Consider the following 142883-nt stretch of genomic DNA (forward strand, 5'->3'; position numbering starts at 1 on the left):
AAGAAGATATTTGGAAAGTGAAAAGTGGATGGTCCTTGTTGTTCTTTGTGGTTAGTGGAGTTTAGGAGTTGAATGCAGGTGCTGCATTTTGGTTCCACAGTAGAGAACCAGAATACAAACAACACACAGTTTGTTTTTCATGGGAGAGTCTCTTCTGTCTCTCACACATGCACACACCAACAGCATGTACCTGTGACAGCACTGAAGAGTTTTGTATACATTCCAGATCATGTACAAGGCATGTCGATCTTGCAGTGAAATTTGTAAGGTGATTTCCTTGGACTACCATGCAATCTGTCCATGCAGAGGTCATCCAAAGCATGAGGCTTTTGAGAACACATACCTGTATTGGAAGGTTTCATTTGTCTGTTATACACTCCTGCTGTACATTCAGTTTTATTCCTGGCCTTACATCTTTTTACAGTATAAAGCCTTGTGTCCTTCAAAGAATATCTATTATACCGCTTGAACACTAAGAGCGGCAGTGGAAGAAAGCCTCTGTTAAGGAACAATGACTGTAAAGTCAAGCACTAAAACACTAAAAAATGCACAGACAATCATTTGTATTCATGCATTATATATTTTTCAGTTTTGTAATGACTTTTTTTTCAACCTGTACAATATGCTTTATTCACTGTGAGCATAGAAGGTGCTCAGTGTGTCAGCACAGATATTGCTCAACAGCAGGATTACTCACTGTTTAGTTGTACCTCCCTGCTCTAATTTGCGGTCATATACTTTATTGGTTTACTGTCCCTTATTCACTTGCTCTGAAGCTGAATTTATCTTCCTTATATCCTGTTTTAGTAGTATCTACAATGGAGTAATATGTAAAAATATTTATGATTAGGTTTTAAAGCTACCATATGAAGTGAAGAAGCAATATAATTTCTACTTAGATATAGGCAGCTGGGGGAGAAATTAGATGTAAAACCACACAGGTGCCTAACTTGAAACGTGGCCATATTTTTCGTATCACTTCAGCGCTGTTAAGTGTGTACCTCACTGGTTTCAAGTAGGTCCTAAGATAACTTCTGAAGTAGTTCAAACCACGGTAATGAATTCGGGCCAAGACACACATCCTCCTAGCCGCGAGCCTCTCAAAGAGCTGCCTGCCCCCAGCCCTCAGCCAGTAATCGGGCCCACAGTCTGCTGCACCCACAATTCCCACAGGTCCCGGGGCTCCCGACTTTCTGGCCACGCACAGCAACTGCCCTTGCCACCTCACAGGATCACAGAGTTGTCAGGAGCTCCTCTAGTTCAATCCCCCTGCCAAGGCAGGGTCACCTAGAGCAGATGACGCAGGAACGTGGCCAGGTGGGTTCTGAGCGTCTCCAGAGAGGGAGACTCCACGACCTCCCTGGGCAGCCTGTTCCAGTGCTCTGCCACCCTCAACGTAAAGAAGTTCTTCCTCGTGTGGAAATGGAACTTCTTGTGTTTTAGTGTGAGGCCACTGCTCCTTGTGCTGTCGCTCGGTACCACTGAAAAAGAGTCTGGCACCATCCTCCTCTTGGCATGTTCTTGCTCTCGTCACGAAGCGAGGCAGACCTCGCACCCTCTCGCCGCAAGCCCCTTCTCTCCTTTAGCAGGAGGCCGCCGTGGCTCGCACACCCCGCTCGCTGCCGGGCACGGCTCTCCGGCCATCCCCGCGCCGTACCCGGCGGAGCGCGGCTGCCCAGCGGCGGCAGCCAGGTACCTCCCCCCGCCGCCGCCTCCTCCGCCCCCTTTTGTGGCGGTGCCAGGCGGCCGCCGGGTTTCCTGCTGACGCCGGAGAGCCGCGGATGGGCAGGAAAGGCCGCCTCTCCTCCCGCCTCGCCCCGCCGGCAGCAGCGCGGAGCGGTCTCCGGGAGAAGCGCGGCGGAGAGGGCGCAGGTGCGGGGCGGGCCCGGCGGCCGCGAGGGCCGGGCGGCCGCGCCGAGGAGAGGGCGCCGGTCATGGCAGCCCCCGCTTCTTGAATGCTGCCAGCCGCCCCTCCGCCGCCGATGGCCGAAGCCTGGAGGCTGGAGGAGGACGAGGAGGAGCTGCGGGAGCTCGGCAGGAGGCACCGGAGGGTCGCGCTGAGCTCGGCAGCAGGTGAGCGGCGAGGGCGCGGCGGGCCGCGGCGGCGCTTCCTTTGGGCTGGCCCTGGCCCGCTCCCCGCGCCTGGATTCCTGTCGGGGGCAGGGCGGCATTGGCGGTGCCGCCCCGAGGTGTGCCGGCCCCGGCGGCCTCGCCCCAGGGCAGCTGGGTTCAGCTCAGGTGCATCCGAGCCGCAGGCGTGTGCCCGCGGGCCGCCCCCAGAGCCTGCTCCGAGCTCAGCACAGTCATACAGTGGCTTAAGTTAGAAGGGGACCTAAAGAGCACCTGGCTCCAGCTCCCGTGCTGTGGGCAAGGACGCCTTCACCTAGACCAGGTTGCTCATATTCCCATCCAACCTGTCCTTGAGCACGTCTAGCACTTCTCTGGGCAGCCTGTTCCACTGTTTCGCCACCCTGAAGCTAACATGGGCACGTGCTGACTAGCACAGACATGTCCAGGTGCACAGGGTGCTCCATCAGGAAATTAACTACCCATTGTTTTCAAAGTACCAAGGTACAGGAACATCTAGAGAGCAAAGTTGTTGTTCATGTTTAGCCATTTCCGTGTAGGTTTGGACAGCAGGCCCCTGCAAAAAGGCAAGAACCACTGCATGTGAGAAGGAATGGCGCTGAGTGAGCAGATTGTCATTGTAGAGAGACCTGGACAACAACAAGCTTTTGTTTGAAATTATTAACTCAAGTGGACCCTGGCAGCAGCTGATATTATTTTATTTGGACATCATTGTTAATTGAGGGTCAACATGCATGTCACTGTCCTGTAGTCACTGAGGTGTGAATACAGCATTTCTTCTGTCAGTGTAAAACCCTTCCAGGATAAATCATTTTCATAAGGTCTGTTTCCAGGTAAAATCTCACCCATGCTACGTAGGCAAATTCCAAGTATTCTGATTTTTAGTAATTATGGTACAACTGTAACTATATAGCACCCTTTGTAATTCATGTGAGTTTGCATCCATTTGAACAAGAAATCGAGTGTCCCTTTTGTAGTTGAGAAAAACACAGCAACATGAGGGATTCTAGAGGACAACTTTCAACAGGCAGGCCCTGTGGCCTTTAGTGGCTCAAATTATGTCAATGCCTGTCTGTGCAGGTGTAGGATTAGCAGGACCCTATTGAAACCACTGTGGTTTGGCATGTCTGCAGGGTTTTGCCTTGTCTGGGGTAGAGTGCAGAAAGTCAGTGTTAGTTCCTCTATGGTTTCCTCCACAGCAAAGTGTTCGTGCTGCTGGTTATGATGTCTGTTTTCTAAAGGTGTTTCTTCTAGAAGTTTTTATTAATGGAAAACATAGAATTGGTTCTACAGTTTCTATATCTATATAATCTTTGCCACCTTCTTGTGGAACAAAACTTGTTCCCAGAATTTGTCTTTGACACAACCAGTAATGTAAGGGTTTTTTTCAATTTTTACTAGTATTTTTTCCGGATAGCCACCCCTTGAAACGGGGCCAGCACTGTTTGTTTACCTTACTGGTGTAAAGTATGTGTGAATGGATAGCATTCTGCTTGAGCTGTCTCGCCTTCTTTCCATCTGTTTGCACATCTAGCTGGAAAGCACCGCTGAGGCTCCCAGCAGAGTATTCTTAAGGCATCATTGAAGAATAGCATCCAAAGTAGATGAGTTTGCTGCTCTTCCTTTACTTGACCTTCATTTACCTAATTTTATTTACAAACGTTTTGAAAATTAGTGGGGTTTTTTTGCATGTAATGTGCGGTTAAGCTGCCAAAATGGTAATACAAATAGGTGTTAAATAAGCCTGCGAGATATTTTGTTGTAGGGTTTAAAAAAAATGTAGTGGCATCTTAGCAGGCTGTCAATTTAAGTATTTCAGTCTGTTAAACTAGTTGTGAATGCAACAGCTTAAATCTCTGCTGTGTTCAGCCTGTGCATGGAAGTGCATAAGGGCAGTTCATCACCTTTGTCCTGCTGGTGCGAGGCATGTGTGCAAAGTGGGAGCTGAAAGGTGAAAGTTCACAAGTACTTCTGACTTCCTGAACGCTCAGACTTGGTTAGCAGTGGTTGATTGGAGAGGCAGAGCACAGGAGGCTCTGCAATGAAGAAATCATATTTTCCCTTGAAGACAGTCACAGTTGTGCTGCACCGTGTACTGTAGGATGAAGCCAGCTAGACTAATCTAACAGCTTGCTGCTGCTCTAGAGATGTGATCTCCTTTGGGGAGATCTGCACTTCTGCTCTGTTGTGTGTCAGCTCTGCTTCCCATCCAACCTGTTGGTGAGTGAAGTCACTGGAGTTGTGGTTTGGTGGTAGCCTGGGCTGATGGACTGGGAGGCCTTGTGCTTGCTAGAACCTGCACCAACCTGTTCTGGTGCATTGTCCATGCACAGGGATATTTTTCTAGTTCTCTTCAGTGGTTGCGAGTCTTCTGATTCAGCTCACTGTAATGGTTTAGGGTGAATGTTGAAGCTGGCACAAGAGAAAGAGTGGGAACATGCAGCCAGAGGGAGGTAAGAGCCTATGCCAGTCAGGAGTTAGTTTGGCTTAGATTGCTGTGAAACTGCAGCCTGACAGCTGTTAGAGACCTGCTCATGGTTTGGTTTATGGGGTTTTTTAATTTGATTCACTGGAGGGTTGATTTGTTTGTTTTTTTGCTGTGTTGGGTTGGGGGCTTTTTTGGTGGTTTAATGAGCTGAAGATGCTTGCTTAATCAGCAGAGTGCCAGAGCAGATCTTGGAGAATAGAAACTTGGAGGAATGAGATAGGCAGAACCATTTGTGTCCATGGGGTGGTTGTAGATAGCTCAGGTGATGTGTCTGATGTGTCTACCACACTGCATGCCAGAGCATTATTTTCTCTGAATTCAAGGAAGTTTTTATTTGGCATGTTATGGAAAACCTGAGAGAAGATCTATTAAACAGAGTGATTTGAAAACTCTTCTAAAGAAACTATTTTCCCTTTGAGAAAGTGCTGTTTGAATTTTATATATATATATATATATATATATATATATAAATGTTTTTTCAGTTATAGGGAGGAGAACTACAACATATTCTCTAAAAATTGAGAACAATGAAAGTAGCTGCATAGGTTCATTAAGACTGAATCATCTGGACACCTGCTCTGGAAAAGGAAACCACTTTTGTTGGAAAGTTTTAGGGTTTTTAACTGCAATATAAATAATGTGATTGATTTCTACCTCCCTTATTTCTGTCACATGCATTGTTGTTCTGGGAAGTTACAGAGACCACATGATATTTACTAGATTTTTTTTTTGTTTAGAATGTTTTGTTTAGAATGTTGTTTGTTTTCAATAAACAAACTAAATTTTTTAATAAATAAACTTTTTGTAAAATAAATAAACATTAAAAATTCCAAACAAAGCAGAACAACCTCAGTAAAATGCTATTTCTCCATAGACTTATAGGTTCTCTCCAGTCTAACTCTAAACCTTGATCTGGTGTGCTTTCCTATTTTCACTGCGTTTTTATTCTGTAACTACTGACTAATGTGGACTTGGAGGAAAGTTTATAGTGAAAGTAGCAAATTTTAGTTATGAATTACATTGGTTGATTATATGTCCTTACTGTCACATTAGAGCTGAGCATCACAATATTCCAATATTATCTAAAGCACACAAGAAATTCTTAACACATTCAGTATCCGCATTATTTCACTTTGAATTCTGGCCAGTGTTCCCTGAGAAAGAATAGCCCGTTGTGGATGTGGCAGAAATCTCCTTACTTAAAAATAAAATGAAATTACCAAATATGGAAGCCAACAATGAAATTTATTTGAGTTGATAATGAAGACCTGTGTGATTTTTACTTTAATGCGTGGTTAAAAGTACAGGTGGTCAAGGCTTTTGTTTAATTTACTATTACTCTGTTTTACTTATTGCAAATGCTTGTCTGTGGTTTGCTCTCATACAATGGCTGTAAATTTTGCACATAAGTTTAGCTGTGCTGATTGAAACATCTCTGAGTTGAGTTTTTTTGGGGTTTTTTCCCCTTCCCCTATTTCTGTTTCTCCATAGTAGTTCAAATGTTTCCTGGAACTTTTTCAACTCTACTGAGCAGTTTTAGATTATGGGTGAAATCATCTGGTTTTGGTTGGTTGATTGACTGAGTGCTTTGGGGTTTTTCATGCCAAAACAAGATTTAGTTCAGAGTTGGGTCAATTCATTACACTCCCACAATTCCCACATCAAACTGGCACTGACTTGTTTTTGAAGCTGAGAACAATGAGCTGTATCCAGTATAACAAATTAAGGTTGAATATTTCACTGCTCAACATGCTGAGAGGTTGTGGGGGTATGTTTCTGTAGTGTGTCTGACAAAGTTCAGTGAACACTACTTTGCAGGCATCATGGACTTTTTACAGGTAAATGAAGAATTTAATACAACAACGCTCAGCAGTTGTTCCCATGTTCATGCAAAACTACATATTTGGCCTTAAGAAGTAAAGAATAAGATGGTCTGAAATTGTTCGCCAAATTCTTGGGTCTGAGGCTGTTTTGGTGGTGATGTCCTTTAGGGTTCACTGGATCATAACAAGGACAGCTCAAGTCCTTCCCAAGGGGTGCCAATGACCCTGGAGCTCGGAGAAAGCATGATTAGGAAAAGGGTAATTTGAAGACTTAGTTGGTTAACCGACTCTTTTATTTGAGAAGTGGAAGGATTGGCATCTTGCAGAAGGGAAGTCAGCATTGTTCAGCTGAAAATGAATTTGTTGCATGCCTGCATGCCTGTGTCCTTCAGTGCTGATCTGGAAATTGTTCTGCTTGTCCATACCAAGTGTAACCATTTATCCTCTTTTATTAAGAAAAGAGAAAAGAGTCTCCATCAAGTAGATCATTTGTTTTAAATAAATTCATACATCTGCCTATGATCTGCTAGTCTGCCCTTGTATACACAGGAAGCCCTTAGACTAAGAGGAGCATTTAGAATAGGGGAGTGGGTGCCACTGTTTTAATTATTTCTTTGTTTAGTCAGCTCACAAATTCTGGAAGTGGTGGAGGGGATGGGCAGCTGAACACTGCTTCCCTCTTCTCCCTGGGATTCAGTCTGTTTTGTTTTGATAGTCCCGATGCAGATTTAGGAGCTTCAGGTTTAATAGCTGCTTCAGGCACCACCACAGTAAAACACTTAAGATCCAAAGAGCACAAAAAATGTAATTCTCCTGTAATAATCTGTGACTGATGTTGGTGTGTTGTATCTTGGAAGTATTAAGAAGATTATATGATTAAGCATTTTTCACAGCCCATTGAAATTTCTACTATATTTCATAGTTTCTGACTGTAGCTTGTTTGAAGTAAGTATAAATACTTACTCAAGCTTTTCTGGAAGTTAAATAATATAGCCAGCATATCTTGAGATTCAAGTTAGTGGCAAGAAAAAAACCCGCTTGCAGTTACTTGGCCCAGAGTATAAACTGAACCCCAAAGAATGTTGTGCCCTCTGAAGAAACAATGCTTCTAAAAATGAAGGGTGGTCTTACAAAAATAATTAAACTTCTGGTAGTCAGTGGGGGGTGACAAGTAAACTGTAGAAGGACAAATAATAATAAGTATCATTATTAAGTGATTAAATGGACCTACTTTGTTCAGGTTAGAGCCAAAGCAAGGCACAGAAGTTTATAATTGCTTCAGGAGAGATGAGTTTGTAGCCAGAGAATAACCCACAGAACTGTGATTGCACAAAGACCTTGCTGTTACCTGTGTTGTAAGCAATCATTTCCTGTCAGGGCGACAAATGATAAGTCTGGGATGTTGCATAAAGAATGGGGATAGACAGTAAAGCATAAAATGAGTCATAACCTCATTGCAAGAAGCTTTTACCAAAGTGGTTGATGTTTACAGATGAAAAAAAATGTAATATTTGTAAATAAATTTGTTAATATTTGCTTTTGAGACTATAGCCTTTGTTGTCCCAAAATGAGTTCCTTCACCCAGTGTGCAAGAGGCCAATCCACACACAGTTGAGGTGTGTGATTCATTTAGTTCAGCTCAAAAAGGGGTCCTACCTGGCAAATTCACAAAGCCAGTACACCAATTATCAAACCTTTTCATTATTTATGCATTTTGACAAGCAGAGGTATTAATGTGTATTGGCTATAATTTATACAGTTCCCTTATTAATTAGTATTTTATTCTTGTTAGGTAAATTACTTTCTTTATTCTTCTGCTACTCAGCCCACATGCTCACTCTTTTGAGTATGTGGGTTTCTTGAGTTGGTGGCTGTGAGTCAGTGGTTGTGGTCTTCCCCTGCCAGAGCTGCCTTTTACCTAGCACATAAGTTGGCTTTGTTTATTCCTCCTAATCTGGTTCCTGCTGGCCTTATCTTGGACATTCTCCCCAGCGTCCTTGCAGTCTATCAGTTCAGCATTCTGTTGTGATTCTGTTTCTCAAATTTTGTACTCTGAAGTTCTCTCTTGTTTTTTCTTTCTTTATAGCTGAAGTCACTGAGGCATGTCAAGCTGCAATTACTGAGATGTTAAATGTAATTTGTCTATTTGGAAGCCATGCATCACCTTGATTTAAAATCTGGAAACAACAGGGTAGTGGTGTTTATGCTCTTCATTAAAAGTTAGTGTAGTTCTGTTTATTTTGTTTCAATAAGCATCTCACACAATATGTGCCATATGAAATTTTATTTTGATAGCACTAAAATAATTTGCCATGAACTTCTTTTCTTGATGCTTATTATTTATAGTGAAATACAACGCTTTTGCATTCTTCAGTTTCTTTGCTTTGCTTACTTTGTGTTTGTGACCATGGAAGTGTTGTCTGGAAGGGAGCTCTGGGGTCACCTAGTCCAGCTTCCTTCTTGAAGAAGGCCTGTTGCCAAGGCTTTGTCTAGCAGTGTCTTAAAAAGTCTCCTGAAAGAGAGGGATTTACAGCTTCTGCAGGCAACCTGTTTCAGTGCTTTCCTTTCAACCTGTTTCAGTGCTTTCCTTCCAACCTGTTTCAGTGCTTCTTCCTAAAGGAAGAACTTTTGCTCACCTACAACCTGAGCCTCCCAAGCTACATTTGCGACCATTGCCCTATTCAATACTGTCCACTAACACCAGGAAGCGTTTGCATTTGTGATCTTTGTCGCTACCCTACAAGTAGTGGTGTGCTGTGGTTAAGTACTTTCTTTGCCTTCTCTTTTCTAGGATAGTGGAGTTTGGCCCCTTCAGCCTTCATATTGCACAGTCCTGCCTTGCTTATTCGGGTCCTCTAACTGTATAGAAAAAATGTAGTGGAAGTGTTGTTTTCATTGCTGACCAAGATTTTTTACTCTGCTCTTGAAAAACAGTATGCACAAAATGCACTGAAGCATTCCAGCAGCATATTTGGGAACACAGTATATCATCTGTTGATCTGTGGTTTATGCTTGGCAAGCATCCTTCCCTTTAGTGAAGGATGAAAATAAGTTTTGTGGGAAAGCATAGATTTAGTGGTTCATGCCACGGACCAAGAAAAATTCCTGGTTTTCCCCTCAATGTTGTATAAATTTTGACAGACACAGGATCTTATGTATATCAATATTTTTAAATTGACCACTTGATGTTGTGCTGTTACACTAATTGCTTCAGGTGTTTTACATCTGTAGAGATTTGTATGGATTTCATGTGTTATTCTAAAAACATCAATTTGACATTCTGACTTAAGAATTTAGAATCTTCTGACAACATTTAATGGAATGCTAAATAAGATGCTTCAAAGATAAACCTAATTGGCTTAGAAACTCTTGCATATGTTACAAAGCAAATATGTTCTTGCTTTTCTGCTTTCTGTGGCTGTATTTGGGTCCAGCATGAAAGGCTGGATGACAGCAAGGCTGAAAAGGTTCACACTGGAGTAGAAGCTGAATGCAACAAATTTTACTGTTTTTTTTTTTTCCAAGCTTTTAAAGAGGTCATAGCATTTATTTTGTGTATATGTGTTGCAACCTCAGTCAGCTTGTTCAGGCTTTTGAAGAAAATATGATTGGATCAGAACATGCTAAAGATTTCAAATGATTGCCATCATTACTCCTGTGGTTAATAGTGGGCACACTGTCAGACTTTCAGAGCTGTGCTAGTAGCTCGTGTGTTAGAGCACACAAACTGAAAAAACAAATGTCTTCAGGAAAGTATGCAAGAAACACGTCCCAGGATTCAGGTTTTACTTCCAAGAGAAATTCCTTCCCCTTTGCAGTCAATTTCTTAGCAACTTCTGGGAGGCCTCATATGAAAGGCCTTGCTAAATTGCTGCCAATGGATTTATCTTTCACTAATTCCTTTTTTGAATCCACTTAGACTTTGTCTTCAAATCTTGCATGGTAGTAAGGAGCACAGTCATTCATTATATGAAATCAGTTACAGCCTTTTGCATACATGTTGGTATTTCTGCTGGATAATCACTGGTTCTTGAATTATAATGATAAATTTCTTATCTGTATTCTGCTTTTTAATGTGGTCTTGAGGTGGTGATTTACTTCCTTAAAAGCTTAGGTAAATTTTCAAGCACCATGTTTACTACAAAAGAGTTCTGGTCCATTCTCCTTCTAGACAGAATATTGTATGTATAAAAGAAGTTGTTTGATGTTTTCCTTCAGTTATAGCATTTAGATTCTGTTTATAAGAGATAAACTAAAATTATAATTAATCTGTTTTCTCAAGGTGATAATTTTGTATTCATCATGAATTCCTTCCATTAAAAACTGAGTTCTCAATATCACAGATCTATATATGAAAATTGATTCAGATTGTGCACATCTGTGCTAAATCATTTTAAAGAATTTTTGAGTGTGCAGCGTGTTGTGATCTTATTTGTTATTAAAATACTGTTCGTTCATCCTGTTGGAGAGATGGGACATAAATTTCTGGAAACAAGCTCAGCATTTCAATAACTTTCTCATATTAAATGACTCCATGGCTGTGCTGTATCCATTTTTTAGCTGCACTTTAAGTTTAGGGTACAACTCTAATAGAAATGTGGGACTTAGGATCAAAGTAGAAGCTTCTTAAGAACTCTCTCTCCTTCTGCCTGGTACTTGAAAAACTGCATTGTCAGGTGCCACAGTTCAACTGATGCCAAATGCTGAACGCTTTGTCATTTGTCTTAAGCTTGCCATTCTTTGCAGCATCCAGTGAACTCCAAACTGGCATGATGAAATATGCCTGACAATGGAGTTCCTGAGGCTGGGTACCTGCCATGTCCTGCCTGGACAGTTTACCACATCCATTGTTTAAGCAGGTCAAGTCCATGCTTGGATGAGCATCACTGGAGCATGGAACAAGTATCACGGAATGACAAGATGGGATAATGCTGCACACCTCATGTATTCAGCTCTCATCAGCCTAGCTTCAGGAAAAAAATTAGTTTTTCTGTTCTAGTGTGCAAAGCTTGCTGCAGATGACCAATATCATCTCTGGGAAATACATGGTAGCAGCTGCCGTGACATTAGGGACATTTCATTTCTGTAATTGCTGTCCTCTAGCTTGATGTTTGTGGATCCATTATCAAGAACTATTTGAAGTGTGTCATTATGGTATTTTGGCACATAGCAATGTAGAGGTACTTATTAGTATATTTACAGAGGCTGAATGCCTCTGATAGGATCTGTAGGCCTTTTTGGTGAGTGCACAGAACTGGGGAGAGGTCTAGTAATACATGGGAGGGTAGTTATTTCCTCCAAAGTACCAAACAATTGGAACTGTCTCTGCCAGCATTACCGAGTGTTGAGAAAAGCTGTGTTTATCTGTGGTAAGCACAGCTTCTTTGCTTTGAGGGCTTTCAAATGCTTAATAACTTTGCCATCCTTTTTCTTGGTCAAAGCAGTTTTTGAAGCCTCTCGTTGACTGTAGGTGAAACTGCTGTGTGTTACCATGAGTAGCACCTGAATGGATGAAATTTGCATTTAGAGGACTGAGCACAAAATGCAGTTAGCCTCATGTTGAGGGTAGAAACGGGCAAAGAATTACTTTTCTAACAGCTGCACAAGGTGACATCATGGTGCCAGGAATCCAGCTGTACATAGTGACTGCTGGTCAGGATGTTCTTCCAGGACCAAAGGGCACATGTATGCAGATTTCCATGCACACGTTAGGCCAGTAATGAAGGACTCTGAGGTACCTTAAAGGGGATTTGGGGATTTGGTAGATGTTTAACACCTTGGAGTAGATGTGGATAAATTCAGTGTACACCTCAGTAAAATGTCTTCAGAATGCCAGGTGATTCACTTCTTTAAAAACTGGAGGCCGATCGCTACATTATTAAATAATATGCCTTAAAACATTACTTGCTTTAATAACAGCAAAGTGCTGGGCTTCCTGTTCTGTGGAATAGTGGCAGAGAGTTGCACAACTTTTAGGCATGTGCTCAAAGCTAATGGAGGAGGGTTATCTCAGGGTACAACAATTTATTCATATATGCCACCATCATTAAATAAATCCATTTTTTGCACTTTCACATTAATCCCTTTTATGATGTGTCTAGGTCTTGTAGTCTTTGTTTGATGATAAAGAGTCGTTTTTGGGAATAATCCATTTTATGGTACTTCAGAAGTATCCTATGCACGTGAGAAGCAATTGTTACATTCATTTTCCTAGATTTTTTTTTTTTTTCTGTGTTGGGCAGCATTACCAATGTCACTGGAGAGAAAATATGTTGTTAATAGGCTTATGTCGAATGCACTTCCCTAGAAAATTAGTACTTGTAAAAAAATCAGTGATATTTAAGACTGTTCTCGTTAGGTGGACTGGGTAAACAGCCTGGGGATTCTTTAGTCATAAATAGTGACAAAGGACCATAAAATACTCCAAGAATAAACTACTGAGTATTTCAGTGGTATCTTAAGATAAATAAATACTTTCCTTTGCCTGGTACTTTTCTTCTATTTTTAGAGATACTGCTTTTTTTTTTTTTTTGTGGTTGAGTATATTACAATCCTTTCTTTTCATACAATATTTTCTTTCTCTCTGTGTCATTTCATCTCCATAGTCTCAAGATTCCTCCCACAGTGCAGACCTCTGCACTTACTTGCACTCACTGTCATGTCTGATATCTAAATTGAAAGCAATGTCACCTTTATTCTGTCAGTGGCTTCACAGGATGAAATAGTCAAGAAAGAAATTTTCTTGTTTGTTTTAAAGCCAAATTAATTTCCTCATATACAGAAGGGGAAATATCTTGTGAATTGCTATTCAGCATTTTATTGTGAATCCATGTCTTGCCCACATTGAATATGACTTGGCTGCCAAGTGCTTAATCCATAAGAGTACACTGGGGACTTTAGTTGTTGAGGTTTGCCCCCTCAGCAGTATGTTGTGACAGGTGAATGTACCTACACAGAGGTGTTCAAAACTGGGGGCACTTTTGGTGCTGGATGTTCTGGTTCTCAAGTAAGGCAGACGCCTGAGGAGGAGAACAATGGAATAAATTTGGATCGTGCATATTATGTATGAATGCTTATAAGATAGTCTGTTAAATACAATGTCAGAAGGACAAGTTTATTCACACATCTAACTATTCTTTTTTTTGTATGTTTATCAGCACCCTCTGACAGGCAGACATAGGTAGGACCGAGTGAGCTCTGTGGTCTAGCTGAGGAATATGCAGGAAGAAAAAGGCAGTACAGTGCTCTTATAAAAAGATAAAAGATAATTTGCTTTTAATGGCAATGCTAGCAACATCAGAGAATTATTTTTCAGAAATGTGGATTTAACATTTTAGAAATGCCTAGAGAGAAACGTATTTTGTGGTTATAAGTCTTCTGTTGAGTCAATTAATACTTTCCTTAGGAAAGTATAAAAAAATAAGTAGTAGGGCTCATCTAGAGTAGCTCCCACTGTGATACTGGTGGTATCCTGATACCTGTGTCTAGTTATACTTGAAGTTCATAATCTAAGAATTACATTGCACTGATCAGCTGGGATGTTTTTTATAAGATGTGAGGATTTGTACTTCCAGGAGTTGCTAATTTTTTGAAAAAAGAGCTTTAGAAGCAGCTGTGTCCAAATTTTCCTTTTTAAACAGCTGTGGTAGAAGGCAAAAGTGTGGTAACATCTGTATGTAGTGGGTGTATTTGATTGCTTATATACTTTGTTTATCGTTTATGGCTTAAGAACAAGCCCAGTTCCCAGTGCTGAGTTTAGTCTAGATTCTTACAGCACAAACATTTTAGAGAAATGGTGATAGCTTATACAGTCTGTTTCCTTTCTCTTTTGTTTTCTTCATCTGCCCCCTCTTTTGCTGGCACATATGCTCACACTGATGCACCCACCCTTTTGCTGTTGCAGTGCGGGAGAAATGTAGGAGCAAGAATGAGGCGGTGGAACTTCAGGGTCACAAAAACTGATCAACAGCAAATGTAGCATTGGCAAATGTGGCCTCTGCTGTCCAGTAAAATCCTTTTTCACTTATATGTTGTGCACTTAAAAGTGCACTAAAGGCTTTAAACATGATTATAGTTTATTTTTAACCTTTTTAGCAAGGTAAAGATACTATAACTTAAAGTCTTGGGAAAATTACACACTTTATGGTGGTCAGTAGGTTTCAAAATTAAATACTTGACTGCTGAGGTTCATTGTATTCTCAGCTGTGTGTTGGGGTCCACCCCCAGCCATTTATCAGTTGTGTTTAAGAGTGGGGGGAAAAAAGCATTACTCCAAGTATAAAAAACTGCAGGAATGCTTTGTGCTTACAGACTCAGTTAGTGTTTAGCACTAAAACTGACAGACTACTATAATTTAATTGTGGGGGATGTTATAATATTGTTTTCTTCCTGGCAGTGTACTGCTCTGGAAGTCAACAGCATACTGTAGAATTTAAAGTAAGTATAAAAACTGTCTACCTTTACACTTAAAAACTCTGAGCATGTCCTGATTTTGTAGCCTTTTGCAGTAAAGGGAAAGCTATACATAAAGTAAATTTTTAAAGTTCCTTCCAAGCCTCTCATTAATCTCTGCTTGAGCCTTCTGTCTTTTAAACAACTGATAGGGGACTCTGCTGCTAAAATATTAAAATATTAAACAAATGTTCAGTTTTATGAGTTTTGCTGTATGACTATTCCTAACAAAATTGACCAAAAATTGTAGTAGATTCTACACAGTGGAATCAATTTGCATTGTTTTGGTTCCATACTGAGGAAAGTGCTGAAAGGAAGGAAGAGTGGCTTTGAGCTGCAATATGCCTTAACAAACAGAGGCAAAAAGGTGGCAGTATCAGTGTCAGTTACTGCTTGTTCCAGTGCAAATAAAGCAACTAGCATTGAAAATCCCCCACAAATGCAGATCTTCTGTCCAGAAAATGTGCAATTCGTTTGAGTGAGGGCCCCATCTACACTGGCAATTAGAAATGAAAACTTGGAGTTTTTGATTCAGTTGTCTGGCAGGGACTGGTGCACCATTTAGCTGTGGTCTAGATGTGTATGACTGAAATAGTGGCATCACGTTTTCAGCATGATGCTTTGTAGAGCTGCTGTATTGGTCTTAGTGTCTGGCTTTGTCAAGGCCTGATGGCCTTCAAAACTGCATTCAGATGCATCATCAGGATGAAAGTTGTACAGCCTCTTCCAATAATTTGCTTATCCTGAAAACATAATTTCTGTCTATATTTTGGTGTTGACGGCACTGCTTAAAAGCCCATGGTTTCCATTGCTTGGTTTATTTGGAGGTTTGTATTGTTACAGTAGCACATCATGCTTGCTTTCCCTGTGAAACCACTGCTGGGCCGTTGGGGGCTAAAAACTGCTGGCATGGAGACTGCTGGTTGCTCTAACTACGTGTCTTCCTGGAGGGTGTTAGTGCCCTGCCTCTTTTGCTGACTGGTCAATTCAGCAGGCATAGTTAAACTATATTTCCCAGAAATGGGAATGGCATGTGCCCCCCTTTCCTCCCTTCAGCTTTTAAGAGATCAAGCTGTGGAATGGAGTTAAAAGTGGGAAGTTACCAGCCTCAGGAGGTTCAGGAGGGCATTGAAGCTTCCCCAGTAGCTTTGCAGTTTGATGCAGCAGAATGTGTGTTAACTTTCCACTCATTTTTCAACATTTTGTGTTTATACTTGAATTTTTTTCTAGTGAGAGCAAACTTTTCAGTTGAAGTCACTCTTAGCAACAAGATGCTTTGAAGAAGCTTGCAAAATAAACAGAGGAAAATAATGGCTCTACTGAGTGTGAGTTGCCTTTTTCCTTTTCTTTGCTTGTCTTCCAGAAACAAGAGTGATTGCCTTAAAAGATACTGTTTTCTGCATTGGTTGTCTTTTTGCCAAAAAAAACTTAAGCTGTTTTGGGTTTGTGGAGCAACTGAAATGATGTTGACCCAGTTATTTTTCTCCTGATGATTATACTTATATTTTCCTTGAGAAGAAAAACTTTTATGCCATTTTAAAAACAAACTCAAAAGGAGCTAATTTTCCCAAACTTGGAATGTAAGAGAATCACCTTTTTTTTCTGAAGGCAACTGGTACATGGCATTTCTGTCTGCCACTCAGCTTTTGCATGCTGCAAAAAGGCATAAGGTGTCCATGCTGCCACTGAAATACACAGAGCATGATTTTGTAAAGAAATGCTAGATTTGCCATATTATTGTGGTATGAAGAGCAGATTTTTGTGCCTTAATGTTTTCCTTGTTTCTTCTGCTGTGCTTAGAACTGGACAACAGTCTTCCCAACTTCAGCCAGGAGTCTCTGACTTCCTCCATCTCGTCTGCTGCACCTACTAACTGCTTCTTGCACTATGCAAAGGTTTTGTAAATAGTAGATGTGAGTATGAAGTGGAGAAAATCTCAAGGATAGTCTGCAGGAGGTTGGAGCATGGTCAGTTCTCACAGATTGAGAGACTGCAGATGCAAATTGTGGATTGGGGGACAGGCAGAAAGATCTTCGTTAACTAAAATAAACTTAGAGTTGTACAGTCCGGTTTTGTAGCTTGTGAGTACTAGCTGCTTGTAAATTCCTAGCATATTATACTACAGCTGCATGCACAGTAAGGAATTTTATTGCTTTTAGCAACAGAAGGATAGGGAGGATAGTACTGGTGTCTTGTGTCTGGAAGGTAGTATCTGTCACTAGAAGTGGGATTTTTTCCTGTGTATTTCCTATGCCAGAGTGCAGACAGGCTTGTTTGTTCATTATAAGTGCTAGTCCAGCAGCATTCAGTGTTTGCTCTGATTTGACACAGTTTTGGTTTCCAGAGTTTAGGATTGAAGAATATACAGTTTTCTGCTAGAAGGACATAATGTCCTGTAATGTTTTATAGCAATTTGTGTCTTTGATATTGAGGAAAATATGTAGTGCAGGATTTCATTTTCAGATCTTTGTAACTATACAGTCTTCTTGCTTATTTCTGTTAGGAAAGATTACAAAGACATCTCTCTGCTGTTGAGGTAACATGTATAGAGAAAAAAGAATTAGTTGTGGGCATGCACTTTTGAGACTCAGCTTTTTTTAAGTCAAGGATTTGCCTACAGAACGGAAAGATTAGATCTCTGTGTGTGTATTGCAAAAAAATTTGCCTGTTTTTTCTAGGCTTTCATATTCTAGTGTTTGTAGAGGTGTGTCATTATTTGAATTGATGCTTGAACCTAATGCCAAAATAGCATTTAGAAATGCAAAATTTACAGAATCACAGAATCAATTCAGTTGGAAAAGACTTCTGAGATTGAGTCAAACCTTTGACCACACCACCTTGTCAGTCAGACCATGGCACCAAGTGCCATGTCCAGTCTTTCCTTAAACACCTCCTGGTACAGTGACTTCACCACCTAATTGACTCCAAGCACATAACTGAAAGATTGAACTCTTTGAGTCTCTCATTACGCCTGAAACTAAAACAAATTTTAAAGGTTAAGGTCACAGCAAACCTAATGTGGGGGAGGTTTTAGTTCTATTTTTAAATGTTGGCTCTTTGCTTGTAGGATTACAATTTCTTCTTTTCAAGAAGATCTTTATGTGTGTGGATGGTGTGCTCTCACTAAGTTTATCAGAAAATAAAATGTGCAAAACCAAATATAGCATTGAAATGCTGAAAGGGGAATGAAAATAAAAGGGAGAAGGGAATCCCATTGATTTCCTGAATGAGCAGGTTGCAGTGGTGTGGGCGGGCAGCGGAGGATGTGCTGGCTGGCCATGGGCTGTGTGGCAGAGCTCCCAGAGGCTGTGCTTACACGTGCTCCGACTCGGTTTCTTCCTTTCCATTCACACAATTGTTTCAGCAGTGGGGGGGCTTTGTCTGAACGCTGTTAGATTGTGGCTGCTGACAGAGCAGGGGACACTGATAACGAGCAACAGATGGCAAACAGATTTCAGTAGGACGTCCGGTCCCATTTTGTTCAGTGCTCTCTGGTAAGGAGGTTACATGGTAAGGATGGAAGGAGTGTGTGTTTGAAGAGCTGCTGCTGCAGCTCTGGTTTGAGCTGTTCCAGAGCTATACCATGCTGCTTCTGCGGGCAGAGTTGCACACAGTGTGATGAAATGAAGATCGCCGTGAGTCAGGAAGACAATAAATTATAACTGTGTGGCTATGACAGCTCAGTAGGAGCACCTATGGATGGAAAAAGCATTACATACTTTTAAATACAATTGACATGAGATTTTTTTTTTACCACTTTAATGAAAGCTTCATCAAATGAGCACGTAAAGCTTGGAGAGGAAAATAATTCTTTTACACAGGAAATAAAACTGCACAAACAAATATGTACTGTAAACAGAGCAAATTTTATTTGAAACGCAGAGCTTTAAGATTGAAAATACAATCTGTGAAAATATTTTTAGGAAGAGTCTTCTGTATAGACAAGCTTTTCAGTGAAGTGTTTATTAACATACGAAAAATAGCTTTCTGTTTAAAATACACAGAGATCAAATTAGAAGCAAAAGCACCATGGTCAGTGGAGATTATGTGCAGCTGTAGGAATTAACTTCTGCTTGTGTAGTGGATCTTTCTGCATGAAAAAATTAAAACCCCCCTCCTCTAATTTTAGAATATATGCATTTTAGGTGGACAACAGCCTCAGCTTTTCAAGTAGTTCAAAAGCCATGCAGTAAAAGATATTCTGGACTTAAAATATGAAAGATAATACATGAATTCTAATATCATAGCACTGCAGTTATTGTATAATGCTTGTACAATAATCATAACTGTTGAGAGAAATAATTTATACTTTTGGTGCATACTGGAGCTTTATATGTAGATTTTTGTGGGTCAATCTCATTAGTCCAAATAAGCTACTTGAAATACTTACAGGATAAAGAAAATCCTTTCTAAAAACACATAAAAATTCAGTATTTGGAATCCCCAGAAGCTGAAGAGTTAATGGTGGGGTTGCACTGGATTCAGTGTATTTGCAGATGTTGCTGCAACCAACTGCTGATTTTTCTCCCATCCTGTCAGGGAACCCTGCCAGCCATGATTCATGGAATGATTTTTTTGCGCTGAGTAATCTGTGGTTTTTCTTTTTTCCTCTTCCCTCTCCCTTATTTTTATCCTGAACTAAAGCACTATTCATTTCAGCTAAAGGGAGGAGAAGCTTCCAAAGCATTAATACAAAACATTAAATACACTGTGTTTTGAGTGGAGGAATTGTAACAAATGTTAAACTTGCAGTAATTTTACTTGGTCTTAGGCAGTCTAGTTCAGTATGGGAAAACAGTTTTAGAACAGAATCAGCTTTTGGTTTTGCTAGTCATATAAGTTTTGCTAGTCTCTTAAGACTTCTGTACTAGTATTGCTAAAGAACATCCAACTTCTGTGCTGATATTATGCCTCCTTTCTCACAGATCGCTCAGAAAGAAATAAACCAGACTGCCGCTCTTCAGGGTAAGAACTGTATTTCTCTATTTATTCTTCCCTTCTCTTTCTTTTTTTTACCCTAATTTTTTCCTTTTATTGGGTGAACTAGGAAATTGGCCAGAAATATAAAAATGTCACTCTTCTATTTCTCTGTTTTGGTAACAGTAATGTAAAATAAAACAAGTTTTGTGTTAAACAAAATAAGTATGTGTTTAAAATAATTGTTTTATATTCTTTATGGGCAAAGTTCTTTTTTCAAGAAATTAATAGGACTTGCTAGATTGTAATTGTGCACACTGCAACTCCAAATGCTTGTTTATGTATCATGCACAGGGTTGTTTGGTAAAACTGTGGTTTCAAACAAGAAGCCCCTCATGACTTTTACTACTTTGAACTCTTTGTTTCTATAGCAAGGAAAGTAATTCTTGGTTCAAAAATAGCAACACTTTATAATTTATTCCATTGACTCTGATCTCATCATACCCAAGGTTTCACAAGAAACAATTAAAAGTGTTTTTAACAGAGCCCATGCACACACGCACCAACACATTGTGTTTATTTAGAATTTTCATCAGGATTTGTCATGAACTTCTAGGCTATTGATTTGCAAGGCCATATTTTCCCTTAAGCTTCTGAATATTCTGTAGTTCTTCTTATCCTCTGATTTTTAAATAATCTCTTTCTCTATTGCCTCGTTTTCAAACTGTCTTTCAGTTCTCCACTGGGGAATAGGATTTTGTCCATGTCATGTGGTAGATAGTGGAATTTTAATGAACCAAAGTGATAGAGCAGACCAGCGAACACTGGCTCTCCCATTCCTTTGTAAAAAGTATTTCCAAAAAATTCCCCTGGTGTCCAGGCTTTTGACATGACCTGACCTTTTCATTTGATTTTTACAGTCTACATTTTTTCCTTTTTGGTACAGTTTTACAGTACAGTGGGCTAGGATTTACAGCTGGAAGAACAGTGTAGCATTTTCTTACAGCACACTTGATGTGTTGTATCTGTTGTGTGATGTGATGGGGAGGATGATTTTCCCTTCCCTCCCCCATCTGCCTCAGCACTGTAGCTGATTCCAGCAGCGTGTGTAAGTTGCAGGGGGGTATTGCATTTGTCTTAGAATACTTTTATCTGCTTAAAAGCTCAATCACTGCATGTGCTGATTTCCTTTAATACTTCAAAATACTGAACTTTTTTCTTTTATTTTCTAAAAATGTTGTGGTTACAGTCTAAATGTTAGAACTTTCATTAGATCATGTCATATTACAATAATGTCAAACAAATCCAAACCATTGTAAAAAGGAAAACTTATTTTATCAAAATGTTTAGTTTAAGGTTGAAATAGCTTCAATCTCTTCCTCTTTCTTCTCCCTAGTTGTTCTCACCGATATCTTTTTGCTCTGGAGTGTGTTTTACAAGTTTGAATTTGGACCAAAAGCAAAGTAAAACTTCAGATTTTTTTCCATGGAATTGGAAAGTCAAATGTGGACCTTTTTTTTTTTTGCAATAAAACACTGCCCCAAGTTGCCTGGACTACAGTCTCCAAATTCTCATGTGGAAAACACAGAGTAATTAAGAGTATAATGTAGATGGCTCATAATGTTGAGAGAAATGCAGCTTTCAGTAGTCTTTCATTCCTGTAAGTAGTGTATGTGCTTTCTGACCATATTTATGTATCTTCTACCCCCTTCTCAGTCTCACTGGCCATTGTGTCATGAGCTATGAGGAAGACAAGCCACCATTTGAAGGGTAGTGTTGTTTTGTGCACGTCTCATTACTGTTTCTAGACTGGAACAGGAGCAGCCTGCCTTGCTTAAATGATGTACTCTGCTAATTGATATTGCTGCACTCAGTGGGTCATCTCTCATTATAATTAGAAGCACTATTCTGTGGTGACAAATTGCTGGGTGAGATTCTTATCCCAAGTCTGGCCATGTCATGCCCTGGAAAAGAGCTGCAGCTGCATCAAGGCCAGAGCCCCTTGATAGAAGACCTGAGGGAAAGCTAAATTGTGAAGTATGCACAGCTAAAACTGAAGTGTAAAGCACACTTCTCTTGTAACATAGGCAGCATTTCCAAGCTGTTTGAATGTTACTGGGGACAGTTTTATTCCATTTTATGATGAGCTACTGCACTTTGGACACTGTCCTCTCTGGGAGCAGTTAATGACAAAGAGAAAAGAAAATACAGTGGTTCAGAGGCATCTTGGCTACTTATTCCTTAAACTGCATGTTGAGGGATGCATAGCTTAAACACACAAGATACTATCCCTCTCATGGTCTCAAGTGGAACAAAAATGACGCTGCAGGTCTTGAACTCAAGGTCTGGAAACAAGAGGTTCTGCACTAGAATTACTAGGAAGTATTGGATGTGGACGTGGGTATACCAGCTGACAAGATGAAGGAATAAGCAGTGAGCCTTAAGAAAGGTAGATAACCTAATGTGAAATAGCAGACATAGATGTTTCCAAGAGAGATTCAGAGAAGTAGTTTATTGTTTCATACAAAACTCTGATGAGATCTTGCCCAGAAGTCTGTCAAGTCTATGTATAAATGTGGAACACTGGGATAAGAAGAGACCAAAACAAGGCCCAGATATCCACCACCAACTCTTCCTCATGTATTGTAATGTTAGGTTGTGGTCTGGAACATGATCATCATAACAAAAAGGTCACATAACAATATTTCTTGTGATTTCAAGGTTCTAAAGTTTGCCCTTTCCAATCTTCTATTCTTATATATGTCTCTGCCTATGCATTTCTAGATGTATTTCAAGCTTGTGCTTGAGTCTTTGTAGTATTAGGAATGAAGAGTTTATATACAGTGAGACAGGATCAGTTTTAAAACATACCTTTGGACATAATTCACTTGCAATGAAAGACATTAAAAAAACTGTTCTAGGTAGAACAGTATATAAATGGTCATTAATGTAGTACTTTATTATAGGGTGATGCCATTTAGAACAATTTTTACAGCAGTATCAGGAACTTTGACAAATATTCTGATTTGGTTATTAGCCTGTCAAATGTTTAGCATGGGAGAAATGCTACAGAAGGAGGGAGCATTCTGAGAGTGATACAGGGATCTAGCATGGCATGGGGAAGAAACCTGGAGAGTGGATAAACCAAAGATAATGATTGAAAGGCAGGGAAATAGCTAACCTTTACAAAATGTGTATTATTACATCGTCTTCTGCCTCTTTTGGTGATTATCAGCCATCTGACACTCCGGAGAGTTTAGATAAAGCAAGGAGTAGCAGAACAGGGCCTGTGTATCTATTTCATGTACTGCTCTGCACTGATTTTTTGTTAAATATAGCACATTAGTAAGATCAAAACAAATGTTCACTCAAACCAGATAATACCTATTGCTATGTTAATTTTAATCAAGAGACATTTAGTCTCATGACCTAATAGCCACCCTTCAAATGTTACATTTCAGACAGTATGAAAATATATCTCTACTGGTAACAGTGGTCTGTAATTATAATTCTTGATTTTACTGTCAGGTCATGCTTGTACTGTTGTCTCTGATAGCTTCAGGTCATGCACTGCTGTAACACAAGTCAATTAGGTCAAAAGAAGTAGGTCTTTATTCCTCTAAATGTTTTCAAACTGAAAATATGATAGTAATAGAAAAGAAGATTTCAGGCATCTACATATTTGCAGTTAATCCTTGAAGGTGAGTAAAGCTTGTAGAAGGAACTGGAATTTTTTTTTTCTTCTTTTGGTTAAGGATTGTTGATCAAGAAAACCTGAAACACAGTCCTATAATTTGGTATAATTCTTTGTAGTTGCCTTGACCTTGGAGATGAGCAGGTGAAGGTAGCTAACAGCTGCAGCAACTTATCGAGAGATTTAGTAGAGTATCAATCACTTGACTTCAAGTCAAAAATATCAGTGTCTTCTGTGAAAAATGGGAAGGGGGATAAAAAGAATTTGTTCATTTCTAGAAACAGATCCTAGGGTTTACTGCATATAGTCTGCCTGGTGACTGTAATATGTTTAAGTTCTTTTACAGCTGGTTGCCTTCATTTGATTGCAGCAAATTGAGCTTTTTTATTTAAAATGCATCAAGTCAACAATACAAATAGACAAAAGTCGTCTTTTGTTCCTTTATAAACAAGCACTTGTAGTGGCTGATCAAAGGGGCTACTGATCCCTTTAGTGAAGCTCTGGTAAATCAAGTGATCGTTTTCATGAATGGTATTTTGTATCTGACTTTGGTTTTAATTGTTTGGGGTTTTTTTTAATGTAGCAGAATTCCATTAGTGAAAGCTTCTCTGCATTTCTATTTCCTCTGCTACATAATGTTGATTTTAATCTCTGTGTTTGAGATACTACAGTAACAGTCAGACTATCTCTTAAGAGTGTGTTTTACCAGATCATCTGTGAAACCTGAAAAGACACCCTTTAATGAGGATTTTAAGCGTTTAACAGAGCATGAAGGAAATCCTAAGGCACTGGCTTGAGAATGTGGGGGAACTGTCCCCTCTTTATAATTAAAATGAGGTGGCTTTGCAAATCAGTATGCTTTTGAGGCCTTGAGAAAACAGTAACAGGTTTTTCTATGTTGTAACCATTACAGTCAGTCATTTAATAGTTTCACCAGATCATAGAATATCCTGAGTTGGAAATTACCCACAAGGGTCATTGAAATCTAACTCCTGGCCCTGGACAGAACCATCCCCAAGAGTCACACCATGGGCCTGAGAGCATTGTCCAAAAGCTTCTTGAGCTCTGTCAGGCTTGGTGCTGTGGCCACTTCCCTGGGCAGCTGTTCCAGTGCCCAAACACCCTCTGGGTGAAGAACCTTTTCCTAATATCAAACCTAAACCTCCCCTAACCATAGCTTCAGGCCATGCCCTCAGGTCCTGTCACTGTCACCACAGAGAAGAGGTCAGTGCCTGCCCCTGCTCTTCCCATCACCAGGCAGTTGTAACTGCACTGAGGTCTCCCCTCAGTTTTCTGTGCTCCAGGCTGAGCAGCCCCAGTACCTCAGCCACTCCTCACACAGCTTCCCCTCAAGGCCTTTGCCATCCTTGTTGCCCTCTGGACACTCTCTGACAGCTCAGGGTCTGTCTGATGTTGTGGCACCCAGAGCTGCCCCCAGCCCTGGAGGTGAGGCTGCCCCAGGTCAGAGCAGGGCAGGACAATCCCCTCCCTTGCCCGGCTGTGCCTGCTGCCCCCCAGGACAGGGCTGGCCCTCCTGGCTGCCAGGGCTCAGTGACTCACAGTCAATGCCATGGACCAGCACCCCCAGCTCCCTTTCTGCAGCGCTGCTCCAGCCTCTCATTCCCCAGTCTGTATGTACATTCAGGGTTGCCCTATCTGAGGTATAGAGTCTGGCATTTGTCTTTGTTAAACTTTATATTGTTGATGAATGCCCTGTCTTAGTCAAAGGGGCAGTGTGGAAAGCCTTCTGCTGCTTCTGTACTGAGAAATCACAGAATGGAGGGAAGGTCATGCAGGTCACATAATCAAGCATGGTGCTCATAGTGGGAAGATGCTGATGCTAGGTCAGGCCCGTGATGTTTTTTTATAGCCAAGATGTGAAAATCTCCCAGAAGTGAGAGATTGAGCCTACTTACTTTCAGCCCACTCTGAGGCTGCTTGTCTGTCATTTACTAACTTTATTTCCAAATTATTGTGCTGTGGGAAACACTACCAAAAGAAACAGTCTAAAATCTGGACTGCTTCATATCCAGGAGGACTGAATTCATTCACACAAACATCCTGAAGTACAATTTTTCATCACTGTTGTTTAAAACCCTTGTGTTGTCTACTAGCAATGTGTGAACAACCTTGTCAGTGCTTCTGTTTTACACAGGAAAATTTCAGGCTTTTGCCCATCCAGCCAGTGTAACAGACTGTAACACACATCTGAAGTTTGAGACTTTGCTGGCACTCCATCTGAATGGGAAGGGTTGTGTGTGAAAGAAAGAATGAATGTTGGGGTATGTTTTACAGTGATATTCATTACATTTAGCTTTTGCAATTTTTAAGGCTAGAGACCATCAAGTTACTCTTGCTCTAAGCATGCTTTTAGGCTGTGAAAATAGAAATGTCCTGCTTTTGTACCCTCCCAGTAGGTCAGAAGTCAGGGTAGTTCTAAAAAGTATGTATGTAGTCTCCTTTCCAAATTCTTGGGGTGCAGTTTCACAATTGCCCTGAGCTGAGCTAAGCCTGTGTTGCTCCAAGAAGGAAAGGTCTCGTTCTCTCCTTTGGGCTGCTGTCAGTGCTCATGTGGTTAGTTGGATCACAAGGCTGGTCTCCAGGGAAAAAAATAGCTGTGTCTCCACTTCACAGATGAAGCAGGTTCAGCACAGGGGGGCAGAGTGATTTCTTGCAAGTTCCACAATCATTCAATGGCAGAACTGGAAACAGGGGCTCTGAGTTATGACTTTTCTTGTTATCTTAAAAGTAGGCTCATGTGACTCCTTTATTTTCAGTCTAAGAGATAAATTTTGGACTTACTCACTCAGTGCAATCCCACAGGTTAAATATAGATTTAAACTCGTGCAGTTTGAGATTGGAATCTACTTATGTGTCTTTCTTTTGTTTATCACGTTTCTCATCAGCACGGGCTTTCACCTTGGAGCTGTTGCTTCTGGGAGTAGAATAAGCTGGAGCAATTTTTGTGCAGCTTGTTTCTTTGGTAGCTTCTTTGCCACAATAAATCATCATGCTTAATTTTTAATTTGCCATGTTAATTTTTACTCTGCTCAGTTTATACTTCTCTGTAAATGAGGAAAAAAAGAATCACAGGTAGAGCTGAGAAATAAATGACAGATGGGTTCAGCATAGTTTTTGGCAGTTAGGGATCACAAGAGTATCTAGAGCCTATTCCTGGGGGTGTTTGTTTTAATGTTGGCCATTTGTCACTGTTGTGTTGGGGAATTTTGCCTACTCATCTCACAGATAGCAGTAAAGAGTTATTGTGAAGGGTGTATCCTAGCCAGCCTCCTAGATCTCTTATTCCTAAACAGAGAAGAGGGATTTGTTTTAATAAAGAGTGCTCTGTTCCTGGTTTCTGCAAAGGGAATTCTGAAGGACTGTTTGCTCTGGTGCCCTGAACAACTCTTTCCGTTGTCTGGGCTGCTCTCCAGTGCTTATTCTAATTCATAATGGAAAATAACGCTGCAAATGAGATGGTTGTTGAAAGAATAAAGAGAAAAAGGCTCACCCTCTGTCTTCGCTGAAAGAATTTCACTGCTTCTTTGGGCATCTTGTGTACATGAGCAAGTTTCACCATCCCATCATCTTTCAGAACAGACTTCTGTAGAAAGTACTGAGGACCATCCAGACACATGGCCACACTCCTTGTACATTAGGAGTTATTTGGGGCATGAACAACCATGGTAGACATTAGTTCTAAGAAAGGTGGCTTCAGGAAGGACACAATAGCCCATTTTTTTTAGGCCAAGTTAATCAGTCATGGTTATAATTTTCCTTCTTTATAATTTTGTTTCTCCCCAAGACATTTCAATGATGAACAGCAGATGAAGTTTGTGGTAGCTGGGAAGGAAGGCTGGGAGAGAATTCTTTCCAAAGGTATTTATAATGTTCTTAAAGAAAACAGAAAAGGAGGAGGAGCTGCTAAGAGAAGCCTATAGGATATATGTCAGGGCTGAGGAGGCAGACTCAGCAGGTTGTAAACTTGCAATGCAGAAGTAGTAATCGTGAGGTTGTCTCTGAAAGAATTTCATGTTGATATTTTAAGAGTGTTGGAGCTTTTGTTTATTTCCCTAAGGATTTATGTAGGTTTCTGTCTAGGCTCAGTATCTACATTTTCTTTTGCCTCTGGAATTTGAGTGGGAGAGCTCTGTTTGCAGTTATATTGTATTCGTTTCTATGGCCTCTTACTCTGATGTGCACAAAAGAGAAGAGATTGTTATTTCATTCTTTTTTATTTTGCTCTCTTAATGTACCACTCACCTACTTTGTAATTTCATTGTAAGTTATTTCTTTGGTGTCTTTGTTCTTTATTCTAGTATAGGGAATCAGTTACCTCAAGTACCAGCGTCTGATTTGGCAGGTTGAACATTGAAATGATTGATCAAGTACTCTTTTAAAGCCTGTAACAGTTGCATTCTTACTACATCATGGGGGTAAAGTATTCCTAGTGAGGCCTGTCACATTGATAATTTCTTCCTCTTAAATGTATTTTAGTATAATGTACGGTATAATGTGCAGTTTGCACAGTTGTACTTTTGACTCTGATTCTGTCCTTTGTGAGAGATTGCATTTCTGATTTTTCTAAAAAATTTCTCTGTTCAAAAATGGTATTTTGCTCAGTGCAAGCATCACCCTTTGAATTTAAGCCATGTTTGCATACTGCATTTGTCCTAGTTTTGGCCATCTGTGACAAATCACAGGCTCAACTGAGCTAGTATTAGTCTCTAGTATAGACAAGGATGAGCTGCTTTTTCATCTGTTCCAGCTGCTTCAGCTTCAAGAGAACTAAGATCCAGTGATACAAAACGTCATGTTGCCTGTTCCCTTGGAGGCTTACAACTAAGGCAGGTCACCAGCAGGTCTCATGCCCCAGGAGGGTCCCCTAGTACTGAGGACTAAAGTTAGACCATGCAACCCTAAATATGGAAAGTATTTGTAGAAGTATGGTCTTTATAAGTATGCATAGCTGCATCCTAATCTTGGGAGCATTGTTGTTACAAGAGGCTTGTCATCTGACTACGGTGGACGCTGCCATCTCCTTGAGGCAAAGGTTGACTTCTAATTAAAGAGGAGGTCCAAATCTAATCAGGGTGTTCCAACCACAAGCAGTAATTACTGTGTTAAATCTCTCTTTTGATCTATAGCATAATAATTTAGTTGAAGCAAAAGAAGTACCTCAGTGATATCACGTTTTTATTAGGCAATACTTTTGCTTGGAATAAATGCTTAGTAAAAAGAAACAGCTTTGGTTTTACTGTTATAATTCTTCTCTTTCATGTCATTGGACTTCTGCCTCTCCTTCCCCTCACACACCAGTATCCAGGATCTAGTATTAGAATCTGTAAGAAGGTTGGAGAAGTGAGAGGACTAGAGGAAATAGCCTTAAGCTGAGACATGGGAGATTGAGATTAGATATTATTTTTTAAAAAAATCACTGTTATGGTAGTCAGGAATTGGAGTAGGTTGCTCAGGGAGGTAGTGGAGTCACCATCCCTGGAGGTGGTCAAGAGACATCTGGATCTGGTGCTGGATGGTACAATTTAATGGTTTAGTGGTTCAGGGGTTACAGTGGTAGTGCCTGGTTGACAGTTGAACTTGATGATCCTAAAAGTCCCTTCCAACCTTAATGATTTTATGATTCCATGAATACAGTATAGTTCAAACAATCCTAATATCATTTTGTGATTGGACCAGGTCAGGAAGTTTCACAGTTTCTTTGGACAACTGTTTTTAAAACCACTGTATTGTTTTATTGCCTTTTTTCCATGGTCCCCTCTATAATAATAGGTCGATGAATAGCTAAAAGCATGTAGTGCTCCTGACAGGTGAAGGTAGGAAGAAAAAGAAGAATATGATGGAACATATTCCATCAGCTGCAGGAGAGGCTTTCTCACCACACCTTACTGGTGTATAGGACAAAAGATTATTTGCTTTACTAGTCAATCTATCTTCTTCCCTCTAAGGTTGTTGACAAGGAAATGAGTTCTGTTAAATGAACTTTTTACAGTGTGAACTGACTAGAAATGTTTTCTGTTACACCATTTATTTTTTTTCACCAAAGACGGATCTGAAATGACAACACAGTTATGTGGTGCAACTTGAAGCCAATTCTTCGTGTTCTTTTCCTTGTTATTTGGCAGAAGAGACAGACCCTCACCTTGATATAACCTATTTTCCTGTGGTTTTAGGGAGCAATAAGGTTTCACATCAGCCTCTTTTCTCCAGGATAAACACCCCCAACTCCCTCAGCTGCTTGTCAACAAGGTTTGTGCTCCAGTGCTCCAAGATTTGTTCACTGGTTTTGTTGCCCTTCTTTGGACACTTTCAGCACCTCAGTGTCCATCTTGTAGTGAGGAGCCCAAAACTAAATACAGAATTCAAGGTATGGCCTCACTACGGCCAAGTACATAGCAGCAATCACTGTGTTAGTCCTGCTGGCCACACTGTTTCTGAGACAGGCCTGGAGGGCCACCTGGATGTGTGCTGGCTCATGAGCAAACATTATCAACCAGCATCCCCAGCTCCTTTTCCACCAGGCAGTTTTCCAGCCATTCTTCCCTCAGCCTGTAGCAATGCCTGGGGTTGTTGTGACCCAGGTGAAGGACCGTGCTCAGGGAGGGTAATGCTAGAGCACATGGCAGCGATTGTGTCCAGATGGTTCTTGAGAATCTCCAGTGAGAGAGAATCCAGAGCCTCTCTGGGCAATTTGGCACAGTCACCTGCACAGTAAAAAAGTCCTTTCCTGTGTTTGGTGGAACTTCCTGTGCATCAGTTTCTGTTCCTTCCCTCTTGTCCTGTTGCTTGGCACCACTGAGCAGAGTCTGGCTCCATCCTTTTGTCACCCTCCCTGCACATACTGAGACATTGATGAGGTTCCCTCTCAGTTTTCTCAAGGCTGAAGAGGCTCAACTCTCTCAGCCTGTTATTTTAAGGGAGATGCTCTAGTCTTATCATCATCTTTGTTGCCCTCCTCTGGACCTGCTCCAGGAGCTCCATGTCTCTCCTGCAGTGAGGAGCCCAGAACTGGACACAGCACTCCAGATGTGCCTCACCAGGGCTGAGCAGAGGGGCAGGATCACCCCCTTGCTCTGCTGTTACTGCTCTCTGAGAGAAGTGGTACTTTGTGTTTATTAGCCGACAGTAGGTTTTCATTAGGGTTTTTTTAATTCATTCACACTTTTAGCACCTACAGTGTGTTGTGGCAAGCAGTGCCAAAGCTTAACCTCACATTGCATGTTGAAAAGTCGCTTTGGCTCTTTTGAGCTTGGTGTCTGCTAGTTTTTTATAATACCTTCTATGTTCTCTACAGCAAGAGACTGAGCTGTCATTCCCTATAGCTTTGCTGTTTCTTGAGAAAGTTAAAATGGTGTTGTTCTGCTTTTAAATAGATCATGTCAATCAATTAGGTAGTCTTAAGGAAAAGGTCACTATTACTTTTGGAGGCCCAGAGGCATTTTAGCAATAGGCAAGAAGGCTGACTGATATAAGAAAAAGGACAGGAATTATTTACTGCCTTTGGAATTAAGGACATCACTGAGAGTGGAGATTGGAGAAATTACCTGCTTATGTTATCTGAATTCAGGGCCTTTAAGTTGAAATGGAGATTGAAAAGAAGCAATACTTATTTTCTACACCTGTCCCTTTAAAAACTATGGATCAATGGTTAGAGGTCAGAGATGAAGAGGTAGTTATAAAAGAAGGGTAACCCCACTGGTCCCTGGTTTTTCTGGGGTTTTTTTATTTGCTGGGGTAAGCTGATACTTGTGGCTCTTTTTAATTTCCTCTGCCTAATTCACCTGATGACATGTGGCATATTGATTGAAGTGCATGGAGGAGCACGTGATAGAGCTATGTGTTTGGGGGATACTTACAGATGAGGGAAGGGCATTGATATCTGTGGCTGTGAAATGTTTTGGGGAGGTATTTCTTATGGCTGTTGCGCTGACAAGGTCCGGTTCAATCTGTTCTACAAGGTGTTTGTTTTTGAAGCTAAATTTAGTTGGGTGGCAAAAAATGATAGTGATTATTTCTTCCAAGTTGTAATCATCCATTAGAGACTGCAGTATTTACTGTCTTGCCATATAATTTGAGGTCCATGATGTTGTAAGACAGCCAGGATATATGATTGAGGGTGGAGGGAGTTCCTTTTGTTTTGTAGTGTGTTTGCATGGTGACTTGCTCAAAGATGAGATCTCTGGAGAAATGTCCCCGGAGGTTAAAAGCCTTCTCTCGGTTGTTGAGGTAGGTATTTTGTTCTTACAGCAAATTCAGTGCTGTTCCCACCTATCAGGATTTTGCAGTGGGATAAATGCAGGTTTTGTAGGCATCAGAATGACTTTAAAAATTTCTTTGGCTCTGTGGATCGATGCTTCTCTATCACTCTTGGAAAATAATTTGAGTATGTATAAACTTGAATTCTTTTCCCCAGCCTGGGCTAGTGAAGGTGTTAACTTTACCTACACACTATACCTTACCAACCTCCTTGTAGAATCAAAATTAAAAGACTTGAAAAATAATCTTTGATGCATATGTTTTTGTAGTTGACCTTAAACTCAGAGTTGCTGGATCATTGTGAATGTATAAAAAGGACTGAACTTTAAGGTCATGTTTAAACTCAGAGGTAAACATTGCATTCCTACAGATATGTGAATGTATGGTTTGTTGTTGCGTAGTGCAAATTTCTGGTGAATCATTTTCTGTGTTTTGTAACCAAAAGCTTTATGAATATCTGTGTCATAGAAGAAAAGGAAGCATTTCAAGAAGGGCAGGGGCAAAGTGTTAATGAAAATATGCCATCTCTCTGACTGAGCTGCATGCAGTGTACCTTCTCAAAAGACAGGTCCAATGAAGGATGTGGTTTTGAGATTTTATTTGACAATTGCTGTGCACTGTGCATTCTGTAAGGGCCACTGTTACAAGTTCATGGATCTCACATACTGTAGGGTGTAACTGGGTGAGTCAGCAGTACATTGCAACAAGATGTGATCATGCATGAAAATTGTTTTACTTTTGTGAGATTTTAATGTAAGAGGGTTGAAAATTAGTATTTCTGCTGCTTGTTAAATTATTTGTTTATAAGTACAAATGGCCTATTTGAAACCAGTATGTTTCTTTATATGGATGACCTTGTAGTATTCTTAAACACATCTTTTGGCTGTTGGTTCACATTTATGTTGTACAAGGGGTTTTGGTTTCTTTGTTTCTCATTTTTAAGCACTCAGTTAGAGCCTTACTTTGTTTGGTACATATGTTTTAATATTTCTGTCATGTAGGCTGTCCTTCACAACAAATGCCTTTACTGCCAACACACATCTATAATTAAAACAATGAGGAAATTCCCTTTGTTTCCTCACTCAGCTAAAGGTTAAACTCCAGCAAATTTCATGCTGCTTGTTTGACTTGACTGGCCTATAAGGAAGTTGAATTAGGCTGAAGGAGCACAGAAATCAATCCTATGGCATGGGACTTATCAAGGAACTTGGTATTGGCAGTTGTTGTACTTTGAAATTCTCAAAGGCATTCAACTGATTTTTTGGCACTGAGGTCACAGCAGTGCTGAACACTTCTCGTAATCCCAGTTCTGTGGGTTAGGTTGAACTTTACATTTTAGATCCCAAACATCTGTCTTTTGTATTGCAGTGCTGGAATCATGATGCTAATGTTTGACTAGGCAAGATCCAGACACTATTTCAATGCTGAGTCTAGAACCTATTTAGTAGTGTTTCTGGGAAGTGAGACTCAATGATTCACCTGTCGGAGGCCTCAGTTGCCTCAAGATTCCCCAGGAACTCCTTCCTTATTACTCTAGTTTCTTCTCAAAGGATGCACAGCAATTGAAGCAAGTGGGTGTGTCTTTTACAGATTTTTGCACGGGAAACAAACATACGTAGGCAAAATCAACCTGTACCTTGTTGCCTTGGTCTGATTACTGCTGTGATGTCTTTGAAGTCTGTATACTTGCAGGCACCTGAGCTTTCTCCACTGGATTCCTCACCTCCAGTATATGCATCATCTGGGTCTTGCTGAGTTCTTGTCCTTGCAGTCAACATCCTTTTGTTCTTGCTTGTTCTTCTCTGGAGCAATGTTCTTTTGTGTTTCTATTCTGAAGCTTCTCTGTTTTCAAAAGTCCAGCTGAAATATACACATCTTTTAATTTCTTTGGGTGATTTCCCCACCCATTCCCTATTGTTTCTATTGTTTTCGCTTTGCTGATCTGCAGATAAGTGATTTAGTAGGGATTTAAGATACTCACTGCTATAAAAATAGTGTTACCTATTTTGTTGCAGTCATTATTAATGTTTCTAGTCAGATGAGAACATTGACATACCACTTTTTCCCTTTACAGTACTTTAAAGATAATCTTACCACTATACTCATATGTTCTATGAAATATAGAAACTATTTGAAGAAAATCTAATATTCATGCTTTATAACAGCTAAAGCCCTGTAAAGACATCTTGAATCCTGTGGATCCAGATTTACTGGTTTTCTTTATGCCTTTGTCCTGCTCATCCTTCATGATTAAACCAGGTTTTATTCATCTGTGATGTCAATTACAAAGGTTCTGGAGCTCATTTAGCCACCAGGTTATATTTGATGTACAGAGATGTATGAAGCAAGCAGAATGTCCCATCAGTGGCTAGAGAAGGCTTTGATTTACTGACTGAAATGCAACTGCAAATAGTTGAATCAAAAAGCCATTCTTCAGAAATAGGCTTTGTTTTGTACTCTTGAACTGTAAAAGTAGGGCACTGTCATCTTTCCCCATGTGCAAATGCAGAAGCTCTGTAGACTTTAATGGTAAAATATTTCCATCAGCAGAAGCTGCACTTTACATCTGAGTTGTTCGGTTTGAAAGTGCTGGTTCTTCCCTTCTGTTTTTTAACTGTTACTTTCCCAAATATCCTGTTCCTATCACTATAACAATTCAGTGATACTTTAATTTACATTTACAGTGCTACATTGCTATTATGCTATTATTAAAATTATAGGTGTTTTCTACTCCTAGAATTATTTACTACCAAGATTAAATTGCCATTAATCATAAATACTATTTACTGATTTTAATCAAAACATACTAGCTGGCTTATCATAACAGCAAGTGTGATATGTTGATAGATGGCATAGTGAGGAGCCTTTTTAGCTGTTACAGGAGGGCCAAAGTCTTCTTGTAGCATACATTTTATTGGGAGCTGAAATCAGTCAGTATGCAATGAAGACTGAGAATTACTTGAATCATGCTCTAGGCATTTATTTGCCTTTCTGGAATGGCTGTGTTTATACAGTCATCTTGGGGTTAGGGGCAGTTCAGCTCAGGTTGTTGACTGAAAGAAAATGCTGTAGGAAATCTGTCTAGAATGTCTGTAGCTCTCAATCAGGAAAGAGTTCAGGGTGCACACAAACCAAATGACTCAGATTCACAAAAAATTTGTGAGGTGTTTCAGCTTCAGGGTCTAAGCTGGACATTATTAAATGTGGAAGCTGTTGTAACCTCGTGACTTGTAGGCTGCTGTGAGAATTGAGCTGTGAAATGTTATCATCTGCTGCCATGATTTGCTTTGACTTCCTGCCTGTGTTCAGCCTTAAAATTGAAGGTTTCATTGCTAAAATATGATCCCAAAGTATGACAGTGACAAGCACATGAATATGTAATAAGTAGTTGAAGAAACAGCTAGAGAGCAATTCCTGAAAGGATTTCCCTATGCTGATCAATGTGAGCTGTTTTAATTAGCTGAGCAGCTGGATTTTAGCTGCTGCTTAACTACGTCCTCACTTGTCCAGGCAGTGGGAAGTCGCGGTTGTGGCATTCATTAAGTGATGCAGAAGCAGACATCCTCAGCATGTTGATGAGGATTGAATTGTTGCTGGACTTAATTACTGGTTCAGGATTTCTTGCTTTTGAGACTGAACCCAAGAGAGAAGTGAAGTTGTGTGGGGGTAAGTCTTAATTTCTAGATGACCTATCTGTACTATTGAGCATGTGATTTCTTAGGTGACTACATCTTTTCTAGCCTCCTGTACCTGCAGGGCCAGGACAATACCCCATGATCTAGCAGAGAACATGCAAGTGTTCATTTTACAGAAAGGCTGTGGGGACAGGCTGCTGCCAACTGTGTTTGTTCTGGTGCTTGTCTGATCTCCTAGTGAGCCAATATGGATGATCAGCACTAACAGGAAAAAAAAAAAAAGAGTCAGCTGATAATGAAGGATGAGAAAAGCAGCTGACATGAGGTATAGCCAGCATTTGGTGATTTACTGTCAGATTAGTGGCAGATTCATGGACTTAAGGTTTGTTTTGTCAGTGGAGGCTGAGCTGCTTACCCCAAGGACTGCTGCTGGCCTCCCTGTCCACTCCCATCGCTTCTCCGGTGCTACCCTGATGCTCATGTGGCTCTGCAGCCAGCTGGAGCAGTTGGCCTGTCTGGCTGAAAATTAATCAGGATATTTGGGATGGGATTCTTTGTTGTTAACAAAACCATGTGGCTGATCCAGCAGACTTGTGACCATGCCAGCACCAATACAAGAGAGTTGGTGGAAATGGTGAGCATGAGGAAGGCAGGAGTACTGGCTGTGCACTGTCTGCTTCTCTGACGCTGATGGGGAAGGTGCACCTGGACTCCACGTGCCATGTCAGCTAATTTACACTATCAGCTAGAGGACTGGGGCTCCTCAGCAATGGAGGCATTGAAGCAGCTGACCACTGTGGGTGCATTTCAGTGAAAATTGACTTCCACAAGATTGATACAATTCTGTCTACTGCACCCACATCATAAATTTGGGATAGCTGTGAGTCTTCTGTTCTAGCTTTAAGAGCTTTTTGGTAGAACTAGTAAGTGTGTCTTTGGCCTGCAGGTGGTGGTAAATCTGATCTTTTGCACGACCCCTAATTTAGCTGTTAAGTTACTACGATCTTCATGTAATTCAGTCTGCAGTGAAATAATTTAGGTGACATTTAAAACATTTTGTGCTTGGAGTAATGTCTTCTAATAAGTTTTTAGAATGTTGTACTGTAGTACTCTGGCTGTTATAAAGATGACATGATTTCTAAAGTAACTGAGAGGAATATATGATGCTTTTTATTAAACTAGTGTTTTGCCTTACAGTAATTTCAGCATGAGCTATTTTAAAATTCTTGGCTCACATTCCAAGAAGTCACAAGACATTAAAAATAGCGACATTTTAATTCTTTTTACTCTGTGTGTAAGTATAAAGCAGGGTCAATAACCATCACAATTAGACATACATTTAACTTTTACACGGGTATGTGGACTTAAGGACTGATACTTTATGAAAAGCTTCATATAACTTGACATAAAGGATAATTTTTGAGATGTTGGAATAAATGCTTGAGAATATTAATTTTTTAGAACAAGTGATCATTTTTCATTATTTTTGTTGGCTTTTTTCCCCCTTTAGGCTTTTATATATGTCTAGAATAATTCATGAAAAAAGTGCAATCACTTTTCCTGTAGAATATTCATTGTTATGTCAGTTTAGATAAATAAAATAAAGGTCCTGGTTCTAATAAAGGGAGCAGGCAATGTGAAGGGCTGCTCAATTCCTGCTGAGAATCACATGCAAGTCAATAGGAGGGTGTGGAAGTAGATGACAGAGATGCTAGGGCAGGCTAGTAGCTTGGGATGTCTTTTGTATCCCAAGCAGTATCACAACCTGTAGAGCAGAAGGCTGTGGATAGCCAGGGGAGACCCTCCCTAGATGGCTATGGATAGGCTCACAGGCAGGAAGGGGACAGTCAGAAGCCAGTCCTGCCTGTGATCTCCAGAGACAAGTGAAATCCATCAATCCTCTTTGTACTCAATAACCAAACTGCCTCACTGTCAGCCAGCTTGTGGGAGTGTGCCCATGAGGTGCCCTCCACTGGACTGGAGACTCTGGTACTCCTGAAACAGCCAAAGGACCAGGTGGGTGAAAAGCTCAGAACCTCCAGGCCTCTTGGCTTAGGTAGCTGTCCTGCTCTGGGCAGACGCAGCTCCCTGCCTGCTCCCTTGGAGATGGCTGTGTGATTTGAGCTTTTTTCCACTTAAACAGCACCTCCCCTTCCCTGCTCTGTGGGACTGCTGAGTGAGTGATGCTCACACAGTTGCTGTGTTGGGTCAGGAGTCACCCTGCAGGAGCAGCCTTCTGAGAAACCTGGTAGCTACACTGAAATTGTGTTTGAAGAGAGACATTGCTAAGTCAAGGAAGTGTTGAAGCACAGCCCCAGATGAGGGAGAAACCATGGTTTGTGCACAGTAATTGCACTTACTCCGCTGAACAGTTTACAGCTCTTTGGCCAGAGCAATTTTATTTTCCTGATGTACAGATGTGAAATATACTTTTGAAGCATTTTCCTCAAGTATTTATATTTAGAAAACCTGTCCCTGAAACCCAGAGTAGAGCCTGCCAAGAAAGAGTGAGTAGGTGTTTAACAACTTGAAACACACCACTCCAGGTTCTTTATCTTTCAGAAATGGTGACCCATAGGACCCTTTTCATATTGCTGCCGACTTGAAGTACCCAACTGCTTTCAGCGTAGCAGGCACAGCAACTTACAGATCCCCTCTGAACTTACTGAGTGCGTTTTTCTGGGTGCAGTGTGAGTTTTGAGGAGCTGGCAGGGGAAGCTCATCAAAACTATTGCCTTTGCTGGAAATGAAACCACGTTTGTGATTTAAATTAACAGTTAGTAAGGTCTAAGATAAGTGTGCAGATGTCAGAGGAGTTGCTCTGTTTGTTCAGTCCTTCCTGCTAGAAGATGGGGGGGTGGGTTGGATGGCTAGTTTGCATCTTTACTTATTCTGCATTAGATATGACTCTGGTGTTGTTCCTGATGTTTATGGGATTCTTTAATACTTTCGAACTTCCTGCTCTCTGCATGGTTTTCTTCCAGCAGTGTGAGATTGAACTTTGCTTGTGTACATTGCAGGGTGGCACAGGAACTGCTGTCTCCCATCCCCACAGCTAGTTATTGTCACACTGTCCCCTCAGGACTTCTCATGTAGTTGTGGGGGAAGTCACATTTTGGATGGATTAATATTTCCTTGCCGTGTGCATTTATGAGGGGGTTTTTTCTGCCTTCTGGTTTATTGCTGTGCCTTATGAACAGGAGGAGGAGGTGGGAAAGAGGCAAGAGCCATGCAGTACAGTAATTGCTGCAGCTCCTACCTCATCAAATAGGAGAATTAGATTTGATTTGGTTATTTTAATTATTTGGATGGCTTGAGAGAAAACATGTCATTAACCGTGGAGCAGAGGAGTCACTTCTCTCTTTGCAACACAGAATAAAAGACCAGGAATTGCTTCCTATGGAGCAGGGATGGGTAGGCTCAGCATAAGGTATGGGTAAAATCACCAGCTGCCCCAAGAGCAGCATCTTTATTTAAATTACTGGGGTTTAGTATATAAGGAAGTTATGAAGTTTGCAGTTCCTTTACAGGGCTCCATGGGGAAAAAAAAAATAATGTGTCTACTGTCATTTCCATGTTTTTAAAGGGCTTAAATAATTGTAAGCTAGATGTGAATCAAACTCTCCTGGGGGTAGGAAATGTAGTGCTTTGCCAAAAGGTTGTGGATGAGTGACCTGTTAATGGAAAGTGGAAAAGAAAAACTGTCTTCTAACAGCTTGTTTTGTCTGTGAGCTCATATATTTTCTTATAGCACCGTGTTATACTGGGTTCTAAATTAGAAATAGTCGTATATTTGGGCTGCCTCGCTGCCCTTGGTATATCCATTCTTCAACTTCACTAGGTTGGTTTCATGAGAGATATTACTTCTTTGTTCTTTGTATTTTGATTTTAAAAATGTTTTATATGTATCCTTTTGGTCTTCATGCCATATGGAAAGCTTGAACTTGTGTCTATGTGACAACTCCTATGATTTCCAGCCAAAAGTACTTGCTTTCATATAAAAGTGTTTATCAGATTCTGAGGCAAATTGCAAGGGGTCAAAGGGCTTTTGCCAGTGCAAGAAAGAGCTTGTTCCTTGTTGTTCTCACTCATACTTGAATGTGCATACTTCATAGATTTCTTAATTTCTGCCTATGAAGCTTAGGTAAATCCTGAATCTTAGTTTAGAAAGTTACTGCTGCTCCAGGAGATTTCGGATTTATGTTACCAGACTTCAGTCTCCTTTCTGTCTGATAATAAGTATGATTAAAACCCTAAAGATTGTAGTTATTCAGAAAAATAAAAGCAAAATTAAGGCTTCAAAAATGAACATCCAAAAGAAAGAGACATGAGATACAAGGAGCTAAGAAAAGAGTCCAGGGTACAGCTGTGAGGAACACACAACTAAAAGTGTTTCTTAAAGATAAGGCTGTATTTTGATGGGACACTTTAAAGGAAAATTAGAACCCTTTTCTGCTAAAAATGCACAGTGAAATATGACTGATAGAAATGTTTTCTAAAGCAGCTTTGCAAGCAGTGTGGATTGGGGCCAAGCCACATTTGAACTGTTTCTGAAACCAGACAAATAGGCATTGTTTATCCTAGACTAGCCAGACTGTTTCAGAAAACAGTTCAGTCAGAGCAACATTCATTTCTAGTCTTAATTAGTTTCCAGAATGACTGTAGAGGGAGGACGTTTTTTATCCACATCCTTTTTGACTATCTCTTTCTTCTCTCCTCCAATTCCCCCCACTCTTCATCGTACTGGAGTAATTGCAGCCATCCTGTGCATGTGGAGCTAAACTGAGCCCTGGCAGAGTTGGTGTGCTGCGCAAGAGCAGACTCAAAATGCTAATGCACTCCCTCTACTAACATTCCTGCTGATGGAGTCTGGAAAAGGCTTGATTAGTATACCTTTGTTTTGTTGTTAAGATACTGTATTAATTTGAACCAGATACACTCTATTTATTTTCAGCCTTTAAAAAGTCCATTCAGCTTCTCACCAATAAATATTTTTTATCTCTTGTACTTAAAAGAGAAAAAAGAGAAAAAACCCTTCTCTTCTGAACTGATTGGTTGTTTTGTTTGTGTTGTTTTAATTCTTCTGTAGCTTAACACAAAGTGGAAGAATTTTAATACCCTGTTCTTCAAATTGCAGCATTTCTGAAAGTGGTAATCCCAAATTAGATTTGATTTTTACCTGCAAAAATAGTAGGGACTGCTGTATCTCTTAAATAGAACATTCAGAGGAGAGGCATCAGAAACCTTAGTCTTACTAAGAAAACAGATGAGTTGGCAAAAGGAAACATTTTTCTGTCCCTGCATATCAACAAATATTTGGTCGTGTTGTTTTCCTAACCCCACCCACCAAGTTATTACTGAAAAATGTTATCTCAACTGGAAGGGAAGACAAGTAGTTAAGTAATTGTTAAAAATATTTAGCAAAGGGTTGTATGTTTTTACTTCACTGTGTAAGTTTTATTTATTTATGAGAATATAAGTCATTCAGTACTTGCAATCTGTAAATATGCACGCCCACATGAGACAGAATGTGAACTTCAAGACAGAATTGAGAGACATAATGGATTTAATAATTGGCTTTCTATCTTTGCAGAGTTTTGAAGCCAAGCTGTAACCTGGTTTTCATTAAAAGGGGTTGGGTATGGTTGTATAGTCCAGGAGTTTTGGACAAGTTTCTCTAAGATAACAGCACAGGGGAAAAACAGGCTTGGCAAACCCTTTACAATATGTGGGGAATTTTTGCGTGATGTTACTTAATTGTTTTCTCTTTGAGACATTAACCATGTTTTAATAATTCTTTTTTCTTCAATAAGCCAAGGACCCTTGTCATCCATAAGAGCGGCAATCAAGAGATGTAAGTTTACTTTTCCTTTTTCAGAACTGTAATGTTGTAAGATTGCTACATCTTTATTTTTAGTAACTGTTTAACTTGGTATGCAAAAACAAAGTAGCTGTAAATAAGAAAGCAGTAAGCTGAGTAGCTGTAATTTCTTTCTCTTTTTCTTTATAGACCACCTCTCTTTGTTCCTTCTTTCCAGTTGCTAACATTTTCTTATTTATGCATTAATGCACCTGTGCACAGGTGTGATCCTTCTCTGAAAAGCTTGGGTTAGATGTGCCGAATGTTTAGTTTGTTCGACAAAATAGAAGATTTTTAATAGAAGAGTTCTCTGCAGAGCTGTAGAAATCTGCAACTGCTTATTCACTTTACTGGGGACAGAATTAGACTCCTGTACTAGGCTTGTTTTGGAAAATAAAAGACTGTGTATAAATCTTGAATGAAAGTCCAAACTCTCCTTCCCTGATTTCAGCATTTAAGTCCTTCTCCCCTTTCCCTACTCATGATGTTTCCAGGCAGAGAGTTTCTTTATATGCATCTTTCAAAGTATTTTATGCTGTTACTTTCTTCCCCTTTTCAGTTTTATTTATTTTCAGTCCATGACTTTTAATTTCATATTAATGAAACAACTCTCAGGATTCTGCTATGGGGAAAAATAAATTAGTGTATGTAGTGCTGATTTGTTTCTCCTGGACCTATTAGTCAGGGACTCATTAGTGTGGATTAGATTGGACGTAGTGAAAGGGCATCATGAAAGCTTTACTCAGAGTTAGTCTGCATGATGCTGTCCTTAAAATGCAGCACTTTATTTGTGCTGTTGCTGCCACAGATGGAAACTGGAAAACAGAGCACCAGATTACAGAGGGCCTTTTGTGGTGAAGTCAGAAATTGATTCAGACTGGCTAAACCCCTGTACCTTGCCAAACTGAGAAATCATCTATGAGATCATTAAGCATTTGATATCTATGTTTTTGAAAATGCAGTAGCAAGTGATTCTCTGTTTCGAGGCATAATCACATAAAAATCCAGTCAAGAAGCTGTGGCTCGTGGTACTTGCTTATTAACATGTGAATAACTATGATGAAATATAAGTACCATGTGAATAATTCAGACAGTAAGCTAGCAAAATAACATCCATGTACGTAGCAAGGCATTGTTTATGAAACTATAGTTTTTTGTATGCCATTACCCAGTGCTGTTAGGATGGACCTATATTACAACGGACACAGAGTAATTCCTAACTCCCCTTGCCATTAATCTGGAAAAAGTATGGTAATCTCTGGACAAGTGTATTTCCCTAACAGAGTTAGAAATCTGTTTTTCTTAATCCCTGATTCTTTGAGCTCTTACTCTCAGATTTGGAAGAAACATGCTAAGTATGTAGAGAGTTTCAACTTACCCACCTATGGACAATGCTGTATATCATTTTGTTTTGATAAGTCTCTCCATTTCTTGTGGCCAGAGAGAAAGAGGATTTATTTTCCTTTGGCACCCTGACCACAACTCCAGGTAGAACCACGGTGTCATTTTCAGTTCATTGACTGCTCCATAGGATTCAGAAAAATGAGCCCAGTGTAACCTGAAGGAAGCAAGCATGTGAGCATGAGATTTGCTCAGGAGTAATCTTTTGATCTCAACTCTTAAAAAGTAATGATGGTCTCAGGCCTAGATGCCCCACTCTTATCCAGCTCCCACTGAAATCAGTGAAACTGTTTCCATTGATGCCAGCGCAGCAACGTGCACAAGAATGGCAAAGAAAGGGAAAAGAGGCAAGCCAAATGCTGCAGCAGTGAGACAAAGGGGAACAGTGTTTTCACTCACTTCTCCACCCTTCCAGACCAGGCTGTTGTTGGGAAGCAGGGCTACAGAAGCAAGTCTCTTATCCTAAAATGTTGGAAGAACCTGTGGGCTTGTTCTATTCTCATTCTGTCCTAAATAAATACATGGCTGAATGAAGGATGTGTAACAGCTTGGATGCACTCTGAAGCTGTGGCTTTCCATTTGGCAGTTTTGCAGCCATTTTTGACTGTGGGTTTTGTTTGTTTTTCATTTTATTTGTTTTGCTTGGGGGCTTCCTAGGTTCTTTTGGCTCCCACTTTTTCCCAACCAGATCAATTCCATGACCTCATTCTCTTCCCCATCTGCACAAACATTTGGGCTGGCATAATGCAGGGAATGGTGCAGAGGCAGGAACATACAAGGCAAGGAAAGGTGTAGGAAGGAGTGAAGTGCCTTCATAAATCACGATTATCAAATTTGAGTAAAACTACGGACTTGCTCTAAGGGTGTAGTTACACAGCAACAGTGCCAGACTCTACTGTGCCTAACAGTCAGATCAGATGTGAAAAAGGTATAGAGGGCTACCCTGAGGGTGGGAAGAGGAATCCCTGTTACCCCCCATGGTTATTATTTTATCAGTTCCTTCCCTGAAATTGCACAGAGAAGCACTGGACACAGGAAACAGAGGCAGGAAAGAGACTGCTGTTGGGGGTGGCATTTTCCTTCCCTTGTGCTGCTGGTGGTCTGAGCCCAAGGTAAGCAGGTTCAGGGAGGAAAGTGAGACAAAAACTGTACAGACAGTGGTTATTTTTTTATCACTGTGAACTCGTTGTGGAGTCACATGAGTGCTAGCGTTCACTCAAGGGGACTCAAAAATCCATGTTTGGAAGGGGAATTGGGCATCACCATCTCTTTAGCTATGTTCGGGCATTAAATCAGCCCAGCTGCAATGTCAGACAATCTAATATTTCCTTGAGGTGCCTGGAACAGAACCAGAAAAGGAGCAAGACCTCCCCCTTGTGCCAAGAAACAGTTTGGGAGAAAACTTCCTTATTGCAGAGATGCATGAAAAATTCCAATTAGTTTGAACCTCCTAATCTTTTCTTCAGAGCCATTTCATACAGAAATAGTCTAACCAGATGTTGGGTGAAATTAAGGCTCTTTTTTCTGGTGTTGGCTTGAGGATTATCTGATCATTTTAGTGTTCCCTGAAGAAGAATCTCTGCAGTCATGTGACACCTTTGATATTTTAAAGACTGAAGGTGTGGCCTCTTCCATGGGAACATTCTGTGAGTTCTTCAAACTGCATTACTTTATAGGTAAAGGAGGGAGTGTTTGCCCACTCTTGAGGCTTTCCTTGAAATACTGTAATGAATAACCTTTATTCCTAATCATCTCTATAGTGAGACAAATTAGCGAAACAAATTACTTTTTAGTCTAATACTCTCCATATTTCATAAGTTTGAAAGAAATGTCTAACTTGGTTTTAGAAAGCATTGAAAGAAGCTGTGTTTTTAAATATTAGCACATGTCCTTGTTGTAGAAAGCTTGGCTTGTTTGAGGCTATCTTTCCAATCTTTTAATGCAAAATTAAACTTGCTTTTAAAACACTTTGCAATGACAAAATTGTTCAGTGTTTCATACTGTTTTGCTAATGGAAGCACACAGATATTGTTATGCAGTGTGTGCATTGTGGAAGCACTCAGTGCCCACAACAGAACCTTATCTCTGAGCACATCCTTGATAACTTCAGTTGTCTTTGTATTTTCTTAAAAGGTTGCCCAAAAGATTGTAATTTCTAGCCCAGCTGTCTTCTGTTGCCAACATTTGTCTGTAGCATTGAACTTTATGGGTTTGGGGTATAATGGTGCTTGTACTTACACAGGCATTTTGATCCCAAAGCTTAAGATGCCCCCTGCATCATATGTATGTATTTCAAATTTAAATGACATATTAAGTACACTTGAAAAGTAGGACCCTGAGAAGAAACAGTAGAGGAAAAAATTTGAAACATAAGTATGCAGCACAAATGGGATACCCTTTGTGTCCACATGTTTAAAAATAATTGGAAAAGCTGACTAAATAGTTCTTCTAAGAAATATGTAAAGAGGAATCTATATATAGTCACTGATCTCTGTTTACAGTAATACTCTATTTACAGTATTTAATACTCTATTTACAGTATTACCATTAGTACTTTATTCTGTACAAGGTTAAATACATTTAGATGCCTCATTGACACTGGCTAATAAAGTGCCTCATTGACACTAACAGAAATAAATACTGACAATGGTATGAATCGATTTGACCCCCCCCCCCCCCCCAAGACCAATAAAGTTATAAGATGAAAAAGTGAGGGTTTTATGCACTGATATTTTCCTCTCCTTCCCCTTCTGAAGCTATTTTGCTTGTTTTATTTACATACCCCTAAGCATAAGCTTCTGGAAATGTGGAAATGTTAGTGATTCTCACCCTGAGCATTCTTATTGTTGATGCTGAGAAACCAACTGTTTTCAGTTGTCAGTGTATAAAGCAGTGCTGAAATACATTTCCATTGACTGCCCTGATGGAAGAGAAGTTTTTTAAATCTTAAAACTGTCGTAATTTGAAATCTGTATTTTTCTGATGGAAAAATTAATAGTATGCTTTTTCAAGACAATCCACAAAGGGAAAGAAGAATGGGCTTAAAGGCTCAAAAGACCACAAGGCTAGAAAAATGGCTGCAGGTTTTTTTCTTGTGTTTTTAAAGTCAGATATATACTATATTTTAACAATTCATGTCTTATTTCATGCACTTTTTAATTAAAATTAATTTCTTAGAAATAGTGAAGGAATAAAAGCTGTGCAAGTCTGGGGACAAGGATTATTTAGAAAGGTTGTATTTTCTTTTCCCTAGCACTTGTGGAATACCTGAGAGCAGAAGATGCAATAGCTTTCATCTCTGTTTCTACTGTGGATTTAAATCTTCTTAAGAGCTTCCAAAACAAAATATGTTCTAAAAGTGTGGTTGTAAAATAATGGGACAGCAAAAGTAGAGGAGATGTTGACAGAAGAAGGGAAGACCTTTGTCAGTGTCATTAAAAAATAAATGTTTATATTAAATGTTTATATACACATGGAAGTAACTTGATTCCATTAATGCTTGAGAAATTTTTTTTTCCAGAAGAATGAATACATTCTGAAAATGTACATGATGGTTTGGGCATTAGTCCTCTTAAGGAGACTTGTTTATATATTTATATATCAACTAGTAAAATTATTTTTATATAAATATTTTAAATATGTTTGTTTACTTGAATTTTGGAGCTTGATGGATTACATAGATACCTCACTAGATTTTTTTTTTGCCTATGTTAAGAAAGGAAAAAGTCTTTCAGGCTTTTTTTAGATTTTTCCTGTTTAATAAATAGAAGCACTTTGATAAATAGAAGCACATTTAGAGTCTCACAGGATAAAAGAGCTTGTAGAATTTATTCAGAAATTAAGAAATAGTGAAGTAAGGTGACCGGTTTTTCAATTCAGTTTTACATTCCTCTTTAATTGGCTTTTATTTCTCCTGCCTTTATCATTGGACTTGGGCTATAACCCAAGCACATGTATTGACCCCACTTACCAAATGAACACTTTCTTCTGTCATCTTCACAAAAGTGATCTTGGATTTGATTGGTTTGAGTCAGTTTGGGGGTTTTTTCCCAATGTATGTGTTAGATCAGCACTATGTTGAGATCTCTGAAGAAGAAGCTGAAGGTGAGGTGTTTATTTACTTAGACAATTTTTACAGAACTGATTTAGATGTGAAATAATTTGATCCCAGCCTCTTGCTGGGATCAACCTGCCTGCCCATACCTCTGTGGTAGGGGATCCCAACTTCTTTGTCCTGAGATAAGTCCTCAGTGTAAATTATTATTTTTGGAGGGGAGAAAAGGCAGACCCAAATAAACAAAAATTTTAAACTAGAAAAAGCATTCAAAGACATTTGATTTCCCTCTCCTCATTCCCACTGTGTTTACTTGCTGAGCCATACAGTGGGCATTTCCATGTTCAGTTATATTCTTCATGGTTAATTTATTGCAAGGAAAACTTCTAAACAGCCGCTGTTAAAATTGGCATGCGACTAGAAATAAAATACACTTTTATTTTCATTTTTTAGGAAATAAAAATGTGAATTATCAGTGTTGTGACTAGACATTACAGTAATCCCCTTACAACACTGGCACATGCACTCTCCTTGCATGACTAACCCATTTGATCATGACTTCTGGCACTCTGAAGCCTTGGTTTGTTCTCCTTTACCTCCTCTTTGTCTTCTGTAACCCCTTCTTTTTTTCCTCTAGCACTCATGAATAGTGCACATCCAAAATGCCCTGTCGAAGAGGTATGTCTGACACAACACTCTGCAGCTCTCCAATCAAGTATGCTTTGCTGATTTTGGCTAATGATGCTGTGATGTTGCACAATAACAGATCCTACCACTTCCTTAAATTGCACTTGCTGTGCAAAAAATTTTTCCTTTGGATAATTTGTTTTTCTGTCTAAAGAAATCCAAATGAAAATGCAATGTGGCCATTGGAAAAAAATATTTGAATGTAAATATGGCAAAACCAGAAAAATTAAGAGGTCAGGATTTGCTTATTTTATGTAACTTAAAACACGTGGTTTGGGGAAAAAAAAGTTTCTGACTCTTAAACCACAAGTGATTTAAACTTTAGCAAATGTCTAGCTGGGAACATTTAGTATTTTCTTTTTGCATGAAGGAGAGTGAAATATCTTTTTAGCTTCTGTGCCTTAGTACCTTTCCCTTCTATAAAACAAAGAGAAAGAGACACTAAATAAGATTGAAGAACACATCTCAGAAATTATTCATTAAAAGTAAAAGCCTGCTATGTTTAACACTTCCTTTTGTTTAATCCATGTGTCATTTTAATGAAAGGACAAGAAGTTTCAACTCTTGGTTCCCCACAATGCAGAATATAGGAAGGTATGGAAATGAAGAAGACAGGCGAAAGGACCATCTCTCTTGGTGGTAACTTGGACAGAGAGAGACTTTAAATGATTATGAACCTCCACTCTGACTATTTTAAAAACTTCTCATATTTAATACAAATATTTTTTTTAACCTTGGCCAGTCTTAAAATCTGTGATTTAGGATCACATGCTCTATGTTCTGCATTTCATTGATAGTGGATTGGTAAGGGCTCAGCTATTATCCTCATATTGCTGTGACAGTATATTTTAACCTCTTCAAATTTTTGTTTCCTTTCTTTAAATAGCTTCTCGGAACTCTAGCCATAGTGATCAACAGAGGGATAGAAGGTATGATGCTCTTATTTATATTGCAATTAGGTTTTACTGTAAAACTTGTTAAATTGTGTCACAGTGTTACTTTTTATGGCTTTCTCCTCTAGCTTATTTTTTTCCTTGTCTCTATCCTTAGTATGTTTAGAGTAGACTTGGAAAAAAAATAGAAATACTTTGATTTTTAAGCACGATAGGTTAAGAGTTTGAGGAATTCTCTCATCAACTTTTATGTGTCCTCAAAAGGAGAATGCAACCAACCATCAAACCTCTGCAGAGTTGTTTTATTTTCCTGACATCTATGTACAGGATCACTTCACAACGAAAATAAGCACACTTTCAAGCCTCCTTTCAGGTTCTCAAAGGGTATTGAGAAAGGAGGTCACCAACCTGGATTGCTGGTGAACTGAGTCTCCCATTATTTTAGATGTGAAGGAACTGTACCCTTCTTTTTTTTAATTGTTTTTTTAAAATAATTTTAAAAGTTACGCTTCTGCAGCTTTTTTTCTGTCAGGAGACCAAAGCTTCTGTAAGCACATGCTTTATCTACTCACAAAAGTCCCTTTTCAAAGTGGAGGTTTTGTGAGATTCTGGATGGATCAGTGGTGCTGCAGGGACCATGGCCTGGGAGCACGGGCCACTCCTGCAGCTGATGCTCTGAAAGAGGAGGTACAGTGATAAACCAGGGGTGCTACCTGTGAGTCCTCACTCTCATGGAGGTCTCTGTAGTACTGCGTGATGGAAGCAGATAGGCCTGCCCCAAAGACCTTGTGAGCCTTGCTCTGCCCCACTTCAGCACCCTGGAAATCTTCCCTTGGGGTCTGAGGATACACAAGTTTTTAGGTATCCAGCCAAGAAGCAGTTTTAACTGCCCTGCCTGTTTTCAGATTGTAGCTGGCTAAGGACAAACACATAATTAGTTCTCATTATCCCATGAAGACTAAGACTTCTGCCATCTAATTCAGTTACACTTGTGTTTAAGTACTTTAGGCATTTAAATTATTTCACTGAAGCCAGTAAACCTACTTTTTGGCTAAGGCATTTAATTAGGGGTTTTGAATGGAAGCCTAAGTGTTTGTTAGAAAGTTCAGGTAAGTTGCTTTGAAATCATGGAAAAACATCTTTAAGTAAATAAAAAAAAACTGAGCTATTTTTATTTCCCATTCTGGGAAAACCTTGGGCTGTTATACTTTAAAAGAACTATTTGTAAATGTTTTAGGTAATTTTTCCCCTTTGCCTTCATTTCCAGGCGTCCTGAAATTACAATAGTTGCTGCTGAACCCCTCCGTCCATCCTCCTGGTTTCCAGGTGCAAGTCCTGTCACTCCTCAAGGATTAGGATTCCCTTCTGCTTCATCTCATGCTCAGTGGAGGAGAAATGAGCATCTTCCAGCTGAGGTGAGTGTAAATTTACATGAGACATTGTTTGATTTACAAAGGTTAAAAACTCTTTAGGTTAGACAAGAACAATTTTTGCTTGCTCAGATTTTCATCACATTGAATAGAAGACTATGACAGTGTTCTTTTCCTATATATATGTTAATTTAGTATTTTTTAATTCATATGCCAATTTTTTTTAAGTATCATATCTGGACGTACCTTAATATCTATATCTCTATTTTGTAGCTTCCGCCATCGTACGAGCAGGTGATAAAAGAAATCAATCAAGTGCAAGTCAATACAACAAATAACAATAATGCTGCTGCTCCTAGACATACCACTACTTCTGCAACACAGACTGACTTTCCAGAGGAACTAATCAGCCATTTGCCAGGAAGTAATGTAAAAACTAGTGTGCCTACACACTGGGAATCAGCAGGCTGTCGAGGTGAGACTGTTTTGGATTTCTCTGTGATGAAAACCTTAATCTGTCTTCTGAAGATGAACTTTATTGTTGGTCTGTGCAGCATTTACTATGAATAACAGTTAAATTTCTGTGAATTATTACTACTATAAATTTCTGTAAAAATCCTTTCTTCTGAAAAGCTACTGTTGCATTCAGAATATCATTAAAGTTTTGTTCAATTCAACCAAAATGACAGTCAGAACTTTGGGGCCTTAGGAGCTCAGATATCTTATCAAAATAGCAGCACTTCATAAATTTAGACTGAAAACTGTGCTAACCAAGTTGGCAAAGCTACTATACTCTTCTTTGTTCTGGATTTTGTTTGAATGCCTCTCAGTGCTGCAAGTTAACAGGAGCTTTTGGACTCAACTTGTAGATACCAAGCATTTCAGCAGTCTTCAGCTTATTCCTAAAGTTTGTATATTTTTCCATTCATCTTTTTAGGGACAGAAATGTATTTTTACAAGCACTAGTAGAGTTCTCAATCAAAGACATCATGTTTACCATCCTGATGGCAGTCAAAAAAATAATACAAATGAAATGTTCTGGAACAGATAAGTAAAACCTTTTATTTTCTGTTAGCAGGGCAGAGTCCTCTTAAACCTCCCAGGCCTCCTGCAACTCTTCTGTCTAAGTCTCCTGCAGAAAATGAGAATCCTTTAATAGTCTTTGAAAATCCTGAACGTCAGAGGTGCCAAGAAAATCCCAGTGCTGTGATATGTCCTGTGCCAAAACCAAGATCAAGAAGCAATCTCAGACCTGTGGTCAAAAGTACTGAAAGTAAGATAGACAGTGGAGAAGAAGTGAACCAGCCCAATGCAAAACAGCAGCAACCTCCAATTCAGCAGTCACCTCTTCTGGATGAAGACAGCTTACTAGACAATCACTTGGGGATGGACAGCATGAGTGCAGAAAGGAGCCAAAATAGTATTGTTTCAAGGATCAAAGCTTTTGAATCCCAAGGCACTAATGATACCTCAGGATTATCAAAAAAGCCAGAAATTGCCCCTCGTTCATTTGTTCCAAGATCTGTTACCACTAAGAAGCCAGTGATTGCTCCAAAGCCAGGGGTAGGCAGAGTTTCAGAAGAGTGGGATGCATGGACTGAAAGCAAATCAACACCTTCCAAGGAATTGCAGCCTCAGCCTGAAATAGTTGGGAGCAGTGTTGTAACCAAACCTGAACTGCCAAAGAAGCCAAAACCCAGCCTTGTTAAAAGTAGCAGTAGTGATTTTCTTGATGCAAGGAGTGGATCAGTTGCAGAAAACAGCGATGGACAAAAGAGATTTCCTGTTCCTGCTCCAAGGCCTCTTGTTCCTAAGAAGTCATGTTACTCAGAAAATCCTGCCCTTTCTTTGGCCTCACTAAAACCAGTTGCTGCTCCTCCACGGCCTTCTGTATCTGCCCAAGACAAGGTTTTAAAGTCTCTGGGGGAATTATCCCCTGCAGCCAACTCCCCAGCACCTGCTTTGCAAAATAAACTAGATGTGGAAGGAGATCTGATCAGTTTTGATGATGATGTTTTGCCCCTAAGTCCAGCCTGTGTAGTTAAAGATAGCATCGGTTCTGAAGCAGCAGCAGGTAAGAAGAAAATTTTTTTAAACTGTTACTATGGTTATTCTTTGCAGGTGTATCCTGTGTGAGTTACATCTACCTGTCTTGTTGGGGTTTATGTGTGTGTAAGAAATCTTTGGTTTTCTGTTATGCCAAGATCACTATGAAATTACATGGATTTTAAGACTTAGGAGATTTCAAGGCTGTATGTATCTCAGAACTTGTCTGCTGGATATATTATGTGATTACTAAAATAATGATAAAAGACTTGATCTTATGTGCTAGATGTCACCTCCAGAACGTCTAACAGTTCTCTCTGGGGAACTTGGGACAGTGTATCTCTCACCATCTGATGTGACTCATTTATGTGAGTGCCTCAAGGTCTGTAGTGGAAACCTGGTCATCTGAAGAAGGAGCAGTGTTTGTGGCATATAGGAGCACTCATGATCAAACATACTGGGGTGGTCTGTCCATCTCACCAATGCCTACTCATTTTCTCTGTCCTATCTTTCTGTCCTGTCATGTGACAGCATTCTTGTAACACAGTTTCAGCTTCAGGGTTTTTTTTAATAAATGAAAATAATTAATTAATGTGGACAGATCAATTACTATAACTACATTCCTTCCATAAACCTTGTTTGATACTATTAGATACTTGGAGTCAATTTTTTTTAGTGCTGTTTTTAGGTAGTTTAAGACAGCTGGGTGTTGGGCAGTCATCACATTTTATTGCGATAGGTTTTGCCCTCTTAATATTCAATATGTCTGGTTTAGTTCACCAGCCCCATTCCAATCTAGGGAGAGTTCTGTTTTAAAGCAGAGGGTGTGTCATACAAAAGGCTCGTTTAAGGGAGTGGCTAGGACTTAAAATTTTTTTTTGTTAGCCTCATCTATTAGGTTTGTGTGGCCAGAGTTTGATATTGGGGGGCTACAGGGTGGCTTTCTGAGAAGCTGCCAGAAGCTTCCCCCATGTCTGACAGGGTGGGAAGGATCCCATGCTGAAGTAGGGGAAGAGTGTTGAAGTCCTCCCCTGAAGAGGAAGGAGTGGCAGAGACAAAGTGTGATGAACTGACCACAGCCCCTGTCTTCATCCCCCTGTGCTGCTTCAGGGAGGAGGTGAGAAAATTGCAAGTGGAGCTGAGACTGGAAAGAAGGGAGGGGTGGGAGTAGGTGTTGTTAAGATTTGGATATATTTCTCATTACCCTTCTCTGATTTGACTGATAATAAAGTGAAGTGATGTTTCCCCAAGTCAAGTCTGTTTTGCCATGATGGCAGCTAGTGAGTGATCTCTCCCTGCTCTTATCTTGATCCAAGAGCATTTTGTTACATATTCTCTCCCTGTTCATTGGAGGAGTGGAGTGATAGAGTAGCTCTGAGGGGCACCTGACATCCAGCCAGGGTTAACCCACCACACATCATTTGTCATCTTAACTTTCACAAAAGAGAAGTGTAGATGCTGTGTAGTTGTCACGGCAAATCAATATTAATGATTATTAACAAATGCAATTACTTCACAGTTCGTGAATTATATTGACAGATGAAGTTCCAATTTGTTATTGTTTCTCCTCTGTATTGTCATAAAAGCCCCAAGGCAGATATATAAAGTTCCCTTCAAGTTTTAAATTATTAAGATTGGTATGTACAGACATACAGTTCTCAGGAGAGCTTATGTAAGCAACGAAATAAGGCAACAAAAGATCTTGCAGGAGAGGTGATTATTTCAACATGGATAGAAGTCCATTTTTTCTTGGGCTGATAGATTCCAGGAACATGGCAAAAATGTCACCAAAACTGAAAGGAGGCAGCAGTACAGGGTGACTGGAGAGGTGTTTTGTACTTATGTCACGGAAATGTATGCCTGATGGTGTCTAGGTGGGAACAGAAGCATGATCATTGTGTCTGGAGGCTGGAGTCATGGAATAGACCCTGTACATGTAGATGGTTTTAGAGGAAATGCCATTTAGGGTAAAACTTTTGTAGTTTCAGTCATTTTATTTTGATTAATTGAGGTCGCTAATAGAAGGAAAATGTACCTGCTCTATGTAGTGGGCAAGAAAAGAGAATATTTACATTTTGAAAATGTATAAAAAGGAAAATAATGTTTTACCTATGTACATTAAAAGACAGACTTGCCCACAACCTAGAAAAAATATAAAACATTAATTCTTCCATTAAATCAGAGGTTGAGTGATCACAAAGGAAAATCACCTGAGAAAAACAGCTTTCATGATGAAGTGATAAGAGTGTTGTTCTTACTCTTTCTGGTTGGTGTCCTAGGTGCTATTCTTTATTTAATTAAGAAGAAAATGCTTTCCGTCCTTGTGGCTAACAAAGGAATTATTCATAGAATAGTTTCCTTACTTCTTAAGTCACCTGCCCGTGATTTTATTCATTCAATAAAATGTCATCTACTTTGCAATCCCTTCTTGTCCACTAAAGAGAAAAAGGTGTGGCAGCATTACCACTTTATTACACTGCAAAATTAGGACTGATTCCAGATTTTTGCTGGCATTTTTGAGCTCAAGATCATATCCTGTACCCTGGATAACTAATAATCTGCAGTGTCCTGATAGAGCATGCACAAGAACAACACTGGCTCTCTGAAAATGAGGCAGCACAGAGCACTAACACTGGCTATTTCTCATGTTCCCATAGGAACAGCTTAGGGATTTGCAAGATGAATCCATGGCAAAATGTTTTGTGAAGGCAGGAAGAGAAGCTCTAATCTTGCTCCCAGTTCCCCAGACCTTTGCATTTCTTAGATATTTGTCATTGTCATTACTTAGCAAAATGACAGTGCTCTGCTTGTTGTTATGGCAACCCTTAGGAAAGGAAGGCAGCTTTTATGCAGTGGCATTGGAAGGCAAGCACCAATATCTTGTTTGTCAGAGAGCAGCATTACATTGCATATTGCAGTGTTACCGGAGGTTCATTTTGTCTGGAACAGCTCAGCTGTGTTAGGCCAACGTAAACAGAACTGCAGGGATCAATCCCTCTGCTGCTGGCTCCTGCTGTGAAAGGAGGAAGGGGAAGTGTTCAGTGATGATGAGGAGGCTGCAGAAGGCAGAAGTTGAAGTGAGCAATATGAATGAGAAGGTGAAACAGGCAAAACAAAGTTCAGAGTCTTCACAGCAGTTTAGTTGACTGATATAAGACATCAGCTTCCTCTAACAGAAGGCTAACGCCACCACAGCAGGTGAAAGATATTTGAATACTGTGTCTGCTAAGAACAACAGTGTTGGCAGCAAACCATTCTGGTTTCACCTGTCTAAATGTCAGTTTTTAACTGGTAGTTCAACTACCAAAACTAGCTGAATGATTCAAGTTTACCTCAAGCAATCCTGTGAGATTTGTCAGTGTTTGACAGCATCTCCAGCAGCACAGCTGTTACTTGAGTTTACCCTTATCCAAACATCAATAGTTTTATCTTTGTCCAACCTATGTGAAGAGTGGAATCATTCTGGTGCAAATAGAGATTCTGGATACTGAGATTTCTTATAAAGCTTTCAGCATCCACTCAGACTTGGAGTCTGTAGGAGCTTTGAAAGCTTTGAAATTCAGAGGGGAATTGTGACAGAATCTTGCAGCCAACTCATGATGCTGGCCCAAGGGAAGTGCCAGGAGGGAGAAGTCAGGAATGACAAATCTGTAGAACTATTTTGTCATCACCAAAAACAGTTTTAAGTGCCATACTTTTGGACTCAAAGGCTAATGTTGAAAGCCATTTATGTTCTAATGAAATTACTTCTATTTAAGTCAGTCATTTAGAATGTGAAGGCATCTGTTTGGGACTCCACACCTTTTGTTTCTAATGCTGTGATGATAGTTGTGGTATTTTGGATCATCTGGGTTACTTCTGCATTTCTTTTATGGCTGATAACAGAAACTTATGCCGTTCCTGGTGGTTAAAAGTTTTGGTAATGTATCAGGTGGGCTCAATTCTCACTTACCATTTTTACAAGGCTTGGAAATTAAATTCTAGTGCAAGTTTAGCTGTGTAAATTTCACGGCTTCAGAAGACTCATGATTTTTACCTGTCACTTGTATTAGTTGCTATGTCAAAGCATGTAGTGGACCTGCTTGCTAAAAGTTATGAGAGTATGTTTTGGACAAAGAAGATCAGGTTATGGTGCATTTAGAGCATACATTTGAATTAAAACTTGGAGGTGATATTGCTGCAATGTTTTTATTCCTTTTCACATGTGGGGAGCTCTTCTCTTCTCCCTTCTCTCTGGAACAGCATATAATTCACTGATTGCTCTGTGCCTGACATAGCTGAACTCAATTTCAACCAGATGCTTTGAAAAGAAGTTCAGAGAGTGCCTTACCTTGCCAGCAGGAGACAGCTCTCATTTTGATATCTTCATTACATTCAGGTCCAACAGTAGTGAGGCTACTGCATTTCTTAATTGTCTTATCTGTCTGTCTAACTACTTTATCATAGTATAAAGGTTCATTTCTGTCTCTCCTGAGAAAAAAATATCCAACTAAAGCAATGCTGCTATTCATTTATATGTATTGTTGCTTCCTGTGGCATGAATGGTGGCACTTGTGTGACATTATAGACAATTCAGAAAAACTGCTGCTTGAGTAACTCCAGATTTCTCTGCTGTGGGGATATTGCCCAGCTGCTTGATTTTAATTGCTTCTTCAGGACGGAAAAGAAAAAAAAAAAAAAGGAAATGCTTCTAACTGATAGATTAGTCCAGACATATCATCAAAATAATGCAGCTTCTCTTAGGGTTCAGCAGTGTTTCTGATGACTCTTATTGTGGTTATTTTCAAGACACCTGTCTCCTTTTTTACTTATTGACAAATTATAACCCCAGAAAAGAATGAGCTGTCTCATCCATTTTAATCTGCTCTTTGGTATAAAACCCTGTAAAAACAGTTTTACCTGAGGACATACTGCTGTTGGAGATTGGGGGCTGTGCTGTGTCCTGTTGTTCTGCTGCAAGGTTGACAGTGTCCAGGAAAAGTGATGAGAAGCATCCATTAACTCTTCAGTCACTACAGATGCTTGCTTAGTGGACATAAATTGGAGCCTTCAAGGACTTTGAAAGCTGGCACAGGTGAGGGCCTTATATCTAGGCTCAGGAAACAAATAAGGTTTTAAAATCATAGCTACATAATAGATGAGTAGCCCTTTAGGTTTTCAAATGCAAATTAATTTGTTTTGAGTTCCAGGTCTATAGATACTGTGAAGTAACACACAAATAATAATGTTCTTAATAAGATCTGTCTTCTGTGATAATTAAATCTGTTTATTTTACAGTATTTGAAATGCAGATATCCTTTGTTCACAAAGTTTGTCAAAGAACAACAAAATGCTTATTTAAAAGAAAATGTTTTTTAAAAAGCCCCTTTTTTTGCTGAAAGCGTGTGAGGTTCTTGCAAGAGAGTAGATAGATATTTTACACAACATTATAAATTACCTTGTCCTTCACATTTTCAGCTAAAAAAACATATTTTGTGCATCTGACTGCTTTCCATTACCTGCTTTGGAAATTTCCGGCTTGCCTGTTTTGGGGCACTTCAATCTCTTAGCAATAGAAAATAATTTATTTACCTGGCAAGAATGGACAAGGCTGTGTTTCTTAATCTTCAGGGCAATTTGGGGGTATATTTTCTTGGTCACCCATTGTATGTCCAAATACCCTCTGGCATCTAATTTTTGAAGTCAGACCAGGTTACACAACCAATTTCTAGCAACATGCCCTCACAGCTGACGTGTTCTGGGCAGGAGGTTTGATCAGAGACCTCCTGAAGGCTCTTGCAATCTGAACTGTCCTAGTCTTACATCAACTAGCAAACTGGATCTGTGAGAGAGGAGTAGCCTCCCAACTCTCCCATAATAGCTCGTGCTGGTATGCACAGTAGTTTTGTGCCAAAGGCAGTGTAATTCCCATCACCTTTACTAGTACAGATGAACAATGAACCAAATGGTGACACTTTCAGATACACACAGGTGTAAAGTATGGGCATTCCCCCTCTCACTTCCAGAGAGAAAAAGCTCAGAAAAGGTCCATCTCTATCTCTCTGTAGGTACAAGTGTGTCATTTTCTACCCCATGAATGCTTTTATTGCCATTAAATGTTACAAAATGTCCAAGAAGTTTTGCTGTTCTAGTGGTAGCTTTTATCTGCTCTCCAGCTTTCTTACTACATGGATGAGATGTCAGTGCTCAGTTAAGGACAGTTTGCATTTTCAGCAAGTACATTTAAGTCAAATCTTCTGTGGCATGTCTTGGCAAATTTTTTCTATACAGAGAATAAAAAACTATATACTTTACAGAGAATACAAAACCGTATAGTTTGCGCAGTTTTGTCACACTGATGGCTAGGCTCTTTCTGCAAAGCAGATTTGCTTGCCTCTCCTGCAGTTTAAAGTCTGAAGCATACAAAGTCTCCTCCCAAATGATGCTGCATTCCTGTTGTTTGAGTGAGCTGGTCCAGTCTCCTAGCGTTGAGAGAGTACCAAGAAGCCTAAGTGTCACCTGAGCTTACTTTCAGGTTCTGCACAGATCAGATGCTGAAAGAACATGCATCCTATTGTCTCTCTCTTTTTTTCTTTTCTATTTTTTTTTTTTAATTTTCCTTTCTCTTAAAAGTTGCAGTCATGGCCTGATCATGACAATGTTCCGTGCAGAGGGAGCTGCAAATTGCATATTTTGTGAAAGGTGGTGTAGTCTATATTATTCTCTTTGTGTCAGAAATCTATTTCTGAAAACAGTGAACTGTTAATTTTCTTGATGAAAAATACTGTGGAAAGCAGATTGGTAAAATCACTGATGTTGGAAGGTAGATTCCATACCTGTCTAATACATCTCTCTGTTGTTGTAAATAGGTTGAGATTTAAAATGTCTGAGTGAACATCAGACTTTTGGCATTTCACAGTGTTTCTTGAGCATGAGCCCTATTTTTTGAGGTGTTACCTGTCAGGTTTCCTTTGACTCTCTGGCTGTATTACAAGGAGGGGCCTGTTGTTGAGAATCTTCCCCCAAGTGTGGGTTGATTATGCTTCCATAAACACCAGAGTGCTTTCACAGGGCTTGGTTTTAATAAAACCAGTTGTTGATGAGGTCTGTTCCTCTTCTCTGTTCCTGGAAGACTCTGGTGAGGATGCTGTTCTGTGTGAAGGGAATGTGGGAGTTTTGCCTTTAACAGCTGATTTAGGTTTTTAAATTAAACCTTGAAAGTGGACACAGTTGCATACTTCTGTGTTGGCAAGTGTAATATCAGCATCCACACCTTCGAACTTCATTGTTCTCATGTGTACTGAGTACTTCTTGCAGGACTGACCATCTTCACAGCAGATTGTATTATCTGGGCTTTTAGCCTTCCACTTACTATTTGTTTGGAGATTCCCCTTATTGCTACTGAGGTATCTATTCCCATCTTACTACCTCTCACTTTAAGACTATCAGTAAATATTTCAGGAAGGTACCCATCTATCCTTCTTGCATGGGCAAAATTTACTGCTTCTTCCGTAACCTCATTGTTAATTTTAAACAAGGGTGGTGTATGTGAATGGGAGGTAAAAGGTTGTTTCTCCAAAAATTCAAAGAAAGGAGATTATGTATGGATTGTTAGAATACACAGCTTGCATTTGTCTTTCCTTCCAACAAGCACAGTAATACATGTTATCACATAACCCTTTGAAACAGAAGCTCTAGAAAAATGAAACTAAGGAAGCCACACATTTTAAGCACTGTTGTAAAACTTTCATAAAAAAATCAATAGAAGTCTGTTGATATGTCTTATGAAAAATTACTTGCAGATTAATTTCCTTGAGCTGAGAAGCTTTAAATGAGTACATTAACAATTCTGTTTTCACACCTCCATGAATTATGCTCAAATGATGCCCAATTGTTGTTAAACAACATAAAAATTTGATATGTTGTCAGTCCCATTGCACAAAGCAGCACAGTCATTTTCTCAGCCAATTTCTGCTCCAAGCCCAGCACTAGGGAATGGAATAACACAAACAAGGTAATGAGTTTTAAACTAATTATGAGGTGACAACAGTATAATTGAACATAAGATAACGAGTGGAAAACTAACGTTCATCAAATGGTTTTCTCAGCCTTAGAAATTGCTTTTCTCAGACTTAAAAATTGTCAGATGTATTGATGTAGGACCTCTGCCAGCTGCTGAATGGTCAAGAAAACTTGCATAGCTGTGATTAACAGCTATGCATCACATGTGATTAACACATATGCATCACAACAGCTATGCTATGCATCACATGCATAGCAGTGATTAACAGCTGACAAACAGCAATTTTTTACAATTTTAAATCTTCTTTATATTTACAGAACTTGGATGGTTTGAGATATTTGGAGCATTTCCACTCGGTCTCTCAGTGTCTATATTTTCATAAGATGGAGGCTTTGGAAAATGGTTTCCTCATTTTTCATGCAGAACTTCCTTCACCTTTGCAGAACATTACCCTGAGAGGTACTCTGTGTGCCAGAGTGTTCCTTATGGTCATGCTGTGTCAAGGAGCCCATGACTTAGCCCTGCTCACCTTTCCTCTGCTCATCCTGTGTCTCCAGCTTCCATTTAGGCAAATGCAGCTTTGGGGCCTTGCTGCCTCCTGAGGGTCACTCCTCAGGTCTGATGTAGAGTTGCCAGATAACTGAAAGAGAACAAAGCCCAGTTTCGGGGTTTAGGGTGTTTTTCAGCTGCACTTAAAGTCACTCTAAACACCAGCACAAAAATTAAGGTTTTATAAATCTTCAGGATTTTTAATGCAATTCAAGTGTTTGCATTGTAGCTAGCAGATGGAGGTATAAAATAGTAAAAGAATATTGCAGACTTGCTCCAGTGGTGGGATTTTGATTCCTTGTAGTGACTGTACTTTCAGAATGCTTGTACCCCACTTGTGGTCTGTGTTTTCAAGTCCTCTACAAAAACTCTTGCTGTGATGCAGTTTTCACTGAAGGCACCTAAACCCTCTACCCTCATGTGCTAATCCATAACTTGAACAAAATGTTGTTTCACCCTTACATTCTAAAGCATTGTGGGTTGCCCGTACCTAATTTCCAGATGCAGTGGAAATCTTTGGGCACAATGTGATGGAGCCATCTTTTGTCTAGATGGTAACAGAATTTATTTTTAACTGTAGCCTGTATACCTTTATCTGTAGACAAATTGCTGACCTGCCATGATCCTTTGTACCTGAAGTGTACACTCCCAGCTTTTGTACAAGCATCCTGACAGAAGGAATTGATTTGCTTGATTCCTGATTAAAATGAGATCTGAAGGCAGCCGGGTGGGTTTCTGGGGAACCTGTAGGCAGGTTGGCTTTCAGAGAGGCCACGGCACAAATCCACGCAGCACAGCCATACGGGGTGCATCTGCCTGTGAAGAAAGCCTTAAGCAAGGGGCTGGTGGGAGGTGGCATCTGAGCAGGGTGAGCATGCATGGGCCCTGTGGCATGTTGTCCCTGCTGTTGTGACAGCTGCATGCTGGCAGCAGGAGCTGGGGGCACTGCCAGAGGGGGCTGATGGCAGATGCACTGGCAAGGGGGAGCTGTGGCCACTGAGTGGTGTGCATGTGGGAGGGCATGAGGTTGTTCTTAAATAAATATTGCATTTCTTACATCTTACATGAATTGCCAGGCACAGATATGTAGTGTCTTGCTCAGATTGGATTGTATTGTTCAAAATTGTCCATAAGAAATCATGACTTCATATGACATAACATTTTTTTCTAAGTGTTGAAGATAAAATTTCATCAAACACAGATTTTTCCAACTTTATCAGGAAGTATGGCAGTAGTTTTGGGAAAGGGTATGCTTTTATTAAAGTCATGAGGAATTCAAAGAGATGCCCTGCATATTTCTTCTCTTGGACTGTGACACTCCATAAATAACATCCCATTGAGCTGCACATCTGAAAAGGCCAGCAGGAGAGATCAGGCTCAGTTGTTGTGGCTATGAATATGTGTCAGATTTATCACCTAGAGTCCTTCTCCAGTTTCTACTCTACACTTTTATGATACTGTTAAGCATTGCCATTTTACTGCAGAATTTGATAATGTCAGACAAAGAAGTAGCAGTTGTTAAGAAGAAAGAAGTATTGCTCTTTGACATGAAGGTGTGCTTGGGAAAGAACACAGTAATTTGGTCTTTATTTATGTACTAGTATTTTTAGAGCTGCCTTCTACATGCACCTATGTTCCTATGCCTGTTAGTAAGAGACCAGTGTTTAAGGTAATGAAGCATGAGAAACATTGCTTCTGTCTTACCACTGGAATTCTTGGGCAGGCTTGTAGAGGAATGAGTGATATAGGCAGGGGCAGAGCTCAGGCACAACTCTCCTTGATGTGAACCAGTTCCCTCCATGGGAATTGGTTTATAACCAACAAAATTATGCAGAATCTTCAGAAGAATTAGTTGTTCTACAGCAAGGACGTGTTGTAATCAGTAGTATTTAAATGTTTTGTATGTTTCAGTAGATATTTTATCTGCTGCAGTGCTGATTGTTTAGCTTTGACAAGATTGTATTGATTAAAACTTTTCAGTGAATGTTTTCACAGCTGTGTCAGTGCATTAGATCAGGTGCTTTGTAAACATTTCCCTAAAGCCATTCTGATTTCAGGTCCCTTTAACCAAGCAATGCAGTTCCACTTGTTCAGTGGCTCATGTAATTCCAGAAGGTATCTGGAGCATGTTTGTGTTAAGTCTGCTATGAAAGTAGATGTACAAAGAAAAGCTGTTACTTACCAAGAGCTGGGTGTGCTAGCTGCATCAGCCTGATCTATCTATTTTTATTACTGTATTGAGTGTGAAATTTAAATACCCTTAATAATGAAAGCAATATTTGGTAAGATTTGTGTTCAAATGTTGGGGTTTTTTTCTCCTTCTAGATCCGTTTCAGCTCCTTACGAAAAGTGAACCTGCCAAGGAACAGACGGCTCAGCCAGCTTTGGCTCGGAAACCCACTGTAATCCGAATCCCAGCTAAACCCGGGAAATGTGAGTTCTTCACCCAAATGTCTGAGAAATGTGTTAGAAAAGCATTTCAACTGGAGCTTAAGTGATTTGCTGTTTAGTAGGTAATATCAGTTGCCAGAGGAATCCCGTGGCATGGTTTGACAAGTCAGAGGAGCCAGCCTGAGAGCTGTGGTGGGAGGCAGAGGTAGATGAGTGTTCCGCTCTCATTCCTGCCTCCCTGAGTTTGATGTCTCAAACCTGATGGAGCTAATGCACATCAGAGGTGATACTGTATGTAAGGGGCAGATCTACAGGCTGGAAAGGAAGACTTGGAGGAGACCCCTGCAGCAGAAGCAACCTTGTTTTGTCTGCCAAACCATATTCTGGAGCTGAACCTTTGGCCTAACTGACTTTGGTGCTGACCTTAGCTGAGGTTTAGTGCTGCTCCCAAGCTTCCTTGTCAAAAGAAAAACATTGGTGCATTAGACTTTCCTTCAAATACAACTTGGTTGGGATGTTTAGCATAGTTTTCATCATTTAAATCAAAAAGTTCCTTTGATCCTTGCTAGTTTTGAAATCTGTGGCCATTTAAGCAAGAATGTTTAGGTAGCATTTTAAGGAAATAAAAAGAGGCATGTGAGAATCAGGATGCAAAAATCTTATGTGTTCAGTTTTGCATCAGGGTCCTGACTGTAGTTTTCTGAGAGTCACTGTATTCCTAAAGCCTGCCACCTCTAATCTTTTGCAGCTTTACAAATGACACTGACAGCGTCTCAGAGTGGAAATTTATCAATGAGCCACAAGGTCTTTGTGTTGGTCTTTGTATGCTGGAGTGTGTACTTGCAGAATTCTGTTTGGCCTTATCTTTGATCCTCAGAGCTTAGGGAAAAATGTCAAAAGATAGCTCTTAAAACTCATGTTTCAAAATCATGTTTTGCCACATTTAGTAGGTGCACAGTCAACTTGTGGTAACTGTATGGCCAGGTGGTATTTCTCAATAGTGGTTTCACTCATTATTTCCCATCTCCCCCTGTCACCAACCCACTGTTAAAATACTCAATTTTCTTTTCCCCTGCATGTGTAAGAAATGCAGTGGAAATTATTTAAAAATGTAGATAAGACTGGAGATTAAGCTGTGAGGAAAAGTCTTTCTGTTAATACCTGATTAAAAAGAAAAGTTTTTTTCACTTGGAAGAATATGTCTGTAAAGAAACTATGACATAATTCTTCTCTATAAAGGAAATTTTAATTACAATTAAAACTAAAATTAAACAAAAAGCCAGCCAACTACCTGACATTTTTTTCTTTTTCCTTTTTTTCGAGATGGATACCCTTTTGAACTTAGAGATAACTGAGCTCTTGCTGCTCTCTAGTGGTAATTGAAATTTCCACAAAGGGCTGCCGGTCCTGTACTTAGCTATAAACAGCAGGAGGTTGTGAAGGACTGCCTGCCTTATGGGAATCAGTGGTTGGAAGATTAATGGGGTAGGGAGGAACAGAAGCATATTCCAAGAAAACAGAGTAGCCTTTTGTCAAATAGGAGCTGCTGCAGAAATGTAACCTGTTAAAAGTTAAAAGAGGAGAACAGTACAACTGGGCCAAAGTAAAAATTGATATAGTAGGGCTTACATTGTTAAGGGGCCACATAATCTCTGTACAGTCTTTTGCCATCTTGTTTATTGAGGAGATAAATTCTGTCAGGAACCAGGAAAAACTGAAAAGCCTCAATGAACAAACAAAATAACACAAATTTTTAAAACCCTCCAAAACTTGCCCACCCAGCACTACCAAAAAAGGGACAGAACTGCTTAAGAATTTGAACTCCAGTGAAGTTTTCAATTAGGACTAGCATTTTTTGTTGAGATGTGGTTAGAAAGGAAACATCAAAGTTCCACTGCAGTTATTACACTTAGAAATCACTGAAAATAACACCTGACGTCGAGTTCTTGGGGATTAATTTTTTTTTTTTGTTCTTCTAGTTCCCTTAATTCTGACCTTAAAAAGAGTAAGAGAGAGGAAATTTGGCTGTCTGTGTATATAGCAGGATTGGAATTGGTAAATAAATATTTTATGCTTTTTTATCAGTAAGGTATGGTAAAAAAAGATTTCTTTAGGCATTACTGCCAGGTATTGGTTTTACTTTTCATCCATTGCAGTACCTTAGAAAAGTGGTGAACTTTTTTCCCCATACCTGGTCACTGCCAACACAGTAACTGTGAGCTTCTCCTAAGAATTGAACTGATCCATGGAACTGAACTGACCCATTTTTAAACATCACAGCAGTGTTTTACATAATAGTAATGCCACAAAGGTGTTGAAAATAAGCAACACTGCTCCTTTCTATGTGTTGTTTCTTTGTTGAGAGTAATTTTCGTGAAATGAGCAACTGTTTTGTTTTGAATAGCATCTCTCCTCCTATTTTTTGTCATTAGTCTATTAATGTCCAGGCTGTCTACACATATTTTTATGTAACTCCAAGTTTAGCTGGAAGTCAGAAGAGCTTAAGTGTCTGTAGTTCTTTGTATGAAATTAATTTTCTTATTATACAAACAGATTGTAAAATAGATGACATGGTTCCAATATATAAAGACAAAATTGGTAAATATGCTGGTAAAACCTGTCCAAGTACTTCCCAAGTTTCAATGGCAGAGACACTGAAAGCAAATGTCATATATTTAGAAGGGTTTTCTATTCTTTATTGAGCATGAGGACATCATCACTCTTCCCTAGTTAGATCTGTAGTGTTTCCTCTTTCATGTCTAAACTTGCTTTTCTCATTAAAGACTACCTGGAAACTTCCATCTCTTTTCTGTCATCCTGAATTTTGTAGCAGGCAATAATTTATTTTCTTGCCTTTACCTTTCTGGAGGTTCTTCCATCCAAGTCTCCTGATCTTTCAGGGTTGCTTGAAATAACCCTCAGCTGTTTTCCAGCCTGAAGGATATTCCAGGAGCTGACAGCTGAAAAAAAAAGTGAGCCAGTTTAGAAATGTGGTGATGGCGTTTCAGGGTATCCAGTAATGAATCTGACATTCCAAGGGGTAGAAACTCTTCTACTCATCTAATATTATATCACCAAATATTGCAGCTGAAACTCTGAAATGACTTGCTGGTGTCTTTAGATTAAAGTGAAGATCCATTTTGCAGGATGGGAAGTACTCCTGAATTTAGCCTTAGAGTTAGGATGTTCCTCTCATGTCCCTTTTCCCTTCACTGCTCTTTAAGTGGTTCTTCCCTTTGGCTGCTCCAGCTTTGAGGAGGGAAATTGCATTCACACAAAAAATGTTCCAAACAACAGTGGATTCCTTTATCTATTGTTGATCCACATGAAGAGGGTATTAATTAGACTTTCATTTGGGATTTTTTGTTTGTTTTTTACAGCTTTAAATGACAACCCACATAGCCCTCCTCCACTTCCTGCTGAAAAGCCTATTGGGAACACATCCAATATCACAGTGGGAAAACCCAGCAGTGGTGACCTAGTGAAAAAAGGGGTAAGTTAGAACTGTTTTCCTGTATCACAGCACTGTCTACTTTGGTTAAAAGATCTCTTGTGATCCTCAAGCATTTGTAAAGTAAGTTGTTTGAAGGACAAGAAGATGAAAACAGTTACTCAAAAATATAAGGCTTTTTTCTTTAAATTCTGTTCTCTAATTAATTAGGTAATTTAGACTGCTGTCAGTTTTTGAAAAAGACTCTGGTGATTTTACTAAGCTTTGATCATATCTTCAATTTTCTGTATTCATCATCTGAAATCATGATTCTGCAAGCGAGTGCCAAAAGCATTGCAAAGTGGCTCAAAGTCCAGTGGGATTTACATGGTGAAATGTTGTCAGTGTTGTGCTTTAGAAATGTATTTTTTTACCTTCTTGCACACAATTTCTCTTGGTGTCTGTACTAATTTGCAGGCAGAGGAAACTTTTCTGTAGAAGAATGAAGCTTGCTTTTTTTCAGCTCTTTCTGCTGAGTAGAACCACCTATTTTGGGAAGTAAGGCTCTGCTCCTTGCTCTGGGACATGTACATAGTAATGGTAGGCATTGTAGCTAAATGACATTTGACACAGATTTTCAAAAGGGAATTAAACTAGAAAATGACAGTAAAATTTACAAATATTGAGTTTTCTGATGACAAGAATGGCAGAGAATCTTGTGAAAGCCCCAGACAGTAAAAGATCAAATAAAATTAAGAGCCCTTACTAGATGGATGCTGCCAACAAATGCCTTTGTAGCTATCTCTACTACTAAGATAAAGGATATTAAAATGTTGCCATTGAAAAGGCTGTTAAGAGAGGTTCCACCTTTTCTGAATAATGCTGAAAAAATAATTTATGAAACAAGACATTAAATGACATTTTATGCAGTGGAGCTACAAAACTTTTACAGTGTCATCCAGGTTATTGTGACAGACGTGTAAGCTTCAGCTTTTAGAAAAAGATTGTATTGAATCCCCTGGAACATTGAAATTCTATGTTTGGAAGGGTAAGAGCTGTACTTCTAAAACTAGTATTGTCAGTGGAAGTGATTAAATGACAACAGCAAAAATTGTTGCCCATAAGCAGCAGTTGGCACAGATTTCTTCCTTTGCACACAGAAGAGGAAAATTTTTGATATGAAGATAACATCCTCATCTGAAAGTGGCAGGTTGTTTTCTTTCTAATAGGGTCATTTAATCAGAACATGAAATTTGGGAACTCAATCAAGGCTCAGATTTTATCACAAAATATATCTGGGTGTTCTCTAGATGAGAAAAATCACAGAAATTGTTTGAGTTTCAGGCATATTCAAGCAGCTAATTAAGTAAACAAGACTGTTCAGACCTGTCTCGAAGTACTGGTTCAGAAAGGGTTCCTTTGAACCCAGATTCAGCAATCTGATTTATGATGCTGTTCCAGAAGCAGCTGTGCTTGTTCCCCAGAGCTGGCAGAACTCTCTGGCACTGGGATGAAAACGAGCAGCAGGAGGCAGTAAGGATGGTCACTTGTTAATCCATCCCTGTGGTCCAAGCCCTTCAGACATGGCACATGCCCTCCTCTCTGACTGCTCTATGGGGGTAATCTCTGGCAGGACAGCATGGGCAGCTGGGAGGAGTGATGCCTTTATCTGCCAAAGCAAGATTCACTGGGATTTGTCTGTGAGATCTCTAGCAAACATATTTTGATGCCTTCTTTAATGGGAGCTAATGTTGTTTGCAAGAGATGCTGTCCTGTGTGAGTTGCATTAATGTCATGTTTTCTGCTTTAAGCCTGTTCAAAGTGTTCCGTGTGTCAAAGTTAAATCCAAGTTGATAAAGCAAATCCCTGTGGGCAGTGTAATTGTACAATTGTATGACTCTCCTGGAATTGGCTCTTAAGTCCTTACTGGCATGTAGTAGGAAAGGAGGGGCTGGGTCATACTTAATGCACAATTGAAGCTATGTTTCAGGTGGTAAATCAGCTTATCTACCCTCCATATTTTTCTCCATATCCAACAACACTTTAAAATTGCAGAATCACACCATAATTCTTACTACTTTACTCACAGACTTCCAGAAAGTCTTGTTTTTCATGTCCATATGATATCATTTGATATAAGAATTATATCATTTAAACAGGATTCTTTATTTTCCTTAGGCTTAAAGAAATGTCTTTTTTCTTTTGAATGGTTGTAGGAGTTGGATCACTCAGAACAAGGTGGAGTGCCTCAGCTAGAACCTCTACTACCCCCAAGGTGAGTGTGGTTCTCCAAAAGCCCTTAAAAGTGTTGTTTCTAAATTAATTTGCATAGTTAGTTTCAGTGTAGACACTATTGACTCCAACCATAGCTCAATAGTCTTGGCTGGGCACTCTGCTCAGTAATAAATAGGCAGGACCAAGTTGGTAGCTGTTTAATACTTGTTTGTACAGTATGGTATGAGCAGGGTGATTATAGGAGAGCAGCTGTTTAACTTTTCAGCTAATGTACAGTGGCTGCTGACAGTCATTCCTTTCTGAATCTTTAACCTTTTCACCCACAGCACTTGCACTTGTGGTGGGATTTGGGTGGTGAGGGAATGGAGGTGGCAGATGATGCCACCCTGAAAAGGGCAGATGCTGGGCCAGCAGCTTCCCAGAAGCACTGGCTACTCTATACACTTTGGACCTAAAATGCAAGTGCAGGATCAATGACAGCCTTGGGGTTTTTTATTCTTGTGAACCAAAAAGAAAGAATGTCTCCAAGGGCAAAAGTTGCTGGACCAGCCTTTAATTCATGTTCATCAATGCCAGAGACACAGTGGATGGAGATCTGGCATTGACTGGCCAGCCCACTGTGGGTATCTCAGTGTTTGCATTCTAAATCTGTGAGTTTAAACACAAGAGTTTGCTCTGTTGTGTTAGGACAAGAGAATCTTTCTGTTATTGAAATGAGTCTATCAATAATAATTAGTATTAATTAACAGGAGAGAACATGGATATGCCACAGGGAAACACCTCGTTTACTGGCTTGTTCCTTCCCCACATTCAGTTTAGCATAACATTCCTGATTCTTATGAGGGTCTCTGGGACTGCAGTAAATATTTTGTCCTTTTACTCTTCTGCTCAAATGGATTTTTAATTTATTTTAAGTGAGCAGTAAAATAGTTCACTGAATTGCTTGTTAGGGTCTTCTTGTTTAGTTAAGTTGCTTTAAAAATGTGTGAGTCGGTCTGTTTACAGATTTAAAGTAGTTTAACTTGGAATATCCCCTTTTGTCAATATTAAAAATGCTTACTTTAAGATGAGGCCAAGAAAAGGGAGAGATGGATGATGATGAGAAGTGGAAAATTTTTTTGACATTTAAAAATTGTTCCATACTCAAATAGTAAGAGAGAACTCTTATCAGGAGCATTAGTAGAGCACTAGTATCTTCTCAAGTGATGGGTGACACTCACAAAATGTGTTAGAATGATACTTCAAAGATCCACCAATGCACACTTGTTGGGGTTGATAATTTTTGCAGACCCATGAGGATTGTACATGAGCAAATAATTATGCTGAATTACATTATATGAAACAAAAAAACAGTTGTAGCAGAAACTTGCAGTATCTTGTTGAAGATCTCCCAATAACAACCAAATGATACTGCAATTTTGGAATATTACTAGTAATATTAATTGCTATTAAATATTACTACTGTCACTTGCTAGTCTCTGATTTTGGTTTCTAAACTGCTTGTCTGCTAGTAGGAGTGGGAGACCTCTATCATTGCCAGAGAACTTGAGTATTTTCACCAGTGTTTTCTTTCTGTAGTAGACATCTGTTGCATAAAAAATGGTAAATTGTGCTATTGATGGCAGTGTGCAAAGTGGTGTGGTATGAGTTTCATCAGAGTCACTTTAGGTAAGTGACATCCCAAGGAATGAGCCAGGTTGATTCCTGAAGACCAGCTTTCACAAAAGCTCTCTAATAGCCGAACTTCATCCTGCAGCAGCTACAAAGAAAGCTCTTTCTGGAGGTGGATTGCTGAAACAAATCTTCCTTATTTAGTGGGCTCCCCAGAAAGCTGGCAGGCTGTTGGAAATATGTAGTCAAAGGATCTGTCTCAGGGCTTGATCATTGGTCCCAGTCAGGATCTGAAGAGTTCATGTATTCCTGGAAAGCTTCAGACACTACAAACTGTGCAGCCCAGGTCATCACAAATCTTGTTTCCTTACTGCACACTCTGTATCTAGGATGAAGTGGCAGGCTTATTATGTATTTTTATCTGATGGTTTGCACAATTTTTAGGCCTGTGGATGGAAAAATTATACCTGCTCGACCTCCCCCACCTAAAAGTGTTCCTGGCAGGCCACCTCCACCAAAATTCTCTGCAGCCAAGACCTCCTCCCAGAAGGATGTTCTTTCGCGATCTATTTCGGACAGCGCTTCTGATAAAAAAGACAACAAGTTCAAGTTGGGACCCAAGAGAGCAAAAAGTGCAGTCTTTAAAAATCCAGATCCAGCATTACCTCCTAGACCTAAACCAGGTCATCCTCTCTACAATAAATACATGGTGAGTTGAGATATTCTGTCTGAGTACATTGTTTTTATAAAACAGTGCTGGTTAAAATACTAGAAAAAAAGGTAGTTAAACCTGCTAAAGTAGGTTAGTATTATGTGGCTTTCAAAGTGCATCTATCAGCATAATCTTCCCTAGAAATTGCTAGTAGATAAATAGTAATAAGTCCTGTAAGGCAATACTGGAGAAAGCAATAAATACATGTAAAGTATAGACCTGTGTGGTGCATTTCTGTGTATATATGTAATTATTTTATCTTTAATGCATAGCTCTTGGGGCTTGGGGGTTCTTTTTCCAGTCACCGGTTCTGAATTCTCTTTCAGTGAGATTATGCTGAATAATTGCATTTTTATATTGGTTCAGCCATACATATCAAAATGCTTAGGGAAATTGGGGAAGCATTGGAACTTATAAAGTACTTGACCTTATTTAAACAAGCTTGCAAAGTGTGAGGAATGTAACATTGCAAATCTTATATTTTTCATGCTATTGATGCCATCCCTTTTCATTATAAAAATGGTTTTGGTGTTGTATGTGTTATTATGGAATTTTAAATACAAATGGATCAACACTGCAAATAAAAACAAAGGTCTTTCCCCAGAAACTTGAAACTGGTCAGTGGTAGAGCTGATGACTGCTTGAACTGGTGCTCTTGTCAGAAAAAAACAGCCACTCAGCCATAGCATGAACAGCATCAAAATTCCATCAGCATGAAGTGGAAACTTTCTGTTGCCACCTTTTTGATTTTTCACTTTTGCATATAGAGTTTTGTGTATGAGATTTTTTTCTGTAGGAGATCAGTAGTAATTTCCTGCCCTGAAATCTTACTGTCAGTGGAAAATGTCCTCCCAGGGTGTTTTTCTAGTGCCCTCCATGACAAATGAATATATTTCTTCATCAGAGTGTCTTTCTGAATATCTTGTAGTGTATGGTGTGATACCAGTTAAGTGTCTAAGACACTTTTAAAGGGGGTGACACCCCCTGAGTTTCTCAGAGTGTCAGTTCATATCACCTGCAGTCTGTTCTGAATGCCTTCCAAAGGAACCTGTCCTCTTCCACTGGACTCCTAATTACCTGTAGTGGGTGGTTTAAATAGTTCAGTCATCTGACTGTTATCACTTGAAGTGAAAATCTGAGATGCTTAGAAGTGAAAAAAACTTTTTCATTTGCCTCTGTTTCTCTTCAAGCTGCCTGTGCCTCATGGAGTTGCCAAGGAAGATTGTCTTCCCAGGAACACTGGAGAACTGTCCTGTAAGGTAAGGTGCTTCTTTCCTGCTGGCTTAAATATTAAATGAACAAGACTTGTTGCAGTAAAGTATCAAATGTTTTAGTCTTCAGAGGTTACACTGAGACATGTAATAGGGATTTATTAAATCCTTGTGTTTCTGTAATCAAAACAAAACCCAATAATGGTGATTTGCCTCATAGCACAGTGATATTCAGCTTATGGAACAGAGCAAGAGTAATTACTTGGAGTGCCAGAAGGGAGAGGAAACTGGTAAAGTTCCTCCATCTCATAGGAAAATTATCACTCCCTTGGCTGAGTATCTGAGAATTGAGCAAAAGATAAGTGAGTACTTTATGAAGTGCTGTACATGGTACATCAGCAAATTGGCTTTGACATACATATTTGAAAGTATTCTCTTCTCTCTGCTTCTACAGATCCTGACTTGGTTTTAGGGCATGACCCTATTAATATTAAATAACTAGTGGAAATTAGAGCTTTGAGCAGACTTTTTGACTATTATCAAAAGCCTGTATGGCTGAAATAGATTTCTGGGCATAATGTTATTTTCTGTTGTAATTCAGGTCTTACCTTTGTCTATGTTTGGATTTTTGGTGGGGTTTTTTTGGGGTTTTCTATGGGGTTTTTTGTTTGTTTTTTTTTGGGGGGGGGGTCGTTGGTTTTTTTTGTTGTTGTTGTTGTTTCAGTTTTTTATTTTGTTTTGGGGTTTTTTTGTACATAGTGAATTACTTCAAATGTAATTCACACACCATCATTGTCATCAGTACAGCCTAAAAATTCCTAGTGGGTGGGACAGAGAAGATGGCTCAGCATTTTGAATATAATTTCTCTTTATGAAGATGCCACAACAAAACTGTCAGCTCCCCTCAGTGTTACCTTAGTGTAAGCAAAGGCAGAGGGGCTTCCCTGCTCCTCTTGGAATGTTTGTTTGCTGTCCCTGCTGAGTGTGCTGGGGCAGAGTTGGGTTGGCTGTTCTCTTGAGCAAGGAAGAGTGGCTGGTAGCACAAAGTACCAAGCACCAGTACAAAATTTGTCCACAGCCCTTGCAATTAGTGTTGCTATCAGTCTACAGATTTCTGGCCCACAGAGATAGTTGAGGCTTTTTCTATATTTGGAAAAGTTGCATGACTTCCCTTCCTTTCACTGGCTCAAAGGTAGATTTTGGTGAAATGTATTCTTGTTTATACTGGCAAAAGGCATACAGAATTCAAACCCTTTGCTGTGTGACCAATAACCATTTCCTTCTGCAATACCAGAAAAACTCTGTGTCCAAAGTCAGAAAATGAATTCAGGAGCACATAACAGAGAATCTGTTAGTATCTTCCATGATTCATAAACTACTTGGATTTATTTGTTGTTGTCAGGATTCAAACCACCCTCCAAAGGTTTCTGACACAAGTGCACCTCATGCTGTAGTCCTGCATGATTTTCCTGCAGGTAAGTAAATGTGAATATTCTGGAAGCATGTTTTACTTTAAGACTGTCAAATGGAAATTTTCTTAGAAATTAGAGCTTAAAAATGGTGTGGAACTCAGTCTGCAAGGTCTGCACATAAAGTTGCTCAAATCAGTGGGTTTAGATGTAGATGGGTCCATCTTTCAGTTAAAGCTAATTGATTTAGCAGGTAAAATTAAGACTTTTTTAAAGCTGATTCTGTTTTTTTCTGTGGTATTTGTATTAAGAAGGTTTTACTTAGAGAAAATCAGTGAATGTGACAAGTACTGTTAACTGAAATGATATTGTCTTACAGAGCATGCTGATGACTTGGTCCTTCATTCTGGAGACACTGTTTGTCTTTTGGAGAAAATTGATAGCGAGTGGTACAGAGGAAAATGTGGGAATCGCACAGGGATATTTCCTGCCAACTTTGTTAAAGTGGTTGTATGTAGGCTTTGTATACATTGCTACATAACATCCTGTTGCATTTGTTTTCTGGTTCTATTTTGCTAAGGCTCCTGTGTGTTTAACTCCATAATGTGTTTAGATAATCTCTTATCCCACTGGCAGCACAGGAGATTCATCAGCTTGTTTGTGTGGTATTAGAAAGATGCTTGATTTGGCACAACCAGCTTGTGTTATGGGGAATAATTTGCTGTCAATTTAAAGCCAAGTGAGAAAATCATTGCCCTTACCAGATTCTCTTTGGAAACATGCATAGTTTCTCAGGGTCCTCAAAGCAGATTATTTTTTGACAGCTGCATGTCAGAATCAACACTCAGTATATGATGGTTGATTTTTGCGCCTCCTCCCAGTTCCCCATCTTCTGTCATTTTCTCATCCCTTGAACTTTGCTGGAATCACCACTTTTTTAGCCATGTAATGAACTAGGTCAGAGTAGCAATTTGAAACCATGTTGGGTTTTTTTTCTTCCTAGAATACTGTTTTTTCCAACAGGATCAATTTGCCTAAGTGGTTTTCTAAGTGGCTGTACAAATGGTTGTGCTGGCACAGTGCAAGGAGATTGTGTTGTTGCAAATGAGCAGCTTAAAGCAATCCTGTTGCTCAATGTGACACTTGACAGTGAGTGGAAGGCAAGAGGCAGGTGCTCTGTTGGAGCCCAATGGTAATTCATTTAAAAGGGATACAGTATGGTTCCCTGCAGTCAAATGCTGGGTCAAACCCATTGCAAACCTGAGCCTGACACTGAAGTCCATTTTGTGACAATGGGAAGGGCATTGGGCTGTCCACACCTGCCATGTGGACATGGAGGAATGCCAGAGTGACACCAGGATGCTGGGAAGGTGCATGGCTTGCACCATGCCAGGTGCAGGAGGTGTCTGTGGCAGCATTTCCTGGGCCAGCACATCTGGCAGAGTGAGCCCTGCTGCTGCATGGGCAATACCAAAGATTTGGTGGCCATCAGAGAGGAGAGGGTGTCTGTTTAGTTTGTAATGGTGGTATTGGAGAAAAATTTTAAGATCTGAGAAGTGCTGAAGAATAAAAACTAAATTCATAGTTAGTAGTAATGGAACCATGCTTGATTCACTTTCACAAGAAAGATTTGTTAGCTAAATTGATTGGCTGTTTCTACACAGACCAACAGTTCCATTTAAAAGCTCTTGCTTCTACTGATAGCTAATGAAGAAAAGATTTTATGTTAAAGTAGCAGAGTGAGTAGTTGGAGTCGAATTCAGCATTGATACAGACAGATACAACTTCATAAAAGCTAGGGAAAATGCATTTCTATTTTAGTTGTAAAAATTTATTATCCTTTGAGGGCAAAAATCTTTTGTTTGAGAATTTGGGGTTTTTTTAAAAAGAAAAAAGAGTGCAGTACATGAAGCTAATTTACTTGAGTGGATTCTCCTGTTAATTCATGTCAGATTTCATCTTGATAAAAGGTCTCCATACTATACACTGCAATGTGTTTTACAATATTGAGCTGGGTAGTAGTTTGGATTTAGACACCTAACAATAATACATAGTTATGGCTTCCCATAGAACCTTCAGAGCACCACAGATACCAGCTCCTTCAGCAAGAGCAATGCAGAGATTATTTGTCCTAAAAGGCATTGTGATTTCTTCCAGTGCCTCACACAAGCTGTGGAACATTCCTGTTGATTTAATGGGAGCTGGCTGTGTAATAGTGAGCTGCAACCCAAAGCTCTTCACTAGGGCCTCTCAGCTCCTGGTCCTGTACATCTCACAGATCATGTCACACCAAAAATACAGTTGAAATCCTCCTGTGAGAAAGGACTTGAATGTTGGGTGTTTGATATACTGGTGTATTGATTTTTAAAGTTGTATTTCTCTAATTCAAGGGAGATTTGTGAGATGTGGTTTTGTTTGGAGAGCAGTTGGCTACCAAAGCACAGAAGGGATAAGTGTAAACAGTAGTTTTGTCTATTGTGGTGTACTGTGCTAGTAAATAATTGAGAGCAATTACCAGTTGAGAATTGGGATCTAAATTCAACAACATGTGGTAGCATCTAGTCACGTATTCCGTCAATCAGTCATGCTACAAGTAGAAACAATAGACCAGCTTCATAAAACAAAACATTAAATATTGCTCCTTGTTTGCATAAGATTAAAAAATGAGAAAACAGGCATAAATTTACATTAATGTGATCATATATCAGAGCATGCCAGGGATTAGAGTGTCACACATCTGAAAAACAGATTATTTTAACCAGTTTCAAGTTTATTGTGGTAAGTTGCCATGAGCTTGTAATGGAAGATACAATTTATTTTGTTGTCTTATTAGATTGATGTTCCAGAAGAAGCCAACAAGAAAAAAATACCCTCTTCATCACAATGTATCAAGTGAGTCAGATGAATCTTATTTGCTTTCTCATGTTGATTTACAAGGAATGAAAAAGAAATATTAACTTTGAAACAGGGGCTCTCTGCACTAAGGTTAACAATTTATTCACTAAAATACATTGTAAAAATTAAATTATATGTTTAAAAATCTGAATGTTTATGATGTTTTATAAAGACTCATATTTAGTTTTAAAAAGCCTAAAACCCTCCTTTCATGAAAACTGGTTCCAGAAACCATGAACCAATCTAATTAACGTCAGTAGCATTGTACACCTCTCTCTGCTCCTGACCTTGCTGCTTTCTTCCATTGTCCTCACAAAATGTAACATGTTAGGGCTCCTACTCATGGGAAAGAACAAGGTACAAAAGGAACAGAATATAGAGGTACTTTAGGCAGAGAAATCTATCTGTCCTTAAGGTATGCTGAGGTATGGGTAAATCCAGAGTTCCCCCCAAATTATCAAATGAATTGCCAGCACTTTCATTTCTGATTTTCAAACAACTTGCACTATTTGTGGGCAAGAAATGATTTTTCATGTTCATCATTTCTCAGTGATTTTTATTGGATTTTGTAATCATTAATTCCAGGAATTAAAGCAAATTCATGCAGAGGCAGGAGCAACCAGTGTCAGTGGGATCATTCAGTTGTTCTTTAGATGAAGTTTGGTTTGTCAGAAAAAAACCCTTTATTTTAAAAAGTTGCTTCTGCAGCTAAGAAAGAAACAGAAAGTTCTAGCTCTGTCCTGAAAGAAACACCTTTGCAAAGATACTTGGTGGGGGACAGGGGTGGGAATCAAGCTGCTTACCTTTTCTGTGTGCTATGAATATATAGAAAGAATTAAAGCCTATTACTGCTTTTTTCCAGCATGGCATTTCTGATTGAGCAAAAATTTTCTTAGGTTAATATCTTAAATTTAATTTATTAGGTCTTAAATAATGAAATCAATTTAAGTCAAGGGGAAAAATAATTAGGATTTTTTTCAGTGCTGTACCAAAATATATAAAACTTATCAGATGCATTGAAGTTTCTTTCTTTGATAGATAAGCTTTTTTCCCTATAAGATTAAAGGGATGGATTTTACAGAATAAAGTATATTAAAGTAGATAAAACCTAGCTTCTTCATATGAAACCTCCATGTATTTGGGACAAATACACAGCACTCACCCCCACCCATGTTTGAGTGCATCTAAATGGGATGCTAGCTCAAAAAATAATCAAACTCTTAACAAAAGTGTATCAGGACACTTGCTTGGACATAGGCAAAGATATGAAATTGGAGAAGGTGACTGAGAAACAAGGGGGTTTATTGTTACTTGGAAGGGAAATAGGGTCTTTTGCAAAATACTGTAACATCCAGCAATTGGGATGCAGAAATTGCATCTGGCTTCTCCAGACTCTGTACTCATTCTCCTCAGAAAGCAGAGATTAGAACCAGGGCAGGCCCCCAATTTTCCACCTGTCCTATCTTCAGTGCATTTTAATAATTTTAATTAAAATATCAATCCATATATTGCACACAATGCTGTCTTATTATTAAGTAGAAAGTAATAATAAAGAAGCAAAATAATTTTCTCTTTTGTTTGTGCAGAGGTCCAAGGTGTGTAGCACGATTTGAATACATTGGAGATCAGAAAGATGAGCTCAGTTTTTCAGAAGGTGAAACTATTATCCTGAAAGAATATGTAAATGAAGAGTGGGCCAAAGGAGAGCTCAGAGGCACGTCTGGAATTTTCCCCTTGAACTTTGTGGAAGTAATTGAAGACCTACCTGGAACAGGTATGAATATGTTTGCAAAAGTCTTCAAGAGCCTGTTCTTGTACTTAATGCTAATAGGCAGCATATAGGAGAAAATTCCAAAAGGACAGTGATTGCAGAAAAGAGGTAAAAAGAGAGGGAAGACTGATAAAAAATCCGTCAAAATTAACAGTAGGACTTCTCTAAGAAGCTAATCTTAATAATTACTTCAAATATCTAAAGTCTCTGTCATTAGTAACATTCTGAATAGACATTGCTCCTGTTCTTAAGTTGTGCTTTACTTACATAGGTACAGAAACAGCACTGAAGAATAAGGTGGAGGTTTTGTCTTCCCTTCCTCAGGTAATAAAACTGTATAGGTGAGGGTCAGAATTTATGTATAGATTTACAGACTCTATTATAATGTGGGAGTAACTGCAGAATGTGACACCACTCCCACAACACACAATGCTGCATTGTAACACCTCAGTTCTGACTCAAGGCCTGAGCTGATTGAATTCAGAGCTGCTGACAAATTAACATTGGTAAATTTTTATCCTTTGTGCTGAAGGAAATTCTTGTTAGCTCTATTTTAAGATGCAGTGATCTAATTTTGAATTTATTAATCCTTTTCCCTGCCACCAGAGATAAAAAGGAATGTGGCTGAGCCTAGATGAAATTCTGTGGTGTTAATTGCTCAAATGCCATTCTGGTCTACATCTGCAGCAGCACTTTTGTATTGGGAGGGTGTGAGGACAGCCATGTGCTGTACAGCTGCTTTCAGCAGCATCCATCAGCTTTTGGGCTCCATTCACACTTCTAAAATTAATGCAGCTCTTCTGCTAACTTGAACAGAGCAACAGACGCTCACTGGAGTGGTGTGAAGCGCTTCATGATTTTACAGCAGAAACCAAAGATGATCTATCCTTCAGAAAGGGAGACTGCATCCAAATACTGGAACAAGTCAATTTGGAGTGGTATAGAGGAAGACTGAATGGAAAGGAAGGGATTTTCCCAGCAGTTTTTGTTCAGACCTGCACAGGTACAGTGCTCCTACTAGATGGCAATTCATTATTCACTGGCTTGTGCCCGTCATGACAGCTGTGGGGGAACACAATGGCATCAGCAAGTCACACACAACCAGAGTCTTCAGTATTGGAAAGCTAAACTTAAGTTTTGAACCAACCACTCTAACAGTGGCAATATAATGTTCTAGTCAGTAAGTAATCTGTGAGGTTACACAGACTCTGGGATGTTTTCCAGTGTGGTTTGGGCACAGGCAAAACAGGGACACTGAGCCACTTCTAAGGAGTAATTCAGGAGTATTGATGCTGCTTCATCTTAGAGCAGAAAGAGGCAAAGTCAGCCTTTATTATGTATCACCATTGGGAAGTTCAAGTTAAGTGAGTTTTAAATTTAGTCTGCTTAGAAGCAGAACTGTGAGCCTGTGTAATACTATAAAATGGACTGGTGGCAGTAGAGTTTTTATTCCAGTAGGACAGGGAATTCTGTACAGCAGTAGCAATAACATGTGGACAACCTGTAGCACAGTAGTGGGGAGAGAACAAGAGAATGACAGGAAACTTCTCCAGAAACAGAGATTTATTTCACTCCCGTGCAAGTTAACTTCTCTTGTCCATGTTCTGTAGCCAGGGTAGAGCTGTCACAGCCTGGAGGAGGGAAGAAAGGAAAAGCCAAAGCTCTTTATGATTTTCATGGAGAAAATGAAGATGAGCTTTCCTTTAAAGTAAGTACCTCTCTTAGACCAATTTTCAAGAGGTCTCATGCTTCTAAGGAGTGCTAAAAATAAGGTTCATCCCCTTTGAATGTAGGCTTTAAACAAGAAGGATGAAGCACATAGATATTAACATAGATATTAATATGCATAGATATTAACACATTTGATAAGTGGTCTCTCTATAAAAACATTTTTCCCTTATCACTCCTGTTACCTATCAGCAAAAATTTTCATTAAAACACTGGAAGGAGCTCAGGAGTTGCAGAATTCTTGACTTCTCTGATTTAGTTAACATGACAAGATAAACAAACCTTATTTTGCAGTACATTCAGTTCCTGATTGGTTGATATGGTCAAGGGAGCCTCACTTTGGACTAGGAAGAAAACTCTGAGTAGGAGGCAATGGTGAGAGTGCCAATACTACAGGAGCCAGGCCTCTGAGGGAAACCTGAGGGAAACCTCAGCAGCATCTTGAACTGGCAACACAATTCAGAGTTGCCATGGGAACAAGGGGAAAAATTAAATACATGCTGGATGCCCAGATCATATTAAGCATGAACAAGAAATAGAGTGCCCTTGGTATGCAAAGTCATGATTTAGGTAACCATGTTCTCAAAAGCAAGTATCTGAGAAGCAGTAGACTTTCACAGGAGCTGCAACACAGTATTTTCTCTTCTAAAACCAGCAAACTAGTTTCACCATTAGCAGCTTGCAATGCTGAAAGGATAGATGAGCCTTTAAAGCAGAAAAGAGGAATAGAGGTACCGAAAGAAAGGCCAGTACTTCAGATGAAGGGTGTGGCATGGGACAGTGAGAACAAGAACCAGCACCAAACACGGGATCTGTGATTTAAATGGCCATATTGAGCTTTTAGATTGCTTTTCCTTTTTTTGGGGAAAGTTTCCAAGTACTAGAAAATACTGGGATTAAATGAAAAAAAATATCTTTCCAGTGTTTTTAGAAACCAAAGCCCAGAAACACACACAAATAAGCACTAAAGCAGGGGCCCCATGAGCCAGCTCTTAACATACCTGGAGAGGCAAAGCAACATGAGAAGTTATCCAGCAGTGCTCTTCTGTCCCCCTGAAGGTGGTGATTTCTCAGCATGGACAAGTATTTAGCCTAGGAAAAGCTTCAGCAGATGTAACCAACAGAAGAGACTGGCCACATCTTACCCCTCTTCTCTTTGATTGATATAAATAGTTTCTAAAGAGGATCAGCTCTGCATGCATTAGCATTGCTCAGTAAGGCTGCACAGTAAGCTGTACTGACTCACACTGCTCCTTCTCTTACAGGCAGGTGACATGATAACAGAGCTGGAATCTGTAGACGAGGACTGGATGAGTGGAGAGATACTAGGAAAGTCTGGGATATTTCCCAGGAACTTTGTTCAGATTTTAAAAACACCATGAAGTGTTGCCTTTCTACTACTCCCTGCATGTGGGAGAGAATGTTTTCTACCCTAAAGGCACAGCAAAGACATCAACAAGTGTTGATTATCAATGTTTTGCACTACTTTTTCTAGACAGTCATAGTAGTATCTTGAAGTCAGATAAGAAAATTTAAGTCTTTTGTGACAGTGTATGTTATCATGTTTCATGAATGCTCAGAGAGCAAGACAAGCAGGCTTTTTAGCTATTTCCAACTAGGGAAATACTGTGGTGCAACACCATTTTAACTTATATAGCATTCTAGTATGTTTACTCTCTGGTATTATATTTATCATGCACAAAGTCTGCATAACATAAGCTGCTTTGGCCTTCTTTGAACTTCTTAAGATCCAAACTTTTAAAATTGTTTTAATATATAATTACAGCACTCAGTATGTAGATGAAGTTTGATATTCAGGTTTTATTACTGATTGAGTTCCACATTAGTGGTAGAATCCACTTGTTTTATGACTTAGAGGATAAGAAAAATAACTGGTATTTCATAGTAGAAAGGTATTGAATCTAATACTGGTAAGAGGGGAAATGGAGAAATAAATCCTTGCATAGTATCCTTCTATTCTTAGCCCAGGCTGCTCATACAGCAAGATCACAAAAGTAAAAATTTTAAGTATTTTGCCTCTTAATGAATTCTGTTTAAATCAGTATGAATCATCTTAGACCTTCCTCACTTTCCCCAAAATACTCTGCAAGTACAGGTTTAGTTTTCTCCTACTGCCCACTGTTCTTAGAGCACCATCATACCCTTCTTTCCAGCTGAAGTTAGTGACAGACAGTGTCTATGGAGCTTTCTCAGATCCCAGCCATGGAGTAGCTGCACTATTCCAACTATTTGCCCCTCCACTCCCCTCATGGAAGTGGAAAGCCAGTGTTCACCCAGTCTGCATTTTATTTGTCACTGAAGCACTGGAACATACTTCAGTAACACTATTCCTATCCTTAACATGAAGGATATTATAGAGCCTTGGGTTTAGTTTTCAGCAGACGTGAGATTAGTTTCCAGTTTGTTGCCACATACCAAATACACTGAGCATCCTTATAAACTGCCTGTGGAGGCCTTAAGGAAAACATGCCTGGCAAGAGGTTACTCCAAGCAGCTCTCACCAAGGCACTTGGTACAGAGCAGCAGTGTAGCTGAACTGACCAGCTAAGAGGGATGTGATTGAGGTAGTTTCACATTATAGGAACTTCTGGTAGTCAGTCCCTTTTTGTAACAGCAAGGAATGGGCATCCAGTCCCATGGCAGACTGGAGCTCACCGGGAGCGAGTCTGAGTGCCTCAGCACCATTCACCCAGCAGTCACTGCCAGGCCACAGAACTTGCACAGACAGATTCAGTCCCCCTTTGTGTTCTGCTCTGTGTTTAAACTACACCAGTACCCCCTCACACAACTGGGGGATGATAATCACACAAAGTTTGAATGAGCTGAGGAGCTGGACTTCTACTTCCAGTAGGGATTAACATAAGCAAAATACTGTTATGTGCTGTTCTAGAAGGCTGGAAATGCAACAATGGCTACAGCTGTTACTCAGCATCCCCACCAAGCCTGTCCAGAACTCCTGTGGAATAATCATGTGGCAGTCCACAGCCAAGGACAATCCTTCTCACTCTCCCAAGTTTTCCTGTTAGGAGATTCTAAAGATTCTTGTTCATTCCAAAAAACCAGTCATGTCCTAAAGAAATCCAAGGAATTGCCAGGTCCTTCAAAGACACACCACACCAATGTGGTGGCAGATGAGGCTGAAGTGTATGATGTTTACTTACTGTTTGTCTGGCAGTTTTCTAAGGTTTTGATACAAGTCTCAAAAGTAGAATTGATTTTTTTATATTTTTTTCAATTTCCTCTTTCCCATTTTTATAACTGTGTCTTAACCAGTTGTTTTTGTAACTTCACTGAATGTTCAAAGTCAGTGCCTGTTCATTGCCAAGACCACTCTGCTGTACGTGATCTCCTCCTCCCCGTGGGGCAGGGCAGGAGTAGCAGCAAGGCCTTTACTCAGAGCACCGAGTGCCATCTAAGGGCTGCTCACGTGGCTGCAGGCAGCTGAAACGGCGTCTGTGTGACGCTGCAGCAAGGGAGATGCTCGGCTTGTACAGGGCAGGATTCTCCTAAGACAATGCCCAACACCACCGTAAGACTGCATACAGACCACAACAGAAGATTCCTAAGGTGTACAAAAAAGCCGAGACTGAGGTGGAGTGCAAATATTAACTGCAATGTAGTAGCAAATCCCAGCTGTAACCTTGAAATCCCGCTAGATCTCCATGCATTAGAATAAAAGCCTCACTTACCAAAATATTTTGTTTGACCCATCCTCTAGAAATATCTTCAGGAAGATATCTTTGTTCTGTGTACAATGAACAGTGTCCTAAATAAACCTTTGTTAAGTCCAGTAAGTTTGTTATGGTACCTCTGTAAATTAAGAATGTATTTAACCAATAAAATTTTTATAATTAAGTCATGATGGCATTTTAATTGTATTATGCTGTGGAAGGCAGAGCTTTCCACTTGACAGTTTGAAAGATCTCATTCTTCAAAGTGACACCCACCCCCAGACAAGCAGTCCAAACCCTTCAGATTGTGGATGATTTTAACAGGTTATCCTTTGCACTTGGGTATGCCTCACACTCACCACCTGCAGAACCTATCACATTTTTCTACCTGCTACCATAGGGCATCACACACAGTTTCTCACTGTGAGAACATTGTGAAGATGACACAAGCTGATCCTGCACATAATTTAGGTGTGCTCTGCTGAATGCTGCTTTCATACTCCATGATTTTTCAGCTGGTGTTTGATGAGAGAATACAGAGGATGACTCACAGTATCTTCCTTCCTGCTTTTGCCCCACCTGAAATCACATTACAGAGCCTACACTTACCCAGAATGCCTGCATGGCAATGCACTGTTCCTAACAATACATTTAAAAGCCTGAAAAAAGCCCAAGTTCTTGTTCTTTCCCCCAATCCTCTTTGACTAACCTTTTGGCAACAGTCCTTAGATATGCAAGTAACAAATAAAACCTATGGTTTCAAAAATGTGGCTGTCTGGGATTCCTGGAGGCATGTGACACCTGCCTCAGCAGTACAGATGGAAACAGAAAAGCAACGATTCCTTCCCCCTGTTCCAAGGTTCTGAGTGTTGAGCACTCACTGCTCTTCCTTCCAGTACACAAAGTAGAAAAACCAGAACATATTAAAACTCTAACTTGGAATCACAAGACAAAGTCACATCACCTGCAGCATTCTGAAGTAAGTTCAAAAGCATTCTTCTCATTTTGCCTAGGAAAATGTGAAAATCCCTGGCAGGGAACAGTACAGCCTTCATGGGTAGCAGAACCCCCTCTCCTTTACTCCAATAGCTTTGTTGGAACAGTAACATTTTCACTATTTTCCTTTATTTCTTGTCCTAAGCTCTGTGACAACCAGTTGCAAGAGCCACTAATCTCAGTGAATTCCACGTTTTGCTCTCAGGTTTTAAATCACTAACTTACCAACAATTTAACAGGACTAACTTTAGGTTTGTTGGCCTAAACAAATACATCAATAGCACACAAAATTAATTTTAGCCAGAAAAAAACACTCCTTCACTTATAAGCCAACGTAAGTTGAGCAAGAATCAAAAATGCTGTTAGATAACAGAAAAAACAAAATTACTCAGCAAAACATTTAAGTGCTTTGTTTTCAAAACACACACCATTGCCTCTTTACAGAATCTTTTCCCCTGAAGTTCCACGGGTCTTCCAATACAGTCATCCCTCAGTTCTGACAGGTTAAAATCCAACACCCAACTCCACTGCTCAAACATATTCTGGATTTCTGTAATGCTCAATTAACTAACACTGCTTCCATCATCACAGTTAGAACCTTAACACCTTCAAACACCACCTGACCACCAGAGACCACACCTATCCCATGAGAGGTTGTATTAAATTACCAAGAAATTTAAATATATGCATATTATTCTGAAGCAAGTCATCTGGATAAAACTCAATAATACTGACAAAAAATTCTGACATAGGTTTCCCTGTGCAATTTCTACCTTCCCTGTACTCTGTGAAGCACCTCTTACCAATACAACCTCTGCACACATACACAAGGTTTTTTTGGGGAGGACTAAAATTACTGGGTAAAACCAACACAGAGAATCCACAGAAAGGACAACCCACCTTCTTCCACTCACCTCTACAACACAACTGGAGAAGTACACAATTACTTCTTTTATTTTAATTGTTTTTTAAACCAAGGCCGTAGGTTTACCTTACTGAAAAATCGTCCACACATCCAGTACCAATATTGTCCAGGAGCAATAGAGGCAACCAACCAAGCGTTAGTTCTGTATATTAAAACCTTTTATTTTCCACCAATTTTGAGTTTCACACAGACTCTTGCACGGGCGGCTCATATCCATCAGCTCGCTCTACCTTGGTGCCAGCCTCATCCCCAGAGGGCTTTCCAGCACCACCACCTTCACCATGCAGCTCCATCAGCTTGCCCACTAAAAAGAAGCAGTGACACAAACAGTGAGAGATGGACCTGTTTGAACAGTTTTAAATTACTCCATTACTCATCACACACAAATGGAACCACCAGAATGTTTTCTGTCGCTAGGACTAAGTCCATTGCAGACAGCTCATGCACAGAGACGCTGCTGCAGTGACAGTCAGATCAAGCAGTGAAATAAAGCTGTGCAATGAAACTGCAAATGACACCTTTTCCTAAAAGGATCTGGACTCAAGCACCTACTGCTGCATTACAAGGGAATGTCAGAAATTGGGGAAATGGAATCATTCCACATCATCTGGGACCGAAACATTTTGTCATCATTCATTCCCAAAGCAAAGCTTTTAACATTCAGCAGCAATTCCAGGTGAGACTGTAAGAAGCTCCAAACTGGATGCTCACTGCTTGGCTTTCAATCCTGGAAGCCATACATGAGAACAAGGACACACTTTCCCTTCTACAACTACTAAAGCTCACTGAGGCTGTTGTACCATCTTTATCCAAAAGCAAACACATTTAAACTGCCTCCTTTCCACACCCTCCCCCAGATGTCTGCAGGAACACACTTACATTCAAACTTGGGTTTCTTGAGCATCTTCACCTTGCGCACGTAGACATCGTGCAGAGGGTAAATGGACTGACAGGCCTTCTCGATGTCCTTGCCAATGCTGTCTGGGATCCTGAGCAATCACAGAGCAACACAATGCTAAAAACTGCTTGCTTCTGCAGCAGCAACACAGGCTTAAAAAAATCCTTAATACAAAATATTCTACAGAAGTTTGTATCATCACTTTGACGATTTTCTTCAAGTACATTTAGAGTCTAAGACACCTCCCTTCCAACATTAGAAGGGACATAGTGCAACTGCTCATTTTGAGAGCAAACCTGCAAACTTCTGGAAGCAATCAGCACACCGAGAGACTCTTCTATCAGAAGAGCTCAGAGCATTCACAGCCCCAGTAGATCAGAATTACAGCTTTAGTCTGTAGAAATGTGCACCAGAAATCTTCTGGAAAGTGATTTTACATTTATACAAACATGACAGTGGATTCAGGTCAGACAGGACGCAGAGACTGACAGAAGCCATTTACACAAAAGGCTTTTCCACACGAGGGGCTCCTTGCCTGGTCTCTGACCAACAGCCTGGAACACACCAGCACTCCCCAGGCACTCAGCAACAACCAACCCCCAAACAAGGATTTAAACAAGGGAAGAAAAAAGAACAGTGCCAAAGCTTACAGCTTATTGACAACTTCCTTCAGGTCATTGGTCTGCACCTCCCGGGTCATGATCTCCATCATTTTCTTGCGGATCTGCCGGACCTGCTGGTGCTGGGCGTAGGAGGTCTTGCGGATTTGGTTATTGCGCTTCTTGGTGAAGCCCACGCAGAAGAGGCGCAGCAGGTACCCATCCGTAGTCTTGACATCCACGTGGGCTTCAATCATTGTCTGCAAGAGGAAGCACTGAACGTTTGGCACGCTGCAGCACAGGCTGCCCAGCCCCACACGCCCACACTTCAAACACGGCTCTGCCAGGCACAGCGCTTCCCTCCTTCCCTCCCTGAGGCACCGCAGCGATGTTGTTTCTCACACACCTGCCATTTTTTCACCATGGAGCACATTTTGTCCCGTGTGAGGTCCATCCCATGGAAGTTGGTCAGACAATTTTTGCCCTGAACGTCCTCAGTGATCAGTTTGAATTTGCGGAAGGCAACCTCATCATTCTGCAGATCAGCCAGGCTCACCTCAAACACGCGGCCCTTCAGCCCGTCAGAGGCAATTTCTGTGGGGAGGAACAGAACAAAACACCTTAGATTAACATTAGGAGCACATCCTTCAAATCAGGCACTGAATTCCCTCTGGAATCCTGTTCTCTGATGTTCTCTAATGGTGATCACAGAGCCAGCAAGGCTGGCAATTTCTCCCTTTGGGAGGAATCTTTTCAAGGCAATAGTGCCAGGTGTGGGATATGAACAGCAGCACACAGCAGATCCCACCACGTGTAGTAATTTGGTTTGTTTCAAGCATAAAGGGGCTACAGAGCATTTGGAAATTATCAACAGCAATGAGAAAACCAAACATAAAAAGCCACAAGTGCTCAGCAGGGGTGAAGCAGCAATGAACAGCCCAGCACAATAATTTCACAGCTCCTCCTCCAACGAGGAACCATTTTAACAACACTGGCTGGTTCACACTTCGTTTGGCAGCGACCCTCATTTTAACTGTTTCACATGTTACAGCTCAAAGTAACAATCATCATCCTAACTCTGACTGCAGCCAGCAGAGTATCTATCACAAAGCTATTTAGCCATTCTGCATGGCTAAGCCTCCAAAAACAGAGTTGCCTCTATCCAGACCCCTCTGTATTCCTAACAGAGGTCTCCTCTTCTTAAGGTGTGCCAGAGGATATAAAACCGAATTTACCCCCAGTGATACATCAGTCCTCACAATAAGCCAGCAATTCTGGCTCTAATCTTTACCCAAAACCTTTAAATGTCAGATATTTCAGTGTCTTGATGTGCCGGTCGTTGCGATCCTATAAGGACTAAGGTCGCTTGTGGCACTGTCCCACATCTCCCCCGGTGACAATCAGAACTAGTGCTTACTTCTTGAACTTCTCCCAACTTGCCAAGTTACCACAAGAGGAACCTCATAAGAAACTTCAGGCCCTTCCTTCCATGGTTTGGCATTCTTGTACAAAAGGGAGCCCAGTGTACGAACTTCCTGCAGCTAAGCTCATTTATTCAAGCAACACGGTCAACTCAAAAAAGAAAAAATCCACTCAAATCACCCAACTTTTCTAGCTTCCAAGCTCCTAACAGTACAAGCAAAACCCATTTTTCATCAGTCTTTTATCCAAGAAGTTCTTTAGCCGCTTGGAGCCAGCACATGGAGCCAACACAATCCGCTGTACTGCACAAACCCCAAATACTCACTAGTTCCTTGAGTCCTGGTGACAAGCGTCTTCCCGATGTTCCGGATATTGAACATCGCCGGTGCTTTGACATCGTACCAGTCCTTCTTGGAGAAAGGGTCGACCCTTAAATCAAAGGAATTAGATTTTTTAGCCGACGTTCTCGGGCCGCACCGGGCTGCAGTAAGACCTTCCTCCCCGACTGCCCGCCGCTGCTCCCGCCCCGCCGGGCCCACGCCCGCCCGCCTGACGCCATGACAGCATCGGCCCTGCTCCGGCCGGGCCGCCGCCGCCATCCGCCCCGCATCCCCGCCATCCCGCCGCCGCGGCGCCCCGCCCGGCGCCCCCGGGCACCGCCCGCCCTCGCCCCGGCCGCCCTTACACTTTCTTCTTGGCGCCCTTCTTGCCGCCCTTGGTGAGGCGCTTGTTCTTCCCGACCGCCATGGTCCGGCCCGCGCCGCGGAAAGGGCGGGGCGTGCACGCTCCCGCGAGATTATACGAGAGCGGCGCTCGCGCGAGACCTGCGAGAACGGGGCCTCCTCCAGCGCCGGGGGCGGGGGCGGCCCGAGCGGGACGTACCACGGCGGGACGGAACCAACGGCGCGGGGGGGGCGGGGGGAGCGCCTGGCCCGTCAGCGCCCCCGCCTGGATCCCTGCGGAACGCCCGGCCCTGGGAGCGCCTGGCCCGGCCCGGCCCGGCACGGCACTTCCGATGCCCCGGCCCGGCGCTGCCGATCCCCAGGCCCGGCACTCCCGATCTCCCGGCCCGGCCCTCCCGGTCCCTGCTCCCCGAAAGTGGGGCCGCTGTGCGGACGGGCAGGGCCACAGGGACAGGGTTCGCTGCACCGACTGTACCCCGGTGAAAGGCAGGTGCCGCCTCCTGCCCAGTCTGGTGTCTTCAAGCTGAATGATCCCCAGGCTGAATCTCGTCACCTTTTGTAAACGTAACTGATGTCGTCTGGTATTTTCTACAATGGAAGTTGCTTAATGAACTCAATGTATTTCAAGCATCACATAAGAGTACCATCATACAAATAAATATACATCGATAGACGAGGAATATGCTTTAGACAGGAGGGCTCATGTAAATTTTACTGTATAAAAGATGTTACTTTTTAAAACCCCATGGTGTGTTTGTCAAACCTCCAGTTTGCATCCCATGCAGAATAAATAATATCTCCTTTCTAAACTAGACTCTGTTCCTAATGTCGGCAGCTTTCCCAGGCCTTGGGGCACGAGGGGACAGCCAGAAGTTTGGTCTGGGCTTCCCCAAATGCCTCGGCCAGGGGCTCCTCTCCGCCCCACACAGGGCAGGAGGAGGCTCCGCTCAGCCCTCAGGCATGGGCAGGGATGGCACATGGAGAAGCCGTGCCCAGTATAGTGCCAGGCACCTGGGGCCTCCCTGGACAAGGGGTGACCACAGGCTGTGGCTCACCAATGAGCCTCACAGCAGCCTCTGGCAAGGACATGCCTGAGGCTGTGCCGGGTAGGATGGGATCCAGCATAGGTACCTGCACCATGCCTGCTAAGCATCCAGGCTTGTTCCTCCTCCTGTGGGCGCCATTCCTTTTGCACCACACCAGGACAGTGGAAAGCAGTGTGTGTCTGGAGGGGACATGCTTTCCTTGGGCCTCCATTACGATGGTCAAGGGAAAGGAATGTTTGGTGGGCTCAGGCTGGCTCCTGGCTCTGTGCTTCTCTCTGCATCAATGGAGCAGCTGGGACATGGGAGGTAGCAGTGAGGAAAATGCATCCTGACACTTCCCAGGAGTATGAATTTTCTTCCAAGGGGACACAGGGAAAAGAAACACGTAGGTCCCTTAGCACTGCAGAAGAGCCATAGATGTTCCACATCTTTCAAGAGTTGTAGGAACATCTGCCAGCTGCCCCAGAGATGATGTCCCCCCAGATGGTGACATCCTGCCCGCCACCAGGAAACCACGGATCTTGCCCTGCCACCAAAAGGAGCCAGGTATCCTGCCTTTCATGGGACAGGTGGCCAAGGCCAGAGTGGGCAGGGGCCACCCAAGGGGACGCACGCAGACAGTCACGTGGCTCGTTAATGACTGCCTAATGACCTTGGGGGCCATGAGGGTGAGCGGGGCCTCCTGGACACCTGGCTCTCCCCAGACATCCACTGGACCTTGCTCTTTACCCTGCCCCTCCTCCTGGATCCTTGCCCATTGGGCACAGCTGGGGTCAGTATAAAAGAGGTGCAGAGTAGTGGGAAGGATCCCAGAGACCCTGAGGCCATAAGGGAAACTGAGGCGCGCACACAGGTGCGGGGTGCATCGGGGACCAGAATGTCTGTGGGAGGGGTCTGGGAGGAACCTGAGCATCCAGTGGGGAAGGGAGGCTGTGTATGGCATCCGGGTGTGGGGGCACGGGGTGGATCTGTAGGGGAGCCAGGGGTCTGAGGAGCAGCTAGGGGGTGTTCCATGGGGGACTGAGGCTTCTGGGGGGGTGCATGACTTTAGAGGACTCATGCGAATCCACAGGTGAATCCACAGATAGCCCACCTGTCCAGAGAGCTCCCAGGCATTGGGGGGGGACTTGTATGGGACCCAGGGATCTGGGAGGGGGACTCTGTAGAATAACCAAGCGTCCAGGGTGGGATTTCCAGTCGGGGGCCCAGAGGTGCAGATGGCCGTAACCCCCCGTTCCGCAGGTGTCCATGGCGGGCTGGGTGCTGTGCATGACGCTGGTGCTGGCAGCACTGGCAGGGGCGGAGGGCGAGACGCGCTACGAGAAGTTCCTGCGGCAGCACGTGGACAGCCCTCGGACGTCCACGCTGGCGGCGCACCGCTACTGCGAGACCATGCTGGCGCGCCGCCGGGTGACGGGCCCGGGCAGGCCCTGCAAGCCCTCCAACACCTTCGTGCACGCCCCGCCCACCGAGCTGGTGGCCGCCTGCTCGCAGGCGCCCGACCCCGCGACGGGCTTCCAGAGCACGCCGAGCGCGCTGAGCCTGACCATGTGCCGCCTGCGCGGCGGGGACACGCGGCCGCCGTGCAACTACCGCGCCCGGCAGGCCCAGCAGCACGTGCGCGTGGCCTGCCTCGACGGGCTACCTGTGCACCTGGCCGGCACCTACACGGCCCCACAGTGAGGCCTGCCGTGGTGGTCTCATGGGCCCTCCGTGCCATCAGGGGCTCTGTTTGTGCTGCCCCGCAGTGAGGCCTGCCATGGCGCTCCCGTGGGCCCTCATGGATCCTCCCTCCTGTCAGGGGCTCTGTTCGTGCTGTCAATAAAGGAGGTGTCACAGGCCTGGGCTCCAGCATCAGCTTGTGGTGGGACCCTGCAATCCTATCCCCCCACCCCGAACCCCTTGGGTGACCCCAATCCTGTATTTAGCCCCCATGTGCCTTACAAATCCCTGGGTTTTCCCAGCCTCCTGGGTGTCCCATAGCCCCCTGGGGTGTCTCTGCCCTCTCCTGTGCCCTCTCCCCTTTCTTGGGTGTCCCACAACTCCCACAGGTGCCCCACAACCACCAGCACCCTCTCAGCCCAAGGCCCATCAATCTCCTGGATGTGCACCTAGTCCTCTCCCCAATGTCCTGACCCTCTGAGTGTCAAATTGCTTTCCTGGATAGCCCATAACTCTCACAGGGTTTCCCAGCCTCCCACATGCCTTACAACCTCCCTGGGTACCCCCAAATTCCCCCATGTCTGCCCCATCTCCCACATGCCTCTGACCCCACCTGTGACCTCTCTGGTGCTGAGGCTGCTCCCTCTTTGGGCCCCCACAGGACTGAGCCCTGGCTGGGGCCACACAGAGCCCTGAGCCACCATCCCACACACCCTGAACACACAACACATGCACACAATGCACACAAAACCTGCACTGGGCACACAGCATGCAGCCACACACAACACAAAGCATTCAACACTCACTGCCCTGCTCCGAGCACAGCATTAGCACACACAGGACACACATACCAGTACATACACACAGTATGCACACATACAGAAGTTGTGTTCCTGAGTCTTGATATGATTTCACAATTTCAACTGGGGTTCATCACCTCTTGTCCTTCATTCTCCCTGTCAGTACTTAAAAGCTCCCCCTGTTTGAACCTTCTCTTCTCCAGGCTGAACAGTCCCCGCTCTCTCTGCTCCTGCTCTGATCAGACATGCTCCGGTCCCTTCATCATCATCAATTCCTTGCTGGACTCTCTCCAGTATGTCCATGGCTCTCATGTACTCAGTCCACCACTGGATCCAGGACTCCAGGTGTGTCCCAGTGGTGCTGAGCAGAGGAGCAGGATCACCTCCCTGCACGTGCTGGCAGCACTCTGCCTGATGCAGCCCAGCAGGCGGGGGGACCCCTTTGCTCTGGTCCTACTGCTGCGGGAGCCCTGAGAAATCCCATGGCACTGCTGACATCCAGGGGCTGTGCTGCTACAAAAAGGCAGCCCAAATGCATCCAGAAAGTGCTGCTGTGGAGGAAAAGGAGTGCAGAAAGCGCTCTTCCCAATCCTTTTCCTCTCACCCCAAAATACCTCTTGCTCATGTGCCTCAAGTGACTCTGGGGCTCCTTTCCTGAAATTCAGGTGAAGGGCATTTTGAGGGCCATCCATGGATTGGTGAGCTCCACCAAGGCCTAGTGAGGGGAGCCCTTCTCTTTGTGTACTGGGAAGGAATTGGGGTATTTCAAAGGCATTTGGGGCATTTCTGGACCAGCAACTTAGAGCAGATTAATTTCTCCACCCTGCTCACTCCTAGCCATGGGAGGAGCTGACTGGCTCAGGAGGGAATACTCGGGGTCTCTGCAAGTACAAGGGTTTGATCTCTGCTTCTTGCTCCCTTGGTTCTTCAGGATTTGGAGGAGGATTCCACCTCTCCACTTGTTCTCTGGTAGGTGAGATCATCCTGGCAGTGACAGAGAAACATATCATCATTGAGATTTACCCCACAAGCTTTGCACTTCAGGCTCTGAAGTGCATGGGAGAGGGGGCACCCGTCCTGGGGACACAGCTGCAGTCCCAAAACAGCAGTGCCATTTCTGGGATGCCCAGCATGCTGCAGCTACCTGAGTCTGCTGGAAAGTCTGGATGATTCCTGGCATCCTCCATTTGATGGCAGGGCAGCTCCACCACTTCAGTATATCCCATCCCATCCCATTACTGCACTGTTGGTTCACTCCTCTGCTGTGTTTTCTCCTAAGACGCAGCTGTGTTTCTTCAACATATGTTTGTGTCTGTTCTTTGTGAAGGCTAAAGGGAAAAAATAGCCACAAAGGAATCAGGAAATCCAGAGGGTGTTGTGGCTTTTGCCACAAGTAGCAGTGGGCCATTTACAGGCAGTGGTCACCAAATTTGTAATAGCAGCAAGCAACAAAAAGCCAGGGAGCGACTGGTGCCTGAAAATAAAGGAAGGAACTTTGCAATATTATGTTTTAATAAATCAGTGCATATATTTCCTCATTGGTTCCTCATTTAGGTACTTTCATGTCCTGCCCAACACAGTCAAACGTGAAATTGTGAGGTTTGTGGTTCATTCTGCTTTGTAACACAGAAACTGATCATCTCTGCTTTGTGGGTGGGAGTTAAACTTTCCTAAGGTCACAGAAAAGTCTGAGTGGACCTCAGTTCAGACCTCCTCAGCCCTGTTTAACAGCCTCCCTTCCCATTTATGTGCTTTTTTTTTTTTCTGAAGAAAAATGTGACCAAAAATGTTTCAAGAACAGCACTATATGCCTACAACTTGTCTCTGAGTCATATCTGCTTGACTTTCATGCCCAGACTTTGCTTTGACAGTGGTCAGCCTGCTCTGCTCACTCACTCTATTGTCAAATAATTAATTCCTTCACCAGAAACTGGCTGTTGCTTGTTTAGCACAGGGAAATGAAACAAATAATCCTGAATCATGCACTTCATTACGGCTCACAAGCTTCCACCACCCAGCCTTTGATGATATAAGATGAGAGGCATGAGCAGCGTGCCAATATTTCCAGTGCTACTGTGGAAATTTGTTCCTGCTCCTTGAAAAGCAAGGGCATTTTTTTTCAGAACCATAGCAGAGAATTGCTTAAGCAGGCACTGCAAAGACCTTCAGAAGTATTTACTCAGCAAAGTCATGTATCAGCTCCATGGGTTTGGCAGAACGAGTCCTGTGAACCCAGGCTGTTGTTGCATGCCATGCATGCCAAAATTGACATGGAAAAAGCTTCTTTCCAGTATATCTATTGCTTCCTCTTAAAATACATCCTTGCACAAATACAGCAAAATACAAGACAGTTTCTGTGAGGCACATCCACCTTTCTTGTGTGCTTGGACCACTGGGAAAGGGGCTGCCAGGCTGCCTGGGGGCAGTACAAGACAAGAAAACAGGCCTTTCCCCCTCCAGCAGTACCTCTGAGATCCTGGGTCTGTGCTGCTCCTCCAGTGGCTGCTCCTCAGCACTGTCCCTATGGCATACACACCTCCAGCTGAGCTCCCAGTCAGACACTTCCTGCAATCCTCCTTCCCCCTGACTGAGTGACACACTTGGCCCCCAGGGTGCAGGGTCATCTGTGTCCCCTGCCACACAGGCAAGGATCCATCCCCTCCACCATTCTGGCAGAGGTTCCTGGGCATGGGGACAAGAATGCCTGCTAGGAAAAGGGGAGCTGCTGCTCATGGCACGGTGGGAACGGCAAAGACAAGAAGGGCATAAGACAGCAAAGTCTTCAAACTCAGCTGTGGCACTCAGCTGAGGCTTAGGTGTCACTTTTCCCACAACAGCTACACATCAGAAATTCTGATGCACTTCTCCAGTTCAAGCATTGACACTAAGACCTAAAACCTAGGCTGGAGAAGCATGAGCTACCAAAAAGGAAGTACCAGGAAAACCAGGAGCTAAGGATTTCTGTTCATATGCGACCAAGAGGCCACCCACCCAATCTAAAAAAAATATAGCTGAAAAATACTGTTGTTGACCTCTTGGGCTCTGGTCTGCTGGGAATGCTGCTGCAAGGTGCCAAGACAAACACCAGACTCAAGTGCTCAAACTCAAAGTAAAGAGTTTTGATCAAGTTAACATCTCACACCATGCAGGCCCTGTGCCAATACCTGTAACAGTGTTTGTCACTAAACTGAAACTCAGCATGCAAAATGGATCCAGTCTCATGTTTTGTGGGCTGGTTGAATGTTTAGCTACCTTTTGAGCCCACTGAGTACACAGCTAAAGGTTTGCAAGCCACGTGCCTTACAAATTATCTCCCCCTTGCCAGCGCAACATGGATCTGTCATGGCCAGTCCTGTCTCTTTCAGTGCTCTCCTGCAGAGCTGCCACCAACCTCTTCCCTACATTCATGCTTAGAAACTGAGTCATCTCTTCATCTTATCTCAGAAAAACATGCTGGGCTCCTTCAGACAGGTTCTCCAGCTCTTTCATCATTCTGCTGGCCCATGTGAGACCACATGCAGCAAGTCAGAGCCAGATCTTTCAGTGTGTTGTGCCCAGGATGATCCATGGGATGGACAGTGGGTCTCAAGCCAGAAAAGCTCCTGCTACCTGTACCAGAGGGAAGTGGACCCAAAAGTCAGATGCAAGAAAGTCAATGTATAAAAAATTCCCAGCGGTCTCAGTTGGAGCTATCCCACATTCTTCCAGCAGGCAGGGACGTGCACAGCCTCCTCCCTAAGGGGATCAGGGGAAATTCATTGCAAATGGGTGCCCAGCCAAGGAACTATCCCCTCCCATCAGCAGCAACCATAGCCAAACAGATTAAAAAAAAGAAAGATACAGGTGAGAAGCCTGGAAAGGATTCACAGAAAGTACACAAAGTGTCAAGAAAACCTGGGGAATTAAAATTCCCCAAAAGACCAGACTGTGTCTGGAGGTGAATCAAGGCTGGAGGAAGGTGCTTGTGAATGTCTCCTGCTTAGGGCTGGGAGGTGGGTAGCTCAGCTAGTGACATCCTGTCTCGGAAAAGCTGGTGCTGAGCTCTCTCCAAATGTCCCAAACTTACCGCTCCTCCAAGGGCTGCAGAACTGATGTCAGGAGCAGGGCACTCATCTCTGCCTCATGTTGGGGTGGAAAAGTAAAAGAAGCTCGCAACTGGCAAAAAATATTTTTTTTTTCCTCAGCAACACTGCCTCTCTCCCAAACTGAATGCCTGTTCCATGTCTAGATGGAGGGAAAGGGGCTGAAGGGAGCTAGGCCATTTCTCCACCTTTCATTGTGCTGCTCCTGCCTCCCATCTGTTGGAGAAACATGTTGGCAGTGCATGCAGCCCTATGCATTTCTAATTCAAACACCAGCAGCAATAGGACCCTGCCAGCCTGCAGTGGCCCTAGCCTTTCACGTGCCAGCTCATCTCTCAATAAAGGAGTTAAATAAATGTTAAACAGAAGGGACAGGTGAATTACCAGGCAGAGGGAGGGAGCTGAAGGGATGTGGAAAGCAAAGCAACCTGGCCCTGACTTTCCCCCCAAGGCCTTGGAGGTGAATTGGGGATTTTCCATTTCATCAGCTTTACAAGGGGTAATTCCCAGCATCATTCCCATGAATAGACCCACCCTGAGCTCCCTCTCATGCCTTCACATCCAAGAGTGGTGCTCCACTACAGCTGCACCACTACACAGGAAAGCCAGGCTGTGTTAGTATCTAATTTAGTAACAGGCAGCTGATCTTGAACTGCCCACAGAGAAAAAAAGACCTGATACACAGAAACAAGCAGTCATTTTTGTTTTGAAAGGGAAAAGCAAAATGGATGCCAAAACTCCCAAAAGATGTGAATTTGAAAGCTCCAGGTTCTCCCTTGCAAAGGAGAATTATGTGAACTTCCCTTGCTCCTGAAGAGAACCAGCCACCTGCTCATCCCTGCTTCCCACTCTAGTGTGGTGTTGTTCCCAGGCAAAAAGGCTCTGATGCTTTGGGAGAGGTGGGGATCACAGGACTGTCCCATAGGCACAGAAATCAACTTGGTACAGTGAACTCATTAGAAACATGCACACACGCAGGCAGGAGTTTATTAGTCCACATTTACCATATCAAAAAACCAAAAATCCCCCAAAATAGGGGCAGGTTCCCAGTTCTGCCTGCTCACAAACTAACAGTGCTGAGGATACTAAACATGCCGTGTGCACTCTGACTGCAGTGCAGGCCAGGAGCTGAATGTGCATTCGCAGCTGAGCCTCAAACCTCTCACGTATGAAAGGGCTGTGTACCTTTAGCCACAAGGCAGTCAGGAGCCCTCAGCTGCCTCCAAGACACAGCCAAGGTCAGAGCAGCTGCAGCAGTTTTAATGTGTGCAAGAGGGAGGCTGGCTCAGCAGATGCCAAGTATTGGCAGCACAGCCAGTCCTCCAGTTCAACGCTCCGCTCTGTGTCCACGGCCCTCTCTGCAAACTTCATCATGAGCAGGGCACGCTTCATGTCCACCCAGTTCTGCAGCACCTGGCGCAGGCTTTCCTCGTGGCTCAGGGGCTGCTCCACGAGGTCTTTTCGGGGCCCCCAAAGCAGACACTGCAGCATCCGCTTGGCCTCGGTGATCCGCACACGCTTGATGGGATCTGCTTCCAGCAGTAGGTGGGCCAGCTGCTGGAGTCCCCGGGAGTAGATGGACAGGCTGGGCAGAGCAGGGAGGTCTTCAGGGCTGTACTCCTGCTCCCTGAGGTGCACCTTCTCCTCAAAGGGGTTGGGCTGGTGCAGCAGTTCATAGATGAGAATACCAGTCTGAAACTCATCAAACTTCTTGTACTGAGAAGCCGACACAATCTCCGGGGCCAGCCGGGCCTGGCTCTTCTTCAGCTTGGAGTCTCCAGTTCCAGTCTTCTGTTTAGCTTTCAAGAAATTGCTGATGATGAGGCGGGGCAAGTGTTTGTCATCTTTGGCTTTCACACAGCTCATGGGGGGCTTGCAGGGCACAAGCAGGAGGTTCTCCAGACAGAGGTCACGATGGATGATGCCATGCTCTTTGAGATGCTCCAAGCCGTTGCAGAGCTGGAGGAGCAGGAAGCAAACGCGGCGTTCGTACAGCTCCGGCTTGGCCTGGTGCAGCATCACCGAGTCCCTCACGAAGTCGGCGGTGGTCTGGCTCGGCACCTCGCGGGTGATGACCACCACGCAGTCGTGCTCGCTGGCACTGCGGGAGGGATGGAAGCCATCTCCAGGCATGCTTTTCCCCACATCTGAGGCCAGCAGCATGCTGGAGGGGACGGAGGCCACAAAATGCCCACAGTCCTGCTGGATGTTGAAGTGAACTGGCACTGCAGGGCTGCAGTATGAAGCAGCTGCCTTGGACTCCTGGGTTTTACAAATCTGTGAAAAGAGACCAAAAGAAAAGTCTCATCAGCCAGTGTCAGAGACAGGGCAGAGACCAGAAGTTGAGAGGTGGGATGCTAAGCTGTGATTTGCGGATGCTCTGGAAGACAACAGGAGAAGCAAGATGTGCACTGGTTCCTTAAGCGCTTTAAATTATCTCCTGATTTGAGGATTGTTTTCATCCTGCAACAGCCCAACCTTAGCCACCAGCTGTCTGGGCTGCATTTCTGAGCATGCTTCCTTTGCCAGGCAATGCCCAGTAACTGGAGGAAAGGAGGACAGTAGTCCTACCATGAATAACTTCTGAAGATTTTGTTTCACTGCCAACAGAAGCAACATATCTTTTACATCACAGGTATCATTGAGATAAACTCCTGACACCCAGGAGACGCTCCTGGAGAAAAGCAAAGCTTGTGGCAGAAGACATGCTGTCTCCATCTCTGGAGATAGTTAACACTCTTGGATGAGGCCCCATTCAATGTGAGGTGACTGTGCTGTTTGTGGTGAGGGGTGGACAGAAGCCTCCAGCACTTTCTTCCCACCTTCCTTCTCTGGTCCCAAGCCCTGGAGCCACTTTCACATCCTCCTCAACCATTCCACTTCTGTGTGTCAGCAACTGCTCTCAAGTCCCTGATCAATGGCTGAGGGAAACCAGCAATAAGTTGTACTCCTCAGCACAGGCCAAACAACCATCAAAGAGAAAATGGGAGTTTACAACAGGCCTAGAAAGAAGTCAAAGTGCAGCAGCAAACTCTAGGGAGAAAAATGCATTTTATAATCTGGATTCTCTTTAAACTACATGACTTCTATCATCATTTTCTTCCCTATTTTAGCTTTATACTGCATTAGAGACTCAAAGCCAGGCTTATTATAGGAGTATCCATTAGCTTATAGGGCCTCCTGGCATTTCTATTATACGTTTTTCCCCTTTATTTAGTGATGTGCTTATATGTCATCCACAGGAGTAAGCAACAGGCTGAAACTCAATATAAAAGGTTTGAAAGCCTGGGGCGTGCCAGTGCCAGTCACAGCATGCGTGCAGACCCGACGAGAAATCAATTTTGCCTCCAAGTTAAAATATTCACAAGAATAGAGAGGAGCTGAAGAAAAGGGCTGCTTTTGTATTCCTCTAGCTAGGGTCTGAATCCAGGCATTTACAGATAATTCACTCAGATGAGACAAAACTATGGAGATGGGGCATTTTAAATCCCTATTGTCCTCTCTTCTCTAAAAATACCCTGCCCTGGCTTATTTGTGGAAAGACAAGCTTTGGAGAGTCAGGCAGAATGCAGATGAATGCAGTGGGACCCAGGGTGACGCAGGAGGTCCCCAAATGCAGAGCAGGCCTTCCAGCCCTCTAGCTAGCAAGCCTGCTTGTTCCTCCTCCCAAAGGAAAGTCATGTAAGGCATAGGAAAAGGGGGAATATTCCTGGCAAGAGAAAAGTCTCTGGAAGAATAACTACAGCCAAACAAATACAGGGAAGTCTTCCCCGTCCAGCCATTCTTCTTGACTTTGACTCCACCAGAGACATCCTCCCTGCTGAAAGCTCCAACTAGGAGCCTGGGCTGGCTTAGTCATACACCTCTAGTGGAGAAAGAAGCCAAGGCATGGAGCAGATCTTGGCTTAATTCCTCCAAAGCCATTTACAAACTGTTTTATACATAGTCATGTCTGTCTGTGCACAGCTCAAACTCTGGCTCCTGTTTCTCAATAGGCTCCTTGGCTCAAGTCTGATCCTCTGCCCATTTTGAGCTCTCCAAGTCTAATTTTAACTACAGGTCTGTGATTTCTTTCATGTCAAAAAATCTATACCAGAAGCCAGGAGGGGCAGCTAGGGATCAGCCAATTGAATTGTTTCACAATTATTCATTCCCTACTCTGGCTGCCAGAGGGATGGTGGCACACAGGAATCGTATCCATGCACATGGATAAACACACACACTACATCACTATGCTGGCACAGAGCATGGCCTTGCTGCAGTGGCTTTGACTTTGTTAAGACACTCTGCAGTGTACCTAGGGCACAGAGTAAGCCCACCTCACACATAGGGACACAAGTGCAGTCCTGTCAGGAGGCTGAAATGTGCTGTCTCTGCCTTGGCAGGAATTCATGCACTGCAGCCATAGAGCTGAGCTACTGAACCCCACCTAGCACAGCAGGCAAAAGCAAAGGTGTGGGTGTGCCACAGGGAACTGCAGATTGAAAAGAAGCACAACAGTTCTTAGGCTTCAGGAAGAAAGTTGTGATGGATTTAGGTATAACACACAAGAAAAGCTGTGGCTCTGAGTGCTGGACTAAGGGTATTGGTGCAAGATCTCATCTAATTCGATTCTGGTTACTTACAGCCCCCCTGTTGGGTTGGCTGTACTTTCTTTAGGATATGAACTGGCTTTTAAGCTACCACTTAACTAGAACATCCCTTAGGGATGTATTAAAACATTCTAAAACAACCCTTGGAGCTCATAATGGTGGAAAGTATTCAGCAGAGATTTTTTTCTTTTTTTTTTTTCTTCCTTAATGCATCTCTGACAGTGCTTTTCTGGGAATTACTTTAGGCTTTGAAAACAACCTGAGGAATAAGCAGTGGTGAGATGTCCACAGTGTTAAGTCAGAAGGGAAATTAAAATCTCTGTATTCAAGTAGTAACATTGATCAAGAACCCAAAATCCACAGGATGCCCATGGAACTGGTTGGATAAGCTTACTTATCCAGGTTTCAAAGAGCTGAACTATTGCACCTCAAGTTTCCATTTCAAAACATGTATTCCATGGAGCTACAGGAAAATATTTCAGACCTGACCTTACACAGCATGTCTGGGTCAGCCTCGCATTGTTTAATTGGGATCTGCAATATCTTATTGTCTGTAGTTTCAAGATCATATAAGCACTCAGTATCTGGGTCAGAGCTTCCACTTAAAAGGCAGGCAGAGGCAAAAACTCTGCCTTTTGAGCAGCCTTTCATCAGTTTGTGTCATCAGAGGCGAATGCCTCTGAGTTTACAGCAGAGTATTTGCACAAAGATGTTTTCAGAGAGAGAAAATGGTTGGGTTTCAGACCCCTTCAGCAATAAGCTAAATCTGACTGGCATTTGTTACAATGAAAACTCCTTCTGCAAATTAACCTTCACAAACAGTAAGGGGAAAGGGGTAATTTTGGAAGGGGTTTTGCTTGCCTAACTTCACCTGTGAGAAATACAAGCAGAGAAAACCAGACATTGCATGAGACGCCATGCGCTGCTAGTGCACACATCTCCACCCAGAAGATGGAAATAGGCCTGGACACCTCCTGGCTGTGGACTTACCTTCACAGCATAGGTCGTAGAAGGGTCCTTGGAGCAAGTGGCACAGTAATAAATGGCGTCCCCCGAGTCGCAGCAGGGCTTGTTGCATGTCAGCTTGAAGAGGGACCAGTTGTTCTCGCTGAAGTGCAGCTCGTTCTTCTGCTCCCGCATGAAGCAGTCCTCGCACTTGGCGACCAGGCGGCGCAGGGACTCGGCGTACAGCGCCCCCAGCTTGCTGTACACCCCCTCCTTGCTGTCCATGTTGCTCAGGAGGTTGTGGAGGCTGGAGGCCGAGGACACCTGGCTGGACACGCTGAGCTGCGAGGAGGAGAGGGACTGGAGGGTTCTGCTGGGCCCTGTGCTCTTGGTGGCGCTGGAGCCCCAGTAGCTGCTTCCTTTGGAGCTCTTCTCGAGGGACTCGGAGGAGGAGAAGGCACCAGGGCGGCCCCCCAGGCTGGCTGGGTGGATGAAGGGAGGCTCCTCTCGGAGGCACATATTGCTCTCAGAATGGCTGACATTCAGCCTGGGGCTGGCAGCACCAGCTGCTTTGCCTGAAGATGCCTGTCCCCCAAAAAAGCCATCTGGAGAAGACACGGTTCTGATCACTGTCTTCTTCTGGGGCAGAGGGGGCGGGCAGCTGGGGACAGAGGAGGGACCATCCTCAGCAGAAACAGAAAGGAAAGGGACAGAGGGAAACACTTGGCTCTCAGCTGGAGGGGGTGAGTGGTTCAGCTCAGATGAGTGTCCTAGGAGATAGCAACACACAAGAAGATGGCGTGAGTGGGCCTTGCAGGCTGAGAGCACAGTCCTTCCCCATATCCCTGACACCCCCAGGGCCCTGGCTGGGAAGAAAAGCAGCAAGCCAAGTTACATCTGAACGCAGTGCACAGTCTTCAGCTATTCACAACTGCAAAGTTTCACTGGAGGGGTTAGGGACTTAATCCAGTTTAATAGAGCAGGTTTGCAAAGCAGGCTGCAACCAGCCATCCAGAGAAATGCACTTCCCCACCCTTGAAACCACTCCCCTGTGAACTGCATATACAGTAGTAAAAAGGTAGTAGAGGGTAAATATTTAAGCTGTGATGTCATCCACAGGGAGGTAAGAATGAAGCACTTGATACAAGGACAATCTTTTAAACACAGCCTCTCTCACCTGGGAGCTGCCACCCAGTGCTTCAGCAGCAGGGCATGATAAGGAGAGAGTGACTCATGGCACATAGCTCCAGCCCTCTGGCTGTACTGGAGCACTCCAAGTACATCGACCTTTTCTCTCTGCTTCACACTGGGGAAGGGTTTCTGAGCAAGCCTGGGATTTTGGCAATTTCCATTTTGCTGAAAAAATCTGGCCTTCCCCCCACGGCCTGTTTCCCAGCTTATTCTTTGCTCAGAGGGCAGGCTGGCCCCACTACATAGCACTAACCCCAAGCAGCTCCACATGTCAAGTGCACATGGATTGGGTTGGGATGGCTGGCTCATTTTGGGCAGCCATATCAGCAGCTTTCCTACCTAAGCCAGAATGGAGATGGGTAATACATTTACATGCCATGTAAGAAGTGGGACATGAAAAAAAAGGACAGAAAGGTGATCTGACATTGAAATAAAGAGCAATAATTTCAGGTCACAGAGACAGAAAAGTGAGGAGTGGAGGAGAAATTAAAAGAAGAGAGACAATAATTCAAGGGAACTTATCCATGCCACTTGAATGAGAAATGGGACTCTGCTAACAGCTCACATGCACATGTAAACCTTGAAAGGTGAAAGGTGGGGTTTTGCTCCAAGCAAATAGCAAATAGTTCAGCAGATAGCAGGATCTATTGCTTTCTTTAAATCTATTTTCCAAAGCTGCAGAGTCATAGCAAACAATCCTTCCTCCTCACAAAGCTGTTGCTGAGGGTTCAGCTGCCAGCAGGCACTTCCTCACAGTGCCTTTCTGCCTGCTCAGAGGAATGCCCTGGGGCACTTTCCGTGTCAGCCCGCAGAAGGCTCTTGTCTCCTCACAGCCCAAGTGACTCACCAGCAATCACACACAACCTCCAAGGGCAGGGGCTCAGGTCCCTGAGCTCCCAGCCAGTCCTGGCATGTCACTTGCAGGTTTGCACCAGCTGTGCTAGAGTAGCAATCCCTGTTAGCTGCTCCACCACCTGAGAGCACATGAGGTGAGGGCAGATCCCCTGGTTCTCAGCTGCCAGAGTGGATGTTGGCACCATCTGGCCCTATCCCTCCTCACCAGACTGTGACCAGCACTGGTCAATTTCACTCCTCCAGTGCCAAGGCCCTCTGTGTGCACCTCCTGTAATCTATCCCATCACACCAACATCACTGAGAGATACGTCAGGAATGAGCAGCACTGATTTCAGCTTCTGCACGTTTGTCTCCCATGCAAAGCTGTTTCAACAGCCCATTTCTGTGCTTAGAAACAGCTCTGTAGGAAACATGAATCAGCACATGTCTCTTTTGCCCCAGTGCCTGGGTGCTGAGCTATCTGACTCCTGTTGGACCCTTGCCCCAGGTGTGTGCCTGCATTGTACACCCAGTTGCCCAGCAAGTGACTGCTCTCCAGTTTCAGCTAAGAAATACCTGCCTTAACAATAGAGATTCATGTCCCAAGCTTTAGTGAAAACCCACATGATACTCTAATGGGTCCACAGGAAAGATTCTCTCCATTAAAACCCTGTCAAAAGCCACAGGCAGGGATCATTCAGCATGGCACCTCTTGCCACACCACTTCCATCCACAGGGCTTTAAAAGAGGATAGAGCCAAGAGAAATTCTTCAGTGTGCAGTCCATGAGTACCTCACCAGAGGCATCTCTGCCAGGACATGCAGCTGAATCCCTGTTTCAAGAGACAAGATTTACTTGAGAGAGTAACAAACGTCAGCACTGCAATCTTTGGCAACCGGCGCACATGCCTAGCCACAAATGCCAAACTGCTCTAAAGTTTTTTTTATATGCTGCTGGGCTCTGCCCCAAGCAGAGGATAATGAATTAACCCCTTTCACAACTCTCCTAACAGTGCTCTGCACCTTCAGCATGGAGGCCTTCTGCGTGTCAAGGGCGTAAAAGCTCCCCTCCACTTCATATTTTAACATCTGACAGCATAGCCAATTAATTTGAGCTCACCTCACTCAGTGACTGACTGCACAGCTTCTTGCTTGCATCAGCAAGACAAGCTGCATTTGAGTGTTCATTTAAAAACTCATCTTCCCCATGATGAGTTTAAACAGTTGCTTCTGTTAGTGAAGGCAGAGAAATCCTCTTGTTCCTATCATTTTTGACAGCAAAATGCTTCTGTGCCTAGCAAGTAAAGATCCAACATATGTGAGTTTTTCTTACCCCTGTACAATTTCCTGGCAAGGTCTCACTCTCAGACTCCCAAGTTAGTGGTGGAAAAACGGAGTTTCCAGAGCTCTGGCTCTTAATTTTATTGCTGCACATTGTTGCTCTTGGAAAGAGAGAACTTCCACTACATGAAGTTCGCTCTTGCTAAGGAAATACTTTCTGAGCTGCTGAACACGTTAGTGCATGTCTAAGTTACACACTGATGAAAAAAGTGACTTCATAGTAAGTATTTTTTAATCTCAGTTAAACGAGTGCAGGCAGATTTTTTCCCCTTAAGAAATAACTGGGAACACAATGAGAGGGAGAGATCATGTCTAGCACAAAACTCCTTCTGGTACTCCTCAAATCTATGTAGGACTTTCTATAGCAGGGCTTCTTGTGACAATGTGAAATGCATGAAGCACAAGCAGGATTGTTTCTATATGGAGATTTTATCTAGACCAGAGGAGATCTACTGGGTGAATGATATTGGCACGTGCTGAATGAAAAAGTCTGTGACGTTGGTCTGACTCTGCCACATTCATCTAGAGTGCATCAAGAGGCAGAAGGGCAGGAGAAGTGGGAAGATGAAGGGTCACTGGGGGAGCTGGGGACTGGACCCTCGTGACCCCTGCCCGAGGACGCTGTCCCATGGGCAGTGGGTCTCAGGTACAATGCCACCTCTCCCACAGGCGGAGGTCACTTACTGCCATCGCTGCCGGTCTGTGTGTCCGAGTCGAGGCTGTCGCTGGAGCCGGCCGTGAAGCTGACGTGGGCACTCCTGAAGGGTGGGCTGAGGCTCTCTGCAGAGCTGTTGCTCACTCTCTCCAACTCAGTGTTACTTGGGTTCATTTTCAGAGCGTGCCTAGAGAAAGAGAAGTCAGGAGACAGATGGCAAAAGAAGACCCTGTCTGCACTTTTGCACGGAGATTCAAGCTGAGAGCAGCCTTAGTTTGGTCTCTGCCTATCCACACACTGCACAGTGTATTATCACACCAAACTACCTCATTCCTGTGCACTTTTCTTCTTTCTCCAGGACCTGGGGAATTGCATCCCACAGACTCTGAGCAGGTTACAGGCTTGCAGCCCCCAAGCCAAACTAGCTGTGCTTGATCAGAGAGGGAAAGCCGGTGAGCCAAGAGCATTCAGCCGAAGTCTGCACCTCCTTTACCTAGAACACGTGAGGTCCTGGACCACATCCTATTTTGGCCAGTGCCACTCAGAAGTGGGGACTCACCAGTGTTTGCCTTCAACAAAGCTCTCAAGGGAAGGAAGTAGCATCACTCCTCCCATTTTACAGAAGGCAAGTTGAGGCTGGGTGTGTGAACCCCATTCCTGCATGACAGAGGCATAGGTAGCAGAAGAGTCCATCATCTCCAACCATGTATCACAGTTAACAACCAACACCTTACAAAAGAAGAAGAGTTTCTGCAGAAAACATGAGTCTGCCAAACTCAGAACCTACCACACGGTTTTTAATGTAAAACCTGCAGTTTTCCATGCAGCTTCCACCTAAAAAAATAAATAAACTAACCATAAACTGGGCTTATAACCAGCTAGGTCATGGTTTAAGTGACCAGTTTAGGCAAGCAGGATTTTTTGCTAAGATAAAGAATTTCCCCTGGATTTTCTTCATGTTTCTGCCTTGGAAAACAACAGAAACTGTAGAAATCAGGCAGCACAGAAGAACATAAATGCTCTTAGCATTGGTACAGTTCCCACTCTGTCAGCCAGAACACAAAGGTTATCAGCCCACATTTTTAAGCAAAACTGCCAATCTGCTGATAAAATTCAACACATTGATTAAGAATGTAAAAAGGTTAGGAGCAGACTTGTACAGAAGTAAAAGGACTTCCACCAGCTATCTTGCTGGAAGGTATCCGGTGTTTCCTAATCAGACGGCTGAATGGCTGCTGAGAAAGACAAACAAAGACATGCACGACCGTTTTCTTGTGGCACCCTGGTCACATGCATGGGACCCCTCCTCATCCAAAACTCCCAAGCACAGCAGACACAGACTTTTATTTGAAGATTGAGAAATGTTTCATTCCCAATCCAGACAAAGCACTTACTCTTGTGTCCACACCACCACATGGAGAGCAGAGTGTATGAGAAGTCCGGAAGAAACTTCTGCCAGACTTCCTCATTTGCCTGAGCAGCCTTGGTCTAAAAATACTCAAGGGCTGATGAAAATAAGGCTGTAAAAACCAGTTCAGGTATACTTCAGCAGAGACACTGGTCTTCCACCAGTGATGAATTTATCACAGCAAGTCTCTTGGGGACAATTTACAAAACTTCACAATGAGCTACACAAGTCACAGTTTCAAAAATGAGAGAGAGAAAGAGAGACAGACAGAGAGTTTAAGGGGTTTAGGTCTGCTATGGCTAATGCTGTTGAAAGCAACCAACTGCACTTAAATATTCTTTTTCACTATAAAGATGCAACTTTATCCTATAACTTTCTCAGATGTTTAACACTTAGTAATTTGGGTGGAAAAACCACAAGGGTGCACACCCATGCCAGTACACTGTCTGACCCGGCAAGAATCAAAGAAGCATTTGAACCCATCAGAAAAGAAGATTTAGCAAAATATCCGGTCTTGATTCACAGAGATAAGATGTTTCCTAACACATTCCTTCCCCCAGCCCCCCCAAAACCTTGGTGCATTTCTGTTTCTTTCCCATCACTAAACACAAACTCGCGGAGCTGCCTTACCATTCCCGCACTCAGGGAGAGATGAGACTTTGCTCGGCGCGGTCCAAGGTCCGCCGTGCCCAGCCACACCTATTCCTCCTCCGAGCAACCTGGGCACAGCGCCGGTCAGAGCCGTGCTGGCTGCTGCCCTGGCTGGGCAGAGCCGTGCTGGCTGCTGCCCTGGCTGTGCTGTGCTCAGCGTGGCTGAGGGCAGATGCAGAGAGAGCCCCGTTTCCTCCCCGCACCGCCGTGACTGATGCAAAGCGCAGTTCCTGAATGGGTGCACCGAAATAGAAATTGTTTGCCGCTTAAACGACATCCTGCTCTTGTTTCAGATGTTACAGCCTGGCCAGCTAATACCTCTGGAATTACCTCTGCCTCACATCTCCCTCTTTTCCTACGAGCTGCTTGAAGACCAGGGTGCAGCCTGCACAATCAAAATACTGCTCACTCCACCGAAGAATTACTACCAAAAACTTGCTAGGGTCAAACTCTCCCATTTCAGTAAAATTCCACCCCAAGAGCTGAACAGCTCATTGCTGCAACAGCCTGTGGGATCCTGTTTTACAGCTACCCCAAAAATCGCCTGCTTTGCTAGTATTCCTTCCACCTCACCTGAGTGCAAGGGCACAGGTGGCTATTTTCTGCCTTGCCCTTTTCACCAAAGGATATTGGAAATCACCAAAGGGTGTTGGAAATAAAGAGCACAACCCATCTTAAACCCAAAGAAAACACTGGGTTTGTGCCCTGCACCACTGACTTGTAAACATCTGTGGGCTACACTCCTCTTCAGAAAGATGTAACAGTAGTTAATTTACATCAATTTAAAAATGCCTGCTCAGCACCTAAAACATAACCAGCAACTTCAAGAGCAGCACCAGAGCTGTCATCGTGTGCCTGTGCATAAAGAACAGGTCACCAGAGTCAGCTCTCTCAATCTAATAACCTAAACCCACAGGATTTCACAGATTTTCAGCTCTCCAACTATTCTGGTAGCTTAAAATACACTTCAATTACTCAACATCCTCTATGCAACAGCCTGGCATATTCAGACAACCCTTCCAGTTCCCTATTTCCAAGCTTTCCCATCATAAACAATTTCATCCAGATGATTTTCCACATGATTCTCACAGTCCTGCCTAAAACAATTCAAGATTGAAAAGAGTGGTCTTGTAAAAAAAGCACACCAAAACAAAACAACAAACCCATAGTCTGGAGTTCCCTTAACACTGAAAAGGGACCCGGCTCGCTTCCCTTGTCTCAGGTTGCACCTCTGGCCAGGGCTTGCTTCATCTTTCCTGTGTCTCAGTTTGACCACTAGCCACGTGTATAATTTCACATTTCTCCACAGATCAGGGTTCCACCTAATGCTGCTGCAGGACTCCAGCATCACCAAGTGCATGCTTTGCACTTCTCAGAGAGACAGTGGAGATGGGCCCCAAAGCTTGGCTCTCCTAACTGCAGAAGACCCACATGCCTTGGGATATTGCCCCAGGGATCCCTGGACTTTGGACATACCTTCCTCTTGAATTTCCTGACTGAGATTTGACACGGAGATCTGGTTACCTTCACAAGTGCAATGGGCAGGTTTTGGGAGCAGGAGGCCCCTCAGACAGAAAAGCTGCCAGGCTCCCGCTGGCTCCCTTCCCACAGCCATCCCACGGGCAGCCTGTTGGCAGCTCTGGAGGATGTGCAAGGCACCTCTGCCCTGCACAGAGCCACTGTCACTCTGCAGTGCCATCACGGGGGTCTCCCAGCCTTGCTGTGCCAGCAGCAGGAGGAGGACACTCCTCCTCAGCACAGATGACAGGACTGAACAGATAACAGAGAATCTGAGCTTTATAAATCATGTGACAGAGCAATGAGGAGAGGAGAACAGAGAACACACAGACATCACCACACAGCAAACTGCACTCCAGGAGGTGTTTGGTGATAATGTCAACAAGACACCCCCTCCCAGTATAAAATAATGGAACTAATGCACAGAAGAGAGAAAAGCCAGACTTGCATTACAGCATCAAACACAACATATGGCTAGGCATAATTATTACCCAAGAGGAAGCACCATTGTACCATATGCTTGTCTATCATGAAACATGAATAATCTTCCTCCTCTTGCCACTTGCTGTTTCTTCCAGCATCTTTCCCTGGTTGCAGAGGGAAATTAAAACCCAGCATACAGGAGCTTACAACATCTGAAGCTTAGATTTGTACTTATCCTTCCGCTATCAGCTGGCAAATGTGGAGAAACCAAAACTGAGGTGAGGAAAAGAAAGAATTTTGAAGAACTCCTAGCTTTGTTCAGAGCAATACGCTGCTCCTCCCTGTACTAGAGGGTTTTTATGTAGCCAGGGTTAAGTTGAAACAAGGGTTTGGAATCTGGAGAGACACAGGAAAATTCAGATAGGATACAGAATTAAGATGGTAGGTGAGTCAAAAATTAAATCACTGCATACTCTAATGTGGTAAAGAATCTCAGTTCAATTTTCAACTCTGTACTTTTTTAAGTGGTAAGACAGGAAACACACAGAAGAGTGAATTACTTTAATTTTAAAAGAAACAAACTCTCCTAAAAGATAAGCTGATAGATGACAACATTTGAAGCCAGTGTGTTTTGTCACTGGGGTACACCCTGACAGTGAGCTCCAAGGAGAAATGGGTGCCTCAGGAACAGTAAGAAAAGAGAAATATTCTGCCTCAGATACAGCTGCTGCTCCGTCACAGACTGATTCCTGGCAAGAAAACACAGCACAGCCCCACCAGCCAGCACCACTCCCCAGCAAGGAACAAATCTGGCTCTTTTCCTGGCAATCCCATTCCCAACACCTGGCTCCTCTCCTGTGATGCAATTCCCAGCACTGCAGCTTTTCTGTAACACTCCTGTGCTCTGCTCCCTCCAGCAGCAGCACTGGAACAGGCAATCCTGGCACTCCTTGGGCTCTTTCTCCCTGGCTGTGTTCAGCAGTGACAGGTGTGGGGAAGTGCAGTGCTGCACCTTTGCTAACCCATGCCAGCACACTCAGCAAATTTCAGAAGCTTTTTTTGCCACTGCCTTTTGAAGGTGGCACTAATTGTGATGAAAGTGGCTCAAGATGCAAAACAGCATCACTGTTTTCTTTCTTTAGGAGGCACACGAAATAAATTAGCCATCAAGGTTCTGGAGGCTAGAAGAAACCACGAGGATCATTTAAGCCTGATCCTCTGCATAAGAGAGACATAAATTTCAGCAAAGATTCATTCCTTGTGCCAAGAAACTGAAGGCCATACTAGTGCATTTTACATCAAAGAGCCTTTAAATCATCATTGCACATACATGTCTGGGGTTCCTACTTTCCCTGGTGAGCTTCCCTAGCCAACTACCTTCCCAGCTTTTGGAAGAGGACCAGCCACCATCTTCCCTTTTCAGCCTTTCCCCCCTTGTAATTATACTTATTTGTCATTCTGTTTCTTATCTTTCTTATTTCTTATCTGTCATTCTAGACCAAGCAAACATCAAATATCTGTAATCTTTCAAACAAGTAGAAAAAGAGGATTGTACGAAGAAACAGTTGCAAGAGATCCAGAACAGCTTTATATAGGACCAAAACCAGGCACATATTCATTATTTCCCTTTTCTTGTGACAACTTTTAAGCCCCCCAGAAATTGCTCCTTCTGCCATCCTAAGAGACAACTTACTTCCAAACCAGAGCTTCCTCAGTCTCTGGAAGGAAAGTACCCTGTAAAAAAAATTCCCTTTTAATTGTTAAAGCCAAGATGAACAAAACAAAATCTACAGACTCACTTTTTCTTTCTCTGCTTTATAACTATTCAAACACACATGCAAGTTTTCCTTAAAATAAGCAATTAATTTTCATTAGGAAAGTCAAACAGGCCAACTTAATTTTCCAGCATGAAATCAAATGCCTTGCTGCAACTTGAGATCTAGAAGGAAAAAGGACAGTTGCATGCCTTTCCTGCAGCTGGGATGAACCCTGATCTGCTAAGCCCCCAGTCCAAAGCCTGTGCCACAACCAGGTTCACCTCCATCCCCCAAAGGAGTTTTTGCAGCTGAGCCACCAGGGAATGTCCTGGGCTGAGGTGCTCTCTCTCTGTGTGGGGAGTACGTAAGCCTAACAGAAGGATCAGTGGCTCTTCCATCAGGGACAAGCACATGTTCACAGGCTGCCCAGCACCAGGAGAGCCTGGATGTGCCTCAGAGTCATCTTTGTGATTCTGGTTCTTCAGGTATTTGGCGGCAGCCCAGGATGAACAGAGGGGATGTTCCTCCAGCACCAGGCCATGGCGTGAAGCTGCAACACCCAGGGTGACACAATGGCACCATAGTGATTTTGGCAGCTGTGCATGCAGCCATCCCTCCCAGCACCCTGGCTCCTGCACTGACACGCTCACAGCAGCCACTGCTTTGCTTGAGACAAAACCAAGCACCCTCAAAGCAAAGAAACAAAGCAGGCCTTGCAAAACCTGATCAGATCACTCCTTACTGCTCCTCAGCTGGCTGGGCTCCCTGGGCTCCAGCTTCCATAGCTGCAGGCAGGACTAAGCTCTTTTGAGTAAGGTGCCCAGGGCTCAGCCACAGGCATCAAGGCCCTTGGGAGACAAATACCTGTAGCACAACCTGCCCTGCAGCCACAGAGGGTAACCAACACCTACCTCAACCACCTGGCAGGGTTTGCAGCTCTGCCAGAGATCCCAGTCGTGGATGCCACGTGTTCCCTGACCTCAGTTTCCCTGCCTGCTTTCACACAGGCTTTCTAGCACACAGATGCTTTCATCAGGATGACTCAAAAGCAATTGTTAGAACTGGCACAGCCCAATTGCATTAGGAGCATGAAATAGCCCCTCAAAGGGGCAGAAAATGCTCCACACTCCTCTGGTGTCATAACACCACACAGAGAACAAGAGCAATACATCTGTGTGCTCATTTGCTTGTGGATCTTTTGTTTCCTCTGACTCCAACAGGCATGTGGAACCACAGCAGGAAGCCTAGCATTAAGAAGAACTAAAGCCACTTGTTCATCTCTTCTCTTCCCTTGAGAAACCTCATTTGTTCACCTCTTGGCCAATTTAAAACACTAGCTCCCTAGGTTAGCCAATCCCAAAACACATGGAAAATTCACAGTCTCAGCCTGGAGGTCAGTGATGGCTACACATAAGCTTGACCATGGACCCCAAGGCCAAGTTCTCCTCCAAACACCCATCCCTTCTTCTCTTGACTTTTAAATCAAGAGCTGGAGTCAAATCTGTTGTGCAATGCACAGTTTCAAGTAGCAAAACCGCCACACACAATAAAGCAAATATGGGACACCTGCAAAAGGAGAAAGTCCTTCCCTGGTAAATTCAGACAACGTAATTAATGGAGAGAAAAAAAAATTTTCTTCCCCCATTTGACCTTTGTTTTATTTATTTTTTCCCTTTTCCCCCCTTTTTTTGTCCGGTTATTTTTTTGTTTGGTGATGCACACAGCTGCAGATACTAAATGCACACTAAGTATTGTAAGCCCGAGGGTTTTTTTAATTGCTTAGTAGGGCTATTTCCTTCCCAGATGAACAGCTCTCCCTCCCTCCCTCACTTTTGTTTGGGGCCTGCAGTTGCCCTGCCTGCAAACCTGACTTGCAGGAAAGCAGAGAGCAGAAGGTTGCCTGAAGCCAGGTGGCTCCCACACATAACAAGCCCACATCGGGCAAGCTCCAATTACCTGCTTGCAGGCAAGGAGCCCTCCCTGGGAAACTGCAGCTTTGAGAGTTCACCTTGAAAGCAGAAAGTCATTACAGCCAAATTGAAAATGTTGATTTTGGAGGCCCTTGTTATTAGCATCAAGAAAAGTTGCCCAGTCCCACCTACAAGAGAAGATTGCAACCAGGTTTTCTATGCTACTCAACATCAAGGAACTGCCAAGACAGAATGAAGCTGACCTGGGAAACACCAGCCATTCCAATCATAGACCTTTTTCTCACTTGAATATCGGGACTTAAGGCCTTATCTTGCAGCCCTGGAGGGCTTTTAAAAGTGCACATGACATTCAAACCAAGACTTGAAAAGATCAGACAGCTTTTCAGAGTAAAAAGACAAATAGCTTTTCAGCTGTGCAGTCACTCCCCATGCTCCTGAAAGCCCACCTTTGGACAGAAAAGGAGGAAAAAAGAATGGGAAGCACCATCCAGTCAATGAACTCCTGCAGCAACCCTCCCAATTGCAAAGGGTTAACAGAGCACCATGCACACGCTCACAGGGCTGTACCTAGACTGCTTTTTCGGCGGCGGTGGCGGCGGTGCAAACTCCACACCATTGCTCTTGTCTTTAGGGAAATCAAAGGAGAAGGAAGAAGATTTGGTCATTCCAGTCTGGCCCTCCAGTATCGGGCTGTCATCCACAAAGTCGGCACCAGCTCTTCCACTCTCAGCTCCTCCTGTCCACGAGTGGTTTGAGACCTCTGGCTCCTCCTCCTGCTCCTCCTCCTCCTCTATTCGGCCCTGCTTGGTCCACGTTGGGTTATAGTATTTCTGTTTCCTGTCATAGGATGAGCCTGCCAGGCCTCTACTGGACTCCTCCACAGAGACCCCATTCCCATGAGTGCAGGGGGAAGGGGTCACCCCAAAGGCACCTGTATCAGTACAGCTCCTTGGGAGCAGCTGAGCACCAGCTCCATCATGACTGTTGTCATCACCAAACCTTCCCACGTGGGAGCTGATGGGGGGCACACGGCTCCCCTCGCTGCCTGGCTGGCTGTTTTTGGACATCTTTGGGGGGATGGCTGGACTCTCAGTAAGTGAGGTCTTGACAGGAGCTGCCAGATGAAATCTTGTGCTGTTTTCACATCCAGATGCTTGAAAAATCTGTCCAGACTCAATAGCAGGTGATGAAGTCCCAAAATCAGGGTGGGAAGTGGGGCTGATACACGGCCACTGCACTCCTACTGCTGAGTCAGGGCTGCTGAGGAATATTGTCTTGTGATCATCCTCAGTGTGTGCTGTCATTATAGTAATCTTTGCTGCCACCTGGCCAGTGGAGTCCTGGTGCTCCTTCTCACCTCCCAAAGCCCAGCCACCATCCCTCCACAACCCATCAGCTTTCTCCTTGGCAGTGCCGTGGGCCAGCTTCTCCGCTTTTGCCTGGCTGCCAACAGCCTTCAGCTGTGCCTTCCTCCTCTTGGTGCTCTCGGCATAGATGGGGTCAGCGTGGGCTGGCGAGGCGAGGCGAGGGCGCTGCGGCTCCACCAGAGCCTGCTGAGGGATGCTTGAGCCCTCAGCGCGGGGGCCGCCAGTGACAGAGGGCTCCCCGGGGAGAGGCAACTCCTCATCCTCCCGGGACAAAGCAAGGGCAGCCGCCTTGCAGCTCCCCGTGGTCTCAGGGAGGGTGGCAGGCTCAGCATGGAGAGCCAGGTTTTTCCTGTCTGAGCACAGGGCATAGGGAAGAGGATCACTCTGGTCTTTTGTGATGCAGAAGGCCACGTTCACAGCTCTGCGCTCCTCTTCGCTGAACTTGACTGCCCGGCCACTTGGCCTTGGAATCTCGGGAGCATCCCGCTGCCTCCACCCGCTGGGAGTGTGACTCTCTTTCTCACACTGTGCAGCCTTTTCCTCTGTGCAACAGGGCTCCCATGGGACAGGGTGCTCTTTGTGGCAGTTTGTGATTGAACAGTACTCGCCCCCTTCGCTTTCCAAGATGGAGGAGATGTGACCACAGTCACGCCCTGAAGGGATTGCCGCTCCTTCTCTGGCTTGGGGAGAAGTGTTTCTGCTGGAGTTAGTGGTGCTCCTGTCCCCCAAGGCAGATGGATTAGGGCAGGGGACCTGATGAGGCAGGGCAAACTTGTCTTTAGCTCTGTCCTCCTGCTTGCCCACCTCACCCACAAGCACCAGGCTGTGGATGGAGACGTTTCTCTCCACTCGACTCTCCAGGCCACGCAGACCCACCATGGAGTAGCTGGGAGGACAGCAAGACAAGCAGTCGCTGGGCTGGTTGTGAAGGAAAGGTTTTCTCACACCACCATTGCCAAAATTGTCAAGGCAGATGCGCTGTGCATCTCCTGATTTCAGGAGGAGTTGCTTGCCAGAAATCACGCCCCAACTGACCTGCATGGGTCAAAGATACAAATTCCCTGTCAAAACATGCATATGCAAAAGAAAAGACAAATAAAATTTAAGCAAACCCACAAATTGCAAAAACAAAAGCCCAGCTCTGCAGAACAGCACTCTGGAATTCACCATCTATTTTGCTGTGCTCACCTCACCACTAATTTCCACAAAGCTTTCCAGGTAAAACTACACTTTTTGTATTTCCTGGACCATTTGTAATCCTTGCATTACCAACAATGGTAATGCACTGGAATAAGACATTCTCCTTTCTCTTCCTATGGGTTTGCTGCCAGAAACATGTCCAACCTGTCATCCTGTCTGTGAATCACTGTGCAATTAAAGATTCAGAGAGCGAAGGAATATTTGCACCTCTCTCTGCTTATTTTCATTTCACACTGCTCCAGAGTGTGTGGCTCCAGAACACAGACACAGACTATCATGGGTTATCCTGGGATAGCAGCCTAGCCATGCCCAGAAGTAGGGATGGGGGGGCAGGCATGCCAAATCTGCATGCACAGATCAAACACCACCAACAATGGCAGCTCGCACTGTGTGCCCTTCACCCCTTAGGAGAAAAGAAAGGGACAGCAATGAGAAGCTAAGAGAGCTGGTGAGCCCTGACTGTGCTCTGGGGCATGGGGAAATAGGAGCACACCTCTGCCACAGGCAGTGGGGCAGCAGCCTGTGCGTCACCCTGCTGAGGCACTGCTGGTATCAACTGGTCAGGGCGAGGAGCTGCACCCACAGGGCATTACTGCTCTGGCAGAGATTGGTAGGAAGGAGTAGGAAGGCAGGGCACTTTCTTCCTCACCCACAAAGACCACGGATCCAGTCAGCACTGACTGCAACGAGACAAGACATCTTTTCAGTAAAACTTCCCAGAAAAATAACCGCATCCTCATTTTAAAACCAGAAGTTCCTAAACAAACAATGTATTTTTAAGCTCCTCTGCACATGGCTTGTGAGCAACAGCTCATTCAGCTTCACGCAAAGATACACTGAGAAACCAATATATGCCTTAAAATCCTGAGTCAAGACCAGAAGGAAAAACAAAGGGAAGGAAGCATTTGTAACAGATATTCCTAGCACTCTGAGTATAGGTAAGTAACGGGAAGTCATGCTTTGACTGGATTAATCATTACCTGTGACAGATCTGCATTCATATTCACATCCGCCCACGCGTCAGAAACATCCGAGTTTATCATTGTTGGCTTCACAGCAATTGTTGGCTTTGAGAAGGGGGAAGTAGTTATACCTTCGTCTTCCAACACGAGGCTCTCGGGCTTGGTCCTAGCTCCATCCGGGAGCACGCCACAAGCTCCCACGTCCGGGGGTGTTTGCAGCCGATGGGAACTCTTCGGGTTGAAGCAGTTTTTGCAGGAGCCGGGCTTCCAAACGTGTTCCACAAAGTCACTGCACGCAGACATCTTCAAATCCTCGTGGGTCAGACTGAGAGCCCACTGCGTCTTCTGCACTGCCCTCCACTGCTCATTTTGCATTTGCTCCTGAGCCACTCGAAAGGATCACCTAGACATCTGGAAAAGCACAACACTGTCTGATTAGCTTGATTATGCCCTCAGACTGGAAGATTTTTAATAGGACAGGTGATAATTACACTTACTCTGCATTCATCACAAAGGCTTATTGTTTACAAGGCTTTTTTCACAGCTTAGCTAAAGCCCACACAATCACTTGAAAAGTCTCAACTTCTAAGCATAGCTCCATAATAGAGAAGACATCAAGCGAGCAGCATTCCTATGTGATTTAATTCCCTGCTTAATCAGCATGTATAACCAGCCTCATGCAAGATTTAGATCAAGGGTAAAGAAAAGGGGTCTTGGAAATAGCTGTTCACAGCCCCACAAGCAGAGCCAGTCAGGAAAAATTTCTTCTCCAAAGGGGCATCCTCTCTCTGGAAAATAAAAAGGCCTGGAGACACAAGGACCAGAATCAGAGACTCTGTAACCAAGGGGACCAGCAACAACCTTCCTTCACCCAGAAGCACCACTGTGATTACTGCCGTGGTACACAAAGGCTTCTCTCCCACCCAGTGAAAGGCAATCAGCAGGGCTGGGGCTGGCACTGATTTGAGCAAGTGTCTGGCAGAATGCTCTTATCTCGTTTGCCAAGAGCCACAAATAACAGTGTCAGCTCGCTGAAACGATTCATTGTCTGCAAGGGGAGAAACGTTTTGCTCTTGGATTACTTACAGACAAGGATTCCTTCCCATCTTCCTTCCCCAGGAGGGAAATGCCCCAGGAACAAGACATTCCTGCTGCATTCCTGTGTCCTTGTCCCCGCCACCCCCCTCCCGGCCAGGTCTGATTGCACTCTAGCCAGTAGAACTAAACCTGGAACCAAGAACTTTGGAGACACTTCCGAGGAGGACTCCCACAAAGCTCAGCAGATTAGGAAAGAAGATCAGACAGAGAATGCAGCCGGCTGCTGTGGGTGCCAGGACGCACAATTTCCCCACGCGGCTACAGAGAGTCCTTCCTCATCTAACCAAGTTTAGGTCATCATCCCCTGGCCAAGTGATCACAAGGCAAACTGAGGCTCCTTTCCTGAGGGTCTCCAAGCGAACAGGCACTTTTGCACTCCAATCCTGGAGTGCACATGAACGAAATTTACCAGCCTGATCCTTAAGCACTTCCTCCACATAGGCATAGCGGAACACCACCAGAGCTAGGCACACTTTTGCAATTGCATGCACCCCCAAGCCAGCTTGCACTGCAGTAAAGATTCTTGCCTCTGGGCTCGGAGATGCCCTGGCCAGCCCCTCTAACAGCCACCCACACTACATGGCACAAAGAAAGACAACTCATAAGAGCCTGGGTGGGACAAAGTGAAGGGGAAGAGAGCCACTGACCCACAAGCATCTCCGAATTCAAGTGGCACCTATGGGAAGGGTGTCTTTGATCGGCCAAACCATTAGCACCTGCAGACTACTTCTGTCTGGCAGGCTAATAAATTAGGGTCTGCTTCTTAAAAAAGCACGGGAAAAAGGAAGTATCAGTGGGATTCACCAAGCAGATTGCCGTGTGTCTCTTTTTAGGGAAGACACTGTTTTAGACAGGCTTTTTCATGAACTTCTTAGAGTCTGAATTAACCAAAGGGCAGCGAATCACTCTCAGGCATATTCCATCACCTTCAATGAGGTTAATGGTATTTGCAGAGAAAACAGCTTTAAAAATATTTAATCCTTTGTTTCTTTTTAGATCTAGCACGCAATGTCCAGCATCACCCGAAGTTGAACAAGTGTCCTGATGAGAGCCAGCAAATTAAAAAGAAAAATCAGAGGGAGGGAAGCAGGTACCGAAGCCAGAAAAAACTCTTCACTTCTGGTTTAACATTCGGCGCTGCCAAATGCCTGTTAAAGACCAGGGTTTCCCTGTTTGCGGCCGTCATTTCTCGCTGCCCGGATCGCGGGGCGGGCCCGTGTCCGCACGCCGGCCGGGCACCGGGACCCACCCGCACCGACCCACGCGGCGCCGCGCGGGGAAACAGGCCGGGATCGGCGAGAGATGAGGGACCGAAAGCCAGCACCTGGGTCTGTCCCGGGCAAGCCCCAAGCCAGCACCTGGGTCTGAGGCATTCCCGAAGCCGCCGCGCGTCCCGGGGCACCGGCGAGCACCCTGTTCCCTAGGACAGAGATCCCGGGCTGAGGCGCAAGGATGCTCCGGCGCAAAGAAAAGCCCCAAGCCCCCAGCCCAAGCAGCTCTGGCTGCTAGACGGACCCTCCGGGCGCCAACCAGGACCGGGAAAAGTTTACCGGGCAGAGCCCGCCGGGCTCCCGGGGTGGGCGGCGATGCGGGTCGGGACCGGAGCGCGCCCCGAGCTGGCTGCACACCCCCGAGCCGGCTACCGACCCCCGCCCCGGCCCTCCGCCCGCATGCTCGGTGGGCAGCGGTACAGCCCCACAGCCCCGCCGCCCCGGCCCCCGGGCAGCCCCGCCCCGGCCCCGAGAGGCGACGCCGGGGTCCCTCCCAGCCCGGCTTTGTCCCGGGAGGCGGAGGCCCGGTGCCCGCCCGGCAGCAGCTCCCCGCTCACCAGGCTCCCGCGGCGGCGGCAGCTCCGCTCGGCTCCGCGCCGCGCCCGCCTCGGCCGCCGCCGCCACCGGCGAGTGGCGAGCGGGGCCCCGCGTGGGCCGGGGGGCAGCGGCCGCCCCGCCCCGGCCCCGCCCCTCGGGCACGGCGTGGGCACGGCCCGGGCGGGAGCGGCGCCCCCCGCGCGTCCCCGCTCCGCACAAAGCGCTCTGCCCGCGCCCCGCCGGGCGTGCGCCGCCCGCAGCCGCGTCCCCGCTGCGCCCCCGCCCCGGCAGCGCTCCCGCAGACCGGCTCTGCCTCAGGCACATCCCCGCGGGAATCCGCCCCCGGGGCAGGCAGACACCGATCCCATAGGGTCCTACCGCGAACCCACCTCGCAGCCCGACACCAGCCTTGAAGACGGTAGGGATCCAGCTGGAGGGCACTGGGAGCCAGAGAGTTCAGAGGGTTCACCCATCTTCACTCACCAGCTTTCCAGACAACGACATGGTGAAGTTCGTCTCCAAGGGATGCTGTGGAAAGGAGTGAAGTTTGCCGTAACTGAAATCAGGATTTGACCTCACTGTGCAAAAACTGCAGACAGCATCTTCAAACCTCTGCTGGTGTGGGAGGCTGGGCTTCATTAAAAGGGAACAGGATGAGATTTTGTTCACTGTAGTGTCTATGCTTTAGGGCAGGCTGGAAAAGGAGTAGTCTTCACTTACCCCGGTACTTGTTCTGTGGTGAGTAGTTTTGAGCATCTAAATTCTTCAAACTAGGGAAAACCAAAACAGTTCTCCCCCTGCCCTGGTCAGGGCCTTAGTTCAGTTCCTTGCTTAAGTCACTGCTCCTTTAGTGCACAAAGCATTCCTAGTCTCATACATAATAGTGGATTAAAAAGGCAAATAGGCTTGCATAATGGAGAATCCCAGCCCCAAATAACAAAACAGAAACTGGAGATATGCACAGCACTTATAGAAAAAAAATCTTTCTCAGGAACCAAACATCCCAGTAAATTCTTCCCCTTCAGGGAATTTTGGCAGTAGCACAGTTTGCAAACATCCTGGCTGGCTGGTCTTTTGCAGTTGTGGCTGTCTGCTCATGTGCTCTCTCTCCTTTTTTGATCAGTTATTAAAACAGTCCAGAGACCCCAGAACTCCTCCACTTAATTTGCTGTATTGCCATGAAGACATCTGCTTAACAATCTCCCGCTTCTTCTTTCAAGCAACCACTCACAATTTACTGCATCTTTTTGTGTGTGGGATCCCAGAGCCAGCACACCTAGTTGTATGAGTAAATTATCTCTCAGAAATGCCTCACCATGACAGAAACCTCTCTCCTAGCACAGATCAGCTCATCTGTGTGAGGGGGAAATGAGCTGGGAAAACAAATGGCCCAAATTTCTGACATTTTCTCTATTTTAGAAAGTTAGGAGGAAAGAACCCAGCTCTAACCAGCACAGATGAGGTTATGGCTGCATGGCTGACTAATCCTGGAGGGTGGTAAACTTCTTCAAATTCAAGTATCTGAATTTTATACCTGAAACTTTAAAAACGGCCTCCACTCTTTTCAATAAGAGCACTATAATTTTCACAGCCAGCCTTCTTAGGGAAGAGTCTAGGACAGCTTTAAGAAGAAAAACCAGATTTAAAATTCATGCTATGTTCACACTGGAACAGCACTGAAGTGAGTGAATTCTCCTGAGATGTTTACCCCAAGTAGGAAATCTTTTCCCATGCCAGAGGCCTTGGGATTACAGGATAATTAAAGTTTCTTTTTTCTAATGAAGTCAGCCTGTTAATGCCCAGAGATTTCAGTAGAAAATTGAACAACCTCTAGTTTTTATAAAACAATTATTCCATAAGGTCTGAGACCATGGATTGTACGTGTCTGTAAGGCCACGTGGTTTCCTCAGTACAGTATTCATCATTGTCCAGTTTTGGTATTTTCTCAATGTCCAAGAGAACTGGCAGAAAAGAAGCCCTCTCAAGTGGAAAGCAGTACACAATGCCTGCTAAGACATGACTACATATCCTAGCCAGCCATATGTCTCCCAGTGTATTGTTTTCCAGAACACCGTCACACAACGAGGCACATGGCTCAGAGCAGCCCTGACAGCACAAAGGGAAACTTTAGGATGACTGGAGCTTCAAGTGCCATCCCTCATTGGCAGAAAGGAGACAGACCATCACTGAGTCTTGCTTTCAAAGAGTCATCTGTAAGAGTAACTCTTGGGAGCAGGCAGGCAAAGAGCACAAACCCACAATGAGTGTCTCTGTAGGCAGACAAAAGAAGCAAAGCCCTCTGGAGATGGGTTCAGTATCACTCATGACCAGCAAAGTTGCCCAGTTACCAAGATTGCTGGTGCCAATAGTGCTTTTTACTCCAAGAGACTTAAAAATACCCAGCAACTGGAAAATTGAGATACCTTTTATCAGTTATGGTCTACGCTGTGTGGTTGAGCAAATCTGAGTTTCCACTTGTGGTGCACAGATCTCCTCCTGGCCATGGTCCCTGATGTGCTGGGGTGTCTGCCCATCCCTGCCAGGACTCCAGCCTTGCCCATGGTCTCACAGCTGGTAGATCTTGTGTGTGTGGAAGAGGTGGCACTGTCTGTGCTGCCACCAGTTTGCCTGTTCATATGCAGCAAGAAAAAGGCACCTGTGATGGAGGCAGGGGCAAGCAGTGCCAGCACCTACTGCCTGTGGGGCAAAAGGGCGAAGGGGCACCCTCCAGCAGGCTCTGGGGATGTCAGTGCCCAGAGCCAGTCAGAGGTTGCCTGAGTCACATCTCTGGAAGCTGCCTCTCCATGCACCACAGACCCTTTGCCTACTCCAGAAGTTGGTGACTGTTTCTGTGCCCTTTTTCTCCCCCAGTCCGGGAAGAGCAGATTAAAAGCACCAGCCATAAAGAATGAAGGACGTGGTCTGTTAGCCACCCTCCATGGGAGTTACCCTCACTGCTAACATCTGGAGGCCAAAAGCATGAACTCTGTAGGACCTGTCTACCTTGCAGGGCTGGAGGGAAGGCTTAAATTGCTAACCCAGCCCCGTGTGCAGGCAGCAGCTCCCCATCCCACCCTGGCTTCCATGACAATCTGCAGATCAGAATGCCAGCCAGCGACAGGCACCGCTATTCCTTAGCTCGGGGCTCTGTGTCAAAATGGGAGCTTGGTTCTCCATACCCAAGAGCAACAGCGGCTGTTAAGAAATCGTGGGATAATAGCCCTTTTGATGGATGCCCGGCTTGTGCTGTTGGGATGCAGCGGTTGTGGTAGAGCTGGGAAGGGGGAGGGAGCAGAGAGGCATATGACAGTGCTGATAACAAGTGGGCTTTGTATGCTGTGGCCAGGGACTCCCACAGCTGCTCCAGTCCCCGCTCTCTCTTGAGGTAGTTTGGGTGGGAGAAGAAGCTACAAAAGTTCAAGCAAATGAGGATGACATAGATAAGATTTTAATGACTCAGTCCCTGCTTCTCTTTAAGAGATGAAACTGTAGCAGAGCACCTCCTCCTTCTATTCAAGCAAGGTCTCTAGAGGCTTCTCTGGGCTGGTGGTGTCTGTTGCAGTTCCTCCTGGACAAGGAATGCCCAAGTAGGTCCATCCAGCTTGTTTCCTTTCCCTGTGTAGCTGTGGTGAATACTTGGAGCCCATGCTGGCCAGGAGCCTCATCTGCTTCTTGCCATCACTCAAAGGGTCTTGGAGATGCTGATGTAGAGTCTGGTGGTAATCTGGAGCACACTCTTGGAAAAGGGCAAGGCAGGTCATTGCCTCCAAATTATCCTGTCCCAGCAACCCTTGCAAGAAAATGAGCAAATCTGGGGGTGGGCACCATGACAGAGAGCGGACCATGGGAGCACACAGCATCTGACTCCTATTAACTCTGGTTCTACATCACCTGTCATCACTTGATGACAGTGTCTTTTTTGTTACAATGCATATTCTCTGTGGATTGGGAGATAGTGGTTATGGCAGCTGGCTACAGATTGCCAAGCAAAAAAAAATCCCTCCTCCCCCCCCCACCCCACCCCCCAAAAAAGGCAGAAAAACCCCACTCCGTAACTCCAAAACTACACACACTTTGTCCAGTAATCCCTGTCCCAACAGGAGACAAGCACAAACTCCCAGCCGGCGTGTGTGGTTGCTCTTAGTAAGCTTTGGACAGCTGGGGGATTTGGGGATGGGATTAGCTAATACAATTCAGGCTCAATTAGCAAAGGAAACATGGAGATTCCAGCTCCCATCGGGACAGATCTGGGCAGGATCCCTCCAGAGGGTTAATCACAGAGCAGCTCGTGCTTCATTCACAAATAACCGAGCTGCGTGTGCCATCCCACTTACGGCTGGGCTGCCGTTGGATGGGAATGCTCGCCATTGCCAAGCACCCCCTTAGCCCTTGGACCCGGCTACGAGCCGCTTTCCTGGCCGTGGGCTGGGAGAGGGAAGGAGTAACCGCAGCGGGGAGGGAGAGCCGGCATGCACGCAGGTGCGGAGAGCTGGCAGCCAAACAAAGGGAGATCGCAGCAGCAGATAGGGGCGCTTGCAGGATACAGTCACGGCTTTCTGCGAGCAAGAGCAAAGACAAGGGGAGGGAGGCAAAGGAGACGTTTCTCGTTGATGAGAAGATGCCGAGATGCACCAGCAGTCGGATGCCAGCGCTGTGTTTAAAACTGGGACCCCTGGGCAGGGCTTTTGTTGTTGGAAATGCTCTTTACTTGGCTGCTGGGAGAAGCAGCAGGCTCACTAGGCTGCTGGGGCCTTTATCAGGACAGACTTCCAAGCACCCCTAAGTGCCTTGGGATGAAGCAGGGCCCGCACCTCTAAACAGCTTAGTGAGCACCAGCTTCCAGACTTCCCCTGACATGAGTCCCCTTGAAAAGCTGAACCAAATCCTCATGGACGCCTGCTGAGCATCCCCAGCCTCAGCTGGTTCCTCATTTGCAAAAGTTGCCCTCAAATCTGTCATCCTTGGGGTGTTTGATAGACACATGGCTCCTCAGGAGCTGAGACACAGACTCCCTCACCAGACAGGCCCCTGCTTGCAGAGCTGGTGAACCGGTTCCCAGGATGCGATTGCATGGGCACGCTCTCCCAGGCATGGATGGGTTTTGCATGGCCCTGCTGGAGGCTGGCTGCTAAACACTGGCTTTCTGTGGAAAGCACATGGACTTGGAAGGGATGGGGGGAGCCCCCAAAGCACTTGGTGCTCTGGGAAAGGTTGCTCCGAAGACTGGGCTGATGACTGGCAAAGGGCAAGATGTTAAATGATTTTTCAGATCAGTTTTCAGTCAGTTCTTGACGCTGAAGACAGGAGTCAGGAATCTGACCAAAGAAAGGTGATGAAGAACAGGGCTTGAGCCAGGCAAAGCAACTGACCCGGGAGATGGAGTGAACCAGGCTTGCTTTCCCAGCCTTCCCTGGAGAGAGTAGCAAAAGTTTCACACAGTAAGGTAATAGTCCTTGACCAGTGCCAGGCAAACACAAAAAAATGTCAACCAGCTTCCCAGGTGTCAACTTGGGAAATAAACCCATCGGCCTCTTCCCGGTTCAGTATCTGGGACTCTCACAGAAGAAGCAGCAGCCTCTGGCACCGTGGAGCAGCTCTGTGGGAGACAGCAAACACCACCTGTCCTCATGTCAGAGTACTCCAGGGTCTGACACTCCCATCACAGCCAGAAAACATAGCTAGGCCTGGAATAGCTATTGGCATGAGCAGACACACAGGCACGAGGCACTGCAGGAGTGCACACTGCTGATTTCTGCCTCTCTCCAATGAGACTGGCTTTTTCCCTTGCTCCTTAGCAGTTGTTTGGTGTTTGCAGGCACTGGGAAACATTTGCTCCTTGCACTCTTTCCAATGGAGCGTGGGAAAAGCTCTCACCCTAAGCAAAAAAAAAAAACCATGGGAATTTGCTTTCAAGTCTATTCTTCTCACTCTCTTTCTCTCCAAGTGAAAAGCCTGAGCTGGCTTTTTTTCTTTGCAAGGCAAGTTTTCTGGCCAAGGCAAACTGGTGTTTGTGTCTCATGCTGTCAGCAGAATGGCAGGCGTCAGTATGATGAGGGGCAGTGGCAAATCAAGCAGGACAGAGGGAGTGGCAGCAGACTGTGGGCATCTTCTTTCTGCTCCCCCCTCTCTGATAAGGGAGGCAGCACATTTCAGCTTCAGCAGAAAGAAATAGTACTTATTTTGAGGGGCATTTTATTCCCAGGGGATATATAGAGCCCTTGGTTTGATGCTTGGCTCACTGAGGCAGGCAAAAAAGAATGGAAATTTAGCTTTGAAAAAAATAAAACAGAGGCTTCCCCCTCTGCTTCCTAGATCTGGAGTGAATAGGTAGTGAGCAGAAATAGAAAAGCATCCTCCCCTGTCAGGAGCAGGACCAGGTCCAGGGTTTTGCCCATCCTTGATGCAGCTGCCATGTGATGGATGTGCCCTGTCAAGGCAGACCCTGTGCCAGCACCTGGCACACACAGGCAGCAAGTGCTGTCAGCCCTGTGTGCCCACATCTCCAGAGGGCTGGGGTGGAAACACACACTAGCTCAGCTGCTCACTCCTTGCAGTACCCCAGCCTCTAGAGAACTGCAAGGAGGCACTTCCTACCCCACCAGCAAATGTCTGACTCCTCTCCTGGCCTCTCCACGTGCCCAGGAGGCCTGGCTATATGAGTCTGCAGGAGGGCAAGTGCCTTCGGGCAGCCTATTTGAACGAGGCTGGCATGGTGCGGGGAGTCAGGGAATTTTCAGGCAAGAGGAGGAGGCAAAGACATGCACTTCCTTGCCTTGGGGACTGGACACACCTTCTCCAGAAAACAAGGCTGAAGGACCCAGCAGGCACCTGCAGAACTCGGGAGACCGTGTCAAACCTGAAGGAAACTAAACCTGATTGCATCCCGGGGCAGGCCATCACTGCAGGAAATGTGCTCCCTGTGCCCAGGGATGCTGCTGGGAGGGAATAAAGGCACCCGGACCTCTTGCCTCCCCACACAGCCCGCTCTCCACTATTACAGGGCAACCCTGGGGAACACCAAAAGGACAACTGTAAACCCTGATACGACCCAAGAGACCCACTCTATGCCTGTGTAAAAGGGTGAGGAATACCCTTTGTACCCTGAGGTTCAAGGCAGACCTCTTAGTCTTTCAAACTCCGTCCTGAAAGTAACCTGATGCCCCCAGCTATTTTTCTTGTGTGAAACTCCCTCCGCAAGAGGTGCCTTAGGTGAGCAGCTGCAGAGACAGCCAGATCCCAGAGGAGGTGTTTGCTTTCTCCATCTTCCACACTCACACACCCTCTTTTTAATTGTTTGCACATCAAGAAACGACTTGCCGACTTGCCTTATTGCAGCCTCCCAAAGGGAGGCAGGCATTGAACTCGTAACCTGAAACTGCCTCTCAGGGAGACAGCCAGCACCCACCTCCCTCTGTTCCCACGTCCTCTCCCCTGCTCATCCCCGCCTGAGCAGCAGCCATGTCCTCCCCTCGCTCTGTTCAGCTCTTCAGCAGCTACACCCTTCACTGATAATGAGCACAGAGAAAGAAAGCACAGAGCTGCCATTCAGGGCCTTTCTCAGACACCAAAACATCTCTGTGCATTAATAATCCCTTTCAAAAGCCCCTTCCTTGCACACATCCCACCCTCCCCCTCTAGCCCCCGATGCTTTTCAGGAGCGACTGTGATTCATGTGAGGTGCGAAACAGCACGGTAAAATTTTAATACAGCCTGAACATGATGTGAGAGCGCTCAAATGCCTTTTAAGCAGCCTGCCTGTTTCCAGCAACTGCTTTGAAGGCAAGATCGCTTCAGTGCTGTGTGAAGAGCTTCAAAGAGAATATTTGGGACTGATTTTGACATGACTCAGAGAAGGCAGGAAGCCTTCTAACACAGTTCCCTCAAAGGATGAGCACCAGCAGAAGAACGTGCAGGCTCTCACCATCCCTCCCTGCTGGGGGTTGGCCCAGCTGGACCGTGTGGGAAGGCCTGGGAACACCAGAGCTGCGTGTACCTACAGGACACCCACCGAGTGCTGTGACCATGTCCCCATCTCCACAGACTGCCCCGGGAGACATTTCCCTGACCATTGGTTTTCTTGCATGCGAATAGCCCTGGGGCCAATGGTCTGCCCCCAGCTGTGACTCCAAGGGTTGGAAAGCAGGGGAGATTTCTCCATGCCCCTGGGTATGTGTGATGATAGGAAAAGTATGAAAATAAGGCAAAACAGTTGGATGAGTCCAAACAGAAGGAGATGCTGATAATACCCAAGGACTTCTCTACAGCCAGTAAACAAAAGGAAAACAAAAACAGCGTGCCAGAAAGTGGGAATAGGAGGTGAGTGAACACGAGGCAACAGCAGAGGAGGGCAATTCCCAAAAGAGGCTTTGGAAACTTCCATGAGCCAGCAAACATTTCTCAGCTTCACTGCTGTTCAGTGTTCCTTGGGTTCCTGGGCTTCTCCAGACCTGTGAACAGCAAAGTACTCCTCTCTTATAAGGAAATGCTCTGGCCCTGGAGACTGTCATGCTCAGCCTGGAGACACCAAGGCCAAAGCAAGAGGCTGAGCTCCCCATCTCCAGGTGTCCTGCCAGCTGGTGTCCAGCTGATGATCTTGAATTGTCTCTGCCTCCACACCACAAGGAGAACATCAACCAAAACCACCTTGTCCAGGGTAGGGGGGGATCTGTGTTGGCACTGAAGATCTCCCACAGCTCCTTGCCAGACCATCCATTCCCATTTACATGACAAACAAGCCCAGTAGTTCATGTCACCCTGGGCTGCATCTGTGCTGACACATCCCGAGTGTCTGTGGTTACTGAGAGAGGAGCAGCTGGAGCACTTGGCCAGGCTGCCAGGGAACAAGTGCAGAGAATATGTCACCCTAGGCTGCAGCTAGGTGGGCAACATTCAACCAGTTCACTCTGTCACCTCATGTGGGTATTGTCCCTCCCCTTTGTGGCTGTCAAAAGGGGACGTTTTTAGAAGAAAATCAGTGGATTTCAGAGCTAAACTTAATTTGCCAGAGATTTGTCAGATGTGTCTCCTAGGACATTTTCAAAATGGAGCTCTCCAAGTCAACTGGGAAGTGACTAAGGCATGTGTATCAACCTTTGACCAGAGTTTGCTCTGAGGGAACAGAGGCACCATCTCACCTGCAGCAGGTGAGATTAATGCAGTCATCAACCACTTAGCCTTCAGCAAGACTGGACCAACCCTAGAAACACATCAACAAAGTGCCTGGGCTGAGGATGAATCTTCTTATGCCCAGCTTGTGCTCTCACGGCTGCAGGAAGGTGCAAGACAGAGATCTGTCTGCTTTCTGGAAGTCTGCTGCTCCTAAAAGGTTGCAGTCAGTAGTACTTCACAGGAGAATGGAGACAATGGAATGCAAACTGTTTTCGGTGCAGTTTAAGCAAACAGCGAAACTCAATTAGCTCAATTAGCTAATGGACACACTGAGTGTCGGCTGACACACCCATGGGCATGGGCACGGCTGCAAGGAAACGTCAGCGCGTCTGTGTGCTCAAAGCCACCGTCTGCACCAGGAGCAACAGGGAGAGAAAGTAGTCAGCAGCCCTGGAAGGGAGTGGCACATGGGGTGGCTCAACAAAGGGTGGTGTGACAGGAGAGGGTCGCAAAATCACCCACCAGGCTTCAGCAAGGAGCTGTGGCACCACTGTGGGGAAATCCCCCAGAGCCTCTTCAGGAACTCTCTAACACATCTGTACACTCATGCGTGCAGGATGGGGAATCAGAGATGTGTGTGCTGCTGCAGGGCTGCAGTTCTGTGGGAGCATAAATCCCATGACTATAGAGTGTGGCAGCAGAGGGATACAGGCTCTTAGGAAGGGCAGAATGGGCAGATGAGGATGGAGAGCTGTTCTTCATGTGTGTGAGCAACTGGAATGCATGGAGCTCTGCCTGGGGATGGGTAAGGAGCCAGCCTAGACTCTATGGACTAGGACTATAGGAAGAATGGGCAAAGGTCATGTTATCACCATGGGTGTCTGCTGGGGGCACCTGACCAGGAGGAACAACTGGATGAGGCCCTCTACAGAATGGAGTAATGGCAGTGTCATGTTCACAGGTCCTGGTGTCCTTATGGGGCACTTCAACCACCCTGATATATGGTAGAGGGACAACATAGCAGGACATGAGGAATCCAAGAGGTACCCAGAGGGCACCTATCATAAATTCCCCTTCCAAGTGACAAAGGAGGCAACAAAGAGAGTTGCTGTGCTGAACCTCGTAGTCATCAACAAGAAGGGGCTCAGAAGTGAAAGTCAAAAACAGCCTTTGCTTCAGTGACTATGAGATGGTGGAGTTGAGGATCCCAAGGGGAGGGAGGAGGGTGAGAAGCAAGTTTCAGGAGAGTAGATTTTGCCCTTTTCCAAGGTCTACTTGCAAGAGTCCCAGGAGATAAGGCCCTGGATGGAAGAGGTGAGGGGAAAGGTAGGTAAAAAATCTGGTTAATATTCCAAGTCCATGAGACCTTCATTCCAACAAATGTATAATCAGGTAAAAGCGCCAGGAGTCCCATGTGGATGAATAAGGAGCTCCTGGCTAAACCCAGATACAGAAAGGGAGCCCATGGAGGGTGGAAACCTGGGAGGAATACAGAAACATTGTTTGAGTATCTGTGTCCAAATTCAATTCCAGTTGGACTTTAGGCTTCCTAACTCCAGATGGTGAGGTGGATTGAAAACAGGGTGAATGGCCTTACCCAGAAGGTGTCACCTGAGGGTAGGAAGTCTTGTTGGATGCTATTCAGTGTCAAGACTGGGTCTGATCCTGTCCAATATCCTCATTCATGATATAGATGATGGGGCAGACTGTGTCCTCTGCAAGTTTACTGGTGACAGGAAACTGGGAGGAGTGGCTGCCGCTCAGAGGGACAGGCTGGGGAAATGGGTTGACAGCAGATGAACTTTAATGACTTCATGAAGTTCAACAGAGAGAAGTGGAAAGTAAATGCATCTGGAAGGAAACAGTGCCAGGCATCAGGACACCCTGTGGACCACCTATTTGGAAGGCAGCTCATCAGAAAAGGGATCTGGTGGACACCAAATTGACCATGAGCCAGCAGTGCACCCTCACAGAAAAGGCTAACAGTGTCCTGGACTGCACTGGGAAGAATGCTGCCAGCAGGTGGAGGGAGGTAATCCTTGCCTCTGCTCAGCACTGGTAAGGCCACTCTGGGTGTATTGTTTCTGCTCTGGGCTCCACATTACAAGAGAGACATGGCGTGAAAATGATGAAGGGACTGGAACATTTTCCCTGTGAGGAAAGACTGTGAGAAATTGAGTTGTTCAGACTAGAGAAGGGGAGACTCAGATGGGATCTTATTCATCTATGCAAATACCTGAAGGGAGGAGACAGAGAAGGTGAAACCAGGCTCCTTTCTGTGGTGCCTGGTGACAGGACTGGAGGCAGTGGGCACAAACTGAGGAGGTTCTGTCTGAACACCAGGAAATACTTTTTTGTTGTGAGAATGACTAATCACCAGCACTGATTGCCCAGAGAAGTTGCACAGACTTCATCTAAATTCTCATACAAGATGGAGGCTGGCCATCTGGAAGGCAGCTTTGTTATAAGGGTGATTGAGCACTGGCACAGTTGTCCAGAGAGAGGCTGTGGAATTTCCATCCTTGAAGGTATTCCAAAGCTGACTGGACATTGCCCTGGACAGCCTACTCTAGGTGGCTGTGCTTGACAAGGGCAATTGGACTAGGTGACCTCCAGATGTCCCTTCCACCTCTACCCATTCTGTGATGGAGTGAAGCAATAACCCCTCACAGGAGGACACACTTATGCCACAGGACTAAGCCAGTTGACAGCCACAAAGGGGAGGGACAATACCCACATGAGGTGACAGAGTGAACTGGTTGAATGTTGCCCACCTACAAAAAAGCCACTTGAGACCTGAGGTCTGTAATCCTTACAGGCTTCCTGGCACAGAGGGTGTGATGGCTAAGGATACAGTCCAAGAGAACATAGAGGTACAAGAAGGTACAGCAATACTGAACAGATCTTCCCCCTGAAACACACACAGCATTCCTAAATGGTTATGCTACAAACCAAGATGAAATCTTCCTATTTCTTGGAACAGAACCATTTGATAGTACTGTTATGCCTCTTCTAGGGCCCACAATAACATTCCTACCTGAGAATACCCAAGGTGCATAAAGGCCATAGAATTATAGACCTGAGAATACCCAAGGTGCATAAAGGCCATAGAATTATAGAATTGTTTAGGTTGAAAAAGACCTTTAAGATCATCAAGTCCCAGGGGCTGTGTTTACTGAGATAAGATCTGAGTTCTCAAGAGTAGCATCAGACAAACCCAGCCCCCCTTGGTATTTTATCAGTGGACAATGATTTATGGAGCAGTCTAGGAGCCAATCCAGCCAAGGTAGAAGAAAAAGCAGCATCAGAACTGGATCCTGTTTGGCTTTGCAGCTGCATCTGACATCAAGTTGAACATCTCTCTGAAAGGTCAGGCCTGCTAAGACAAGCCTGCTGGCACATTATTGCACTAGAGGCACCAGCCATCAAGTGGAATTCTCTGTCTGGTGTTATAGCAAAAAAACTCAGAACCAAAAGGAACCTCTACCATTGAAAAAAAATTCTAAAAACAAGCATCAGGGATGAGTACCAGTCTCTTCCTGAGTGGAAAGGAAGTCCTTGGTCTCTCTGTGGGATGTGCAGCTGCTGACCTTGTCTTCTAGCTATGTGGGCCTGTGTCCCTCACTGAGATGGCAAAAATGTGACCGGGAGTGGCTCCATATATTGTGGGTAAAAAATTTTCAGAGCAGCTGAGAGTTGGAATTTGTGCTATGAGTAAGATGAGCTCCTACAGAATGAGTTAGCAGATGTTTTAGGTGATTCATTGTCTTCTGATAACTGCCCAGTTCCGGAGGCATTGCTGGTATGTGAAAACAAGGTAGGTCTGGGTGAATCAGAGGGTTGAGGGAAGAGTACTGGTGGTAGTTAGCAAACACTTGCACAAGTTTATTCAGGGACCAAGCTGTAAACTGCCATATTTTCCAAGGTCTGCAGTGAACTTCCTGGAAAAAAATGGGTCTTCTTTGCTGTCTGACTTGGGGTGTGCCTTGGGAGCAAGCCCATTACTCCATCCTCCAAAGGCAGGCACTAAAAGCTAGAAGAGCCAAGCTGAGCCATCCTTGTATGATACCTTCTGCCCACCCGCAAAAAACGAGTCCTCTGTGCCAGGTGGCACTGGTGCTGCCTGGATAATCCTGGGTGTCTCCAAAAGATGGGACTGCCTTTTCTTTCGTTTCTTGCTGACCTCCAGGACACGTCTCCAGATTTTTTGGCCATTATTTCCCCACCAAGCACCTAAACTACAATAATTTGTTTGCATTCACAATTGCCATATTTCACATCTTAAGTACCCACAGGCTACTTTGGAGAGGACAGCTGAAGGGTCTGTAGGATGAAGAAGAACTTAGTGCCAGCTTATACCTACATTAACACTGGCTTCCCACTTTAAACCAAAGAGTATGCATTTGTTACAGAACTAAAAGGAGCAGAAAACACAGAGGACTTTTCGATGCAGCTCAATGCCCTTGCACATGTCCCAGAGCAAACTTTGTAATTATACCTTATCCTAATTACTGCTGCAGTAGCAAAGACAATAGAGCAATGGAACAGGCACCAGCTCCCAGAGCATCCAGGCAGTGCGGGCCATGGGAAAAGTTGGAAGCATTCCCAGCCCTACTACTAAATCCCAAATTGTGGTGCTCAGGAAGCTCAGCAACAAGGTTGCAAGTTCAGACATTTCAGTGAGGCAATTCCAAATACAGTGACAGGCCTGAGGGAGGAATGCAAGGTCAGCTCTCCTGCATGTGCTGCGTTGCCGTCATACCTATGAGTAACATGGGGCTGCCTTGCAGAAAGAGAGGGCTGCAGTGTCCAAGTGCAGTGCAGATGTGCTCCTGATGTGAGAAAATAACCCTGCTTTGGTATGGATTGAATATTTTCTTTTGCAGACCCATGGCAGCACCGTCTGGAAGAGCCCTCCCCAGTTTCTGGTCCAGCGTGCCTCCGGGAGCAGGACTGTTCCCAATGCTGGAGCAATCCAGGTGGTTTTGTCTAACGAACACTACCAAACCCCAGAGGTGACAGGCCAGCTCTGTTCTGAGGAGCTGTCCCAGGGCTGCCTCTCCTCTTAGGGGAATTTTTTTTCCCCTAAAATCCCAGTGTTACAGTAGTAATTACTTGCAACCAGCTTTTTATAAAAGGGAGGGAGAGGGGGAAAACAGAGCAAAGGAAAGATCTCAGAATTAGCAAAGCTCATAAATTTGCAGGTGGCCTTAGACTGAACCAGTTATCTCTGTGTTGGCTTCCAGTGAGGAGACAGCTTATGTGATGGACATGAGAAGCAACACTGGGAAAGTGAAGAGGAGGGACCAAGAGGTGGGTCAGAACATCACTCTTATTCATTTGAGGAAAGCACATGGAAGAAACTGATGGCTCTGCTGCCTTTTGTGCATTTAGCTTCCACATAAAAGCTGAATCTAGAGGTGAATATCTCACTGAAGAGATCCATTACCCTCCACAAACCACCAAGATAAAATGATGACTGCAGTCTCTCTCTTAGGCACCTACAGCCAAACTCCTGCCCCAGCATTCAGCCTTAATGATGAAGAGAAAGGAGTTGGGAAATGAGGCAAGATTGTTAAAGAAGAGGTTCCTGAATTTTCAGCCAGGTGAAATGTGCATGAGCTACAGCAACATCATTATCAGAGGAGAAGCTGTCTTCAGTTCCCAAGCCATGTTCTCCAAGACCTTCTGGAGTGGAAACAAGGAAATGGCACAGAATGAGCACAGCATCCTATTTAAAAGGCTTGAAGTGGAGTTATAGATCCATAATTCAGTGTCTAGAAAATTGAGCTACACAAAGGATTAGTTCAGAGGCACCAAGAGGCTAGTATGAGCACTGAGAAGGGAATAATGCAATTTCTTAAGAACTATTTTATACCAAACCATTAAAATTTTCTCTCTCAAAGATCTGGCAGATAAAGGGTAAGCAGCAGATGTGAAAATTTTGACCTCCATAAAGGACTTTGTGTTATCCCATTCAGACTTCTTGTCAGAAAGGGAAATACCATCTAGATGAAAGATGGATGTAAAATTAGAGCAAATAAAGCACCTTTACAAGAGCTATTCCTGGCTTACAGTCAGACTAGAAAGAAATATACAAAAAGGAACCACAGGAAAATGGTCCCAGCTTTTATACTATTCACTGCTTCCATACTGGGGGTTAGAAATCACAATACACTGTGTTAGAAATATTGTGGAAAATGTTAAAGAAAACAAAGCCAGAGGAATGCCAGAAAGTAAACCCATCAGATGACCTTAAAGACCTGGCAAAGACAGGATTTGACATGATCCAGATGAAATTCAATTCAAGTCAGTATAAAACACTTTGAAATTGGATCAGTCCACCCCACGGAGAGAGTGGGACTTGGGATCTGCTGGTAGGAAGGCTCTGGGTTGAGGGGCTGAGGTATGACAAGGCCAAATACTGGGTCCCACATGTTGGCCACAACAGACTTTGGCCTCTTCAGGGATCTGCTTTGTAGAGGCCTGAAGGGAAGAGGGGCAGAAAGGTGACTGGTATTAAAGGATGACCTCCTGCAAGCTCCAGAGCAATGCATCCCAACGAAGAGGACGACTGGCAAAAGTACCAGGAGGCCCATGTGAATGAACAAGCAGCCCCTGGACAAACTCAAACTCAAACCGTCCTGTAGGGAGGCTACAGAGGGTGGCAGCAAGGCCAAGCAGCCTGCGAGGAATACAGGTAAACTGCAGCCAGGAATCAGATTAGGAGCTGCCCACCCTGCTCAGAATTCTGGTCAGAATTAAACCTGACCAGGATGTCAAGGGCAACAAGAAGTGTTTGTATAGGTACATCAGTAATAAAAGGGAGGATGGGAGACTTGATTACATAGGACATAAAGAAGGTTGAGGTACTCAATGATTTTTTTGCCTCAGTCTTCACTGCCAAATGCTCCAGCCACACCAGCCAACTTGCAAAAGTCAAAGGCAGGGATTGGGAGAATGAGGAACTACTTGCTGTAGGAGAAAAAGTTTGAGAACATCTCAGAAACTTGAGTTTGCACAAGTCTGTGGGACCTGATGAGATACATCAGGTGCAAAGGGAATTGGCAGAAGAAGTGGCTAAGCCTCTATCCATCATATTTGAGAAGTCATGGCAGTCTGGTGAAGCACCCACTGACTGAGAATGGGGAAGCATTTTTGAAAAAAAGGAAATAAGAAAGACACAGGTAACTACAGGCTCTCAGTGCCACCTTGGTGCCCGGCAAGCTCATGAAGCAGATCCTCCTGGAAACTATGCTAAGGGACATAGAAAATAATAAGGTGATTGGTCACAGTCAACATGGCTTCAGTAAGGGCAAATTATGCCTGACAAATTTGGTGGCCTTCTGTGAGAGGGTTACAGTGTTGGTGGCTAAGGGAAGAGCAACTGACATAGTCTACTCAGATTTGTGCAAAGCATTTGACACTGTCCCACAAAACATAATTGTCTCTAAACTGGAGAGATGTGGATTTGGCAGATGGACAACTCAGTGGACAAGGAATTGGCTGTGTGGTGGCACTAAAAGAGCTGTGGTCATCAGTTCAATGTCCAAGTGGGGACCAGTGAGTGACAAGTGGTGTTATGTGGTCTCAGTGGGACCAGAGCTGTTCAATGTCTTTGTCAGCGACAGGGACAGGGGGATCAGGTGCATTCTCAGCAAGTTCACAGATGACAACAAGCTGTGTGGTGTGGCCAACAAGCTGCAGGGCAGGGATGCCATCCAGAGAGACCTGGGCAGGCTTGAGATGTTCAACAAGGCTAAGTGCAAGATCCTACAGTTGGGTTGGGGCAATCCCAACCACAAATACAGGCTGGGTAGAGAATAGATTGAGAGCAGCACAGAGGAGAAAAGCTTGGGGATTTTGGTGGACAAAAAGCTGAACATGATTTTCAATGTGCCCTTGCAGCCCAGAAAGCCAACTTGTCCTGGGCTGCATTCGAAGCAGTGTGGGCAGCAGGGCAAGGGAGGGGATTCTGTGCCTCTACTCCACTTTAGTGAGACTCTACCCGTCTCGGGTTGCTGTTGTTAATTGCTGCCCCGAGATGCGTGGGATGCCTCTGTTTCGGCCCGTTCGGCTGAAGAATGAGTCTGGACTCTTCACTTTTGGTTGTTTATTAATTCTTATCTATTAAATTTTCTTTCTGCCCAGCTGAGATCTGCTCAGCAGGGCAGCCACAGGCACTCTGACCGCCCCCGAGGCAGTGTTGTCCTTTTATACTACAAACTACGTATAACATATTTACACTTAATTCCCAATACCTATCACCTATGTTAGACAGTGTACTTCTACTCTAAACCAATCCCAAAGTGCCAACATCACTGCAGAAAATCGAGAAGAAGAAGAAGAAGAAGAAGAAGAAGAAGAAGAAGAAAGGCTAGACACGTCCAAGTTCCTCCATCTTGTCCCCATAACCCCCATACCAAAAATCCTAAAATCTACATTTTCACCCTGTGATAATTTTATTATTATACCATTCAAAGTTCTGTGACTTTCAGGTCCTCATACAAAGCTGGTAACTTGCTCCAGGGGTCATAATCAAATCCCCAGGTGTTTTGGGCTGCATGCCAGGGTCTCCGAGCCCCCCGGCGGGGTCCTCGGCAACTCTGGACATCCGGAGGGATGTACTGAGTTCTGACATACCTGGAGTGCTGCATCCTGCTCTGGGACCTCCAGCATGAGAGGGACATAGACCTGTTGGAGCAAGTCCAGAGGAGGTCCAGAGGAGGGCTGGAGCATCTCTCTTACAAAGACAGGTTAAGAGAGCTGGGGTTGCTTAGCCTGGAGAAGAGAAAACTCTGGGGAGAGTTTACAGCAGCTTCCAGTATCTAAACGAGCCTACAAGAGAGCTGGAGAGGAATATTTTATGGGAGAATGTAGTGGTAGAACAAGGGTTAATGATTTTACACTGAAAGAGTGTAGGTTTAGATTAGATATAAGGAAGAAATTCTTTACAGGGAAGGGGTCACAGCACCAAGCCTGCCAGAGTTCAAGAAGTGTTTGGACAATGCTCTCAGGCACATGGTGTGATTCTTGAGGTTATCTTGTGCAGGGGCAGTAGCAGAACTGGATAATCCTTGTGGTTGCCTTTCAACTCAGGATATTGTATGATTGTATACTGTGAGGGTGGTGAGTCACTGGAGCAGTTTGCCCAGAGAATTTGTGAATGCTTCATCCCTGAAAGTGTTGAAGGCTAGATTAGATGGGGTTTTGGGCAAACTGGTCTAGTGTAAGAGGTCCCTGCCCATGGTGGGGGAGGTTGCAAGTAGATGATCTTGAAGGTTTCTTCCAACCCAAAACATTCTGTAACTCAACGAAATAACACAGGAGCAAGATGCAGCTATCTCTCCATGCAGAACTATTAGAACAAATTCCCATATACTAGAAGTTGCACAATTTCTCAGCCTCCAGAACAGGCACAGGGCACAGCTGTCTCCCACCCAGGGCTTTCTCAAGGGGAAAGGTTTAAGCAGGTTGTTTCTACTGTGGCCTTGGCCATATGTCCAGTGGTTTGGCCCACAAAGCTGACCAAACTCCCAGCAAATACGTCAAGGCACATGTATAAGCCATCTGCCCTTTGGTTTCAGGTGTTTCAGCCCAATGGGAGATCAAAGTCCTTGCAGATGAGTCACATTTACAGTGTAATGGGATGAACCTCCATCATGGAGCACTGATTTTGCCTTGCCAGTTGCAACATGCTGTGCACGCATGAGCATTAGCTTTGCCCTTTAGCTTGCAAGATGTGTGGCCCAGGAACTGGACAAATATGCAGTTTCTGCAGCCAGACACAGCTTTAACTGCTCTCTTACTCCTGTCTGAAAAGGGCTGCACCTCCAAAACCCAGCACAAGAGCTTCGTGTCTAAACTACTCCCAACCACTTCAGGACTGAGTCAGACAAAAATACATATAGCTGCAAAAATGCTTTTTGTATCATTCTCGGAACTGAAAGCAGCGCTGGGCAATCTGGCAAGTCCAAGTGCAGCAGTTTAGAAAGTGAGCAAGGTTAACGGATGAGTGAATACCTGGGGGGCATCTAATAAGGCTTTCAACAGCTCATTCCCAGGATCGAGGCTGAATAGTGCTCAGACTCACAGCTGGGCTGCAGAAAGAGAGCTGGAACAGCCTCAGTGCTCACTGATGGATTTACTGTTCTCTGCAGGCATTACAGGATGCTGACCCCAAACTGCAGCTCCCTCACACCGAATTTTGAGCAGGGGGAACAGCCAAAACTGCAATGGCCACAGGGCTGGATATGTTAAGCCACTGCTGGGTGAGACCTGCCAGTATGGGTGTTTGCAAGCCCTTCAATGCCCCACACATCCCTGCTCTCAGATAACCCCTCTGGAGTGCATCCTCAGAGCTGCTGTTACCACTATGGCCAGCCTGGAAGGGGGGCAGGTCAATGGGCAAGTGGAAGGCTGATAAATCTGCTCGTGGGAGTGCCACCACAAAGGCTGGATAGCTGGGGCATGGAGCTGCCTGCTGGGAGCTGGGGCATGGAGCTGCCTGCTGGGAGCTCTGGGGAGCACACACAGATCTCTCTTCCACATTCAACCAGCCAGGGGGATCACAGAGCCTGTCCTGCTTGGGGCTCATCCTTGGCCTCCCAGCAGGCACAAAGACAGCAGTGTGTGTGTGCAGGGAGGAAGCTGGGAGCTGGGCTGGGAGAAGCCCATTGCAACTGCAGCTGTTAGCACAATGCAGAGCGTGTTCCAGTTGCAATCACATGCTGCAGGGGCCATGGCTTGAGAGCAAGGAGAATCTTCAGTTTGCGCTCCTAGAAATGGTCCCATGTGAAATGCTAGAGGAAAAAGTAGCAAAATTGAATGTATTTGCTGTATAATGTAGCAAAATTGAAAGTAGCAAAAAAAGAACAAAAAAATTCAACCTGGACACCTGGCTAAGGAGATTTTCCTTTGGGATGGAGACTGAGGAGAGGCTTAGACAACCAGGTCTAATGCTAAAAAGCACAGCATGTTTGAGCCATCGTGCTTTGATCCCAGCCTGCAGGGATTTAGGGTTTAAACTGAAAGGTAAACACAGATGGGTAGTGGAGCTATACAAGTGTCTAGACCAGAGGAAATTGCAGCCCCCCAAGTGCAGGTCCTGCCTGCACGGGCACTGTTCTCAGCCAGTTCCCATCTCCTACATCAGGCAAGACACAGGCGACTGCCACACTCTGCAAAGCGAATCCTCCTCGGGTGAGAGAGAGGATAAATGATACACAGCCAGGGGCAGCTATTGTGCCTGCTGGCTACTTGCCATCACAGAGCAACCCAGGGTGGCACAGTGCATGTGCACAGACCTGGCAGCCTCATGGCTTGGTGTCCAGCATGGGCCAAGCCCACATTGAGCCCAAGAAGGAATCAGGTACAGTGTAACTTGCAGGACACGCAGGCACTGTGCTGGTATGGGGGCATCTTGCCATATGTGACACAAGCAAAGCCCCAGGGTCAGTGGGATGTAAAAAGGAATTACCAGCTGCAGGCTCCTGCTAAACAGCCCTGGCCCCAACTGTTTCCCACACAGCAAACAGGATGCTGAGAGATCCTGCTGCTGCTGAGGAAGGGAGTAAGAGTAACCTCCTTGAAAAGGACCCCCCTGTCCCCAAGTCTCAGTGCCAACAATGGAGGGGCAGTGCTGACTTTGTGCAGAGAAGGTCTTCTCTCAGAGCCACATTTTGAAAGCTCAGTTGGGCCTAGAAGTCTGATCAGACTACGAATCACATAGGAAGCCATGGAGATTGTTGTGTGCATGTGTTCTTTGGCCATTTCTGGCATCAGGCAAATCCTGCTCAGCTGGTGTGACAATGGCGTAACCCAAAAGCTACTGGTCCTATCCACAATGACCTCACACTGTCACCAAAGAGACACCAGTACTTGTCCAGTCTGGGGTGCCATCACCACCAGTGGCTGGAAGCAGACAGCTAGAGAGGCAGGGAAGAAGTTGAACACAGGAATATTGCCCTGAATTCATTCCCAGCCTTCAGTGATGCAGGCTATCTGAGGCTGGAAGAAGCAACTCAACACTAAATACCTCATCATGGAATTTAAAAAAAATATTTCTTCCTTGGAATCAAGTTCTGACTATCCTGCCCTAGAGCTTTTCCAGGTCCAATTAGCTCAAGGCCTTCTGCTGCTCTTCCAATTTACAACGGGGTATTAAAAAATAGTAATAAAATGCAAGCCAAGTCAACCAGGCCTGGATAAAGTTTCCATCATGTTCTTAAAGAGATGACTGTGACGGCATAGGAAAAAACTAAGTCACAACCTTGGAGAAGTAGGAAACACCAAGTAAGGTGGCTTTTCCCACTCAGTAGCTAGGGCAATGTGGGAAGGAAAGCAGTTTCAGCCAGACCATTTTATCTCTGAGGCCAGATGGCTTTAAATGCTTCCCCAGAGCTTGGAAAGGGCCAGGCACTTCTTTGAATTTCTTTTCATACCACCTCATTAGAAAGTAAAAGAGAAGAAATGAACAATCTATAACTTTGTGGCAACGGGAAACAGCTCTGTTAATCCCATTTCCTTCCCCAGGTTTACTCAGGGCAGGTCATCCAGCATCAGGGCCACATCACCTAATCTGCTTATCATTGTCCCACAGCCAGGAGCCTGGGCATCAGCCCAAAGGGCAGAATGCACCCTCCTGGGCATTATTAATAAATTGGAAAGGCCCAGGTTTTTAAACCTGCCCTGGTGCATAATTGTGATACTCCTGGGATCCAGCTTCTGCTACAGCTGCAGATTCAAGGATTGGCCACCTCCTAGACTCCAGCCTGCATGAGCAAGGGCAAGAGGGGCACAGCACTGCTGGAGGAACAGATAAGAGAAAAAGAAAGGTGCTGCAAGAGAGAGATCCTAGGGCAGGCATTGCAAAGCCTAGGGTGGGTATTACCCTCTAGTTTTCTTAGCCTTTCTGGGTAAAATGTGGGCAAATCCAACAAAATGGAGAATTCCTCCCTTTCCATCAGGGTTGGCACATGCCTACCCACACTTCTGGGATGGGTAGAAAAGTCCTGGCCAGCCATGCAGGACTCAGGGCTTGCTATCAACTGCTCACAGCTTGGCTTGGATGGTCCATGGGCAACCACTGCTACACCTGACAGCACTGCCACCAAGCTGTGATTTGTCACCTTGGTAAAAGCATCCTGAGTGGGCAGGAGGCAAAGGGCACTGATAGGCACTCATCCATGGCACTGTGCCACCCAGCTTGCTACCAGCCCTTTCCCTCTGCCTCCCTCTCCTCTAGGAGCACTACATTTCACAGCCAACCTCCACTTGCTGTCCGGATGGAAAGGTGTCCAGATACAGCTCACGAGAGAGGCAGGACTATAAGGTTTCAGGCTTGCAGCACCTGTTCCTGTGCAGGGATCCCATGGCAAAAGGCAGACTCGGGAAACACATCAGGCCAGCAGCATTTGGTGTGTTGGTTGGACCCACAGCTCCCAGGGCAGTAGTGAGTGCATGGCACAGAGTCAGTGGCTGGAGTAGGGTAAAAGTTACAGAAGTTAATTGGACAGGAAAGGAATCAGTAACCCCTAGCTTAGTTTCCCAGATGAGGAGTGCCAAGTTTTAGCAAGCTACTGGCTACATACCACAAAGCCAGGTGTTCCTGTTCTGGAGCTGTGCTCATCTGGCTGCTCTGTAGACGTGGCTGGAGACATGAGC

The 142883-nt window shown here is 43.8% G+C and overlaps 4 protein-coding genes and 1 non-coding gene across 6 annotated transcripts; 2 read left to right on the forward strand and 3 right to left on the reverse strand.

Moving 5' to 3' along the window:
* Positions 1 to 1851: 1851 nt before the first annotated feature.
* SH3D19 (SH3 domain containing 19) lies at positions 1852 to 83501 on the forward strand. Of its 2 annotated transcripts, none has more exons than XM_058803481.1 (20): positions 1852 to 2073; positions 19776 to 19815; positions 41184 to 41224; positions 48259 to 48301; positions 49533 to 49680; positions 49909 to 50110; positions 50711 to 51709; positions 62558 to 62665; positions 66004 to 66116; positions 68270 to 68328; positions 70344 to 70608; positions 71802 to 71870; positions 73225 to 73297; positions 73611 to 73741; positions 76065 to 76123; positions 77713 to 77900; positions 78169 to 78221; positions 78714 to 78900; positions 79508 to 79605; positions 80891 to 83501. In XM_058803481.1, exons 1-20 carry the CDS (start codon positions 1956 to 1958, stop codon positions 81005 to 81007), a joined length of 3111 nt encoding a protein of 1036 aa, XP_058659464.1. In that variant the 5' UTR covers positions 1852 to 1955; the 3' UTR covers positions 81008 to 83501. The 2 variants fall into 2 exon arrangements, with proteins under 2 accessions (XP_058659464.1, XP_058659465.1); XM_058803482.1 differs by having other exon boundaries at positions 50714 to 51709.
* A 1877-nt stretch (positions 83502 to 85378) lies between these two features.
* On the reverse strand, positions 85379 to 88984 carry RPS3A (ribosomal protein S3A). Its single transcript, XM_058803786.1, has 6 exons — positions 88843 to 88984; positions 88483 to 88586; positions 87142 to 87329; positions 86787 to 86995; positions 86118 to 86227; positions 85379 to 85542 (listed from the first exon to the last, which is right to left on the reverse strand). Exons 1-6 carry the CDS (start codon positions 88902 to 88904, stop codon positions 85421 to 85423), a joined length of 795 nt encoding a protein of 264 aa, XP_058659769.1. The 5' UTR covers positions 88905 to 88984; the 3' UTR covers positions 85379 to 85420.
* LOC131557342 (small nucleolar RNA SNORD73) lies at positions 85807 to 85876 on the reverse strand. The gene has a single exon (XR_009274738.1). It is a non-coding gene; the product is annotated as a small nucleolar RNA SNORD73 (small nucleolar RNA).
* Positions 88985 to 90689: 1705 nt separating the features above from the next.
* Positions 90690 to 91717, forward strand: LOC131557150 (ribonuclease CL2-like). Its single transcript, XM_058804204.1, has 2 exons — positions 90690 to 90739; positions 91129 to 91717. Exon 2 carries the CDS (start codon positions 91135 to 91137, stop codon positions 91567 to 91569), a length of 435 nt encoding a protein of 144 aa, XP_058660187.1. The 5' UTR covers positions 90690 to 90739; positions 91129 to 91134; the 3' UTR covers positions 91570 to 91717.
* Positions 91718 to 97527: 5810 nt separating this feature from the next.
* On the reverse strand, positions 97528 to 117579 carry PRAG1 (PEAK1 related, kinase-activating pseudokinase 1). The gene is made up of 5 exons (XM_058804070.1): positions 117223 to 117579; positions 114243 to 116077; positions 106017 to 106174; positions 102013 to 102737; positions 97528 to 98707 (listed from the first exon to the last, which is right to left on the reverse strand). Exons 1-5 carry the CDS (start codon positions 117577 to 117579, stop codon positions 97670 to 97672), a joined length of 4113 nt encoding a protein of 1370 aa, XP_058660053.1. The 3' UTR covers positions 97528 to 97669.
* Between the last annotated feature and the right edge of the window lie 25304 nt (positions 117580 to 142883).

Source organism: Ammospiza caudacuta, chromosome 4 (genome assembly GCF_027887145.1).
Source record: "Ammospiza caudacuta isolate bAmmCau1 chromosome 4, bAmmCau1.pri, whole genome shotgun sequence".
Lineage (NCBI taxonomy): Eukaryota > Metazoa > Chordata > Aves > Passeriformes > Passerellidae > Ammospiza > Ammospiza caudacuta.

Coding starts and splice junctions, on each gene's coding strand:
- SH3D19 (XM_058803481.1), top strand. CDS start 1,956: ATGCTGCCAGCCGCCCCTCCGCCGCCGATGGCCGAAGCCTGGAGGCTG. Junction 68,329..70,343: donor GAACCTCTACTACCCCCAAG/GTGAGTGTGGTT, acceptor CACAATTTTTAG/GCCTGTGGATGGAAAAATTA. Junction 76,124..77,712: donor TCTTCATCACAATGTATCAA/GTGAGTCAGATG, acceptor TTGTTTGTGCAG/AGGTCCAAGGTGTGTAGCAC.
- RPS3A (XM_058803786.1), bottom strand. CDS start 88,904: ATGGCGGTCGGGAAGAACAAGCGCCTCACCAAGGGCGGCAAGAAGGGC. Junction 87,330..88,482: donor CACCAGGACTCAAGGAACTA/GTGAGTATTTGG, acceptor TCCTCCCCACAG/AAATTGCCTCTGACGGGCTG. Junction 86,228..86,786: donor AAGGAAGTTGTCAATAAGCT/GTAAGCTTTGGC, acceptor GTGATTGCTCAG/GATCCCAGACAGCATTGGCA.
- LOC131557150 (XM_058804204.1), top strand. CDS start 91,135: ATGGCGGGCTGGGTGCTGTGCATGACGCTGGTGCTGGCAGCACTGGCA.
- PRAG1 (XM_058804070.1), bottom strand. CDS start 117,579: ATGCAAAATGAGCAGTGGAGGGCAGTGCAGAAGACGCAGTGGGCTCTC. Junction 116,078..117,222: donor TGAATGCAGATCTGTCACAG/GTAATGATTAAT, acceptor TGACCCATGCAG/GTCAGTTGGGGCGTGATTTC. Junction 106,175..114,242: donor CCGCCGAAAAAGCAGTCTAG/GTACAGCCCTGT, acceptor CTCTTTCTCTAG/GCACGCTCTGAAAATGAACC.